General features: G+C 39.2%; 2 protein-coding genes and 64 non-coding genes across 70 annotated transcripts; 2 read left to right on the top strand and 64 right to left on the bottom strand.

Annotated features, from left to right (window-relative positions):
* Positions 1 to 945: 945 nt before the first annotated feature.
* cd2ap (CD2-associated protein) lies at positions 946 to 45,837 on the top strand. 5 transcript variants are annotated; one of them, XM_055044543.1, is made up of 19 exons: positions 946 to 1,385; positions 11,488 to 11,645; positions 15,579 to 15,747; positions 18,225 to 18,325; positions 18,574 to 18,700; positions 20,431 to 20,639; positions 22,805 to 22,892; positions 24,073 to 24,176; positions 24,685 to 24,783; positions 26,017 to 26,070; positions 27,898 to 27,925; positions 29,785 to 29,847; positions 33,084 to 33,204; positions 35,934 to 36,076; positions 38,163 to 38,281; positions 39,292 to 39,375; positions 40,329 to 40,522; positions 40,666 to 40,729; positions 43,273 to 45,837. In XM_055044543.1, exons 1-19 carry the CDS (start codon positions 1,382 to 1,384, stop codon positions 43,312 to 43,314), a joined length of 1,971 nt encoding a protein of 656 aa, XP_054900518.1. In that variant the 5' UTR covers positions 946 to 1,381; the 3' UTR covers positions 43,315 to 45,837. The 5 variants fall into 5 exon arrangements, with proteins under 5 accessions (XP_054900518.1, XP_054900520.1, XP_054900519.1 ...); XM_055044545.1 differs by having other exon boundaries at positions 40,347 to 40,522; XM_055044544.1 differs by having other exon boundaries at positions 38,166 to 38,281.
* A 706-nt stretch (positions 45,838 to 46,543) lies between these two features.
* trnak-cuu (transfer RNA lysine (anticodon CUU)) lies at positions 46,544 to 46,616 on the bottom strand. Its single transcript has one exon. It is a non-coding gene; the product is annotated as a tRNA-Lys (tRNA).
* A 272-nt stretch (positions 46,617 to 46,888) lies between these two features.
* Positions 46,889 to 46,961, bottom strand: trnak-uuu (transfer RNA lysine (anticodon UUU)). Its single transcript has one exon. It is a non-coding gene; the product is annotated as a tRNA-Lys (tRNA).
* Positions 46,962 to 47,213: 252 nt separating this feature from the next.
* trnal-caa (transfer RNA leucine (anticodon CAA)) lies at positions 47,214 to 47,323 on the bottom strand. The gene is made up of 2 exons: positions 47,286 to 47,323; positions 47,214 to 47,258 (listed from the first exon to the last, which is right to left on the bottom strand). It is a non-coding gene; the product is annotated as a tRNA-Leu (tRNA).
* Positions 47,324 to 47,576: 253 nt separating this feature from the next.
* On the bottom strand, positions 47,577 to 47,649 carry trnak-cuu (transfer RNA lysine (anticodon CUU)). Its single transcript has one exon. It is a non-coding gene; the product is annotated as a tRNA-Lys (tRNA).
* Positions 47,650 to 47,916: 267 nt separating this feature from the next.
* On the bottom strand, positions 47,917 to 47,986 carry trnak-uuu (transfer RNA lysine (anticodon UUU)). The gene has a single exon. It is a non-coding gene; the product is annotated as a tRNA-Lys (tRNA).
* Positions 47,987 to 48,238: 252 nt separating this feature from the next.
* trnal-caa (transfer RNA leucine (anticodon CAA)) lies at positions 48,239 to 48,348 on the bottom strand. Its single transcript has 2 exons — positions 48,311 to 48,348; positions 48,239 to 48,283 (listed from the first exon to the last, which is right to left on the bottom strand). It is a non-coding gene; the product is annotated as a tRNA-Leu (tRNA).
* A 253-nt stretch (positions 48,349 to 48,601) lies between these two features.
* Positions 48,602 to 48,674, bottom strand: trnak-cuu (transfer RNA lysine (anticodon CUU)). Its single transcript has one exon. It is a non-coding gene; the product is annotated as a tRNA-Lys (tRNA).
* Positions 48,675 to 48,941: 267 nt separating this feature from the next.
* Positions 48,942 to 49,014, bottom strand: trnak-uuu (transfer RNA lysine (anticodon UUU)). The gene has a single exon. It is a non-coding gene; the product is annotated as a tRNA-Lys (tRNA).
* Positions 49,015 to 49,266: 252 nt separating this feature from the next.
* On the bottom strand, positions 49,267 to 49,376 carry trnal-caa (transfer RNA leucine (anticodon CAA)). Its single transcript has 2 exons — positions 49,339 to 49,376; positions 49,267 to 49,311 (listed from the first exon to the last, which is right to left on the bottom strand). It is a non-coding gene; the product is annotated as a tRNA-Leu (tRNA).
* A 253-nt stretch (positions 49,377 to 49,629) lies between these two features.
* trnak-cuu (transfer RNA lysine (anticodon CUU)) lies at positions 49,630 to 49,702 on the bottom strand. The gene has a single exon. It is a non-coding gene; the product is annotated as a tRNA-Lys (tRNA).
* A 268-nt stretch (positions 49,703 to 49,970) lies between these two features.
* On the bottom strand, positions 49,971 to 50,043 carry trnak-uuu (transfer RNA lysine (anticodon UUU)). Its single transcript has one exon. It is a non-coding gene; the product is annotated as a tRNA-Lys (tRNA).
* Positions 50,044 to 50,295: 252 nt separating this feature from the next.
* trnal-caa (transfer RNA leucine (anticodon CAA)) lies at positions 50,296 to 50,405 on the bottom strand. Its single transcript has 2 exons — positions 50,368 to 50,405; positions 50,296 to 50,340 (listed from the first exon to the last, which is right to left on the bottom strand). It is a non-coding gene; the product is annotated as a tRNA-Leu (tRNA).
* A 253-nt stretch (positions 50,406 to 50,658) lies between these two features.
* On the bottom strand, positions 50,659 to 50,731 carry trnak-cuu (transfer RNA lysine (anticodon CUU)). The gene has a single exon. It is a non-coding gene; the product is annotated as a tRNA-Lys (tRNA).
* Positions 50,732 to 51,000: 269 nt separating this feature from the next.
* Positions 51,001 to 51,073, bottom strand: trnak-uuu (transfer RNA lysine (anticodon UUU)). The gene has a single exon. It is a non-coding gene; the product is annotated as a tRNA-Lys (tRNA).
* A 252-nt stretch (positions 51,074 to 51,325) lies between these two features.
* trnal-caa (transfer RNA leucine (anticodon CAA)) lies at positions 51,326 to 51,436 on the bottom strand. Its single transcript has 2 exons — positions 51,399 to 51,436; positions 51,326 to 51,371 (listed from the first exon to the last, which is right to left on the bottom strand). It is a non-coding gene; the product is annotated as a tRNA-Leu (tRNA).
* Positions 51,437 to 51,689: 253 nt separating this feature from the next.
* On the bottom strand, positions 51,690 to 51,762 carry trnak-cuu (transfer RNA lysine (anticodon CUU)). Its single transcript has one exon. It is a non-coding gene; the product is annotated as a tRNA-Lys (tRNA).
* A 267-nt stretch (positions 51,763 to 52,029) lies between these two features.
* On the bottom strand, positions 52,030 to 52,102 carry trnak-uuu (transfer RNA lysine (anticodon UUU)). Its single transcript has one exon. It is a non-coding gene; the product is annotated as a tRNA-Lys (tRNA).
* A 252-nt stretch (positions 52,103 to 52,354) lies between these two features.
* Positions 52,355 to 52,464, bottom strand: trnal-caa (transfer RNA leucine (anticodon CAA)). Its single transcript has 2 exons — positions 52,427 to 52,464; positions 52,355 to 52,399 (listed from the first exon to the last, which is right to left on the bottom strand). It is a non-coding gene; the product is annotated as a tRNA-Leu (tRNA).
* Positions 52,465 to 52,716: 252 nt separating this feature from the next.
* On the bottom strand, positions 52,717 to 52,789 carry trnak-cuu (transfer RNA lysine (anticodon CUU)). Its single transcript has one exon. It is a non-coding gene; the product is annotated as a tRNA-Lys (tRNA).
* Positions 52,790 to 53,056: 267 nt separating this feature from the next.
* trnak-uuu (transfer RNA lysine (anticodon UUU)) lies at positions 53,057 to 53,129 on the bottom strand. Its single transcript has one exon. It is a non-coding gene; the product is annotated as a tRNA-Lys (tRNA).
* Positions 53,130 to 53,381: 252 nt separating this feature from the next.
* trnal-caa (transfer RNA leucine (anticodon CAA)) lies at positions 53,382 to 53,492 on the bottom strand. The gene is made up of 2 exons: positions 53,455 to 53,492; positions 53,382 to 53,427 (listed from the first exon to the last, which is right to left on the bottom strand). It is a non-coding gene; the product is annotated as a tRNA-Leu (tRNA).
* A 249-nt stretch (positions 53,493 to 53,741) lies between these two features.
* Positions 53,742 to 53,814, bottom strand: trnak-cuu (transfer RNA lysine (anticodon CUU)). The gene has a single exon. It is a non-coding gene; the product is annotated as a tRNA-Lys (tRNA).
* A 267-nt stretch (positions 53,815 to 54,081) lies between these two features.
* Positions 54,082 to 54,151, bottom strand: trnak-uuu (transfer RNA lysine (anticodon UUU)). Its single transcript has one exon. It is a non-coding gene; the product is annotated as a tRNA-Lys (tRNA).
* A 252-nt stretch (positions 54,152 to 54,403) lies between these two features.
* Positions 54,404 to 54,513, bottom strand: trnal-caa (transfer RNA leucine (anticodon CAA)). The gene is made up of 2 exons: positions 54,476 to 54,513; positions 54,404 to 54,448 (listed from the first exon to the last, which is right to left on the bottom strand). It is a non-coding gene; the product is annotated as a tRNA-Leu (tRNA).
* Positions 54,514 to 54,766: 253 nt separating this feature from the next.
* trnak-cuu (transfer RNA lysine (anticodon CUU)) lies at positions 54,767 to 54,839 on the bottom strand. The gene has a single exon. It is a non-coding gene; the product is annotated as a tRNA-Lys (tRNA).
* A 263-nt stretch (positions 54,840 to 55,102) lies between these two features.
* On the bottom strand, positions 55,103 to 55,175 carry trnak-uuu (transfer RNA lysine (anticodon UUU)). Its single transcript has one exon. It is a non-coding gene; the product is annotated as a tRNA-Lys (tRNA).
* Positions 55,176 to 55,780: 605 nt separating this feature from the next.
* Positions 55,781 to 55,853, bottom strand: trnak-cuu (transfer RNA lysine (anticodon CUU)). Its single transcript has one exon. It is a non-coding gene; the product is annotated as a tRNA-Lys (tRNA).
* A 918-nt stretch (positions 55,854 to 56,771) lies between these two features.
* Positions 56,772 to 56,881, bottom strand: trnal-caa (transfer RNA leucine (anticodon CAA)). The gene is made up of 2 exons: positions 56,844 to 56,881; positions 56,772 to 56,816 (listed from the first exon to the last, which is right to left on the bottom strand). It is a non-coding gene; the product is annotated as a tRNA-Leu (tRNA).
* A 252-nt stretch (positions 56,882 to 57,133) lies between these two features.
* On the bottom strand, positions 57,134 to 57,206 carry trnar-ccu (transfer RNA arginine (anticodon CCU)). The gene has a single exon. It is a non-coding gene; the product is annotated as a tRNA-Arg (tRNA).
* Positions 57,207 to 57,475: 269 nt separating this feature from the next.
* trnak-uuu (transfer RNA lysine (anticodon UUU)) lies at positions 57,476 to 57,547 on the bottom strand. The gene has a single exon. It is a non-coding gene; the product is annotated as a tRNA-Lys (tRNA).
* A 267-nt stretch (positions 57,548 to 57,814) lies between these two features.
* trnak-uuu (transfer RNA lysine (anticodon UUU)) lies at positions 57,815 to 57,887 on the bottom strand. The gene has a single exon. It is a non-coding gene; the product is annotated as a tRNA-Lys (tRNA).
* A 251-nt stretch (positions 57,888 to 58,138) lies between these two features.
* trnal-caa (transfer RNA leucine (anticodon CAA)) lies at positions 58,139 to 58,248 on the bottom strand. The gene is made up of 2 exons: positions 58,211 to 58,248; positions 58,139 to 58,183 (listed from the first exon to the last, which is right to left on the bottom strand). It is a non-coding gene; the product is annotated as a tRNA-Leu (tRNA).
* A 250-nt stretch (positions 58,249 to 58,498) lies between these two features.
* On the bottom strand, positions 58,499 to 58,571 carry trnak-cuu (transfer RNA lysine (anticodon CUU)). The gene has a single exon. It is a non-coding gene; the product is annotated as a tRNA-Lys (tRNA).
* Positions 58,572 to 58,832: 261 nt separating this feature from the next.
* On the bottom strand, positions 58,833 to 58,905 carry trnak-uuu (transfer RNA lysine (anticodon UUU)). Its single transcript has one exon. It is a non-coding gene; the product is annotated as a tRNA-Lys (tRNA).
* Positions 58,906 to 59,016: 111 nt separating this feature from the next.
* On the bottom strand, positions 59,017 to 59,089 carry trnak-cuu (transfer RNA lysine (anticodon CUU)). Its single transcript has one exon. It is a non-coding gene; the product is annotated as a tRNA-Lys (tRNA).
* A 264-nt stretch (positions 59,090 to 59,353) lies between these two features.
* trnak-uuu (transfer RNA lysine (anticodon UUU)) lies at positions 59,354 to 59,425 on the bottom strand. Its single transcript has one exon. It is a non-coding gene; the product is annotated as a tRNA-Lys (tRNA).
* Positions 59,426 to 59,871: 446 nt separating this feature from the next.
* trnak-uuu (transfer RNA lysine (anticodon UUU)) lies at positions 59,872 to 59,944 on the bottom strand. The gene has a single exon. It is a non-coding gene; the product is annotated as a tRNA-Lys (tRNA).
* Positions 59,945 to 60,196: 252 nt separating this feature from the next.
* trnal-caa (transfer RNA leucine (anticodon CAA)) lies at positions 60,197 to 60,306 on the bottom strand. The gene is made up of 2 exons: positions 60,269 to 60,306; positions 60,197 to 60,241 (listed from the first exon to the last, which is right to left on the bottom strand). It is a non-coding gene; the product is annotated as a tRNA-Leu (tRNA).
* Positions 60,307 to 60,559: 253 nt separating this feature from the next.
* Positions 60,560 to 60,632, bottom strand: trnak-cuu (transfer RNA lysine (anticodon CUU)). The gene has a single exon. It is a non-coding gene; the product is annotated as a tRNA-Lys (tRNA).
* A 267-nt stretch (positions 60,633 to 60,899) lies between these two features.
* trnak-uuu (transfer RNA lysine (anticodon UUU)) lies at positions 60,900 to 60,973 on the bottom strand. Its single transcript has one exon. It is a non-coding gene; the product is annotated as a tRNA-Lys (tRNA).
* A 251-nt stretch (positions 60,974 to 61,224) lies between these two features.
* trnal-caa (transfer RNA leucine (anticodon CAA)) lies at positions 61,225 to 61,334 on the bottom strand. The gene is made up of 2 exons: positions 61,297 to 61,334; positions 61,225 to 61,269 (listed from the first exon to the last, which is right to left on the bottom strand). It is a non-coding gene; the product is annotated as a tRNA-Leu (tRNA).
* A 251-nt stretch (positions 61,335 to 61,585) lies between these two features.
* trnar-ccu (transfer RNA arginine (anticodon CCU)) lies at positions 61,586 to 61,658 on the bottom strand. The gene has a single exon. It is a non-coding gene; the product is annotated as a tRNA-Arg (tRNA).
* A 268-nt stretch (positions 61,659 to 61,926) lies between these two features.
* Positions 61,927 to 61,999, bottom strand: trnak-uuu (transfer RNA lysine (anticodon UUU)). The gene has a single exon. It is a non-coding gene; the product is annotated as a tRNA-Lys (tRNA).
* Positions 62,000 to 62,266: 267 nt separating this feature from the next.
* trnak-uuu (transfer RNA lysine (anticodon UUU)) lies at positions 62,267 to 62,339 on the bottom strand. Its single transcript has one exon. It is a non-coding gene; the product is annotated as a tRNA-Lys (tRNA).
* Positions 62,340 to 62,591: 252 nt separating this feature from the next.
* Positions 62,592 to 62,701, bottom strand: trnal-caa (transfer RNA leucine (anticodon CAA)). Its single transcript has 2 exons — positions 62,664 to 62,701; positions 62,592 to 62,636 (listed from the first exon to the last, which is right to left on the bottom strand). It is a non-coding gene; the product is annotated as a tRNA-Leu (tRNA).
* Positions 62,702 to 62,954: 253 nt separating this feature from the next.
* Positions 62,955 to 63,027, bottom strand: trnak-cuu (transfer RNA lysine (anticodon CUU)). Its single transcript has one exon. It is a non-coding gene; the product is annotated as a tRNA-Lys (tRNA).
* A 265-nt stretch (positions 63,028 to 63,292) lies between these two features.
* trnak-uuu (transfer RNA lysine (anticodon UUU)) lies at positions 63,293 to 63,364 on the bottom strand. The gene has a single exon. It is a non-coding gene; the product is annotated as a tRNA-Lys (tRNA).
* Positions 63,365 to 63,473: 109 nt separating this feature from the next.
* Positions 63,474 to 63,543, bottom strand: trnak-cuu (transfer RNA lysine (anticodon CUU)). The gene has a single exon. It is a non-coding gene; the product is annotated as a tRNA-Lys (tRNA).
* A 267-nt stretch (positions 63,544 to 63,810) lies between these two features.
* trnak-uuu (transfer RNA lysine (anticodon UUU)) lies at positions 63,811 to 63,883 on the bottom strand. Its single transcript has one exon. It is a non-coding gene; the product is annotated as a tRNA-Lys (tRNA).
* Positions 63,884 to 64,135: 252 nt separating this feature from the next.
* Positions 64,136 to 64,246, bottom strand: trnal-caa (transfer RNA leucine (anticodon CAA)). The gene is made up of 2 exons: positions 64,209 to 64,246; positions 64,136 to 64,181 (listed from the first exon to the last, which is right to left on the bottom strand). It is a non-coding gene; the product is annotated as a tRNA-Leu (tRNA).
* Positions 64,247 to 64,499: 253 nt separating this feature from the next.
* On the bottom strand, positions 64,500 to 64,572 carry trnak-cuu (transfer RNA lysine (anticodon CUU)). Its single transcript has one exon. It is a non-coding gene; the product is annotated as a tRNA-Lys (tRNA).
* Positions 64,573 to 64,838: 266 nt separating this feature from the next.
* trnak-uuu (transfer RNA lysine (anticodon UUU)) lies at positions 64,839 to 64,911 on the bottom strand. Its single transcript has one exon. It is a non-coding gene; the product is annotated as a tRNA-Lys (tRNA).
* A 250-nt stretch (positions 64,912 to 65,161) lies between these two features.
* On the bottom strand, positions 65,162 to 65,272 carry trnal-caa (transfer RNA leucine (anticodon CAA)). Its single transcript has 2 exons — positions 65,235 to 65,272; positions 65,162 to 65,206 (listed from the first exon to the last, which is right to left on the bottom strand). It is a non-coding gene; the product is annotated as a tRNA-Leu (tRNA).
* A 253-nt stretch (positions 65,273 to 65,525) lies between these two features.
* Positions 65,526 to 65,598, bottom strand: trnak-cuu (transfer RNA lysine (anticodon CUU)). Its single transcript has one exon. It is a non-coding gene; the product is annotated as a tRNA-Lys (tRNA).
* Positions 65,599 to 65,866: 268 nt separating this feature from the next.
* On the bottom strand, positions 65,867 to 65,939 carry trnak-uuu (transfer RNA lysine (anticodon UUU)). Its single transcript has one exon. It is a non-coding gene; the product is annotated as a tRNA-Lys (tRNA).
* Positions 65,940 to 66,191: 252 nt separating this feature from the next.
* trnal-caa (transfer RNA leucine (anticodon CAA)) lies at positions 66,192 to 66,301 on the bottom strand. Its single transcript has 2 exons — positions 66,264 to 66,301; positions 66,192 to 66,236 (listed from the first exon to the last, which is right to left on the bottom strand). It is a non-coding gene; the product is annotated as a tRNA-Leu (tRNA).
* A 253-nt stretch (positions 66,302 to 66,554) lies between these two features.
* On the bottom strand, positions 66,555 to 66,626 carry trnak-cuu (transfer RNA lysine (anticodon CUU)). The gene has a single exon. It is a non-coding gene; the product is annotated as a tRNA-Lys (tRNA).
* A 265-nt stretch (positions 66,627 to 66,891) lies between these two features.
* trnak-uuu (transfer RNA lysine (anticodon UUU)) lies at positions 66,892 to 66,965 on the bottom strand. Its single transcript has one exon. It is a non-coding gene; the product is annotated as a tRNA-Lys (tRNA).
* A 249-nt stretch (positions 66,966 to 67,214) lies between these two features.
* Positions 67,215 to 67,325, bottom strand: trnal-caa (transfer RNA leucine (anticodon CAA)). Its single transcript has 2 exons — positions 67,288 to 67,325; positions 67,215 to 67,260 (listed from the first exon to the last, which is right to left on the bottom strand). It is a non-coding gene; the product is annotated as a tRNA-Leu (tRNA).
* Positions 67,326 to 67,575: 250 nt separating this feature from the next.
* On the bottom strand, positions 67,576 to 67,648 carry trnak-cuu (transfer RNA lysine (anticodon CUU)). Its single transcript has one exon. It is a non-coding gene; the product is annotated as a tRNA-Lys (tRNA).
* A 269-nt stretch (positions 67,649 to 67,917) lies between these two features.
* On the bottom strand, positions 67,918 to 67,990 carry trnak-uuu (transfer RNA lysine (anticodon UUU)). Its single transcript has one exon. It is a non-coding gene; the product is annotated as a tRNA-Lys (tRNA).
* Positions 67,991 to 68,242: 252 nt separating this feature from the next.
* Positions 68,243 to 68,353, bottom strand: trnal-caa (transfer RNA leucine (anticodon CAA)). Its single transcript has 2 exons — positions 68,316 to 68,353; positions 68,243 to 68,288 (listed from the first exon to the last, which is right to left on the bottom strand). It is a non-coding gene; the product is annotated as a tRNA-Leu (tRNA).
* Positions 68,354 to 68,606: 253 nt separating this feature from the next.
* trnak-cuu (transfer RNA lysine (anticodon CUU)) lies at positions 68,607 to 68,679 on the bottom strand. The gene has a single exon. It is a non-coding gene; the product is annotated as a tRNA-Lys (tRNA).
* A 269-nt stretch (positions 68,680 to 68,948) lies between these two features.
* Positions 68,949 to 69,021, bottom strand: trnak-uuu (transfer RNA lysine (anticodon UUU)). Its single transcript has one exon. It is a non-coding gene; the product is annotated as a tRNA-Lys (tRNA).
* A 7,007-nt stretch (positions 69,022 to 76,028) lies between these two features.
* On the top strand, positions 76,029 to 108,486 carry opn5 (opsin 5). The gene is made up of 7 exons (XM_055044579.1): positions 76,029 to 76,147; positions 85,770 to 85,916; positions 93,817 to 93,936; positions 102,885 to 103,055; positions 104,499 to 104,833; positions 105,693 to 105,934; positions 107,383 to 108,486. Exons 2-7 carry the CDS (start codon positions 85,784 to 85,786, stop codon positions 107,447 to 107,449), a joined length of 1,068 nt encoding a protein of 355 aa, XP_054900554.1. The 5' UTR covers positions 76,029 to 76,147; positions 85,770 to 85,783; the 3' UTR covers positions 107,450 to 108,486.
* Positions 108,487 to 130,173: the final 21,687 nt, after the last annotated feature.

Consider the following 130,173-nt stretch of genomic DNA (forward strand, 5'->3'; position numbering starts at 1 on the left):
AAGTTATCCAGGTGATCCTGTTGGCTGTCTGGAAGACATGAAAGTCCCACTGGAGATGTTTTCTGCATAACACAGAAAACATCTCCGGGATCTGTGAGGTTTTTCCTTCAATAGAACGATGTAGCAGTGAGTGGATGCATCAAAAAAGTTTCTTCAAAAGGAATATCAACATTGTTCGGGATTGTCCTCTGAGATCTTAATCCCAATTAAATCTTAAGAAGACGGACGGCCAAGGAGGTCAGACAAAACAAGGGACATTGAATTTGTTTATATGCTGAATTTAAAAAGGAAACACATCATCATATTAAAAAGGTTTGCTGTACTAAATGCTGATTGAATAAACCAAAAATGTTTTTTCTCACATTATTAAACTTATATGTTGCAGTGATGAGAATATTTAATTTCAGAATTGAAAAAATACAGGTTTTAATATTTATAAATCAGTAGCTGTAAAAAAAACAAAAAAAAAACAATAAATATTAAACACTTTCTTCAGCATTGTCTAAGAGATTAAAAGTAGACAATATGGGAAGAAAAAAATCCTAAATGTTCCATGCACGATGGGATAAAATAAAAATAGCCCATTTATAACAAAATTCAATCGTGGCTGTTTTTGAGTACATTTGGAAAAAATACACCTAGAAACAATTTTGTTTTGTTGCAAAACAACAAAAACAGCTAAAGTTTTTTTTAATCATAATTTAATACTTATGAGATGCGCTCACCTTAAAAGGGACGTTTTAATTATATTATTGTATTTTGGGGGATTTCCATTTCAGTAATTTCCAAGTTGATCCCCCTTGTTTTCTCCCCGTCCACCTCTCCCTCCCCCAAATCATCAAAATCTCACCCACGGCCCCCCGGGGGATTTTGGACCGGCCCTGGTAACTAAAGCAGCGTCTAACACACGCGCACGAGCCCAGGCACGTACAGTAGGCACTACTGTACACGCCGAGCTGGATGGAGAGTTGACTATTCCTCTCGCTGATCTATCCCGCCTGAAACCTCGCGAAGTTTCCGACTGCGCTGGATTTTGGTGGGCAGGCAAGCAGGCAGGCAGGCTGGCAGGAAAGCAGGCACTGAGCGGAGGGAGCAGGCAGAGAGAGCCGTGTAGAGGCGAGTCCAAGAAAGGTGGAGACTCCGACTCCTGGCGAACTTCCTGCACTGTAATCTTCAAGAGAGAGTACTCAGGAGAACTGGACCGCTTGCTGGGACCGGGACGGATGGATCTAAGTCTCGTTTAGCTTGTTTTTCGGCGGTAATTCGACGCACCTCCTCTCCTCTGTGGCCGCCGCTCGCTCTTACCCACCTGGACAGTAGCGCGTGAGCTGTGAGGAAGATTCCCAACGTTTGGTTCTGCGGGGCGTTCCGAGAAACAGGAATGGGTGAGTTCACCAGTGATGTGGCGCTTGTGTTTTGACGCTGTCTGTTTTTATTTTTTATTTTATTACTATTATTATTTTCCCTTATCAGTTTCTAAAAGGCTAGTCGAGCCTGCAGACACACCGGTAAAGCGAGTGTCCGCGTCTTGTAATATATATATTTTTTATCCGCTTGGAAGCCGAGAGTTACAGTTAGCAAAGCCCGAAGCTAGCTGGTTAGCCTAGCCAGCTAGTTGTGTGGTTCACAGGATAACACCAGCTTCATCCCTGGATGTCGTGGTGCTTTTAGCGTTTTTTGTTTGTTTTTTTTTTCAAAGCAAACTTTCTTTAAACTACTGTCGTTTTGTTTTACTGTATCCGCAAGTGAAACCTTTAAGCTACAGAAAAAAGCTCAGAAAAAAGAACCCTGTTTTATTCCCCACCTGACTTTTCTTAGGCAAGTCCGAAGTTTTGTGGATAACTTGGGCACGGAGGGGCAACTTATATGGACTACAAATGTCAACTTCCTCTTTTTGCGTTCGCCTCAAGGCTGTCGGCATGAATAGTTAAATCCACAGACTCGACATTTGGATTCACGAGACAGAAACGTATCTGTGATCACGTCTGGAAGTGGGGATCAAGAGTTGAATGTGAGAAGGACAAACTCATGTTTTTAAACGCATGAATGCTGTTTATGGTGGATGTTGGTGTTTTGCAATGCCAAACCGCAGTATAATCCAGAGGAAATATTTTGATTTGTCTCCCAATTTTGCATCATGACCCTTCCACCCCCACCTGTTGTGTACACCTGGGTGTGCAGGCTGCGGTTACTGTGGCAGGGCTCTCGGAGGCTTGCCTAAGGTGTCTGCTATGTGGTGGAACAGGTTCCTGGTTTGACTGGAACCTGTTCCACCACAGCTGCTGGTATGTTCTGAGTCAAAGTAAGACTTAAGGATAAACTTAAAAGAAATATTCGGGCAGCTTCCTTCCATAAGTGCTGGTTTCTAGTGATTCTGAGAATGTGCTGGTTTTTGTTTTGGTCTCAGATAAGCTTGTTGGGTTCGACCATGTTGGAGCTGTCAGTGTGTTTCTCCCTCTCTCTCCTCAAGCACGGCCTGCCTGGCTGCATCTCACGGAGTCTTTTCTTCCTCCTACGAAAGTTTGCATTTGATCTTCAAGCTATGGTTCTTTTTACATTTTTGGACACGTTTCCACACTCACTTAACCTAAAGATAAATATTCGGTTATTATTCCCCAGGCTGGGATTAGTGATGCATGATAGAAGAAAATCTTGTGATGTCAGTATTTCCACTCCTTATAATTTGGGCTGAAATGATTAATCAGATGAATCGATTACTGAATAATCATTTACAAATTTTCTAGTTCTTTCCTTCCGAATACAGACTCAAAAACACGTTGTTTGTTCAAAGAACACCCTCAGAACAGTAATTAAACCAAAACTCTACAAAAATATATACATTTTGCATATAAGATAGAAAAAAATCCCATGTTTTTCTGTTAATCTATCCAGAACTCAAGTGGCATAGTTTAGCTTTACCTGGTCCAAATTATGTAAAAAATTAAGCACATTGATTTTTAATTATTAATCTGGTAAAACAATAAATAATCAACGGTTCACCTCTATATTGTATCAATGTGGAGCAGAAATTGTTGAGATTTTCACACGTCGATGATAGATTTATTATTTGTGGCATTCTTTGCTGCAAATGGTCAAGCGTCACCAAAGGAATGCTTTTGTTACATTTTCAGGCAATTCTAATTTAAAAAAAAAAAAAGGAATTGGATTATTTGTTCATTTGCGTCTTTTAATAAATTTCTAATATTGTATAAAAAAGGCTTAAGTGGTTAAGTGGAACATTTGTCAATGTGCCAATTGTCATAATAATCTATTACTAAAATAATAGTTGCTGACTCAACTTGACTCGGTCCAGTTTCCTTGTTGCTGTGGCTCTTGTAAGTTGCATCATCTTTAACTGCCAAGTCCAAACTTTGACATTTGAAACTTTAAGTTGCAATTTTATTAAACTAAACATTTATAGTGAATAGAAATTTAATTGATTTCATTATGTTTTTACGTTAATGAAATCATTAATAATGAAATTGGTTCTGTACTTCAGAATCAAACAATAGCACAGTAGCTGCATACTTTCAAAGGGATACAAGGTGTATTTTTTTTACTTTCAGGCACAAATTACTGTTGGTAGTACTTTTCATTTTGTTCCGCATTAATTTCCTTTTTGCCAGTGACATGAGTGTTGCTTTTCCGACTTTTGAGGTGTTTTCTGGAGCGTTCCCTTTGTTTTGGGTGTTTTTTAGCAGACCTCTGAGTCTCGACCAGGCAGAAACATGCCAGCTGCTGCTCACAGGAGAGCCACTGATAAAGTGCCTTTATCGATTTATCTGCCAATATTTACTCACTACTGCTCTACAGATGCTGCAGTACATGATGGCCCATTTGCTCACCACAGACTAGGTTGATGTAGAGTTTATTTATAGCATGTGTTTTACAACTTGCAGGATCCTTGGAAGAAATGCTCCATCAAATCATTCTCAACATGATTTAATAATGAAGATTCGGATAAAGAGTGATGGGTAATAAGGAGGTAGCTTTGCCTCTAAAACAACAGAAGTGCAGAATCTTTTTTCTCTACTTCTTACTTTCCTTTGTTGTTTTCTTTCTTCCTTTCTTTCTTTCTTTAAAACCACAATTGTTTATTTTTTTCGTACAAAAATTTATCCTCATTTCCTTGTGAAACTATTTCTATATGCACATTTTTAAAAATTTTATGCTGGCATGTTGAGGATGTCTAAAAATCTTGAACTCATGATAAAATACATTCCCTCAAACTTGCATTACAAAGTGTGTGTGTATAGAGAAATTGGTCTGTTATTTTCTCTCTCTTTTTTTTTTTTGCAGTTTCATTTTCATGCCTGAGCTCCACTGTATAAAGCAGCAGTTTCACACCCTCCCAGTGTAAATGACACTGTTTAAATACACTGGAACTCCTCAGAAACTCAACAGGAAATGTGGTGTTAATGGGGCCAAAGAATCTGCTTGATTAAAGGGCCTAGATGTGTGAAAAGGAGGAGTTTTGAGTGTAGAGTGTTACCAATCTAGTAGTTAGATTTTTCTTTGACCTACTATGTTTTTTTTCCTCTTTCTTGGAGTGTGGGAAAAGTCTGTCGTAGAATAGATCCACTGTCTCATTGTAACAAGGAACCACGTTAATCAGTCGTCATAACTGAGACGATACAAAATATTTAGAGTAACAGGAATAAAACTACTCTGTTTCCAGTGAGAAAAGAAATAGGAAGTGAATTCTTCTTATTAAACTCAAGTCTATGAATATAGCCTTGCAATACAGTGTACACCACCTACAACAGTCAGATTACTTTCCAGCTTCGACGCAACCAGTTAAGCAAGTCAGAGTTGAGCGGATACTACGTGCCATCTACACTAACTGTGAAAATGTGTAAGATTACATATTACAACTGAAGCCTTTTCCAAATCTTCCTCATTTGAGATTTTTGTCTTATTCTGAATGTGACGAGATTAGAATGCATTTCCTGTTATGGTTATTCATTTAGTTAATCATGAAACCTGGAACCTGTTCCTAACTGCACTCTATATACTGCTGCTCAATGCTATTGTAACAAATGTGTCAAATAGTAATTGAATTGCCCTCTTGAAAAAAGCTTTCTGGATCTGAACCTCTTTAATATTCAATTAGACATTCTCTCTATAAAACTCATAATTCATTTCTCTGTATTTCAGCCTCGTAAGTCTATTTTTCTGCTCATTTCTGTAGGCATCTGTTGTCACTGCATGTTGTTGAGCAACTAACATGAAGGGAGTTAGTTTTTGTTTGTAGACGGCTTGTCAAATTTAAATTGATATGATATGATATTTAAAGCAGTTTGTTGGGAAACGTTCCCAGCTTGCAGTAAAGGAAAACATTTACTGGACTGTCTTCTAACTTTAATCTCTAGATATTAAATACTTAATTATCTTTTCTAGAGCTGCAGAATATTTTTAATCGGTTTTATACAAAATCACAAATACAAAGCACTGCTTTGACTATATTTTGGTAGGTTGATACTTGTAGTGACATGCGTTATACGCACATTTAATTTCTCTTTGAGCTCGTCAAAGTATGTTTGAATGTTCGCTATATTTCGCTATATTATCCAGTTGGACACAGAGTGCAATTGTCCCTGGAGGATGTAAATATTAGTGATTGAGATGTATAAGATCAGCTGAGTTGAAGTGTACTGATTGAGCTTTTATCGGTCCGATAATGATCTCAGGTATTCTTGAAGTCTGACCCACCAAATTTAGATTTTGACTGATTGTAGTTCATTTTTATAAAGGTTGTAACACAAAAGAATGTGGTACAGACTTTATGATAACACAATATCTGTTTCTGAAGCAGTGTTGGAGACAGAAATGCTGTCGATTTATTTCATGAGGCCAAAACATTAAAGAAGTGTTAGTACAATAAGGACCCTAATTTTCACCTGTGTGCATCTTAACATGGAGAACTTGTGTAGGAAATAAACATAGAGAACTGGAGCGTTCCTCTCTCCCTATCGACTACCTCATAGATCAGTAGAAAGGAATGCAGAGTTTCCTCTTTACTGACTGATCCCAGTGTTTCAGACTGGCTGCCAGGCAGGCTGCTCGCCTGCATAGCCTTGTGTAAACCCCTCTCTCTTATCCTTCTTCCTGACTCTGTACCCTGCAACTTCCTCCTTTCTGTCATCCACTTACATAAGATTCTTGCTGTACTCCAGGGTGACCTGGAAGCAGAAGGCTGGGGACAGGAAATGCATCATCATCCCAAGCAGTATTTGTCCAACAAAAGGACAAGAAGCTGTTTTCTGCTCTTTGGACAGACAACTACTATGTTCATACACCACAAACCTGGCCTTTATTGAAGAGAAGAAGAAATATGTAGTTTGTTTGCTGTCTAGACAAATAACTACCTTTTGTTACATACATTCAAAACCTTGTTTATGTAAGACAGACCAGGACAACTTTATTTATAATGTGTGTTTTGTCATAATATGACAGAACCTGAGCTGAGTTCAATGCCAACTACAAACTCAACTTAACCTGTCTTTGCCATCATTGTTTCTAGTGTATAAAAAAAACCCTTTAAACTTGAAAATAAAGAATGCTTAACCTGGTAAGAAGTTATGTAATGCCTGCTAACCTGCCAGGCTTATAATACACTGGGCAAGGTTTCCCCCAGAAAACCTGCTGAGCCTGGTGTTAAACGCACCAGGGGTAGGGCAGGGTTAGGGTTATTACATTTCATTTTATTTTTTAGTTTGTGTGTAACATTTCTCTTGGTTACAAACTCAAACACTTGGCAGGTCAGGTTTTTTTTAAAGATCAGTGATTAGCCAGAACACTGCAATCGGTTGAACATGTCTACATATTTGACATAACATTCCTAGGAAGAAAAACTTAAATAATCTTCATTGATCTTGTATGTTCTGTGTTTATATATATATATAGTTATATAAATCCTTTTTTATCTGTCTCTCCCCATCCTTCAATCTTTATCTATTGTGTCATTCTCTCGTTCTAACTATACTGCTTAGCCTGGTGAAAACCTCATATTCAGTGACTGAAAAAGCAGTCACAAGCTGTTTTTCCTGTTCGCACCACATTAACCAGTGCTGCTCATGTGTTTTTTTGAGACGGTACATTCAGTGACAGGCTGATCTCGGGTCACCGTTTCCACAGTGGAGCGACTCCTTGACCTTGAGCCGCCTCCATTATGCTCTCAGGACTCAGCTGTTGCAGATATGTCAGGAATCCTCACAAGGCCACTCCTAAAGCTGAGGTGTGAAGCCACTGCTGTCGGCTTCAAAAATTCCAGACTGGACAGGAAGCAGCTCTGCATCTTGATTTAATGTGGAGATTCCTCACTGACAGAGCGAAATCAGACGCACATGGCTCCCTGTGTGTCGTTCATCCCTCAGCCATTTCCTTTCTCTTCCCAGCTAGATGGGTTCACAAGAAGACACTTCGTGACAGTTTTCATAAGACATGCGTGAGCGTTGCTGGACTGAAGACATTTTTCAGAGACATCATAAAAGGAATCAATATATTTAGAAATGTGTGATGAATGACAGTTTTGTCTCAGGTTACAGCAAGCTAAATATTTCTCTGCTAGCCCTCATTCATCTGATTCCCGACCATACGACCAGAGTAAGCGGCCCTCATAGTCTTTTGTGTTCAGGATAAATGTCCCATTGGAGCCTGTAAGGCTGTTCCTCGGACAGCGGCCAACCCTGGATGAATGAAGTCATTCTCCAGCATGTGTGGAGCGAAACACAGCTTGAAGGCCCCGCCATGATCTGAGGCTGGAAAACCTTTGGTCCAGGTTACGGAGCTCCCTCAAACTCTGTTTGAACTACAGATGCACCGGTCCGTATCTGTCCCGAAATCGAGAAAGATTCTCTGGATCAGTGACACAATGCTCCAGATCCATAAAAGATCTGTTCAGTCTAATTCTGTACTCTGAAACGTCATGCTTCAGTATTTACATTATATTTAGAGTTCCTAACAGCACTCTCTGAACCATTTGAAAGAAGGTTAACTGCAGTTTAGTTTTAGATGTTTGATCACAATAGACGACCTGCTGTTTTTGTCAGTTTCTCTTTTTTATTTTAAATTTGCTGTTACAGTCTTAATTACACTGTTTTTTGAGCTACTGGTACATTTAAATGTCTGTACTGGTGCAAAGTTCTCAAATAAAATTGTAATTCAGAACAATTATGTCTGTTTGAAAAAAAAAGTCAAAGTAAAACAAGCTGGATTTGGACAAAATATGCAAAGAATCAGGGGGCATTAAAACACCAGCAACTAATCTGAAACAATCATTTCTAATTCTGATCAGAACTGCAAGGATAACTGTGTCACATCCGTCTTTCTCCGCCTCTTCCCAAGTTATTCTGAAAATTGGTGTTTCTTAAAGAGTTCTTCTGTCAGCAAACCGATGGTGTGTGACTAGAGTGTGTTCTACAGTTAATACACTTGAGACCTGCAGGATGCTCCTTGCGCTTCCAAAGCTCAGTTTCAAGCTCGTTTGGATCTGTTTTGTCTCCCTGTACTGACATTAACAGATCCTGTCAAATTATAGCTCACAGTAGTGGCTAAGCAGTTTATTTATATAAAGCCCGGGTGGAGCCACTTCATGTGTTTAGACTGTCTCACGGGGCGTGAAGCGTGTGTATCTCCAGATGTTTACCTGAGTGTTTGGAGGTTGCAGTGAGAGACTCGATTTAAATCTCACCTCTGGAAGAAAAGAATCGTTTCCAAGTCACAACGTCATTCTTCATTGTCTGTGACTATCTTCTAACACTTAGTCCAATTTGGTTTCCATCAGTCCACACAATGTTTTCCAAAAGTCTTAGATATTATCAAGATGATTCTGCCAAATGCCAATGCCAATTTGTTTTTTAAAGTGAGTAGATGTTTTCAATTTGGTGAAATTACTTTTTCACTCGGATCAGGTTGGTGTAGGCCTTCTTTTGTCCTGTAATGTATGCGGATGAGTTCTCAAAAGATGCATGCAGCAGGAAAGAGAAATGAGACAAGTTCATCTTTATTACTTAAAATCTTCTGCAAAGACATTTTATTGAGACAGGAACTTATGTCTGTGGGTGAGAACTAATTTAAATAAATGTTACTGCAAAACTTTTGTTAGTTTCTCGTGTCTGTCTTGGTAACTCCGATGTTTGTCGGTTCTACCTGTGACCTGCTCTTATACAGTTGCATTTCTATAAATTAAAGGTGATAATAAAATATTCTCCGGTTAAAATGTCATATAAATATAGAGATTAATGTCAACTATTTATTTTTCCTTTGATTATGGCTTATGGGTAGCAATGAAATATTTTTTCCCCAAATGGGAATATTAAAATTAATTTTTAATACATAAATACTCTTCGGATCTTGATATGGCCTACACACGCAGAATGTCAGATGTTTTGCTGACATTCACTGACATCTGCCACAATGAGAGTTGCTCACAAACGTTCATTGCTATGAAGTAGAACTGAGTATATTTTTTAAGAGCAGTGTTTGTGGTGCTGTGCCTGCTTTGTCATGCAGTCACAGCCATATAGTTGCCTAAAAACAAACAAAAAAAAAAGAGTAATGAAATTGCACCAAGTCTCCTGGGCCATTCAGTAGCAACATTCACACCAAAGAGTGTTACCAGTGCCACCTTGTGGTTCTTGGTTGTGATGTGTTGACTTAACAAGAAAAAATGTTTCATGATTTAGCTTCTGAATATCAGCCAGTTCCAGTCATCAGCCACATTTTGTAAAGTGTTTCTTCAGAAAAACAACAACTGTCCAAGTTGTCCAGTCTGGTGTGACTGGTTGCTCCTGGTCGGCTGTAACGGAGCAGAGATCTGCTGCCTGCAGCCACCACTGAAAGCTGCTCTGAGTTCAGCGCTTAGGGGCCAGTTTCTCCTTGGACTTAGGCCCAGGCTGCCGTGGTGTCGGTGCCAGGGTTAGTGATGTCAGAGGGAGGCCCCACACACACACACACACACACACACACACACACCACACACACACAACACACACACACACACACACACACACACACACACACACACACACACACACACACACACACACACACACACACACACACTCTACTGAAGCTGAGCCAAGTTTAACAGCAGGTAATGTTGTGTTAGTGAATGACTATTCCAGATGAGTGTGTGTGCGCGCCTTGCAGGGCTAATGGGAGTGTGTTACCTTTATCTGTGTTTGGTGTGAGGCCAGCAGCCAGCTCTCTGCAGGGTGCTCGGTAAACAACCAATCAGACTGGCTGCTGTAGGAACTTCATCAAGGCTGTGCAGTGTGTCATGCTATGTTATGCTGTTAATGGTGCATGGAGATAGTTGTCATGTGGAAGGTGGTCAGAGAGGGACTGTAAAGGAATAATCCAGCATTTTTCTTCTCAGCTTCATTCCACTGCAGATGAGAGGATTGATCAAGCAGGGGTTTTGTGTTGCATAGCGATGCACCGATTAAACCCACAACAACAATAAGCAATAAATCAGATAATCACGTGGTAAATTAAAATGAGCTCTGTCATTTTCATCGTCTAATCTTTTTTTTTTTTTCTCCTTTTCCCTCCTGGGGGCTTTTTGCGGGCTCTAGTGTCCCTTACATGACAATAGACTGACAAGAAAGGGGTAAAGAGAGGGGGGAAGACATGCAGCAAATATTGTCTTGTCCGGGAGTCGAACCCACGACGGCTGCGTCGAGGACTCAAGGCCTCCAAATGTGGGTCGCGCTATTCCCTACGCCACCACACCATGCTGTGTATCAGCTAGTCTTGAAAGAGAATCTCAAAAAGCTGTAATTTTGAAAAACTTGGTGCCTGTGTTCTTTCTCTGAGCCCAGTGATTGATAGGTTTTAAAGGCCAAATTTGTTTTGTTGAGACGTTATACTCCATTTTATCTATTGATTTTGTCTTCTTCTAGTCCCAGCGCTAAATGAAATTAAATTGTACTTGTGTTATTCTGCCTTCAATCCTCTTGTGTACTCAAACACTGTTTCTGGTATTTTCACGATTAAAAACAATGAGGGTTGACCCTAACCCTCTTATCTATTTCCTAAATTATTGCACACTTATATTTTAAAACATGGAATTCAGCAACTTAGTTTTGAGAAAATATTTTAAAGAACATCAATCAGCCGGCTTTCTACTTTCTTCCCTAGGAACAATAAAGCTTTGACGCTCAGATATTAAATAAATTCAACTTCAGTAACTAAAATATTGAAAATCACTATTGGTATTTTGTCCCAAATCAAGACAACATACTTTAAAGGTATACAGACTGGAAGTGGATTCTTGCTAGTGGCGTCCTACAATAAGCACACATTACAATTTAGTAATGTGTCAGAAGAATGCAATTGATGTTTTTTTTTTTTTGCTAATCAGTTCTTCAGTACAGGAACTAACTGCGATATTTTTCCAACCACATTGAAGAAGTTTTTTTGTGTTCTAGGGGTCTTGATTAAAATTTCTTGTTGTTCTCTCCCCGTCTCCGTCTGGATCAGAGGTCTTAGTGGAGTTCGAATACGACGCACTCCACGATGATGAGCTGACACTGCGGCCGGGTGACATCATCAAGAATGTGCGCTACATCGAGGAGGAGGGCTGGATGGAGGGGGAGCTCAACGGGAGGAGAGGGGTCTTCCCAGACAACTTTGTTAAGGTTAGTTGAACATCGATGTATTGATTTCCCCTGTGCTGCTGACAGGCCAGCTCCTGGGAGGTTGAATTTCATCAGAGTACCTCCAAGTAATGGCAAAAAATATTGCAATGTTTGTTTGTAAATATCTCTAATAATATGACAGACAATATTCCACATTTTCTGCTTTTTAAAACAAATATGTAACTACTAAGTTTTTTTCCCCCCCTACTTTTCTTATTTTCACCAAAATGAAAATATCTATTTCTTTATACAAAATACAAAATCACAGAATACTTTTAGTGCACTGAAGGAAGAAATGAATTATCAAGGGTAAATAAAATACTTCGATACAAATGAAGCAGGTTTAGTTTGACAAGATGTTGTTTTTTATGAATTCAAACTTAATCATGTTTTTAAGAAAAAATAAAATTGTTCTCTTAAAAAATGCTCAACACCAAAATATGTCGCATAAAGTGAAAGCTTGTGCTCACTTCTTAATGATCAGTAACTATGTTCATTTTAATTTCCTCCATCTGTCACAGATAATGATGATAATAACGATTTTATTTTTTAGCTTTGATTTTCCTCCAGACCCTGCCCCAAAGGCAGGAATTTCCACTCTGCACATCCGTGTCTCACACGAAATATAATAAACTCTGACATAATTAACTAACCTTTAATTATTTTACATTGAAAACAAGCTGCAGGAAATCAGCTCTAGTTCTTCAGCTGCTTTGTTCCTTCCAGCCAATTGGTATCATTAACAGTTTATGTTGTGAGTCAGCATTTCGCCGTGGGCCGCTCCGCTCATCTTTCCTCGTGTCTCCTCCCTGCTCCTTCGATCCTTTAATCCTCACGGCGAGATAGGTAATCCGCTAAGCGACCTGCCGCAGCCGGCGGGCCTAGATGCGTAATCCTGTAAGGAGCAAGCAGTTGAACTTTGCCCCCAACAACATGACAGCAGGTTCGCATGCCGTGTTGTCACAGTGAGCGATAAGAGGCAGGAAACATGTGGGAATGTGCCACGGTAAGGCTGCCGGCCGACAGCTAAATGCTAATATCAGGATTGGAAGGATGGAAATGTGGAATCTGTAATCTGTGAGGCCACAGAGAGCTGGGAGGCTTGAGATTTTATTTACTTGCTCACGTCGCTGTCTGGTGTGTCTGGATTTACGGCCATCCGCTTTCCTGTCAGAGTTTAGTTTATCTCTTAGCTTCAAGGCATCGTCGTTGAGTAAATCTGATGGTTTCTGTCCACTTTGTGTTTTTGCATCTTCATAGTGAGGCTGATGTATATTTAGTAGGTATAATTTGACTGAAATCTTTTTGGCTGTTCACACCAGATGTTTCTACTTGATATAAACTCAGTAAATATATAAATGACTTTGAGAACCTGCGATGTGTAAACAAAGTTACAGTAGTGACTTTTGAGTGTCTTTAGGATAGCTAGCTCTTAATATTTCACTTTATTACCCGTCAGCTGACACATACACACCCATGGAGACAAATACCCAGAGCTGTGTTGTGTGCCTGCTCACTCCTCAGCCCCTCTAAGGCATGGTGAAATGACTATTTAAACATTTACAAGCGCCTTAATGAAGTTTTTCTTCACTGTTTGCTGTTTAGGTTTTAGTGAGACCAGCACAAAGTAGTTCATGATGGAAAATTAGAATGAGACAAAATAATGCCAACACACTTCGTTTGCCATTCCCGTTCTCATTTTGAGGCTTTTAGGCTTAATTTTCCCAACTACATAGGAATTTGTTGGGAAAATTCCAACTTTCTTCAGATTCTGGGATGGATGGATGTAACAGAATTGCCTATACAAAGCCTAGACAGCTTTTTTGAGAATGTCACTTTTTCCACAGCTCAACTTTTCATAGAAAGGAAAGAAATTCTTGTCTGTCTTAATGGAATGAAATCATCTTCTTTAAATAATTAACACCCTGCGTGCGTTTAGGGTGTGGTGCCACCACGAGCTTGTTCTTGTGAGCAGACTGTTGCTCTGCTTTCCCAGCTCAAAGTGCAGAGCTGGCGGTTTGTAGCTTTGTCACTGGAGCTCAGAGCCTCCCGGAGCGACAGGCCTGCAACCCGCTCAGGTCCTCCGCTCTGTCTGGAGAGAAACCTGCTAATGCTGGACTCATCTTAATGTTTCCTGTGGTTTCACACTCAGCTGGATTTCCTCTCCACTGGAACTTCCATGTCAGCATTTGTAAACCAGGAAGTAGGCCATGAATGGGATCACCATGCGCACACACCTATACATACACATTTACAGAGAACACAACCTTTATGGATCAGCGCATTTCTTTTCTTTCTTTTATTTTTTTCGGTTGTGAATAAATAAAGAAAAGATGCGGTAAACCTAATATGTTGTATTTTATAGCTCAGGTTTTGGAGTTTGCTCAACAATCTTAAAAGTTTAGAATGAGATTCATTGGTTGATGTAGCTTCCTGTCTATGAATTGTTGTACTGAGCAAAACATTTATCTATTTATTAACTTTTTGGGTGAACGTAAGAAATGCGCACTTTAGTCCTGTGACTGATTTTTGATCTCTGATATCTGTAAAACTTTTACCTGCTGTTTGAGATTTTATTAGCTTCAGGTGCTACATAGCTACTGTAATCTCCAGACTTTAAGCCATTACTTTATTCACCCACTTTGAGCTTTGTGAGTTGGCTACTGAATGGCTTTTCACCAATGTGATTCCAAAGGCAGCGTGATGATGAAGGATATTATTGGATGCCACAAAGAAAGACCAACAAATTTTACTTACTTTATCAAAAGTTTTGATGAGTTTTTACAGTGTGTGTAAAATAAATTTTCTTTTCAAAGTTAATGATTGTATCTCAGGACTTGTAATAGAAATTACAGTAGTTGCTGCTTGTTTTCGCATATTAATAAGATGCACAGCAGAACTGCATTTAACACTAGATGGTGTCTGATGTTCACTATATCCGAGCTGCTAATTTTTTATTTTAAATCGTGAGGTAACTGAAAATGGCTTTATTGGTACTTTTATTTTCAGACTGTTAGACTAAGCCTGATAAAACATGACAACTGGAATGCTGTTCATTGTAGCGGTCGCCATTTCTTCCTTCCTAAGTTAATATGTGAAGCTGCAGGAAATGGAGGGAAGCTAAAGTGAAGCGTCTGAGCTGGAGTATAAATCTGATAAATCTGCAATTCAAAGATTGTTCCACACAGATTCCACATTGGCAACATAGTAGCTTGTCAGCAGCGTCAAATAATTTCCAATCTTGCTGCTTACTCAGATCTCCTCCGCTGTATCGCTCCACCCAAACGTTAGTCTGACTTCAGGCTGAATAATGTAACATCTGACTTTGTTGCTCCTGCAACCGCAAAGTTTTCTATCGGGTGGAGATTTAAGTTTATTTACTGACTTTCGGTAATTAATACAGAAATGTGATGGCGGCACCTGTTTCCCTGGTTTGACCACATGTATCTGAACTCGGTGGGGAAACCCTGATTCCATTCCTGATGCTCTGTGCGATTTGGACGTTTTGTTCGGGAGTTTCCCAGGATCAGCCTCTTTGGCAGCTACTTTACAGCCGGACTCTCTGACTTGACTGGAATCAGCAGCAGGCCAGGCGCTCCATTTAGACACGAGCGTCTTGAAAGTTTTACGACGTTGTGCCTGCGGAGCGCCTGCAGCAGATGCCACAGGTCGCATTTCGCTTCTCCTCACCAGGCCTGGTTTACACGTCCTCTTTCTATGGAAGCCAGTCGATGTGTCTGTGCACAGTTCCTGTTTGGAATGTTCCCCCTGACCACATTCAGCAGTGCTCTGGATGACCACAGCCTGTTTTTGATGCATTAATTTGCATTGTAGAGAAAACTGCGGATGCCCCCCACCCCAGCCCCAATATATGGGAAATGTTACTTAATATTAAAGTGTTTGACACTTATTTTTCATGTTCTTTTTCCTTAGGAGCTAAAAAAGGATCCCAAAGAGGTCAAGGAAACCAGAAATGAGCCAAAGGAGGAGCCCAGCCAACCTCAGGGCAGAGAGAGCAGCGTGGCCAACCTGGTCAAGAGGATAAGCGTCATCGGCATCCCGACCGGGGGATTCCAGCCCATGCCCCCCGCGGCATCAAAGAGTAAGAGACGGGATTTCTCCTTCCACCACATTCCTATTCCATTCTGGTCAAACTAACTTTAACAGCGGCAGTTATGTAATATTAAAGTAATATTAAAGTATAAAATAGCAAATTGCTTAGTTCTCTCACGTGTCTTAACAGAAACTAAGCTGTTCATAGATTTATATATTCAGTTCAGAGTGAATACATGTTTTACATTTCAAAACATGTAATTTTCTCAGCTTGAAATTAAGCCATATTTATAGAAATCGGGTAAGAAATAAGGGCGCTACCAACATTTTTGTGACGGATTCTTGTGACTGTTCCAATGCTCATCCCGCATTGGAGACGGATCCTGGTCATGTTGTTCCTTTTGTTTCAGTTGGACCCAACAAACCCTGTGCTCTCATTTTTTTGTTCTCATCAATGCGCATTTGTTCTGCTTTTAAATATTAATCCTCATGATTACTACTAATATAATAAACTTCTCCTTGGTATTGTCATTGTAGGATATTACCGGCCAGCTCACGTAACTGCTGAGTCTTTTTGTGCTTCCAAACTGTGAAAAATGTTGCTTTTGCTAGTTAGTTCTGTTAAGGAAGCTACTGTGATGTGATATTGGAGCTACGTTTACATGTCAAATATGTGCAAAACCTTTTCAGTAAACTGCTAAAATGCAAAAAAACAAAACAAAACATCCCACAATTTCAAATTTGCTGCGTCACCTCGGCGTCTGATTAAGGCTTCAGAGCGACAAACCCCTCCTACGTGGGAGAGGCTGCAGATGCTGCAGTAAATGAGGTTTATCCAAACCAGTCACATGAAAAATGAACAGCGATTTCTTTTTTCTTTCTTCTTTTTAGTTTTTTTTAAAGGGGATTCAAAATATAGCCTGTCTAAGTTGATTAATTCCAGTCGAATTATGTAAGTTTGAATTTGAGAACATCTCTTGTTTTTATCTCATTAATTAAATTTGACCTCATGATGTACTGATAGTGTGCCTGAGCTTGCGTGTTCAGTCATGCTCACAGCTGTGTGTGTGAGCTGCATACCTCCCATGTGTTCAGTCTTGCTTAGTAAGACCATAACTGATACAGTTTGTGTCTGGTGCTCTTACTGCTGTCTAACAGTTTCTGTTCTCAGAGAGCGCCCCGCTTATCAAAGCTGAAAACATGAAGTGAAACCTGAACTTCTCAAGCTAAATGTTAAATCTGTTATTTACTGTCACAAAGTGATGAGTGTCTTAAAGCAAGCGCTGTACCTCAAAGAGCAGAATGTTCCTGTTGTTAGAAGTGTGAAAGGAAGAAAGATCTGATCTGTCTCCTGCTTGGACTGACAGGGATTTCAGCTGGATTCTCTGTTTATTATGTGCCTAAAATGACAATTATGTTGTTTTTCCTATAAGATGAGAGTTTTAACACAGGCAAATATCTGATCTGCCTGAAACCCTTTGCTGTTAAGAGACACATTGGTCATAATTTAGTGACCAGGTTTTGATCTGTGGGTTTTGTAAAGTTATGTTGCAGTTGCAGACTGCATAATAAAAAGCATTGCTATGATGATGAGCTGAAAGCGGAATGTCTAAGAGAACAAGAGCTTCTTAAAGAGACAGAAGGCCATTTTCAAGGTGTCAAATTGCAAAGTAGAATTTTTTTACGTTATGTATGTTATATGCAGCATATTTTCAACAATTGAAGGTTACATTGTCACTTGACTGTGTTACAAAATGGTACTGTGTGTGTCTAAAATACATATCACATCTTTAAAACAAGGATATGTTCTAACATCTAAAATATATATTGCTCAGCCTGACTAACATGACTGTACCAGGAGTGAGTTTGTGGATGTTCCTAGAGAATATCGATCCTTATCTCAACTCTGAGACAGCTAACAGTTACAGTCATCATTATCGTCGCTCTTAGAGGTACAACAAACAGTCCTCGAATAGGCAACTTTTCTCTGAACAATTTGAATCTAGAAGTATTTTCCAATAGATATTGGTTTTATAAAAACATTTTGTTGAATTCAGAGTCCAAATTAGCTTCAATGCTAATGCATGGATGGCTAATGTTACCTTAAATGCTTTCATGTCAAATTCAAATTCAAAAATACTTCATTAATCCCAAAGGGAAGTTAAATGTGATATCATATTGGCTAAAATAATGAGTCACAATAACTTAATTCGTTTAGTAAGTCAACTTGAGTTTTTAAGTCCAAATTAGCCAAAAAGTTAATGTTAGCTTATATGCTATAATCATGCTTCATACAGCCAGATTGAGCTCTGGTCGGTTACATCTGTTTCTTAAACACCTGTCCTTCAGGCTGGGTGTGTCTCCCATAGCACAATCCAGCAGGTTTTGCACCTTTCTTTGCTTACACCTGTCAGTTGCTGACATTTGAAAGTGAACACAGATTCACAGACATTCATGGACGTATTTTGATATAAATATAGACTTATTTTTGTTTTGCCTTTTCTTTTTCTTCCTTGTCCCCAACAGAGCCGAAGAGAAGGCAGTGCAAGGTACAGTTTGATTATCAGCCGGTAAACGAAGATGAACTGGAGCTGAAAGTTGGAGACATCGTCGACATCTTAGAAGAGGTAACTTAAATGTTTCAGTCATGTACTCTGCTCATGGTTGGAATCTTACCAGCTCCTTTTAAATGTGGGTCTGCTGAAGCAAGAATGCCATATTGTTGGCTTGTTTTTAAAGCGCTGAGCATCTCCTGACTGGTTTTGTTCTCTGCAAGTCCGAGCACGCAGACAGACCGAGCAAACATTTGTTTCTTCATCCAACCGACCTGAAAGTCAGAACATTAGAGGATCGATTTATTTTTTTCCGGTGGCAGGTTGAAGAGGGTTGGTGGAGCGGCAGTCTCAACGGCAAATCCGGACTGTTTCCGTCCAACTTCGTCAAGGAGCTGGAGGCTGCAGGAGAGGAGGCAGAGGCCAACGACACGGCAGCTGACAAACCTGGTAAAGTTGACGGGCTCAGCAGCATTTCTAGATACACTGCAGCAAAAGGAAAACTAAATCATCGTAGGGGAACTAGAGCGTTACTCTGGGTTTGACATTTGGACGAAATGTTAACAAAACAAAACAAAACAATGGGTCTTTGCAGCTTAAGAACAAATGTCAAGTGTGTGCTGCCTACAGCAGAAAAACGCTGGATGGAAACTCCAGTGGAAGTTGGTGGAAATTTACAAGTTGTAGTTCATTCAAACGAGTAAATATCAAAGAGATTAAAAGGTAATTACTTTGTCTAACATCCCAATGATTTGCTGCCAGCAAGATTTTTGTCACCAAGGGCGTCAAACATGGAGCCAAAGATTTTCCGATTTGATTTCAATCATGAGGGGGAGAAACAATTGTACGCAATTCTCCACTGTGACGTATGGTGGTGGAAGCATCATGCTGCAGAGATGCTTTTGTTTATTAAAAAAAACATAAAATAGATTTGAACCAAAACAGAGAAATTGTGTAATTATGTTAGAAGTGGACAGGTTGAAACTCGATCATTTGGTTTATTTCACTGTTTGAGTTTCACTTTTTTTTTTCTGTGTATTAAAACAAAAAAAAGTTAATCCCATACCAGTAATTCAGAACCCAGTTTTTACAATACATATTTTAATACCTCACCATTACGTAAAGTCAGAAAGAATGAAGCCGTCTGGCAGCACAGTTCCGTGCTGCCAGACGGCCATGGGGCTGAGCAAAATGTGCCTGGCTGCATGCAGCGTCCCAATTAGAACGTTGTCACCTTGGTCTCAGCACAACGGGGAGAAGAAGTCATGCATACAAATTCACTGATTGCTGTAAGCTGACCATGCTGAGACCTGGAGTTGGGCTGCTTCACTCGCTGAGCAGCTTGCTTTCTCTCTGTACACAACTGAACAGAGACGGAAGTAAAAGTGGCAGAAGGGTTGGTACACTCAGTTTGCTGAATGAGCTTAAAGTATCGAGTCAGAACCTGGAGTAAAGAAAACCCAAGTCGCATCCAGAGGGGGGAAAAAAAAAGGTGATTTAAAGTTGTTCAAGACCTGAGTGCATATTTGAATGTCTAGTGACCAATGCTTAAGTGATTTATCATTTCTTAGTTCTAACTGCAGAGTAGTTAGAACAAGGATAAAACTGACTGAAAGAATTTTCCCTCAATAGTATTTTACAGTCTTCCCTCCTAACTGCTCTTGTAGTTATGTTTGACTATAAGTGTAATTGGACAAGGTCTTTTATTAGCGCAGAGGAAGCCTAACCTTGAATTAGTTTATATACAAGTATGACATCTGAATAAATTATCATGTTTTCCCAACTCAAAAAGTCATATTCATGTAACATTGTACATTTATTTTTGATATGTTTTTTATCCAAAGTCTGCTTGCAGAGTCGACTTATTGGTTGTAGTGTGGTCCGACGCTCATGGAACCAACTCATGATTCAGTATTTTTTATTGGAAATACAGCAATTAAATCTAATTTTGAAGCTTCCAATGTCAAGTTATTCCTAATTTAGAACTTAACATGTGCAATAAATGACAAGTTCTTTGTAACTTGCAGGATTAATCCAAAGTAAAACACCAAAGGATTTGAACTTCCCCAAGAAGTACAGTGTGCTCCGTTCTTTCTTGTAGACGGTGTCAGTGTTGGACGATACAGGCCTGGTGGAGATTGCAGCAATGTTTTATCTGACTTTGTTGGGTCTCCTTGCAGATGGAAGTGGAATAGAACCACCTGCCACTCCCACATCTCCTCAGCCAGACTCGGGAAACGGAGCCACTCATCAGCCCAGACGGATCATAGGCGTCGGCTTCGGAGACATTTTCAAAGGAGGTCCGGTGAAACTAAGAACACAGCCCAGCCCCATCACAGAGGACAGGAAAGTCAAAGACCAAGAGAAAGACAAAGCTGGTCCGGCTCAGGTACGTCTGATCACATGTACATCACATGTAGGAACACTGGATAGTAGTGGCCAGAACCAGAACCGTTTCTGGTTTTCACTAATCTGAGCACAAAGGTTACGAAAACCCCCTCAGAGCTGAACACTCCTGATGCCTCCATTAAAATTCATGTCCGGTCTGTGTTTGTTGTGAACACACTTATTTCTGCTCTCATCAGCACAAGTGGAGATTATCTTCTGTTTCTTCCTGTGGATTTGCAGGCTGGTATTGCATTGCTTCCATCTCATCTCCCGTTCTGTAGTGCTCTGGACAAAAGCTCTGCTGCACCAGGTTCTTATGCTGTCTGGTGCTCTAGCAGAAGTTTGTGATCATATGTATGAGTTGCAGAAACTAGAAGGGGGCGAACTTTAACCCTCACGAATTCCCATCCAGCAGTTATCCATTTCTTTTAGAAGAGAGCATGTTCACCTGCCCATGATGGTTGTGTCATCTGCAGAGGTAATGATGTCAAACTCATTTGGCCCTGCAACTCTTTGGGAAACGTGTGTTTGACAGATTTCCCTGCGAAATCTTGACTTTTAGGCATTCCTGCTCTACCCCACCTGTGGTCTGACCATCAAGTGATTGAAGTTCTAGTATAACAGAGAAGCAATGGCTCTAGAGCTTCATGAAGAATCTGGATAGAGTTTTGCTACAATATAAAGGACTTAAGATAAAACTGTTCTTGTCCACAAGCAAAGTATATCTGGTCAGATAAAGCAGAAAGAGAGGGTGTTACACTTGATTAACCAGATATTGTCTTGTCCAACATGTTTCTGCCTTCTCACTTTGCTGAAGTGTCAACTTGTGTCGAAGTCATGTGAAGGGGAAGTATTTGTCTTCTTCTCAGAAACTGTAGCCTGATCTGATTCTCAAGACAAGCAGAAAGTATAGCTCAGTCACTCTGCTAGAAAAGCATTGACCTCCTGCAGGTTTTAGCCAGTTTCCTAGTTATTGTAAATGGACCTTTTACAGTGTTTTGACTGTATAGTCCAGTAGATGGACCATCAAGAGATCATTGTTTGGGGACCAAAGTTTACAACCTTTTTTAGATTTTCAGCTGTTGCGGCTCGCTTTCTGACTGCACTGAACAATACCTCTGAACATGACACTGAGCGCAACTTCCTTCTTCACAAAATTAGAAACAAAAATGGAGTGACGTCAGATTCATCGGTTGTTATTGTTGACATGGAAGACACCGGATAAAGTTTTTAAGACTGTGTGTCATTAGAAACGTTTAATCTTTCTAATCATTCTGGAAACTGTCTGAAGAGAAGGTGAGCAGCAAAGGTCCCAGGGTTGAGACCATGCCCATTTAGGATGACTTCCATGAGGTCTAATGGTCTGTATTTGGTCGACTAGCTACACCACAAGCAATCCTAAATGCTAATACAGCTGCTGTCCTCTGAAAATGTCCCATTAGTACCGTGTTGTCAGTCTTTCTGCTGATTCAGCACATTTATGGCAATACTGGAAACAGTTTCCTATCAGTTTGTAGAAAATATGTTCAGATCCTTAGTTCTCTAGGTTTACCTAAAACGTCTAACAAAGACCCACTATCAGCATAAACTATATTATGTTTATGCTGACTCAAAAGACTATTTTTATGTATTAACAGAAACCAAGGTTTATTTTATCCTTTTCTGCTTTTAGTCTTGAGCTTGATGTATCAAATAAAAACTGATAGTGTTTCTGCTGTCTGACACTATTAACACTCCTCCTTAAATAGCGTAGAGTTTTAACTTTGTGTTGAAACTCTTCCCTCCTCTCTGTCTCTTTCTCCTCACATCAGCCGTCACACTGTTTCACCACTAACGCTCTTCACTTTTCTCTGCTCCTCACCACATGTGGCATGCACTCTTCTCTTTTGAGCATCAGACTTTCTCATACAACATCGATCCACCCGTCTCCTGCCTGTGTGCTGAACCAGTGGCAGGTTTAAGCTAGCACCGCAGTTGTGGCTGAGATTTTTCCCCACCACTTCCATTAGTTCTAATCTTTAGTCGCCATACATTCAGCTTCTACAAGCAGAAGACATTCGTATTCCATATATCTATTGTCTTCCAGATAAGGCTCCTCCGCGCAAAGCCACATTGTCACTCATGACCGATAAATCACTCCCATCTGTATGGTTTGCTTCATTTTAGCCAGTCCCATCATTACCATCAGCCGCAAAGCCTGCCCATCCCAACATGACTGACTCCCAGAGGGTGGAAGTAGACGGCAAGCACAAAGGTAAAACTCTTCTACAGCCTGAAGCTGTAACATGAATGATAGACTAGCAAACATGCCTTGTTAATGCATTGAAAACCGTCAATACATTGTTCCGCTCGAGGCGGGAGCAGCTCTTAAGTTTGCTCCGATTTGTTCTCTAGTTTGCTCCGATTTGTTCTCTAGTTCATAGTCTTTTTATGATGTCCTCACATCAAAATTACTTTTATTTTGATTGAAATAATTCAAAAAAGAGGCTTTAATGTTTTAATTGCACTTTAAACATTTAAGTTGACCTTAAATACGCTAATCAAAGGTTTTAAATTTGGGCTATTCATCTCTGTATGTAGTTTGTTTTTTTTTTCTGGTCGGGGAAGATGTGAGTCACGTGCTGACATCTTCATTGCTTTCTGTGACTCGAGGTGGTTGGAAATAACCTTCCTGTATGCTGCATGATTCTATACTACTTCAAATACCAAATTTAAATATATTTTAAAATAACATATGGATGCTCACGGCATGAGAATGGTTGTAGACTTTTATTTTTTTAGTGATCACTAACATGGAGTCTTTGATCTCAGCTTAAATTGTGCAACTGTGTCACCTAGTGGTGTAAATTTGTTACTGCATTATATCATTTCTATATAGTGAAACACAATACTTTGAAAAATGTTTTCATCAGTGAAATTTGGGGAATTTGTGTGTCAAACACACAACAAAAGTGTACAGGAATTATTCTTACATTCCATCAATTTGGGCCGTCTTTGAGAAGCTCAAGTAGAAAAGCATTAGAAATGCAGCAGACCATGTAAATGACACAGGAAACATGTAGAAGATGATTTTCTGGACATTTTAGACTAAAATTAAACTTTTTTCCTCATGCCAATGACTTTCAAATATGGCAGTGTCAGTATTCTGAGCGGATGCTCGTCAGAGACCAGGTGCAAAGGTTCACCTGCCAGCAGTAAAATCAATCCAAAGCAAACAGTAAAGGCCAAACTCTAATCTACTTGAGAGTCTGTGGCGAGGCTTAAACTGTGATGCACATCCGTTTGTCTTCTCTGAAAGTGTTTTGCCAAGAATGTGCAGAAATTTCCACTGAGAGATCAGAACTTTAAAGCCTCATATGGTGAACTTGTGCGTATTTTCGGCTGCGTGTTGTCGAGTTTGTGTTAGTTACTGTACATCGTCTGGTTATGTGCAGCTCCCACGGCGAAGGAGTTCTGTAAGGTCAAGTATGCTTACGAGGGCAAGAACGAGGACGAGCTGAGCCTCAAGGAAGGAGAGCTGGTCCACATCCTGAGCAAGGTGAGCATCCAGGCTCACTGTCTTCTTTTCCAAATATTTGCCTTGGTGTGTGGTTTGATTTATTTTTATGGAAATATTCCTAGGATTATTCCTGCCAACTTGTCATTTATAAAGACAGGAGAGCTGTCATCACCTTGGACAATATAACAATGAGTGATGGAACATTTACTTAGAAAAGTATTGACTTTTCTAAGTAAACTTTTTTTGTATACTTTTTTTTTTCCAATATTGCATAAAATAAAAGTGGTTAAGTAATAAATCCCCAGTTATTTGTTTAGATAATTTATTAGTAGAATAGTGATGAGCTGCAGCCCTAGTGTCATGTTTCTCTACTACCACTGTGCTGACTGATGGAAACAACCTGAAAGCACAGTGTGCGGATGGTGACCTGCTGCCATTTAGTGAATCCCAGGAGAAATTGGCAATCACTTTGACTTTTTATTTTTTTTGTAGGAAATAAAAAGCGCAGCTTTGTAAAAACTGACTCCAGTGATGCCTTCTCTGACAGGACACGGGTGAACCTGGGTGGTGGAGGGGGGAGGTCGGAGGCAGAGACGGGGTCTTCCCTAACAACTTTGTTACAATTGTTCCCGAAACAGAGAAGGAGGTGAGACGTTTGATCCCATCAGCGCCTTCCATTCTTCTGCCTTCACATGGAGTTTCAACAAACTCATGAGATGAAGATGAAGATTAGCAAGTTCATGTTTAGAATCTGCTGCTTTGATTATGAATAACTTTTCCCTGTCAGTCACTAGGCTCACATTTAGATCTGTCACATGCTGTGGTTTACATCTGGAAATTTTGCACATGCGCACATCACTGGAGGGCAGCAAGACTATTCTTTTTCATGCCGTCAATAGCTGCTCTGTCACGGTAGAACAATCCTATTTACTCAATGAAACCTGCAGATGTTAGTATTAATTTGGTGCTCTTTACCACAGCAAATGGAAAATGAATGCAGAAAAAAACATTAAATTACAACTCAAAACCACTTCTATTTTGTTTTTTCCATCACCCTTTGTGTTGGCTATGCTACTCACAGACTTATTGCCATAGCAACTGACAACAACACCACTGTATGTATTAGGATTCAACACAAAAAAAACCCACAAATATTTCCCACACAAAGAACAGAACATTCAGTTTGTTACAGTTTTATGATTTTAGGCCAGACGTTTATTTTGCAATTATTATTAAGTGATCACTGTGGCAGATTAGTTAGCACTGCTATTGGCTAATATAATGTTAGCTCATTTAAACATCTGATGTATTGATGATTTGTCAGAGGTGGTGTGTGTGTCGCATTTTTTTATTTGGTAACTAAACCAAAAACCTTTTCCTGACCTTGTTATCTTGTAGTCTTAGTGTTGACAATTGGTACCAAAACACTGCATCCCTTTTTGTTTTTATAAATCACATTTAAGATTTTGCGCACTGTATTGACAATCTGAGAGCTAAAACTAATGGCAGTCATCGTCAGTCAGCCAGCAGGGAGCTGGGTCAGGGCCCATCACTCATGCCTTGCTGCAACATGTCCATAGCTAGAATGTTCCTCAACACAGACATTAATTATCACAGAGAAATTGCACAAATATAGACGTTCCTATTTGGTATCCTTAACAGCATTTTTGTTTAATAAGAATAGGAAGTTGATCAGGAGGCAGATTGGCATGAAGCACTGATTGGATGGGAGAAAAATCAATGGAAGTGCTAATGTTAGAGTCCAGTGCAAGACTAAGTGCTCTTCACTGTTTCTTTGTGTTCCTGTGAAATGTCTGACACCCTCCTGCTGGTTTCCATGTCACAGGAACTTTATTCAATGTTCTTGTTTCTGTTCCAGGCAGCACCACCAAGGGGATCTATGAAATCGCTGGCTAAGCCAGAGGTAGAGGAGGTGAGAGAAAAATGCTGAGCACACAGTTTCTTTCTGACAGACTCTGGCTGATTTCAGAAAAATCCCAATTCAGATGTTTTAGTCAGTAACACCAGTCATTTCTGATGCTTTTCTTTTTCTTTTTTTTTATGCTGGAGTTTTATAATGTTGTAAAATTTAAAACGTTTAAAATTTGAGCAGTTACGCTTTGTCATTGTCTTCACAAAAGAGATTCACAGTAAAATCATTATTTCTTGGAGCTACAATTACTCGCTTTTGCCAAAGTATTCGGCCCAGACTATTTTTTCCTTCGCATTTTTATATGAGAATGAAGTTGCAAATTTATGACGACTCAACACCAAAGTGCTTTGAAATGAGCAACACCGAGCGTCGTGTCAATTTACTGTTGGTATCGGTTTTTCAGATGAGAAAATAATTAATCTTTTAACACATCAGCATCATATTATGAGCTGCAAAGGACTCTATTGAAGCATTTTTTTCCCATTAAAACAACTTTTCCTCATATTATGACTTTCTTCCAGGAACTTCCAGCACTAGAACTGTCCTCGTAACATGACCCTTGCAATATTACAACTTTATTTTTGTATTTAAATAAAATACTCCTAGTCTCACCTTAAAACTTTGTTATACTTGCTTTACTAAGCCGCCATTTTTCGATTACAAACTTCTCCACGTCTCCTCTGTAAACCAAGAAATCTCCTTGAAATTAAGATATTTGACTTTTTGTTGCTATATGTTACATCATATTCATTTGATCTCCAGTAGAAATTCAAATCATTATCCTTAAAATATAAATGAAACACCTATTTGAAAACACCCTACATAATCCTCCAGAAGGAAGATGTTTGAAAATATGATTTTTTTTTTCTCTGTGTTTTCACTCAATGCAATCAAAACCCAAATGACAGGAAGTTAGTTATACACTGATCCTTTCTGACATGAGTCTCTTACCTCTGGCAGATTCCTCTGCCTCAGATATCTTCTCTTCTGTCCCAGAGATGATCTGTCTAGATATGAAGATATTTATATCTAAACTTTATATACATTCTCCAGAGCAGCGTTACTTTTTCATTGTGACAAAACCGATGTTTGTGAATATGAGGCCATGCCTCCTGGGTCATACATTTGATTCCAAATGACTCTTAACTGAGAAGTTTCGTGAGTAAATGTCCTGGAGGAACTGTTATTTCTCACAATTAAAAAAAACAACTCAACATCACATTTAATAGGAAGCTCCCAATGGCTGTTTCTGACCAAGAGGAGGAAGAGGAACATATTTGTTTTATGTTATGCTGTCACAATATAGTTAGAATTTTAATAAGTATGTTATTTATTTATTTATGTTGTGATGACTTCCTGAAGTTGAAGTTTTAGAAAGAGCAGGAGTTTCTTAAAGAGACAGAGACCCAGTTTCCAGGTGTTCTGTAACAAAGTCAAATTTTCTTTGTCATGTTTCATATTTATAGTGCATTTATAACAATTGAAAGTAACTTAATTACTTAATTGTGTTATAAAATGGCACTATTGTGGCTGGAAAATACATAATGCTGCCCCTTCTTGAGTAAAAATAAATTAGAGTTAAACAGGAAAGTTGATTTTAAATTACTGGTGAGGAAAAACAAGCTATCATAAAAGCAGATGTGATGTTCAGGGTAGTTTTAATGAGTAAGTAATACAATAAACGACTTAATAGTTTTTGTCAAGAAAAGTTTCAAAACTGCATAATTTTGTCTTAAGTTGAGCAATTTGTCTTCAGTTGCTTTTACCTTTAAGTCAGTTTTTGGTTTGTTATGCTGACACATTTTCTGCCTTTTTTTCTTTTGTCAGAAACTGCCGAGGAAACCGCCTCCACTAGGTAAAGAACATTTTAAACTCTATTTTATTAAAAGTTCTTCCTTGTATGTCTGATTGGGAAGGCTAACTGTCGTTTCTCACAAGTCAAAGTCAGGTCAAAAAGCTAAGAACATTTACGCAGGGTGCTTCAGGCTTCTCGTTCAATCTGAGGATTCTTTTGATGTACTTGGTTTTGACATCTGTAATTCCACCGGGGTATCTTGGCCGTTCTCTTGACAACTTCCAAAAACCATTTCTGGGAGGCATCAGAAAACAGTTTGTCAAAGAGCTCTAACCGTCTTGTTTTAGCATGGATAAGCAGATGCTGCACTACTGGCTTTCCCTCCAGGGCCGGAGGTTTTAACCAGGTCTGTAAGCCTGCTGTCGCATCGAGTTAGGACCATCCTCCAGGACCTCCACTTAAATGCCATGGGATTGTTAGTATGAATGTGAAACCTCGCTTCCATCATCAAGACAGCTGTGACAGCTCTGTGCTCCCGGTACTAACCAGATAGTTATTTTTCCAGAGATGGTCTCATAACTTTACTGTCAGAGGCATCGCATCCTCACTATAATGTAATGTCACAATACATGAAGGTTTCTCAAACTTTTCCGTACCGTTTTTTCTATTTTAAACTGATCCGAAACACACTGCACATCTACAAGTTAATGTTGTCAAAGTCAAACTAGCATATCTGAACTACTTCTCTGTTCCTCGCTATCTATTTTTAATCAAAATGTTTTCCTGACCTTATTTAGTAGTCTTAGTGTTGACACTTAGTAGCAAAGCACTGTGTCCCTTTTTCTTTTGTAAATTAAGATTTAGCACATTATGCTGATAATAGATAAAACCACTGGTAGTCATTGTTGGCAAGCTTCCTTTTTGTCCTCCTGCAGGCACATGGGTGATGTCATGCAGTAAAGGGTCTATAGTTTTTGTTTTACTATATTTCTTATTTTTAGGAAATTGTATAAATGTATATAGTGAATGTTGTGTAAAACACAGCCACAAGCCTCTTACCAATCACAGAACACATCACACAGAGCGCTGCCAAAATAATTAGACTCAAGCCCTGAGTCAAAAAGACAATTTTTGTTAAAATGTTTACGCTTTTTTCAAGATTAAAAAAAAAAAAAAAAGGAGGCTGGTAAATATGTATGATTTTAGGATTTTGTTGGACAATATCACTTTATGGTAATGTCTGACATGTTTTCTCAAACTGGGGAGGAGAACAAAATTATACGATTTTCATCACCTGTTGACGTCTACAATGAAAGCCGATTAACTCTTTGGATGAGTCATGTGGGAACCGTTAGTGTGATGCGAAGGAGGCCTGATGCGGATTCACCTTTCGGAAAATACATATAATAAACCTTTAAAAAGTTTTATTTCAAAACTAAAAACTTAACCTATAACATTTCGACATCACTATTGAACAAGATCTAAGCTTCCAGAGTGGGAATTTGACTCAAAAGTGCAACCTATAATAGTTTTGTATGCCAAGGTTCTAATTTTAGATGGTTGTCCTTTACTGTAAAACAGACTTACCACCTCCTGCACTTAGCAGCATTCTTGCATGCATTGAGGTTTTCCTGTTTGGCTCGTCAGTGTCGCATCATTTCATTCACAGCCTAGCTGCACATGCACTGTGTTCCAGTTGCTGTGGGGAACAGAGAAAACAATTTCTGCGCACAAACTTCCTGTGTATTCAATGTCTTTCTGACAAAACAGCTGAGCAGATTCAAATGAACACCGGTCTCATTGGGTGGTTTCTAATGCGAATCGCCTGCGGTTGTGTGTGTGCCCCCCTCACTGTCTGTCAAGCGTTTGAGTTTCATCGTACGCCCAGGTTACTCTCTGGATCATGTTTCGTTTTTCAGCCTCCAAGCCGGAGCCCCCCGCCGTGGAGAGGAAGTCCATCAACTTCAGACCAGATGAGCGAGGTACAGCTGGGCTCCCGGTTCCCCCTGTCTTCTCTCATCCTTCTATCTCTTTACAGCAGCTGACATTTCTGTCTGCATTCAGCTCTGCGGGCTGTAAACAAACTTCACTTTCATGTGCTTTCACTTGAAACTGGTGCTTTAGTGATGAGTCTATATTTTTCCGAACTTTAACAATCTTATTGAAAAACATGGAGGCGATTTTTCTCTTTGCTGCTAACTGCAAACCGAACCTGTTTGCTAACATTAATTTTAAAATAAGGTTTTCAGTTGATTCAATCGATAATATTATAAGTGAAATGTAGAGTTAGGTTTATCTTTTCTGTTTCCTTTGTCAGTTTGTTCATCTTGCATATTTAAAATTGTCTAATTTAGAAAGGTTTTAAAATTTCTTAAATTTACTAAAGTCAAAATACTATGGTTCTATGATAGTTATACACAAAGTTGAGACAAGAGTGTATCTTGATCTAATTCTTTAAAAAGAAACAGAAAACCAATACCTGTCACAGTTGTAATGACACACAAAAAAAAATCACAATATTATAAAATAGAACTATATTTGTCAAACTATAATGCTACCTGGTACCTCTAGGTGAGATATGACAATTTCAAAAGGTTATTTTTGATTTAATAAAAAAAACAAAAACATTTTTATATGCTAAACATGTCATCAAACATCAGCTGCTTTGGATAATATCTTCAAATGTTACAGGGGAACGAAATGGAACATTCGTTTGCGGATATCACATGGAATAGACATTCAAATGTAAATTCTCAAAATCTCTCCTTTTGTATCATGTATTTTAAATATTGCTCTTTTAGAATAAGCAATAAAAAATCATTTAAAGAATAAAGACAATTGTTCATATCCTCAGTTCAAAACAGAGGAGTTTTCAAGAATAATCTAGATTATTTGCTGTGTGTGCTACTTTGTTTTGTTTGTCTGACTTTAATTGGCAAAAAGACATCTGTCATTTGCTGTATATTCCATCTTTTCTTCCTTTGGGTCACTCATTGTTTGCCCTCTTTTTTTCCCTTTCATGTCTTATTTGTTTCCTGAAGAAAGAAGCTACAACTGCACAAACATTAGCCATTAGCATGTCCACCTGCTACTGTACTATCTGAGTCAACTTAACTATGCATGACTACATTCCAGCCTCATGATTGGTCCAGGGCAACTTTAGGTGCGCTATCATAAAGACAGATTTGTCTTTTATCGTAGGGTAGGAAAAATTCTTGTAGCCGTTCTCAGCTGCCCTGTTACATCCAGAAAACGATGGTCAACCCCAGCACTTTCACTGCCAGTTCAACTAAAAGAATAAAAAAAAAAACAACCTTTGCACTGGTAGAACGATTCCTCCATCCTGACAGAGTCAGCATTTTTACTCCTCAGCTTTTAAAAACTTGGAAAACAGAATTGATGATTCTGTATGCCTTAAAGGACATTTTAAATTAGGTCATATTTCTCTTTTGCTACAGTTTCACTTTTCTATTTATAAGTCAAGCATCACTTTTTATCTGCTAGACATGTCTCACACTTTTGGTGCAGTGTTGAGGACCGAGTATCTCTGACGGAAGACGAGAAATGCGTCTTCTGACAGAGAAGACGAGAGATCAATATTAACAACAATTCAAAATAATCTTGGTTTTTGTCCAATCATTTCATTAATATATCTGAAATTATAAAAATTTCTTTCCCCATTTTTTGAACTTCATCTACCAAGATGAATCAAAAATACGTTTATTAATCATCTCTAGTGATCAGACTTTGGGTTTCTATTATCACATTTCGTTCAGCGTTCACTTTTAGCTTGTTCATTTAAGTCCTCTGGCTACATTTATTGTACTTCTCTTTCCTTAACTGCAGTGTTGGGGTGGTGAAGCACTACATCTAAAACAGGTTAGATTTTAGTTCAAATACAGGAAATATGCTGTCAAACTCAGTTAGTTTTTATGACAATCAGCCCTCATCACATGCAGAGTCCCCCATGGACACATTATTGGCTCTCTACAGTTTTTTTTTACTGTTTACTCATGTTAGATTCAGTTCTTTAAAAATAACACAAACGCAGTTTATCAATGTGGTTGTCAGTGGGTGTAATAGTACACATAAGTCACAGCTCAGCATATACAAAGCCATAAAAAGTAACACCCCCACCCCCTCATCTTAATGCATTTTTCTGTTCCTGCATCTTTCTCACACTTAGATGTTCCACATCAACAAACAAATGTAAAGCTACCTCTACTTTGGGCCAAGATTAGTTTTGGTTTGGTACAACAGCAAATGTAAAATAGCTTTTGAATTTTCCAGAATAAGAAAGGTGTTAGTGAAGACACTACAGTAGCAGATGGAGATTTTTTTTTCTTTTTTTACTTGTAAAGTCACTTGGAAGTTTGAAAAGCATTTCCATCCAGTTTGAGCTGAACAGTGCACTATAGGCCATTTGTCTGGAAAAAAAAAAATCTAAATCTTCGTCATCATAACACGTCAAAATACCAAATTTAAAAAAGATGTCTCTATTTCTATGTCTCTATTTCTTTCTCTCTTTATCTTTCTCAGTCTCTGTACCTCTATTTGTCTCTATTTCTCTCTCACCATCTCTTTCTTTTTTTCTATCTCTATTGTTCTATTGCTTTCTTTTTATCTCTGTCAATTTATTTCTGTCTCTATTTCTATTTTGTTGTCTTTTTTGTATATCTCATCTTTTTCTGTCTTACTCTCATCTCTGAACGTTCAGTCCTTCCAGGAGTCTGCGTCGCACTTCTCTGAGCTCATCTTGAATAATCCCACAAGGCTTGTTTAAAATGGGAGAGCAGCAGATTAGCAGCTGTGTCATTGGAAAAAAGCAATGATGGCTCCTCCTCTCGGTTCACCTGAACGTCACCGGTGGTCCCTGACTTTCTGCTTATATTGGAATTGGTCCCCAGAGTTGCTGAGTTAAGCTTCTGCAGGTTTTCTTTTACTGCTTTTGCACAGAGTAGTTTATAAACAACAGTCTGAAAATAGAAAAAACAATTCAAGCAAAGGATTCAGTTCTTTTTTTATATAAAAGGTTCACTGAAAGTTGAGCGTCTGATAAACATCTGCAGATTCCCTTGTTATCCATCCATTTAGCTCTTCATACATAAGGCTGTGTCATATGGTTTTTCATGCTTCTCTTAAATTGCTGTAAAATTAGAGACAGAAAGGTGAAACACAGTTCAGATTTTTTTTCCCTTCCACTGTGTCTGTGTTTCAGGTGACAAGCACACTCCAGAGCCGAAACTCTATAAACCTCCTGCACCAAACCCACCCAAGAAGCCGGTCCCCATTCCACCCAAGAAGCCAGAAAAGCCCATCGGTCCCTCATTAAGTATGAAGTAAGTACAGTTTTTGTGTTCCCTTGTTTATATATTTGATCTGAAAATCTCCCACTGACCTCTGTGAGGTTGAGCTGCAATATGACAACAGGTTCCTGTGTTATAATCTCCCTAAAGCCACTCTTGGAAATGAAAGGTAAAGCTTTGACTAATCTAACCTCTTCAGGTTTTTTACGAGAGCCACTAACGGCGGAATTTTATGGTTGCTGGTTCTCCATTTGCGTCATCTTATTGGGCAAAGGGAAGAATGTTTTAGGAATATTAAAGATGGGAATATACAAATACATTGACAGTAGTTATGTTTCCATTATTCTTGGAAACATAACTAGCCATATAATTGTGCAATTTGACATTTCGAAACTACATTTGCTTAGTGGAAACATGGCAATTTAGAAAAGAAGAAATTCTAGTTAACTCTTCTGTGGGCTGAAGCCCACAGAAGAGCCTATGCTGTTGTCCACTTCCTGCTTTTGGAGCCGTCTCTGGTCCTCTTGATGTTCACGTATGCATTTGACCTGAGCGAAGGTCTTCTTCAACCAAGGAAAAGTGGGAATTAAAGAAACTGAGACAGTTAGAAAATACATCAGTGTTTGATATATTTTTCATTGGATTTCCAGCGAAATTAAGTTGCTTTCCATATTACTTTACAGACTCTCCTCTCAAAAGCAGTTGTTGATTTATAACCTTGAGATCAAAAGGGCCTTTTTGTCTGTGCAAACACGCAGCCCAGTCACTGTAGCCCTGAACCCCACAGAGATGAGCCTCATAACAAGTCAGCTCATGTCAAACATCGTGCTTCTGGATCTGCCTCAAGGCTTTGCTTTATTTTCATTTTCCTTCTTCTAATTCCAGACAAGCCGTCACATCAGTGCAACGTCCATTCAAAGCTCTGCTAGGATTACTTCAATCAAAGTTTATTTTCGCTGCTTCAGTGGCATTGAAAGTAGATTGATGTAAAAAAAGACAACAAAATCAAACGAAACATGTCAAGTTCTTCTCTGAAACCCAGCCTGGACACACAGTAGTGATACGCCAGGGACCTTCTAGGCCTCCTGCAAGAACCGTACATGCTAACTGCAACATAAACACTTTTTCTTTCCCATGGTGCAGCACCAAAAACACAAGGGAGATAAAGTAACCTACAGGTCCATTAATAATCATACTAAGCAGCGATGTGCAGTAGGTGCTTGTTTTTGAAGAAGTAACTTTTGTGAAGAAATCCTGGGTGAGTTTTGACAACAAGCCAAAAAAGTGTGTCCTTTTGTGAAGAAGTAATCATATTATCACCAATTAGATTTAGGATTTAAACTAATTTCAAGATTGTGTATGGTTGTCCTCAAAGATAAAGGTCTAAGCACAAGGCCTGGATGACATGGCTGAAACATTTATCACGATACAAGTCTTTTTTATCAGTCAATATCAATAATTATTGATTAGTTTTTAGTTTAAATATCTGAAATAGTTTTCACTCTATGGTGTTTTTGTTTTAAGCTGTCATGAGGCATATACTCAACATGTTGTTGCTAAGCTACCAAAGAGTGAGTGAGTTGATGCCACCAACCTTACTTGGCTAGCAATGACAGGTTGAACAGCTAAAGTCTCCCAGAATGCTATGTGGTTCTGGATCAAACTTCAGTGAATATTCTATGTTTTATTAAATGTATTTTCTATTGAAATTGAACACATATCTATCGCAACACATTATTGATTCATAGTCCAGCCCTACTAAACACAATGTATATTAAACAAAAATAAAAATGAGAAGTAAATTATTTAATCACTAATCATATTTGATCAACAATGTACAGTCCAGTGGAAAATCACTTGTTGAAAGAGGTATAGATTCTTCTTCAGATCTGCACAAAGTGAACATTATTATTTTTCTTCCAGCCACAGGAGAATCTGAGGAGTAAAATATTTTCACTCGCTTTGATCCTGTGATCAAAGCGATCAGTGGATCAAACCGATTCCAAATTTGTTTGGACATTTATTTATATAGTAATCTTGGACATCTAAATTCCTTGGTATTTTAAGCTTAGCGGCCCAAAAAGCTATCACAAAGTAATGGCTAAAGCATAAATTCTGGATCCCTGAAATCAGATCATAATGTTGTCTACTTAGGATGGAAAAAATAACATTTTCATCAAGATTGCACCTCACAAAATTTGAAAAAGTTAAATTGGAAAAATATATATATTTAAAATGTCCAGCATTTGTGTACTAGTTATGTTGTAATTTGAGTTAGTTATTTACATGGAAAGTGTGTCCACCACTCTTCAGTTTTTGCCTGTCATTTTATGTTGATTTATGTTCAGGTAAGATAAAGAAATACCATCTAAAAGATCTGCATATTTTTCCCTGTGGGAATGTAGTGAAAATTGTTCCATCTGACTGTAAGATAAACATGGACTTGACATATAATCAGATTTTAATAAGTTTTCCTGAGTTTTGACATTTTGCCTTCTATCAATGTGCTTATCTGTTTTTGGTATCTGCTTGCTTCTAGTTTTTGTGGTTGTCTGGAAAGAACTGTAGAACCTTGTTTATATTTTATGCATGAACCGTGTGTTATTGTAGTGTAATACCTTTACAAGTGACAACACACAGTACCAAGACTGAAAATGTCTGTTATAAAAAATACCAGTATTTTTGACACTTCAGCGGAATTACATTTTCGTGTATTTTCATTTAACTTACTTTGACCTCCGGTTGTTTCTTTTTGCCTGCAGGCACAACGGAGAGGTGCCTTCTATGCGACCAAAGTTGGATCTAGAGCCACCTTCTATACGACCAAAGTTGGATTTAGAACCAGTATTGCCAACTAAACCCAAAACGCAGCCTGGAGAAAAGGGGGACAAGCCTGCTGATGCAGGTATGTACGCAACCCATCACCCCAACAATCCAAATCCTCAGGGATTTATTGTTCTGAAGCACACGGTAAGCTGCGTGCTTTCTAGTAAACCTTTAGATTAAAAAAAAATCCTTGTTGTTGCTGTTTCTTCTACACAGTTTAACTGTCAAGAGTTTAAGAATAAGTAACAACAGTTTATCAGCGGGAAACAGGTGAACACTGTGGATGTAGGTAAATGTACCATTATTACTGTTTAGCTGAAAAGATGGTGGCATAAACAGTCTGGTCAAAATTAAACTGACATCACACGATGTTGCTGCTCTCATGATTAAGGTATGATAATTGTGGTAGAAAAAAAACGAAAAATGTAGAAAAATTGGCCTATAAAAGAATTTAATCAAAATAATATAGTTTGCAGTGAAACCATTGTGGAGGCCTATTGTAATCATAATGTTTCTTATTATTCTTCCAGTAAATAATTGGCTTTTTGTAGGCCTACAAAAACTCACAGAACTTGTGGATGCATCAGACTTGGGTGAAGATTACATATTTTAAGAGAGTTAGAAAAAATTCAACAAACATCTCAACAGAACCCCCAGGCAACTTATCCTTCCACATTGCCCAAGGCCTACAGAAAACCCTCTGATACTCATGATATGCACTAAAATGGAATTCAGCCATCTTGAATTGAAGTTCTAATTTTGACCCCGTTTTGCCCATTGATGGCCGGCGCATTTGATCAAACTCCTGAGTTTTAAAGTGTGACTAGACGTCAGAATTTGACATCTTTTCTTGAAACACAAAAATCTAATATCTCGTACACAAAAACTCAAATATCACTAAAGTTAAAGTGCAGACCCCGAGGAGCAATAAAATTAAAGGAATTAAAGTTGTTTAACGACAAAAGATCCCAAGAAAAGAACGAGTAAGTAACACAGACAGCAGCTGTGGGAATGGGAGCAGACTGCACTGAAGAATAAATAGATTTGAGAGCGATGTTTTAGAAGCAGGAACGTGTAGTGACAAACAGGGACCTGTGGGAACAGAACGTAAGACTGAAAGGTCGCAGCTGGAAAACATCACAGATGACTGAATAAAACTGACCTGAAGGCCTGTCGGTCCTCAGAGATCTCCTGACCAGCCGTCTGTGAAGGTGCTAAAAGTCGCCGCAGCTCCGAACAAACCAGTCACACTGTGACACTAAACATGAAAACTCCATCATTCCTGCAATTACAGCCAGAGCTCTCCATCTGCAGCCGATTACTGCAGAGTAGGTGCAAAGTGCTGCTACAGAGCAAAATGCTTTTCATTGTTTTATTGGATGAACTTAAACAGAGTTCTTGTCCTGCTGATGAACATGTGAAGAAAAGAGTATTAAATGTCTTATTTAAATGGATTTTCTATCCATTTATTGCACAAGAAAATAAAACATTTCTGTTATTAACGGTCTCTGATAGCTTTCCAAACACATTCAAATGCTCTGTCTGAAGGCTATTCATTTTTAATTTGCAGTAAGACTTTTTAATACGAAAGATTTGCATCGAGCGTTGAAGGTTTGTTGACTTTTACTTTGTAGTAATGAAAAAAATGCTGGTGGAAACAAATTAATCAGTGATGGATGAAAGCAATTCTGAGGTGCTTCAAAAGGAAAATTAAAGCTCCGTAATAATTTCACACTGTGAACCACTCCAGTCCAAATACATCCTGATGGTTTATACGTACATAATTCAAACACAGGCCTCTTATTATCCTTTTATTCTAGTATTTTTTGAGGGCTTGTACTTTTGCAGCATTAAATATTTCATCCGAATCATACATTTTCAATGGAACGAGCAGTAGCATGTTGAAGTTGCGGCCTCTACCTTTGAGGGAAAGATTTTCATTATCCAGGAAAGTAGAGAAAATGCATGTCTAAATAAATACCTGTGCAGGTGTTGTTAGGTATGAAGAGTGTGTGCATGGTATTCATTCATGTTGTTAGAAATCGTGGTTCTCTGTTCAAAGTAAGAAGCAGTAAACGTGACTTGACCACATAAAACTGATCCCCTCTGATATGTTGTTCTTTTCATTTCCTCTGCTACATCTTTTTTTCAATTATTTTTTTCAGAAGATCTGATCAGTTTTGATGACTTGTCGTCTGCGTCGGAGAAGCTCTCCCACCTGACCACTTCCAGACCAAAGGTCACTGGCAGGAGGCTCCCTGGACAGTTTGCCGGAGGACAGTCGGTGAGAAACTCCGACGTAACCATTCAGACACTTTGATCAAACAGCTCAAATGGAAAATGAAGTAGTGACTTTTTACACACAAGTTGAAAATCACTTTGAAAGAAAGTGATTTTGTAACATTTGAACAAGAACACAGAAACTGTAATGCTTGTAAAAATGCTTTATATCATCAGCACCAATTTTAATGTCTTTATGTTGGAATTTTGTTTGACGGATAAACCTGAAAGTTTAAAACTAAATCCAATTGAGAATGTGTGATCAAACTTTGATGCTTTACATTTAGCCTAATGTCATACAAACATTGCAAACATTTTACTTTCTAGGTGTGTAAACTTCGCCAAGTCAGTTTTACTTTCCATATTTTCCTTTCTAAATGATAAACACTATTTTGTCATCCTTCCACTTCACCATTCTGCCCAATTTGTGTTGATCTATCATAATTTGTCATTTCTCATCATTATCTCCCCCTGAAATCAACTTCAAACACAGGTCAAATCCCCCTTTGCAATCGATCTGTGTCATAATTGGCTCAATATTTTAGTGGAATGGACAGAGAGTGAAGCCCAGAAATAATAAAGTAGAAACATCCTTAATAATGGATGATCTGACAGTAAGTTTCTGGCTCACCCCGGTGACCCGAAATCAACAGTAAGCAGTGTTTTGAAGAAGCCGACAAGTTATAGATGAGACTTATTAACATTTGAGTCTGATCTGGGCTCAAAGAACACAGAGATTACTGTTTATTTCTATCTTTACATTAATCTCACATGAATACTAATGTAGCCTCAAAGAGGATCTCTGTATTTCTTCTTTTTTTATGCAGCAAGGTAAGAAATATAGTCAGTAGTTGGAGCCGATTATCAGCCTTTTAAAAGTGACCCGAATTCAGTCTTGGTTGGCTTTAGGAAATCTCCCTGCTAAAATGTAGTTTATTTCAGTTTCACTTTTCAAGAAAGAAAAAAAAAAACACATTAGTATCATTTGATATTTGAATAAATGTCTACTTGCAGCCTACAAAGGAAGTGAGTGCTGAGAAAGTCTTCAAGGTCGATGAGGAGGAAAGTGCCAAACCCAAGCCAACAGAACACAAAAAGGTAACTTGTTACGTTTAATCAATCATGATAAGTCGATAATTGGAATAATCATTAACTATCAATTAATCCCTAACTGGAGTGTACAGGCTCAAAAAAGGACCATTTGATGACAGAACAAACATATGTACATTTTGAATTCATAAGGAAAAACTCTTCTATCGAACACATCACCATCAGATATGGGGATGCAGATAAGTAATCAGCAGAATAACCAATTAATAGAATAATTATTAGTTGCAGCCCCTCTGTGAAAATAACCTTTTATGTCCTGAATAATAAAATTGGCTCCTTGTGCATTAATTTTGCTCATAAAAAGCATTTTAATGGATGCAGTTCAACACATTTTCATAAATTATTCTAAGATGAATTACCATTATTGTACAAAACAATAATGGCATAAAATGCTCATTTTGTCATATTGTTGCATCTTTACTATCCATATAGATTTATATAGCCTACTCCACTAAACAATTAATCAATCAAGATTTTTACAACTAATTGCACTGACTGAACAAATGAAAGTTGTGTTGTTGTTACTTGTTTGACTAAGCTAGTGAAGATACTGGTTTATTTTAATTTGGTGTACTGGTGTAGAGTTATCAAATAAATGTGTAATTCAGCACATTTATGTTTGTTTGTTTTTTTTTAAATAAATGCTTTAAGTCAATTCAGTGACGTTTTGAATCGGTACAGTCTGATACTACACCTCAGATATCTGTATCTGCGTCGGAAGTGGAAAAAATAGACCCTAATTGTGACAGGCCTAGAAGCACCTAAGTGTTTTTGGTGGAAAAAAAATTAAGGCGACCAGCCGTGCTAGAAATATATTTTACACAAGTGAAACCAGAAATTCCTCTCCATGCAGCACAAACCTGACATTGTGAGCTTAATACAAGTGTCTACAGTAAAGTATTTTGCTCCTGATGTTTTTCCATCCACGGCCTTCTAACCAGTCTTCACCACTCCACCAGCTCGGTTTCGCTGAACCCAAGCCGGGCCCTGCTGCCATTGCAACCTTGGACACCAGCATCTCCCAGAACAGCAGAGCCCATCCGGAGCTGGCGGAGCAGAGCGCCCAGCAGGATGAGCTGAAAAGCCAAATAAAAGACCTGCTGCTGTCTGTGGAGCTCCTCAAAGCCCAGCAAATGTAAGACAGCAAGTGTCAATAAGAACGTGAAGCAGGTTTCAGTCATTCTATTGATATTCTTCATCCTCAGCAGTCTGAGCTGTTTGAAACGCCGTCAGCAGCAGAAAGTTTGCTGACCCGTGGCGGTGTGCGTCTCTTTCCAGGAAAGAGATCACGGAGCTGCGGCGAGACCTGGATGAGGAGCGAGTGAAACGCGTGGCCCTGCAGGTAGCACCGCCCAGACACACGCTGAGCTGTCTGTGTTCATTAGGTCGCCACTTTCAACAAATATTGATGCTTTGAAAATCCCAATACAACACATCAAAGTTTGAATTACTATTGAGGCAAAGTTCAAGAGGTAAGAATGTGTTGCTGGGCTCTAAGGAGCAACCTTTTTGAGTTTTCCCTCACCATAAGACATACCTGGAGTGTTGCCTTGATTTTATTGTTTTTCATGCTTGTTTGAGAAGTCCCTTAATCTCCGTGGCAACCATTCAACAAAATTTGGTCTTAATTTATAAACATAGCTTCCAAAACACACATTTCTATAGTTTGCATAACTTTATGAATCTGAACTCAGTTAAATAATTCAGTCTCCACTTTAGCAATCATCTCTAGTAGATTTGTTTAAAGGCCTAGGGCTGGACACAATGTATCACGATAGACAAGTGATCATTATCAATAAATAGTATAACTGATAGAATATTCAGCATTCATGATATAAAATATTCATTGAACTCTGAGCTGGAACCCATTGCATTCTGGGGGAAGAAGAAAGGCTTTGCATTTTTTTGTGATTTTTGGGCATGGAAAAAACAGGAAGAAAAACAAATAACTAAATAAACCAAGCCAAAGTAAAACAACAATCAACAAAGAGAGCAATGTCAACATAACATGTCCAAAAGGGAGTAAGAAGAAATAAAGGCTTATTTAATCCCCCACTGTGCCTCATCAATGCTTTAAAATAAAACAATGGCTTTGAATAAAAACTGTGGATAAAAGAGGAAAGATTACACCACCAGTTTGGCAGTATTTCAAATATGTAAAACAAAAAAACTAATCCATAATTATCTATCGAATGATAAATCATGTTTATATCAGGATTTTATATAATAGTTTGCTATGTATTGAAGGACTTTGAAGTGAAATTTCTGATCGAAATTTCAGTTTCTCCTCATTTCCTCCAAAAACCCTACTAGAACATATATTGAGAAAACAATTCTTGAGTTCCTCTAAGCAATAGTCTGTGGATCACAGGCACAGCACACTGCACCATGTCAGAGATGTTCGGCTTCTTCTCACCGCAAATAGAGGCTTCTGCAACAAAAAAAAAAAAAGAGGTTTTCTCGCAGCTTGCCAAAAGTTTAGATCGTTTGAAGGAAACAGCGGTTGCTGAATGTTTGTCACAGCAGCTAATTTTAACAGGGATTTTGGACGTTATTATCTGTGGGAAATCCGAAACCAAAAACGTTCACCAATTTGTCGACACGTTACATGGAGTCTGTCAAATTCTTCCTTTCTACTTGTGGATGTTAAGTGGTGTGGACCTGATTGGCCTACAACACAGAAAAAAAGTCGAACTAATAAGAAAGTAGAAATCCATTTTTTTTATTTTGATAACTAAATAAAATATCCATGAATGTTCTCTTCTTGCTGCTGTATGTTAATTTTTTTAAACCTGATAAAGTGTGGGAAAGAAACCAAGCTCTTCCTAATACACTGCACCTGGTCAAAACAACCAATCAGAGTCAGGGGGAGGGTCTTCATGTCATCAGTCACACCCTCTCCCTTTTCAAACACATCATACAACCTTCACATCAGTAGCTACCTGATGGCGAAGCACCGGAATTGAACCTACGTCCTACTGCTTGTAAGACAGCTGCTCTACCCAATGAGCCACAGTCGCCTGGTTGATGTATCACTCACTGGACTTTCAATGCTGTCCTAATGTTATTATGTGGATGTGGTTTCTAGTATCACAAATACCAGGGTCTATTAAGTTTGTTCCCCAAAGAAGCAGAGAAGTACCTTAATTCAAAGATACATGAACAGCTGCAGACAGTTCAAAGTTCACAGTGTTTCACAGCAGAGATGCTGAAAGCAGAAAAGGACGAGAAATCATTTCTACTCTGAAAAGTCTTAAACCCCTGAATTAAGCAGACATGTTCTAGCTATGTTACAGAAATTAGTCTCCTTTTCAACACCTTCCTTTGACTTCATTTTAAACATCTAAAATGAAAAATAGCTCATTTTTAGTCTTGTTCTCTCAGGAACGACGTCCACTCAGAACAGTGCAACTTCTAATTGAAAAGACTTTAAGGCAGGGAAGCTGTGATTCTTTACTTTCTTTTAATTGGATCCCTATTAGCTGCAGTTCCCTGCATCTTCTCTTCTTGGGGGCCACACATTCAACATAACTAAAAACACAAACCACAAAAAAAAAGACTGCAAACATAAAAGTAACTCCAAAAATAGATGAATCCTAAATAGCAGTTATAGATCAAAACAAACGAGTTACACTGTAATGTAAAACATTATAGAACACGACCTTCGCTTCAACATGCCAAGCAATTCAGTAGAACACAATACATTAAGAAGAATCATTCAGAATCAAACCTGACACTGGTAATTCTGCACATTTAGAGCAACTGTTGAGTTCTTTCAGCAGGGTTTATTCTACAGGCGGAGTCTGTGTGGGCTTCAACAGCCGTACCATTCCCAAAGAGAGAGTCAGAATCCTGAGTTTGATTGTTTTCTTGTCTTCCTGTCAGATCGAGGTAGAGAACCTAAAGAAGACCATCCAGTCAACGTGAAGCGTTGTGTCCCATCAACAGCCAGCCTCAAGCTCAGCTGCCAGTCCGCCGAGGAGGAAGAGGAAGAGGAGGCGGCGATGGACTGGCGGCTGGACGGAAGAAGAGAAGGACAACACCACAAACCACCTTCCTCAGCAATCTTCTAAAACAAACTCTTCCTATATTTGTACAACTTTTTGCACATATCTTTTTTTTTTTTTTTTTTTTCAAGCTAGGTGTAATTAAATGACAGTTGTATGTTTTTTCTCTCTTTTGGATTTTTGTTCATTTGCCAACACAAAAATAGAAAAAAACAAACAAACAAAAAAACGAGGCCTTACTTCAAACTACTGTGCTGGACGGTTCCGCCTCTCCTGCTCTCCGCTCGTCTCGCGGCGACGAGGTTCGCTCTCAGTACTACTGACTGTACAAAGCAGGGGCTGCCTCTCCTCATCTAACCTCCTTTCTCTCATTGTTTTATGCTGCACACATAATTCCATTGTTCTTAAGCAAGATTGCATGAGATGTTTGATTTGAGTTAACATCTTGGGATTCGAATGATTTCTTCCTTCCAACGGCAGCTGCCTCTTTGTGGCTGTGGAGCTTTATGATTTTTTTTTTTTTCTTACGTCTTTTATATGTCTTCTAATATTTCTATCCAGGGTAACACTACTGTGCCTGTTTAAACAACAAAAAAGTATATTAAATGTTTAAAATGGGATCTGGAAGATTTGCAGCATGATTATTGTATATGTATATTTTTAAATCGACAGACTTGTCAAATTCTATATATTGGGCCTTTTCTGTGCTGGTCTCTTCTATTTTTGTCACTCTTTCACTGGGATTGTTCTAATAGCTATAATATATATATAAATATATATGACACAGACATGCAAAAAAAATTTCATGCAAAGCTGGAAAGAATAAAGAAGGTGTGAGAATGTCTTTTCAACATGGCCGCTGCACCGCTCATTTCTTTGATTTTAAGGGAATCATTTGATGTGAATGGATGCTTGTATTCCTGTGGGTGATTTCAGCTGCTGGTGGCTCCTCCCACATTCTACTTTGGTGTGTGGACACTCACCTCTGAAGATGAATCGATTCTAGGAATGACTCTCCCACTTTGTTTCTCTTCCTTTTTAGAAATCAGGAGGCGTGATCAACCTTTTTTTTTTTTTTTAAGTTTTCCTGGAAAACAAACTGTAAAATTAGCAAATTAGGCTTTTTTTCCCCCCACAGCTGATGCAGATTTCTAGGTTTTCTTATTGGTCTCACTTCACACATTTTTCTTTTACCCACAAAAGTTCTAAGACTGTTGGCTATCTAGTGGGATGCTAGTTTCGAATCCAACAAGATTATCTACAGTTGTGTGTCAAAGCAAATATCTAGAAAATCTTAGATCCAGGGGAAAATCTCAGTTTTGGAGCATTTTTGAAAAACAGAGAAACAAAATTAAATTTTTTATGTTTGTTTTGGACCCACTAATTTGAGCTGCCGTTGCCAAATTCTGATGATTTCTGTCAAAAATACAATTTAAGTATTTCTATTGTTTTCATTGTGGTACTGGTGAATAGGAATCATTTTACAAAATAAACCTAACATAAAAATTGAAATCATTGCCTGATTCCCTGGATAAGAGTCTGACAAGTGACTGAAAATATACCAAAATATCCCCACACACAAATCAAGAAAAATATCTTGTGGCTTTCAGTTCAAGGAGAAGATTACCCACAACCTCTACATTAATGCAGCCTGTCAATACAGTCATAATGTAACCCATAGAATATTTTTGTGGCAGAAATGTTTCCAGAGACAGGGACCTTTTTTCAGCTAGCTGGCCAGCAGTGGTGAAAAGTTTACTGTCTTGAGTCAACTCAAGACAGTAAACCTCTTCATAAGGCATGTCCCTGTCTTCAAGACGCAAACAAAATTCCAGTTGCCTATGAATTACTTCATAATCCTCCACTGCTGTTCAGACTAACATGATGGCAAACACTTGGAAAAACTTTTTCTTTTAGTAAAATTTGCGAGTCCAAATCCAGGAATAGAAAATCCAGAACCACATACTGCGATTTTGAGTTATTTTGCACCAAATACTTATGATGTGATTTTTAATCATTATCATTTTCAAGTAAAATGTTTCTTCTTGTGAAATTTCACAGCCGTCTTAAAGTGTTACTCAGTCTTGAATTCAAAATTCTGGTCTCCAGAGTGAAATCTGACCCCACATAGTTCAGCCATGCAATGAAAAAATCCCTGCCAGTAAACATTTTTTTGTGTGTGCAACGCAACTGGAAAAAGAATAACAGTACGACTTGGAAACGACAAGCTGTGATTTTTGGGGTGAATTATTCTGCAGCTCGAATTTATTGCTGGAACAGAAAACTGACTTCCACTTGTTATACATTCCACTGATTGACACAAGGAAAATAAGCAATCTGCACCTTCTATTGTCATGACCCAGCAAACTCTGTTTACAGAAGTTGTATCTTTGCATGAGCTCAGATTCTTTGCAGAAATGAATAAATATTATCTCTATTTCCCGTCCGGACTCCTCTTGATTTTGTTAGGTTGCATGTCACGATTTCACAGACTTTCGTCCTCCAGGTATTTTCATGCACAACATTTCATTTGAAATAATTGAGTGAAAAGTATGGACATTAAACACTGGGAGGAAGTTTCTGAGAAAATGCATTAAACTATGTGTTTCAGCATTTATTGCATTTCACCTGCTGCCTGGGATGGAGGTTATTTTAACCGTCTTGAAACCGTTGCAATTTCCAGGAAGTGTTTTCATCTTGAATGCATCAATATGATACGTAAAAGTAAATCTGGACGTGGGTCTGATTTTCAAAGGAAAAATTTTTATGAAGATGGACTGATAACCTAATGCACCATAGAACACTGTCAAAACCATTTTAAAACAATTGGTCTTACGTGAAATATAAATTCTTGTCAGGCCAGAAAAGAATCTTGTAAACAGTCTGTCGAGGGCAGGGCAGAATGAAATTTGCCAGGCAAGGTTAAAGAAGGACTATTCACAACACGGAACTTGCTCTAAGGTCAAGTGGAGTGCTTGAATGACAACCACCAATGGCAGAAGACACATTTCAAGAACTAGTGAGTCAAAACAACCCATTAAGAAGACTTGTAAGTCACATTAAAAACAAGTTGATGGATTTGTAGCTACGTTTCATCGAGCACTGCTAAACAGTCACCATCAAGGAAACAAAGTAAATGAACTGTGAAACGCCCAACGTGGGGCTCGAACCCACGACCCTGAGATTAAGAGTCTCATGCTCTACCAACTGAGCTCGCCGGGCTTCACAAAGGCATGTTTTTTTGCACCTGACAATGCAAGCAAAGTTGATTTCCAAGATCGTAATATAGTAGTACGACAAAATAGTACTAATTTTTTTTTTTTTGCTTTAATGGTTGTCAGCATATTGAGAACTCTTAACAATTGAATTTAAACATAACAACAAGTGTTTACACAAGACTGCTTGAGTGACAAACACCTTTGGCAGAGGAGACAATTCAAGAAGTAGCAGTTCCCAACAACCCATTAAGAAGACTTAGAAAGTCACATTGAAAACGCCCAACGTGGGACTTGAAACCACAACCCTGAGATTAAAAGTCTCATGCTCTACCAACTGAGCTAGCCGGGCTTCAGTGGAGCATAATTCATGTACCTTGGCCAATGCATAAAAAGTTGATTCCGTAGTCACATCAGAATTGGCGGTGTAAATCAGCAGTCTGCGCTATTTTACATACAATTGGTCTTGAGTGAAATGTTAAATATTGTCAGACCAGAAAATATCTCGTGCACAGTCCGTCTTGAAGGCTGAATCAAATTTGCCAGGCATGTTCAAAGAAGGACTATTCACATCGCTTGCTCTCGAGGTCAAGTGGTTAAAGACTGTCAGGAGTGGGATTCGAACCCACGCCTCCATCAGAGACCAGATACCTCTCCAGGAAGCAAGGCGTTACGCCTTGAGTCTGGCGCCTTTGACCGCTCGGCCATCCTGACCTGAGCTAATCTACCACCAGAAGGTATAAAGGCACTGAGCCTAATCTTCCTGGCTCTTTCAATATACTTCAAGTACTACAACAACTCAATGAAGTACATTTGGCCAAAGTGCTATGAGTACATGTCAGCATCTATCAATAACATTCAAACATATCATTAAGTGTTTCAGCAAAGTTGATGGATTTGTAGCTACGTTTCATCGAGCACTGCTAAAAAGTCACCATCAAGGAAACAAAGTAAATAAACTGTGAAACGCCCAACGTGGGGCTCGAACCCACGACCCTGAGATTAAGAGTCTCATGCTCTACCAACTGAGCTCGCCGGGCTTCACAAAGGCATGTTTTTTTGCACCTGACAATGCAAGCAAAGTTGATTTCCAAGAACGTGATATGGTAGTATGACAAAATAGTACTAATTTTTTTTGCTTTAATGTTTGTCAGCATATTAAGAACTCTTATCAATTGAATTTAAACATAACAACAAGTGCTTAAACAAGACTGCTTGAGTGACAAAATCCTTTGGCAGAGGAGACAATTCAAGAATTAGCAGTACCCAACAACCCATTAAGAAGACTTAGTAAGTCACATTGAAAACGCCCAACGTGGGACTTGAACCCACGACCCTGAGATTAAAAGTCTCATGCTCCCAACTAGCTAGCCGGGCTTCAGTGGAACATAATTTATGTACCTCGGCCAATGCATAAAAAGTTGATTCCGTAGTCACATCAGAATTGGCGGTGTAAATCAGCAGTCTGCGCTAGTTTACATACAATTGGTCTTGAGTGAAATGTTAAATATTGTCAGACCAGAAAATATCTCGTGCACAGTCCGTCTTGAAGGCAGAATCAAATTTGCCAGGCATGTTCAAAGAAGGACTATTCACATCACTTGCTCTCGAGGTCAAGTGGTTAAAGACTGTCAGGAGTGGGATTCGAACCCACGCCTCCATCAGAGACCAGATACCTCTCCAGGAAGTAAGGCCTTACGCCTTGAGTCTGGCGCCTTTGACCGCTCGGCCATCCTGACCTGAGCTAATCTACCACCAGAAGGTATAAAGGCACTGAGTCTAATCTTCCTGGCTCTTTCAAAATACTTCAAGTACTACAACAACTCAATGAAGTACATTTGGCCAAAGGGCTATGAGTACATGTCAGCCTCTATCAATAACATTCAAACATATCATTAAGTGTTTCAGCAAAGTTGATGGATTTGTAGCTACGTTTCATCGAGCACTGCTAAACAGTCACCATCAAGGAAACAAAGTAAAAGAACTGTGAAACGCCCAACGTGGGGCTCGAACCCACGACCCTGAGATTAAGAGTCTCATGCTCTACCAACTGAGCTCGCCGGGCTTCACAAAGGGATGTTTTTTTGCACCTGACAATGCAAGCAAAGTTGATTTCCAAGAACGTGATATGGTAGTATGACAAAATAGTACTAATTTTTTTTGCTTTAATGGTTGTCAGCATATTGAGAACTCTTATCAATTGAATTTAAACATAACAACAAGTGCTTAAACAAGACTGCTTGAGTGACAAAATCCTTTGGCAGAGGAGACAATTCAAGAAGTAGCAGTACCCAACAACCCATTAAGAAGACTTAGTAAGTCACATTGAAAACGCCCAACGTGGGACTTGAACCCACGACCCTGAGATTAAAAGTCTCATGCTCTACCAACTGAGCTAGCCGGGCTTCAGTGGAACGTAATTCATGTACCTTGGCCAATGCATAAAAAGTTGATTCCGTAGTCACATCAGAATTGGCGGTGTAAATCAGCAGTCTGCGCTAGTTTACATACAATTGGTATTGAGTGAAATGTTAAATATTGTCAGACCAGAAAATATCTCGTGCACAGTCCGTCTTGAAGGCAGAATGAAATTTGCCAGGCATGTTCAAAGAAGGACTATTCACATCACTTGCTCTCGAGGTCAAGTGGTTAAAGACTGTCAGGAGTGGGATTCGAACCCACGACTCCTTCAGAGACCAGATACCTCTCCAGGAAGTAAGGCCTTACGCCTTGAGTCTGGCGCCTTTGACTGCTCGGCCATCCTGACCTGAGCTAATCTACCACCAGAAGGTATAAAGGCACTGAGCCTAATCGTCCTGGCTCTTTCAATATACTTCAAGTACTACAACAACTCAATGAAGTACATTTGGCCAAAGGGCTATGAGTACATGTCAGCCTCTATCAATAACATTCAAACATATCATTAAGTGTTTCAGCAAAGTTGATGGATTTGTAGCTACGTTTCATCGAGCACTGCTAAACAGTCACCATCAAGGAAACAAAGTAAAAGAACTGTGAAACGCCCAACGTGGGGCTCGAACCCACGACCCTGAGATTAAGAGTCTCATGCTCTACCAACTGAGCTCGCCGGGCTTCACAAAGGGATGTTTTTTTGCACCTGACAATGCAAGCAAAGTTGATTTCCAAGATCGTAATATAGTAGTATGACAAAATAGTACTAATTTTTTTTTGCTTTAATGGTTGTCAGCATATTGAGAACTCTTATCAATTGAATTTAAACATAACAACAAGTTCTTAAACAAGACTGCTTGAGTGACAAAATCCTTTGGCAGAGGAGACAATTCAAGAATTAGCAGTACCCAACAACCCATTAAGAAGACTTAGTAAGTCACATTGAAAACGCCCAACGTGGGACTTGAACCCACGACCCTGAGATTAAAAGTCTCATGCTCTACCAACTGAGCTAGCCGGGCTTCAGTGGAACATAATTCATGTACCTTGGCCAATGCATAAAAAGTTGATTCCGTAGTCACATCAGAATTGGTGGTGTAAATCAGCAGTCTGCGCTATTTTACATACAATTGGTCTTGAGTGAAATGTTAAATATTGTCAGACCAGAAAATATCTCGTGCACAGTCCGTCTTGAAGGCAGAATCAAATTTGCCAGGCATGTTCAAAGAAGGACTATTCACATCACTTGCTCTCGAGGTCAAGTGGTTAAAGACTGTCAGGAGTGGGATTCGAACCCACGCCTCCATCAGAGACCAGATACCTCTCCAGGAAGTAAGGCCTTACGCCTTGAGTCTGGCGCCTTTGACCGCTCGGCCATCCTGACCTGAGCTAATCTACCACCAGAAGGTATAAAGGCACTGAGTCTAATCTTCCTGGCTCTTTCAATATACTTCAAGTACTACAACAACTCAATGAAGTACGTTTGGCCAAAGGGCTATGAGTACATGTCAGCCTCTATCAATAACATTCAAACATATCATTAAGTGTTTCAGCAAAGTTGATGGATTTGTAGCTACGTTTCATCGAGCACTGCTAAACAGTCACCATCAAGGAAACAAAGTAAATGAACTGTGAAACGCCCAACGTGGGGCTCGAACCCACGACCCTGAGATTAAGAGTCTCATGCTCTACCAACTGAGCTCGCCGGGCTTCACAAAGGGATGTTTTTTTGCACCTGACAATGCAAGCAAAGTTGATTTCCAAGATCGTAATACAGTAGTACAAAAAAATAGTACTAATTTTTTTTTTGCTTTAATGGTTGACAGCATATAGAGAACTCTTAACAATTGAATTTAAACATAACAACAAGTGTTTACACAAGACTGCTTGAGTGACAAACACCTTTGGCAAAGGAGACAATTCAAGAAGTATCAGTTCCCAACAACCCATTAAGAAGACTTAGTAAGTCACATTGAAAACGCCCAACGTGGGACTTGAACCCACGACCCTGAGATTAAAAGTCTCATGCTCTACCAACTGAGCTAGCCGGGCTTCAGTGGAACGTAATTCATGTACCTCGGCCAATGCATAAAAAGTTGATTCGGTAGTCACATCAGAATTGGCGCTGTAAATCAGCAGTCTGCGCTAGTTTACATACAATTGGTCTTGAGTGAAATGTTAAATATTGTCAGACCAGAAAATATCTCGTGCACAGTCCGTCTTGAAGGCAGAATCAAATTTGCCAGGCATGTTCAAAGAAGGACTATTCACATCACTTGCTCTCGAGGTCAAGTGGTTAAAGACTGTCAGGGTTGGGATTCGAACCCACGCCTCCATGAGGAGACCAGATACCTCTCCAGGAAGTAAGGCCTTATGCCTTGAGTCTGGCGCCTTTGACCGCTCGGCCATCCTGACCTGAGCTAATCTACCACCAGAAGGTATAAAGGCACTGAGCCTAATCTTCCTGGCTCTTTCAATATACTTCAAGTACTACAACAACTCAATGAAGTACATTTGGCCAAAGTGCTATGAGTACATGTCAGCCTCTATCAATAACATTCAAACATATCATTAAGTGTTTCAGCAAAGTTGATGGATTTGTAGCTACGTTTCATCGAGCACTGCTAAACAGTCACCATCAAGGAAACAAAGTAAATGAACTGTGAAACGCCCAACGTGGGGCTCGAACCCACGACCCTGAGATTAAGAGTCTCATGCTCTACCAACTGAGCTCGCCGGGCTTCACAAAGGGATGTTTTTTTGCACCTGACAATGCAAGCAAAGTTGATTTCCAAGAACGTGATATGGTAGTATGACAAAATAGTACTAATTTTTTTTGCTTTAATGTTTGTCAGCATATTAAGAACTCTTATCAATTGAATTTAAACATAACAACAAGTTCTTAAACAAGACTGCTTGAGTGACAAAATCCTTTGGCAGAGGAGACAATTCAAGAATTAGCAGTACCCAACAACCCATTAAGAAGACTTAGTAAGTCACATTGAAAACGCCCAACGTGGGACTTGAACCCACGACCCTGAGATTAAAAGTCTCATGCTCTACCAACTGAGCTAGCCGGGCTTCAGTGGAACATAATTTATGTACCTCGGCCAATGCATAAAAAGTTGATTCCGTAGTCACATCAGAATTGGCGGTGTAAATCACCAGTCTGCGCTAGTTTACATACAATTGGTCTTGAGTGAAATGTTAAATATTGTCAGACCAGAAAATATCTCGTGCACAGTCCGTCTTGAAGGCAGAATCAAATTTGCCAGGCATGTTCAAAGAAGGACTATTCACATCACTTGCTCTCGAGGTCAAGTGGTTAAAGACTGTCAGGAGTGGGATTCGAACGCACGCCTCCATCAGAGACCAGATACCTCTCCAGGAAGTAAGGCCTTATGCCTTGAGTCTGGCGCCTTTGACCGCTCGGCCATCCTGACCTGAGCTAATCTACCACCAGAAGGTATAAAGGCACTGAGCCTAATCTTCCTGGCTCTTTCAAATACTTCAAGTACTACAACAACTCAATGAAGTACATTTGGCCAAAGGGCTATGAGTACATGTCAGCCTCTATCAATAACATTCAAACATATCATTAAGTGTTTCAGCAAAGTTGATGGATTTGTAGCTACGTTTCATCGAGCACTGCTAAACAGTCACCATCAAGGAAACAAAGTAAATGAACTGTGAAACGCCCAACGTGGGGCTCGAACCCACGACCCTGAGATTAAGAGTCTCATGCTCTACCAACTGAGCTCGCCGGGCTTCACAAAGGGATGTTTTTTTGCACCTGACAATGCAAGCAAAGTTGATTTCCAAGAACGTGATATGGTAGTATGACAAAATAGTACTAATTTTTTTTGCTTTAATGTTTGTCAGCATATTAAGAACTCTTATCAATTGAATTTAAACATAACAACAAGTGCTTAAACAAGACTTATTGAGTGACAAAATCCTTTGGCAGAGGAGACAATTCAAGAATTAGCAGTACCCAACAACCCATTAAGAAGACTTAGTAAGTCACATTGAAAACGCCCAACGTGGGACTTGAACCCACGACCCTGAGATTAAAAGTCTCATGCTCTACCAACTGAGCTAGCCGGGCTTCAGTGGAACGTAATTCATGTACCTTGGCCAATGCATAAAAAGTTGATTCCGTAGTCACATCAGAATTGGCGGTGTAAATCACCAGTCTGCGCTAGTTTACATACAATTGGTCTTGAGTGAAATGTTAAATATTGTCAGACCAGAAAATATCTCATGCACAGTCCGTCTTGAAGGCAGAATCAAATTTGCCAGGCATGTTCAAAGAAGGACTATTCACATCACTTGCTCTCGAGGTCAAGTGGTTAAAGACTGTCAGGGTTGGGATTCGAACCCACGCCTCCATGAGGAGACCAGATACCTCTCCAGGAAGTAAGGCCTAACGCCTTGAGTCTGGCGCCTTTGACCGCTCGGCCATCCTGACCTGAGCTAATCTACCACCAGAAGGTATAACGGCACTGAGCTAATCTTCCTGGCTCTTTCAATATACTTCAAGTACTACAACAACTCAATGAAGTACATTTGGCCAAAGGGCTATGAGTACATGTCAGCCTCTATCAATAACATTCAAACATATTAAGTGTTTCAGCAAAGTTGATGGATTTGTAGCTACGTTTCATCGAGCACTGCTAAACAGTCACCATCAAGGAAACAAAGTAAATGAACTGTGAAACGCCCAACGTGGGGCTCGAACCCACGACCCTGAGATTAAGAGTCTCATGCTCTACCAACTGAGCTCGCCGGGCTTCACAAAGGCATGTTTTTTTGCACCTGACAATGCAAGCAAAGTTGATTTCCAAGATCGTGATATAGTAGTACGACAAAATAGTACTAATTTTTTGTGCTTTAATGGTTGTCAGCATATTGAGAACTCTTATCAATTGAATTTAAACATAACAACAAGTGTTTACACAAGACTGCTTGAGTGACAAACACCTTTGGCAGAGGAGACAATTCAAGAAGTAGCAGTTCCCAACAACCCATTAAGAAGACTTAGTAAGTCACATTGAAAACGCCCAACGTGGGACTTGAACCCACGACCCTGAGATTAAAAGTCTCATGCTCTACCAATTAGAGCCGGGCTTCAGTGGAACGTAATTCATGTACCTTGGCCAATGCATAAAAAGTTGATTCCGTAGTCACATCAGAATTGGCGGTGTAAATCACCAGTCTGCGCTAGTTTACATACAATTGGTCTTGAGTGAAATGTTAAATATTGTCAGACCAGAAAATATCTCGTGCACAGTCCGTCTTGAAGGCTGAATCAAATTTGCCAGGCATGTTCAAAGAAGGACTATTCACATCGCTTGCTCTCGAGGTCAAGTGGTTAAAGACTGTCAGGAGTGGGATTCGAACCCACGCCTCCATCAGAGACCAGATACCTCTCCAGGAAGCAAGGCGTTACGCCTTGAGTCTGGCGCCTTTGACCGCTCGGCCATCCTGACCTGAGCTAATCTACCACCAGAAGGTATAAAGGCACTGAGCCTAATCTTCCTGGCTCTTTCAATATACTTCAAGTACTACAACAACTCAATGAAGTACGTTTGGCCAAAGGGCTATGAGTACATGTCAGCCTCTATCAATAACATTCAAACATATCATTAAGTGTTTCAGCAAAGTTGATGGATTTGTAGCTACGTTTCATCGAGCACTGCTAAACAGTCACCATCAAGGAAACAAAGTAAATGAACTGTGAAACGCCCAACGTGGGGCTCGAACCCACGACCCTGAGATTAAGAGTCTCATGCTCTACCAACTGAGCTCGCCGGGCTTCACAAAGGGATGTTTTTTTGCACCTGACAATGCAAGCAAAGTTGATTTACAAGATGGTAATATAGTAGTATGACAAAATAGTACTAATTTTTTTTGCTTTAATGGTTGTCAGCATACTGACAACTCTTATCAATTGAATTTAAACATAAAGTTTCTTAAACAAGACTGCTTGAGTGACAAAAACCTTTAGCAGAGGAGACAATTCAAGAATTAGCAGTACCCAACAACCCATTAAGAAGACTTAGTAAGTCACATTGAAAACGCCCAACGTGGGACTTGAACCCACGACCCTGAGATTAAAAGTCTCATGCTCTACCAACTGAGCTAGCCGGGCTTCAGTGGAACATAATTTATGTACCTCGGCCAATGCATAAAAAGTTGATTCCGTAGTCACATCAGAATTGGCGGTGTAAATCAGCAGTCTGCGCTAGTTTACATACAATTGGTCTTGAGTGAAATGTTAAATATTGTCAGACCAGAAAATATCTCGTGCACAGTCCGTCTTGAAGGCAGAATCAAATTTGCCAGGCATGTTCAAAGAAGGACTATTCACATCACTTGCTCTCGAGGTCAAGCGGTTAAAGACTGTCAGGAGTGGGATTCGAACCCACGCCTCCATCAGAGACCAGATACCTCTCCAGGAAGTAAGGCCTTACGTCTTGAGTCTGGCCTTTGACCGCTCGGACATCCTGACCTGAGCTAATCTACCACCAGAAGGTATAAAGGCACTGAGTCTAATCTTCCTGGCTCTTTCAATATACTTCAAGTACTACAACAACTCAATGAAGTACGTTTGGCCAAAGGGCTATGAGTACATGTCAGCCTATCAATATTCAACATATCATTAAGTGTTTCAGCAAAGTTGATGGATTTGTAGCTACGTTTCATCGAGCACTGCTAAACAGTCACCATCAAGGAAAAAGTAAATGAACTGTGAAACGCCCAACGTGGGGCTCGAACCCACGACCCTGAGATTAAGAGTCTCATGCTCTACCAACTGAGCTCGCCGGGCTTCACAAAGGCATGTTTTTTTGCACCTGACAATGCAAACAAAGTTGATTTCCAAGATTGTAATACAGTAGTACAAAAAAATAGTACTAATTTTTTTTGCTTTAATGTTGTCAGTATATTGAGAACTCTTAACAATTGAATTTAAACATAACAACAAGTGTTTATACAAGACTGCTTGAGTGACAAACACCTTTGGCAAAGGAGACAATTCAAGAAGTAGCAGTTCCCAACAACCCATTAAGACTTAGTAAGTCACATTGAAAACGCCCAACGTGGGACTTGAACCACGACCCTGAGATTAAGAGTCTCATGCTCTACACTGAGCTCGCCGGGCTTCACAAAGGGATGTTTTTTTGCACCTGACAATGCAAGCAAAGTTGATTTCCAAGAACGTGATATGGTAGTATGACAAAATAGTACTAATTTTTTTGCTTTAATGTTTGTCAGCATATTAAGAACTCTTATCAATTGAATTTAAACATAACAACAAGTTCTTAAACAAGACTGCTTGAGTGACAAAATCCTTTGGCAGAGGAGACAATTCAAGAATTAGCAGTCCCAACAACCCATTAAGAAGACTTAGTAAGTCACATTGAAAACGCCCAACGTGGGACTTGAACCCACGACCCTGAGATTAAAAGTCATGCTCTACTAACTGAGCTAGCCGGCTTCAGTGGAAAGTAATTCATGTACCTTGGCCAATGCATAAAAAGTTGATTCCGTAGTCATCAGAATTGGCGGTGTAAATCAGCAGTCTGCGCTAGTTTACATACAATTGGTCTTGAGTGAAATGTTAAATATTGTCAGACCAGAAAATATCTCGTGCACAGTCCGTCTTGAAGGCAGAATCAAATTTGCCAGGCATGTTCAAAGAAGGACTATTCACATCACTTGCTCTCGAGGTCAAGTGGTTAAAGACTGTCAGGAGTGGGATTCGAACCCACGCCTCCATCAGAGACCAGATACCTCTCCAGGAAGTAAGGCCTTACGCCTTGAGTCTGGCGCCTTTGACCGCTCGGCCATCCTGACCTGAGCTAATCTACCACCAGAAGGTATAAAGGCACTGAGTCTAATCTTCCTGGCTCTTTCAATATACTTCAAGTACTACAACAACTCAATGAAGTACGTTGGCCAAAGGGCTATGAGTACATGTCAGTCTCTATCAATAACATTCAAACATATCATTAAGTGTTTCAGCAAAGTTGATGGATTTGTAGCTACGTTTCATCGAGCACTGCTAAACAGTCACCATCAAGGAAACAAAGTAAATGAACTGTGAAACGCCCAACGTGGGGCTCGAACCCACGACCCTGATATTAGGAGTCTCATGCTCTACCAACTGAGCTCGCCGGGCTTCACAAAGGGATGTTTTTTTGCACCTGACAATGCAAGCAAAGTTGATTTCCAAGATCGTAATATAGTAGTACGACAAAACAGTACTAATTTTTTTTGTGCTTTAATGGTTGTCAGCATATTGAGAACTCTTAACAATTGAATTTAAACATTACAACAAGTGTTTACACAAGACTGCTTGAGTGACAAACACCTTTGGCAGAGGAGACAATTCAAGAAGTAGCAGTTCCCAACAACCCATTAAGAGGACTTAGTAAGTCACATTGAAAACGCCCAACGTGGACTTGAACCCATGACCCTGAGATTAAAAGTCTCATGCTCTACCAACTGAGCTTGCCAGGCTTCACAAAGGGATGTTTTTTTGCACCTGACAATGCAAGCAAAGTTGATTTCCAAGAACGTGATATGGTAGTATGACAAAATAGTACTAATTTTTTTTGCTTTAATGTTTGTCAGCATATTAAGAACTCTTATCAATTGAATTTAAACATAACAACAAGTGCTTAAACAAGACTGCTTGAGTGACAAAATCCTTTGGCAGAGGAGACAATTCAAGAATTAGCAGTACCCAACAACCCATTAAGAAGACTTAGTAAGTCACATTGAAAACGCCCAACGTGGGACTTGAACCCACGACCCTGAGATTAAAAGTCTCATGCTCTACCAACTGAGCTAGCCGGGCTTCAGTGGAAAGTAATTCATGTACCTTGGCCATGCATAAAAAGTTGATTCCGTAGTCACATCAGAATTGGCGGTGTAAATCAGCAGTCTGCGCTATTTTACATACAATTGGTCTTGAGTGAAATGTTAAATATTGTCAGACCAGAAAATATCTCGTGCACAGTCCGTCTTGAAGGCAGAATCAAATTTGCCAGGCATGTTCAAAGAAGGACTATTCACATCACTTGCTCTCGAGGTCAAGTGGTTAAAGACTGTCAGGAGTGGGATTCGAACCCACGACTCCTTCAGAGACCAGATACCTCTCCAGGAAGTAAGGCCTTACGCCTTGAGTCTGGCGCCTTTGACTGCTCGGCCATCCTGACCTGAGCTATCTACACCAGAAGGTATAAAGGCACTGAGCCTAATCTTCCCGGCTCTTTCAATATACTTCAAGTACTACAACAACTCAATGAAGTACGTTTGGCCAAAGGGCTATGAGTACATGTCAGCCTCTATCATAACATTCAAACATATCATTAAGTGTTTCAGCAAAGTTGATGGATTTGTAGCTACGTTTCATCGAGCACTGCTAAACAGTCACCATCAAGGAAACAAAGTAAAAGAACTGTGAAACGCCCAACATGGGGCTCGAACCCATGACCCTGAGATCAAGAGTCTCATGCTCTACCAACTGAGCTCGCCGGGCTCACAAGGATGTTTTTTTGCACCTGACAATGCAAGCAAGTTGATTTCTAAGATCGTAATATAGTAGTATGACAAATAGTACTAATTTTTTTGCTTTAATGGTTGTCAGCATACTGACAACTCTTATCAATTGAATTTAAACATAACAACAAGTTCTTAAACAAGACTGCTTGAGTGACAAAATCCTTTAGCAGCGGAGACAATTCAAGAATTAGCAGTACCCAACAACCCATTAAGAAGACTTAGTAAGTCACATTGAAAACGCCCAACGTGGGACTTGAACCCACGACCCTGAGATTAAAAGTCTCATGCTCTACCAACTGAGCTAGCCGGGCTTCAGTGGAGCATAATTCATGTACCTTGGCCAATGCATAAAAGTTGATTCCGTAGTCACATCAGAATTGGTGGTGTAAATCAGAGTAAATCAAAGTAAATGAACTGTGAAACGCCCAACGTGGGGCTCGAACCCACGACCCTGAGATTAAGAGTCTCATGCTCTACCAACTGAGCTCGCCGGGCTTCACAAAGGCATGTTTTTTTGCACCTGACAATGCAAACAAAGTTGATTTCCAAGATTGTTACAGTAGTACAAAAAAATAGTACTAATTTTTTTTTGCTTTAATGGTTGTCAGTATATTGAGAACTCTTAACAATTGAATTTAACATAACAACAAGTGTTTACACAAGACTGCTTGAGTGACAAACACCTTTGGCAAAGGAGACAATTCAAGAAGTAGCAGTTCCCAACAACCATTAAGAAGACTTAGTAAGTCACATTGAAAACGCCCAACGTGGGACTTGAACCACGACCCTGAGATTAAAAGTCTCATGCTCTACCAACTGAGCTAGCCGGCTTCAGTGGAACATAATTCATGTACCTCGGCCAATGCATAAAAAGTTGATTCCGTAGTCACATCAGAATTGGTGGTAAATCAGAGTAAATCAAAGTAAATGAACTGTGAAACGCCCAACGTGGGCTCGAACCCATGACCCTGAGATTAAAGTCTCATGCTCTACCAACTGAGCTCGCCGGGCTTCACAAAGGGATGTTTTTTTGCACCTGACAATGCAAGCAAAGTTGATTTACAAGATGGTAATATAGTAGTATGACAAAATAGTACTAATTTTTTTTGCTTTAATGGTTGTCAGCATATTGAGAACTCTTATCAATTGAATTTAAACATAACAACAAGTTCTTAAACAAGACTGCTTGAGTGACAAAATCCTTTGGCAGAGGAGACAATTCAAGAATTAGCAGTACCCAACAACCCATTAAGAAGACTTGTAAGTCACATTAAAAACACCCAACGTGGGACTTGAACCCACGACCCTGATATTAAAAGTCTCATGCTCTACCAACTGAGCTAGCCAGGCTTCAGTGGAACATAATACATGTACCTTGGCCAATGCATAAAAAGTTGATTCCGTAGTAACATCAGAATTGGCGGTGTAAATCAGCAGTCTGCGCTAGTTTACATACAATTGGTCTTGAGTGAAATGTTAAATATTGTCAGACCAGAAAATATCTCGTGCACAGTCCGTCTTGAAGGCAGAATCAAATTTGCCAGGCATGTTCAAAGAAGGACTATTCACATCACTTGCTCTCGAGGTCAAGTGGTTAAAGACTGTCAGGAGTGGGATTCGAACCCACGCCTCCATCAGAGACCAGATACCTCTCCAGGAAGTAAGGCCTTACGCCTTGAGTCTGGCGCCTTTGACCGCTCGGCCATCCTGACCTGAGCTAATCTACCACCAGAAGGTATAAAGGCACTGAGTCTAATCTTCCTGGCTCTTTCAATATACTTCAAGTACTACAACAACTCAATGAAGTACGTTTGGCCAAAGGGCTATGAGTACATGTCAGCCTCTATCAATAACATTCAAACATATCATTAAGTGTTTCAGCAAAGTTGATGGATTTGTAGCTACGTTTCATCGAGCACTGCTAAACAGTCACCATCAAGGAAACAAAGTAAATGAACTGTGAAACGCCCAACATGGGGCTCGAACCCACGACCCTGAGATCAAGAGTCTCATGCTCTACCAACTGAGCTCGCCGGGCTTCACAAAGGGATGTTTTTTTGCACCTGACAATGCAAGCAAAGTTGATTTCTAAGATCGTAATATAGTAGTATGACAAAATAGTACTAATTTTTTTTGCTTTAATGGTTGTCAGCATACTGACAACTCTTATCAATTGAATTTAAACATAACAACAAGTTCTTAAACAAGACTGCTTGAGTGACAAAATCCTTTAGCAGCGGAGACAATTCAAGAATTAGCAGTACCCAACAACCCATTAAGAAGACTTAGTAAGTCACATTGAAAACGCCCAACGTGGGACTTTGAACCCACGACCCTGAGATTAAAAGTCTCATGCTCTACCAACTGAGCTAGCCGGGCTTCAGTGGAACATAATTCATGTACCTTGGCCAATGCATAAAAAGTTGATTCCGTAGTCACATCAGAATTGGCGGTGTAAATCAGCAGTCTGCGCTATTTTACATACAATTGGTCTTGAGTGAAATGTTAAATATTGTCAGACCAGAAAATATCTCGTGCACAGTCCGTCTTGAAGGCAGAATCAATTTGCCAGGCATGTTCAAAGAAGGACTATTCACATCACTTGCTCTCGAGGTCAAGTGGTTAAAGACTGTCAGGAGTGGGATTCGAACCCACGCCTCCATCAGAGACCAGATACCTCTCCAGGAAGTAAGGCCTTACGCCTTGAGTCTGGCGCCTTTGACCGCTCGGCCATCCTGACCTGAGCTAATCTACCACCAGAAGGTATAAAGGCACTGAGTCTAATCTTCCTGGCTCTTTCAATATACTTCAAGTACTACAAACTCAATGAAGTACGTTTGGCCAAAGGGCTATGAGTACATGTCAGTCTCTATCAATAACATTCAAACATATCATTAAGTGTTTCAGCAAAGTTGATGGATTTGTAGCTACGTTTCATCGAGCACTGCTAAACAGTCACCATCAAGGAAACAAAGTAAATGAACTGTGAAACGCCCACCGTGGGGCTCGAACCCACGACCCTGATATTAGGAGTCTCATGCTCTACCAACTGAGCTCGCCGGGCTTCACAAAGGCATGTTTTTTTGCACCTGACAATGCAAGCAAAGTTGATTTCCAAGATCGTAATATAGTAGTATGACAAAATAGTACAAATTTTTTTTTGCTTTAATGGTTGTCAGCATATTGAGAACTCTTATCAATTGAATTTAAACCTAACAACAAGTGTTTACACAAGACTGCTTGAGTGACAAACACCTTTGGCAGAGGAGACAATTCAAGAAGTAGCAGTACCCAACAACCCATTAAGAAGACTTAGTAAGTCACATTGAAAACGCCCAACGTGGGACTTGAACCCACGACCCTGAGATTAAAAGTCTCATGCTCTACCAACTGAGCTCGCCGGGCTTCACAAAGGCATGTTTTTTTGCACCTGACAATGCAAGCAAAGTTGATTTCCAAGAACGTGATATGGTAGTATGACAAAATAGTACTAATTTTTTTTGCTTTAATGTTTGTCAGCATATTAAGAACTCTTATCAATTGAATTTAAACATAACAACAAGTGCTTAAACAAGACTGCTTGAGTGACAAAATACTTTGGCAGTGGAGACAATTCAAGAATGAGTAGTACCCAACAACCCATTAAGAAGACTTAGTAAGTCACATTGAAAACGCCCAACGTGGGACTTGAACCCACGACCCTGAGATTAAAAGTCTCATGCTCTACCAACTGAGCTAGCCGGGCTTCAGTGGAACGTAATTCATGTACCTTGGCCAATGCATAAAAAGTTGATTCCGTAGTAACATCAGAATTGGCGGTGTAAATCAGCAGTCTGCGCTAGTTTACATACAATTGGTCTTGAGTGAAATGTTAAATATTGTCAGACCAGAAAATATCTCGTGCACAGTCCGTCTTGAAGGCAGAATCAAATTTGCCAGGCATGTTCAAAGAAGGACTATTCACATCACTTGCTCTCGAGGTCAAGTGGTTAAAGACTGTCAGGAGTGGGATTCGAACCCACGCCTCCATCAGAGACCAGATACCTCTCCAGGAAGTAAGGCCTTACGCCTTGAGTCTGGCGCCTTTGACCGCTCGGCCATCCTGACCTGAGCTAATCTACCACCAGAAGGTATAAAGGCACTGAGTCTAATCTTCCTGGCTCTTTCAATATACTTCAAGTACTACAACAACTCAATGAAGTACGTTTGGCCAAAGGGCTATGAGTACATGTCAGCCTCTATCAATAACATTCAAACATATCATTAAGTGTTTCAGCAAAGTTGATGGATTTGTAGCTACGTTTCATCGAGCACTGCTAAACAGTCACCATCAAGGAAACAAAGTAAATGAACTGTGAAACGCCCAACATGGGGCTCGAACCCACGACCCTGAGATCAAGAGTCTCATGCTCTACCAACTGAGCTCGCCGGGCTTCACAAAGGGATGTTTTTTTGCACTGACAATGCAAGCAAAGTTGATTTCTAAGATCGTAATATAGTAGTATGACAAAATAGTACTAATTTTTTTTGCTTAATGGTTGTCAGCATACTGACAACTCTTATCAATTGAATTTAAACATAACAACAAGTTCTTAAACAAGACTGCTTGAGTGACAAAATCCTTTAGCAGCGGAGACAATTCAAGAATTAGCAGTACCCAACAACCCATTAAGAAGACTTAGTAAGTCACATTGAAAACGCCCAACGTGGACTTGAACCCACGACCCTGAGATTAAAAGTCTCATGCTCTACCAACTGAGCTAGCCGGGCAGTGGAACATAATTCATGTACCTCGGCCAATGCATAAAAAGTTGATTCCGTAGTCACATCAGAATTGGTGGTGTAAATCAGAGTAAATCAAAGTAAATGAACTGTGAAACGCCCAACGTGGGGCTCGAACCCACCCTGAGATTAAGAGTCTCATGCTCTACCAACTGAGCTCGCCGGGCTTCACAAAGGCATGTTTTTTGCACCTGACAATGCAAACAAAGTTGATTTCCAAGATTGTAATACAGTAGTACAAAAAAATAGTACTAATTTTTTTTTGCTTTAATGGTTGTCAGTATATTGAGAACTCTTAACAATTGAATTTAAACATAACAACAAGTGTTTACACAAGACTGCTTGAGTGACAAACACCTTTGGCAGAGGAGACAATTCAAGAAGTAGCAGTTCCCAACAACCCATTAAGAAGACTTAGTAAGTCACATTGAAAACGCCCAACGTGGGACTTGAACCCACGACCCTGAGATTAAAAGTCTCATGCTCTACCAACTGAGCTAGCCGGGCTTCAGTGGAACGTAATTCATGTACCTTGGCCAATGCATAAAAGTTGATTCGGTAGTCACATCAGAATTGGCGGTGTAAATCAGCAGTCTGCGCTAGTTTTACATACAATTGGTCTTGAGTGAAATGTTAAATATTGTCAGACCAGAAAATATCTCGTGCACAGTCCGTCTTGAAGGCAGAATGAAATTTGCCAGGCATGTTCAAAGAAGGACTATTCACATCACTTGCTCTCGAGGTCAAGTGGTTAAAGACTGTCAGGGTTGGGATTCGAACCCACGCCTCCATGAGGAGACCAGATACCTCTCCAGGAAGTAAGGCTTCACGCCTTGAGTCTGGCGCCTTTGACCGCTCGGCCATCCTGACCTGAGCTACTCTACCACCAGAAGGTATAAAGGCACTGAGCCTAATCTTCCTGGCTCTTTCAATATACTTCAAGTACTACAACAACTCAATGAAGTACATTTGGCCAAAGTGCTATGAGTACATGTCAGCCTCTATCAATAACATTCAAACATATCATTAAGTGTTTCAGCAAAGTTGATGGATTTGTAGCTACGTTTCATCGAGCACTGCTAAACAGTCACCATCAAGGAAACAAAGTAAATGAACTGTGAAACGCCCAACTTGGGGCTCGAACCCACGACCCTGAGATTAAGAGTCTCATGCTCTACCAACTGAGCTCGCCAGGCTTCACAAAGACATGTTTTTTTGCAACTGACAATGCAAGCAAAAGTTGATTTCTAAGAACGTGACATAGTAGTAGACAAAATAGTACTAATTTTTTTTGCTTTAATGGTTGTCAGCATATTGAGAACTCTTATCAATTGAATTTAAACATAACAACAAGTGTTTACACAAGACTGCTTGAGTGACAAACACCTTTGGCAGAGGAGACAATTCAAGAAGTAGCAGTTCCCAACAACCATTAAGAAGACTTAGTAAGTCACATTGCAAACGCCCAACGTGGGACTTGAACCCACGACCCTGAGATTAAAAGTCTCATGCTCTACCAATTGAGCTAGCCGGGCTTCAGTGGAACGTAATTCATGTACCTTGGCCAATGCATAAAAAGTTGATTCCGTAGTCACATCAGAATTGGCGGTGTAAATCACCAGTCTGCGCTAGTTTACATACAATTGGTCTTGAGTGAAATGTTAAATATTGTCAGACCAGAATATCTCGTGCACAGTCCGTCTTGAAGGCTGAATCAAATTTGCCAGGCATGTTCAAAGAAGGACTATTCACATCACTTGCTCTCGAGGTCAAGTGGTTAAAGACTGTCAGGAGTGGGATTCGAACCCACGCCTCCATCAGAGACCAGATACCTCTCCAGGAAGCAAGGCGTTTACGCCTTGAGTCTGGCGCCTTTGACCGCTCGGCCATCCTGACCTGAGCTAATCTACCACCAGAAGGTATAAAGGCACTGAGCCTAATCTTCCTGGCTCTTTCAATATACTTCAAGTACTACAACAACTCAATGAAGTACATTTGGCCAAAGTGCTATGAGTACATGTCAGCCTCTATCAATAACATTCAAACATATCATTAAGTGTTTCAGCAAAGTTGATGGATTTGTAGCTACGTTTCATCGAGCACTGCTAAACAGTCACCATCAAGGAAACAAAGTAAATGAACTGTGAAACGCCCAACGTGGGGCTCGAACCCACGACCCTGAGATTAAGAGTCTCATGCTCTACCAACTGAGCTCGCCGGGCTTCACAAAGGCATGTTTTTTTGCACCTGACAATGCAAGCAAAGTTGATTTCCAAGATGGTAATATAGTAGTACGACAAAATAGTACTAATTTTTTTTTTGCTTTAATGGTTGTCAGCATATTGAGACTTCTTAAAAATTGAATTTAACATAACAACAAGTGCTTAAACAAGACTGCTTGAGTGACAAAATACTTTGGCAGAGGAGACAATTCAAGAATTAGCAGTACCCAACAACCCATTAAGAAGACTTAGTAAGTCACATTGAAAACGCCCAACGTGGGACTTGAACCCACGACCCTGAGATTAAAAGTCTCATGCTCTACCAACTGAGCTAGCCGGGCTTCAGTGGAACGTAATTCATGTACCTTGGCCAATGCATAAAAAGTTGATTCCGTAGTCACATCAGAATTGGCGGTGTAAATCAGCAGTCTGCGCTATTTTACATACAATTGGTCTTGAGTGAAATGTTAAATATTGTCAGACCAGAAAATATCTCGTGCACAGTCCGTCTTGAAGGCAGAATCAAATTTGCCAGGCATGTTCAAAGAAGGACTATTCACATCACTTGCTCTCGAGGTCAAGTGGTTAAAGACTGTCAGGAGTGGGATTTGAACCCACGCCTCCTTCAGAGACCAGATACCTCTACAGGAAGTAAGGCCTTACGCCTTGAGTCTGGCGCCTTTGACCGCTCGGCCATCCTGACCTGAGCTAATCTACCACCAGAAGGTATAAAGGCACTGAGCCTAATCTTCCTGGCTCTTTCAATATACTTCAAGTACTACAACAACTCAATGAAGTACATTTGGCCAAAGGGCTATGAGTACATGTCAGCCTCTATCAATAACATTCAAACATATCATTAAGTGTTTCAGCAAAGTTGATGGATTTGTAGCTACGTTTCATCGAGCACTGCTAAACAGTCACCATCAAGGAAACAAAGTAAAAGAACTGTGAAACGCCCAACGTGGGGCTCGAACCCACGACCTGAGATTAAGAGTCTCATGCTCTACCAACTGAGCTCGCCGGCTTCACAAAGGGATGTTTTTTTGCACCTGACAATGCAAGCAAGTTGATTTCCAAGATCGTAATACAGTAGTATGACAAAATAGTACTAATTTTTTTTGCTTTAATGGTTGTCAGCATATTGACAACTCTTATCAATTGAATTTAAACATAACAACAAGTTCTTAAACAAGACTGCTTGAGTGACAAAATCCTTTAGCAGAGGAGACAATTCAAGAACTAGCAGTACCCAACAACCCATTAAGAAGACTTAGTAAGTCACATTGAAAACGCCCAACGTGGGACTTGAACCCACGACCCTGAGATTAAAAGTCTCATGCTCTACCAACTGAGCTAGCCGGGGCTTCAGTGGAACATAATTTATGTACCTCGGCCAATGCATAAAAAGTTGATTCCGTAGTCACATCAGAATTGGCGTAAATCAGCAGTCTGCGCTAGTTTACATACAATTGGTCTTGAGTGAAATGTTAAATATTGTCAGACCAGAAAATATCTCGTGCACAGTCCGTCTTGAAGGCAGAATCAAATTTGCCAGGCATGTTCAAAGAAGGACTATTCACATCACTTGCTCTCGAGGTCAAGTGGTTAAAGACTGTCAGGAGTGGGATTCGAACCCACGCCTCCATGAGGAGACCAGATACCTCTCCAGGAAGTAAGGCTTCACGCCTTGAGTCTGGCGCCTTTGACCGCTCGGCCATCCTGACCTGAGCTACTCTACCACCAGAAGGTATAAAGGCACTGAGCCTAATCTTCCTGGCTCTTTCAATATACTTCAAGTACTACAACAACTCAATGAAGTACATTTGGCCAAAGTGCTATGAGTACATGTCAGCCTCTATCAATAACATTCAAACATATCATTAAGTGTTTCAGCAAAGTTGATGGATTTGCTACGTTTCATCGAGCACTGCTAAACAGTCACCATCAAGGAAACAAAGTAAATGAACTGTGAAACGCCCAACTTGGGGCTCGAACCCACGACCCTGAGATTAAGAGTCTCATGCTCTACCAACTGAGCTCGCCAGGTTTCACAAAGACATGTTTTTTTTGCAACTGGCAATGCAAGCAAAAGTTGATTTCTAAGAACGTGACATAGTAGTACGACAAAATAGTACTAATTTTTTTTGATTTAATGGTTGTCAGCATATTGAGAACTCTTATCAATTGAATTTAAACATAACAACAAGTGTTTACACAAGACTGCTTGAGTGACAAACACCTTTGGCAGAGGAGACAATTCAAGAAGTAGCAGTTCCCAACAACCCATTAAGAAGACTTAGTAAGTCACATTGAAAACGCCCAACGTGGGACTTGAACCCACGACCCTGAGATTAAAAGTCTCATGCTCTACCAACTGAGCTAGCCGGGCTTCAGTGGAACGTAATTCATGTACCTTGGCCAATGCATAAAAAGTTGATTCCGTAGTCACATCAGAATTGGCGGTGTAAATCAGCAGTCTGCGCTATTTTACATACAATTGGTCTTGAGTGAAATGTTAAATATTGTCAGACCAGAAAATATCTCGTGCACAGTCCGTCTTGAAGGCAGAATCAAATTTGCCAGGCATGTTCAAAGAAGGACTATTCACATCACTTGCTCTCGAGGTCAAGTGGTTAAAGACTGTCAGGAGTGGGATTCGAACCCACGCCTCCATGAGGAGACCAGATACCTCTCCAGGAAGTAAGGCCTAACACCTTGAGTCTGGCGCCTTTGACCGCTCGGCCATCCTGACCTGAGCTACTCTACCACCAGAAGGTATAAAGGCACTGAGCCTAATCTTCCTGGCTCTTTCAATATACTTCAAGTACTACAACAACTCAATGAAGTACATTTGGCCAAAGGGCTATGAGTATATGTCAGCCTCTATCAATAACATTCAAACATATCATTAAGTGTTTCAGCAAAGTTGATGGATTTGTAGCTACGTTTCATCGAGCACTGCTAAACAGTCACCATCAAGGAAACAAAGTAAATGAACTGTGAAACGCCCAACATGGGGATCGAACCCACGACCCTGAGATTAAGAGTCTCATGCTCTACCAACTGAGCTCGCCGGGCTTCACAAAGGGATGTTTTTTTGCACCTGACAATGCAAGCAAAGTTGATTTCCAAGAACGTGATATGGTAGTATGACAAAATAGTACTAATTTTTTTTTTTGCTTTAATGGTTGTCAGCATATTGAGAACTCTTATCAATTGAATTTAAACCTAACAACAAGTGCTTAAACAAGACTGCTTGAGTGACAAACACTTATGGCAGAGGAGACAATTCAAGAAGTAGCAGTTCCCTAAAACCCATTAAGAAGACTTAGTTAATCACATTGAAACGCCCAACGTGGGACTTGAACCCACGACCCTGAGATTAAAAGTCTCATGCTCTACCAACTGAGCTAGCCAGGCTTCGGTGGTTGTCAGCATATGGAGACCTTTATAATTTGAACTTAAACCTCACAGCAAGTGTTTAAACAAGATTGCTTGAATGACAACCAGATAAAAAGTTGATTCTGTAGTCACATCAGGATTGGCGTAAATCAGCAGTCTGCGGCTATTTTACATACAACTGGTCTTTCGTGAAATTTAAGTATAACAGCAAGTGTTTAAACAAGACTGCTTGAATTACAACCAGTGATGAATCATTAAGAATCATTAAGCCACCTCAAACCAATAAGAACATAAAGTAAGTCAAATCAGAAACGCTCAATATTTGGTTCTTAATCGTCACCCTTAGCTTTTGGTCCTCATTCTCTTCCTTCTGAGTTTGCCATTTGCAATGTTTCTTTTGTATGGTAAAGCACACATTTTAAGTAATTCTGATGAAGCTATATTTAGTTTTCATTATTTTGTGAGAATCACTATTGGCTTTGACATAAAATGCTTATTGTGAAACATGTCAGAATTTTGTTTGTCATGTTTATTCGTAACCAAAACACAAATGATCTAACATCCAAAGGGTGAATACTTTCTATAGATGATCTTGTTCACCAAATGTTTCCTTCTGCAGTTTTTATTCAATTCAGCAACTGCAAAATAGGAAGTACATCTTTGCTTTTGAGTAGAATTTTTTTTTTTTATTATTATTCATCATTGATTCTCAGTTTTGTTCAATAAATGTATCATGTGAATCATTTGCTGATGACGAGTCGTGTTTTTTTTTTCTCTCTCCCCTCATTTTAGAAAAACACAAGAGGAGAAAAGGTTCATTCAGATTTCTAGCTGGGAACTAACAAGTTGTAAATACTCCAAGATCCCATTCTGGGAATTTTTTGATACCAACATTCTGAGAAAAATCTTTGACCCCGATTACACTGGATGTCTAAACAAGATACATTTCTGTTTGGTTAAGAGACCATGACCCAAGCTGAGATCACAGGATACAAGTCCTCTGTGCTTGGCTTGATGGAGCAGTTGATTTTAGAACAACGGACAATGTCCTCCTTGTTTGTGAGTTTGTGGTAATAAATAAGACAATGACTTCAGGCAGCCCTACCTTGACAAACATCCTCTTCGCTTACAGACTGTTTTTAGTTCCTGGTCTGGGTTACAGAGGGAGTGAATTCAATATGCTGACTCTCTGAATTTAGGGGTACTCCAAACCTCTCCTACACGTATTTCTGCATGGCTAAGTACCGAAAGCAGTGAAATGCTGTTGTGGGAAAAAAAACAAACACCCAAACTATTTTACCAAGCACTGTTAGGTGAAATCCTCAATCAGGTTTATTCATCTATTGTGCACAATACAGAGAGCTTGTAGGACAATCAATAATGAAGCAGGTCTGGGTGAAAAGCTCTGTCAGGCAGAGACAACACTTGAGTCATATACCAAGGATAAGGAATTAAAAACAAAGGACAAGAGAGTCAGGCTTTGATGGAGCTGTAGAAAACAACATCCAACCTTGTACATGTAACCCAAATAGTTCTTTTGGTGAGAGTTCACAAACATTTAATATAACATATGTATTAAATTTTTTTATACCATGTTGGGACAGCATAGTCTTAGACTGATGATCTCTGAATCATCACTATTCTCACAGTAGTGCTGCTATTGTAGTGTGCAAAAATGCAGCGCTCCAGGTCTAAAGCAACCAATCAGAGCCGGGAGGAAGGTCTTAGCCCTGTCAATCAACCTCCTGTACGCTGCTCAAGGTGCTTATGGTAAAACATTAACTACATCTTACAGGAAAACCACTTCTCCCCCATCATTGGCGGCTGTGCTAACTAGCATTAGCATTTGTGGCAGGCTATACTGTTGTAGTTGAGCAGAGAGCACCGGGGGAGTGATTGACAGCGCTAAAACCCTCCTGATGGTATTTTTCTGATTCAGTGGCGTATTTCTGCAGTTACCACTGAGAGAACTGGGAACACTTGGAAAAGGCAGATTTCTGTCTTATACTGCCATGACATTATGACAATTTGTGAATTGTGGAGTGAAATGTTACAGCTTGCTGTGAATGCTCTTAGCTGAACTCTTACACTCTGTGCACAATTATTATGCAAATCTTATTTTGGAGGATTTTTTAAAATCTCCTTTCTCCAGTGCTCCTGGGTAATCCAAAATATTAATAAGTCTCAAACATGAAGGTTTAAGAAAATGAGATTTCTTTAGGCTTTACTGGGGGATATTAATTGTATTGTGCAGAATTATTACGCAACTAAATGAAACCCACATTTTCCCATCTTCACTTTTTAATTTTCCTCTGGTTGAGTGAGAACGATAAACGACTGAAAACTTTCCAATAGTTATGTCGTGCAACACTGAACCAGCTCTCTGTAAAGCTGTTGCACTTTGCACATTTTGAAACAGCTTTAAAGCACATTTTAAAGCATTTTAAGTTGATGTAAGAAAAATGGAGAAGCAATTCTAAACCCGAACTAGACAAATGACTTTTGTTTTATTGTGACTGACTTGTTATCCCACTTGAATTGATGCATAAAGTAACAATGGCCATAAATAAGATGTAAAAAGATTTGATTAATTAGTTACTCAAAGGATTTCTGATGTTATTCAATGTTTTACAGTTACGATGTAACTGTTTCTACCCCTTATTTCAATAAAGCACCATACTTCAGATTTCTTATTGTGAAATAAGAAATCTGTATCTAATCTCATTGTCTTGGAACAACTAAGTAGGTTTTTTCATAAACTGATGCAATTATGGTGTTATGCCAAGATAGCAAAGCATGTCCTGTTCATTGTACAAATTTCTGTGTCTGGTTTTGGTTACTAGACGTCATTACAAAACTACTTCCTGTTGTCTTCTTCTTCATGGTTTATGCCAGTAGCAACATCCGGCTTTTGATCATGTGACTTGTGTGATGTGAAAAATGTATTTCCGTTGCAGTTTTGCAAAAGAAAACAATTTTGATATGACCAAGAAAAAAAGAAGAAGAAAGAAACACCACATTCTTACACCTGAACTCTTCATCAAAAAATGTGTTTTTTCCAAATTTGCAAATTCATTCTCAAAATATCAAGTTGGGCAATTATATAAGCAATAGAAACACAGCTACTGAGACAGAGACCAGATCTAGCAGCATTCGGTGGCAAGACTTTAATTTGATATTCAAAGACGATTTTCACATAATTCCACTATGTTTAAAGTGGAGTACAGAGAAGAAATTCACTCTGGGTTTATAAAGTCAGTGGAGATGTTGAGCAATCAGCAGCTCAAAATGCAGAAATAGATTTATTGATTTAGGAGAGCAGATAACAAAGGCACTCCTCACTTTTCTGATTTGTAAGAAATGTTTGATAATTTTCCTTCCACTTCGCATTTATGTCTCAACCTGTGTCTGTGCACCCTACATGATCCAACTAAATTACGTTTTTTGTTGGAACAAGGAAAACCATGCTGAAAAGGTCAAGAGCTATGAATATGTAGCCACATTGGCCCACAATAGCTTGTTTTCCAGAAGGTGTTTTCAGATTCAGATGAATATAAAAAGTTACTGGCAGCTGATTTGAGTCAGAAAATGTCAAACTGATTAACTTTCTAAAATGATCAACATACTAATAATGTTGATTCCTCTATCATAACAGAATAAAGGCCCACTTTATTCTGGTGTGTAATAAAATAAAGGTTTTCTGGAGGTAACGATTTTAATCCAGCAGGATTTTCAACTTTTAGTCTGGACTGGTTTTCATTTTCCTTCAGCGTACTTATTCACAAATGTACATCAACTTGTTGTCTGCAAACATAACTCAGTAATCTTAAATTAGATGGCAACTGGTTTGTTGGGAAAACTACTTTACAATTAAATTCAATGACATGTTTTCTATGTAGTTTCTACAGATAAGCACAAAACCAGCCTGAAAAATAGGAAAAGTGAGGCAGTGTATTAATCTTGTTGCCTTCAGGACTGTAGGGAATTTCCTTCCTGATGTTTGACTGGCTCAGTGTTTTTGTTTTCATTCAGCCACCCAGCGTTCAGCACCGGTCATGCTGCTCCAACTTCAGCAAATACACACACACACACACACACACCCACACACACACACACACACACACACACACACACACACACACACACACACACACACACACACACACACACACCCACACACCCTCCATCGCCCCCCCCTTCACACACGCACGCATTCTGCCTGCTGGTGAAGTGAGACTGAACCAGACAGGAAACAGTACAGCTTCATTTCAAAGTTGGTCACTTTCATCTTTAAAGATTAATATCGCACCTCTTCAGTTAGCATGCATGCACAAATCTTTTCCATATTAAAGACAGCATCTGTTTGTTTTTTATTCTAATAATTTGTCATGTTTTCAAAGCTTTCTCTATGTATTGTATCTGAAGTGAAAGCAGTAAGTGAACCCATCCAACGTCAGAGGCGCTGCAGTTTAACTTCTTACAGTTCGAGATTGGATCAGAAAACAGACCAGTGTTTAAACCGGGAACATTTCCAAATAGGGAAGGGACAAATTTTATAATGCCTATAAACAATTGGAGGAAAGACTGGAAAATGTTTGCTTGTACGAGGAGTTCCCTGCTCCCTTGGCCTTTGGTCCATCAAACATCAGGCAGCACTGGATCATGCAGATTAGGGAGAAGAAGAGGGACTGAATTCTCTACGCACCTAAAAATCTGGAAATCCGTTAGGACTGTTTTAACTTTGCAGAAGTCAGCTGTGATTTCTCCCGTGGTCAGGAGATCCAGCATCACTTGACAACTTGTGAGGCTCATCTGCCCACATTCTTCTGTCTTTTCCCAAACAGCAATCTGAATGAATCCAGTATCTGAATCCAGTTTCTGAAACGCTCCATATTTAACCTTTGTCCGTGAATTCGGACAAAGGTGACATGTCATGAGGCGTTCCGTAAATTCGGACAAAGGTTAAAAACTTATTTGGCGGCCATGAGAACATCATGCTGCCTTGCCCCAGACGTAGCTCTCCAATGCATTGGGTGTATTTGGAAGACCGCCATACTCCACATGATTTGATCATCGTCATGAACTGAGTTTGAGGAGCACATGACCATTGGAAAGAAGGAATGTATGAATAATGGATTGATGGTCGTTGGTGTGTTTGAGTGTGACAGGACTGAATTAAGACGTGTGGAATGACTTGGACTGAAATAATATTTTTTTGTTCACTTGATTGCTACGGATTAGATTCTCTTCTGCCTTTAAATCTGATTCAGTTCTGTGGCTCTGCTGGACTAGCAGCTGCATTTTCCATGAAACATAAAATGACAATAAATGAAGTTGTCCAATAGTTTTGATGTTTTGTTTTTGTTGTTTTCAGACATTGTGCAGCTGGCTCCATAAGAGCTCTCATCACATCACACAGTTCATCAAAAAGTTTGTGTAATTATACATGTTTAATTCATAACTCTTCTGTGAAAATGCTGACTACAATTTTCCCAAAAGAAGGCACACGTCGCCGCTCCCAAATGGGGGCTTGTCACTCCAACCCCTCTTTAAGACGCTGACGTCTCCTCTGATTGGCTGAATTATGAACGTACCTCATGTAACTGTTTACGTCTGTCGCTTCTGTGATTTTTAAGGACTTAACCCATGAACAAACTTATTCACATGTGATCTTAACAAAATTTCTTACTTAATGGAAACGCCGCAATTACAAAATTAGTTTTTTCAACAGATATTTCTGCACATTTGCAATGGAAACAGTTGCTGATGGAAACATTTCTGGCACTGATGACAAGAATGTTCCTTTCTGGCGCATCCCTGAAGTGTTGCGCTGGACTGAGATCTGGTGACTATGGAAGGTCCCTGGAGTACAGTGAACACATTGTAATGCTCAGTAAACTACTTTGATATTATTGGACCTGCGTTGCATGGTGCCTTTTTTTCTGCTGGTTTTCATCTTGAGAAATTGTTCCACTGCGGTCATAAGGCGATGGATATGGTCAGCATCAATACTCATGATGACTGCAGGACATAATGGGTTCTCAGGAGGTAATGAGAGGAATAAAGTGTTTCAATAATCAAACTGAGCTGTTGATCCCAGGCAGGCATCAGTCTGGGGTTTTGTTTTCTTTGGATGCTGTTGGAGTTGAGGCTTCATCGTCCTGTTGGTATTCTAATACTTTGGTCCTAATGAATACCGGCCGACTTCACTACATGTAGATCCCTTAATTCATTTTGTTGATCAATTATCATCGGTGGCAAGTTATGGTGGTTTGAATTGTATGTTAGCAAACAGATGAGAAGGCGTTCTTGATAAAGGAACATCAACAGATATACTCACATTTGTACGGTATTTCATACATTTCATACATATTTCAGATGAATGTGTATTTATCACAAAACGTGTCCCCACGTTTTGCGATAACAGCATGCAGGACAAGTAGATTTAATTCCACAAATCGCTCCATCGTTTCACACCACATACACCAACTTCTGTGTGTGGATCTGACTTTACTCGTTTTGAATTTGCATATGCCTCAATCCGTTTAAAAGGGAAAATGTTAATTTTGGGCTTTCCGCACAATTTATAAATTAACCAAGTCAACAAGTTGTAATAACTTAAAATGTATAATCAATTGATTTGTATGATCTTTTTGATCCTTTTATTGCTCTGCCTCCCCACCCCCCCACCTATAGTGTTTTCCTTTGGGAAACACTATAGGTGATATCCAATTTGTCTGTAATTATAAAAAAAATTATTTGATATGCACAACGTTAAGGGATGAAAACAAAATTCAACGGGCTCTAGCGCATGGAGTAAGAGTAGGTTGTGCATCAGCAAGTGAATGGTGAAGGACAATAAATGAATGAATGAATAAATAAATAATTAAATAAAAGGCTTTTACTTTGAAAGGCGTGACCGGAAGCCAGAGCGGCTCTGACTCTTAAAAAGCGTAGAGTGACGGTCTCGCGACAGCTTCTCTGACTGATGCAGTGAGCGGGTCAGAGTCGGAGCGGCTCCGCGGCTCAGAGACCTTATCGCGTCATCCGCGCAGTTTCCAACTCAGCGGAGCAGGGACGACCGGCAGCCCACGGGTGGACACTAAACTTTGAAGCGGGATGACGTCCGAGCGATGAACACAAGGTGAGTTACAGGGGCAAAACATTCTCTGTACTTTTCCTTTGAATTATTCCAACTGTAGATGAAAGACACGAAGAAGACTGAAGTGTGTTTGTTTGGCTGAGTGATGTGTTATTGTGGCTATGAAGAGTTTTCCTTCTGTAATTCAGACAGAAAGGATGACATTTTTTTTCTCTATATATTAATACCATAATACTTTTTTGATAACGAAAAAGTTTGGATATTTTTGTTGGGGCTTTTTATTTTTATTGTCATTTTTTATTTTTATTTTTTAAAGATGACCTATAAAAGCTCCATTGTGATTTAAACCCTATGGGAACTGGAACCGTGTTGAAGTGGAAAACCTTCATGCGTGATGAGCCACAGTGTGATGACAGGTGTCATCTTCATCCTGAGACTTCAGGTCTCTGTGTTTGTTTCCTCTCCTGCTGGGCTCTGCAGCTGACCATCAAGGCAATAAAAAATATTAAATAATGTACGAATGCGTGTATTAAAATCCCAACACTATTTGACTTTAAAGTGCAAAAGTCTCATGAAAAAAGTGGAATTTTGCACAGAAAACCAAGAGAATGAAAGAACTATGTATTGCGCACTGCTGGTCAGCTGACTGAAAGATGGTCTCTGCATGTTTCTGTTGCTTCCAGGAGGAAAGATTTAGTTTCTCATGATGAAACAACCACATGAACTCGTTTTAGATTGTTTTCAAAATTCTCCTCAAGCTATTTCAAGCTTTGATTGATCATTTCCACACATGCAAGTGATCAAATTTGAAGCGCATCTAATGGTGACAGTTGTTGCCTGATTTGGCCCATTTGGATAATAAATCCTCATTTGTATGTTGTTGTGTTACTGATCTCTACTTAATTTTTAATCGAGTCAACTGAGTCGCCCTACCCAGCTGTAGGTTCTGCAATTAATGGATCAAAAATGAATCAAATTTGAATTAAAAACCACACATGGACAATAAAATGTTTTTAATTCAAAAAGTCCCATCTATTGAGAAAATAAAAATGCATAATTTTTATGCAAAAGAACCTTTTTACTGCTACATTACTGAACAGTCAGCTTGGCTGTTGAATTTTTGTCAAAAATATATCGATGAACCTTTTTCACTGGTAATTATTAAATAAATATGAGTTGAACATGCTTTTATATTCATTCAGTTTTGAAGTGTTTCAGAAAGCCTGGATTGTTCATGAAACTTATTTCGAAATGTGGACTGTAGATGGCGTCTGCGCTGGTGACAAATTAAGATTCTACAATCAGAACAAAGGCAGGACATGATCAGAAACAATGAAATTGTTTAACATATATATGTTAGCATATATATATATATAATATATATGTCTTTAATATTGTTAGTTATTTTTGATTTGCATTATTATTTTCATATTCTCTAATATTCCTTGATTAATCAAAGATATTAGATCAGAATTGAAAAAGACCAAGAGAGAAAGAGAATGAATACACAGACAAGTAAATAAATAAAAATAAACACCAGAACATGGAGTAAGTAACGCATTTACTGACGTACCAAAAAAGCGACTAATTTCACAAAAAAAATAAATAAATTATCGTGACGCATTCAAATTTATGTAATTAATTAAACTATAGCCAAGAGCATGCAGTGAGAGGTTAAACTTTAACACTAAAACAAGCTACAAGTGGCTTGTCTGTAAAGGCTACCTGAGCAGAAAGACGAATTACTAGTAAATCAAACAATGCCAGTTTGTTCGGAGCAGTAAGTTCTAATAGGTGAAAATATGTGCTGAGGGTCTTACAATGTTGTACTTGTCGTGCTCCTCAACTCCACAAAGGTTACGGTTGGAAACATGGAAGAGACGGCGTCTGGTCCTCGCGGAGCAGAAAATGTATTACCTGCCCCGTAAATGCAACCTCTCCTATAGCAGACAGAGACGTTTTTCAAAAAGCAACTTTTGGAAGAACAGAGTCTGCCGCCTGAACCTTTCACACGAGATGAAATAACCCTTTAAGACTGTTAGATTGTGGCGATCACGTTGACACAGAACTGATGGACGGCAGACGGCTGTGGGGATGGGACGGTATGCGATTCTTCCAGGGTGATTTAAAACAGCATGTTCTCAAGGTATTAACACACAAATTTCAAGTCCAGGTCCTTCATCCAGAGGTCTGCTGATAGCAGTGAACCTTCTAAGATGAAGTGATTCAATCTGTCAGAGCTCTGAGTTTGATTAGTCTGTTCTTAGAGGTGTCTGCAAGATTAAGACGTAGCTGGATAAGAAAACGGTTTTCTCTAATCTGAATTCTTCTGTTGGAATCAAAAGTAATGACGCTTTCAAAGATACATGAAGCAAAGGATTTTGTTGATACTGAACACTCCTTCTGATTTTATACCTTAAATATTCTAACTGATCACTAAGCAATGCGTGTAACTGGATGATTCACAGAGTAAATATTTTGTTTGTCAGGAAAACACAACCACGTTTGTGCTTTAAAATAAATAAATAAATTAAATAAAATAACTGCCCAGCCAAAATAATCATCAAACTGATTTCATCAAATTCAACTATCAGCAATGTGTTATAGCCCAATGCATGAGCAGCCTTTGCAATCCTTCTACCTCAGCACTACCTCATACATGGGGAACAATGCAAGGATTAATTGAATACATTTTAAATGATGCCCAAGACCTCACGGATTATTTTGAGATGTGCTTAGAGCTTGGATTAGTTGGCATTCCTAAACAAATCTTCATTCGTTGGGACTATAGAGATCCGGAACCGAAATGAAATCTGAGGTTTATCACCTACCAGCTACAGAAGAACAGTGCTGACGTTTGTTTTTGTGTGTGTGTTTTTTTTAAACACAGACATAAACTCAGTGAATCTGAAGCTCTGCACCAGCACAGCTCGCTTAAATCCAACAACGGCTTCACCGGTTTGGTCCAACATGTAAAAACAACTTTCAGTCATTCTGTCAGGGCAAGAGGGAGAATAACAGCCGATGGAAAATAAATAATAAAGAAACAGAAACTGACAGAAACAACAGGTTGACTACCTTTGGTCAAACATGTAAAAAATAACCTGCAATAACCTTCTTTCAGATGGTTTAGAAAGTGCCTTTAGGAACTCTAAATATAATGTAAAAAATAAGAAGACATCACGTCACTCAGAGCACAAAGCGTAGAATTAGACTTAATAGATCTGCCCTTCTGGACAGCTCTGTGTGTGGGGTAAGGAAAGCTAAGGTTGACCCTATTTTTTCTTTTTCTGAGGTGGTTTGTTGTGCATTGACAACACAAGCCACAAAGGTTTCCCTCCTGGGTAAATGCTGCTGCCACCTGCTGTGTGAACCAGATGTGAGTCTGACCCAATCCGGTCTCTTCCCCGCTGAGAACGATTTCCTGTCTGTATCATAGGCTTTGAAAGACCAAGACCTTGTTACAGTTTGCATTGAACGACCTTCAGAGAGGCTGAAGGTCGTTCAAGAGCCCCTATGTGAATTCCATAGGGGCTCTTTTGCAGAACACAAGTTGTGTGAAGTAACAGCTGAATAGAAACAGTGTGTGATGCAACATACTTGTTTTTGTAGAAAACAGTAATTGTCAGCTGCTAAAATAATAAAACACCTTAATAGTTTGCCATAAAGTCGGCACAATCCTGGAGTGTTTGGGTTTTTCTTGTTTTTTTCAGTCTTTGTCTCCATATTTAGTTCAGTCTTGTGTTGTTATTGTTCAAAAGGTCTCGCCGTTCTGGTTGTGATACAGGCATTTCGTTTGATTCATCGTGGTCTTAAAACGTCTTTAATTTGAGCTGGTGAGACCTGCAGAAACCCTGGATGAATAACTTGGCAGTTTATGAGCTCAAAAACACTTTAATAACAATCCAATTAATTATTGGAGAACAGAGCAGGCTGTTCATTTATCGCTCGGCAAATAATCTTATATATACAAACCAAGTCTTATGTTAAACTTTGCAGTACTTATGCACATTTAAGCTATCAAACATTGTCATTGCTTCAAATGTAAATATTTCATTTTATAAATTAAACAAGAAATACATTTATGAATATAGTGGATTTATTAGCAGGATCAGTTACTTATTGGTTTATAGGAGTCCAACGTTGGAAAACATAACAACGTCCCCCAAAAACACTTTCACCTTGACTTAAGATTTATTAAGGCTGTTAGATAAGGCAAAAATAGAGAAAGATAGATGATATTATCCTGCCAATAAAAAAGATTGATCAGATAAATTAGACTGGTTATCTCAGCTCCTTGACTTGCGTAAAGACTTCCAGCCGCTGCGTTTTCACTCTCCTCTCTTTGCGTCTTGAACTCAGCCATCACACCGGCAAAACCTGAATCCAGAATCACCACTTTGCTTTTTCATTCCCTCTCCTCTGCCTTCAGTGACATTGAAATATTTGTTTCTATTTGTCACCAGCAACAGTAGCTGTTACCGCATCGTCCTTATAGGTGTTTGATAAGCTGCATTTCTGCACCAAGCTGTTAGGCAACCCCGCTTGTCCAGCTGATTCCCTCGTTTAAAGCCCACGTGTGTGGCCAGGCATTAACTCATTCTGACACAGACTAATTGATTCCACTGAGGGAAGGCTCTCTGTGTCCACAACTGTTGTCAACTTTGCATGGGTTTAAAATTGATATCTCTACTGTTGCATGACCTTTAAAACTTAAGAGACAATAATTAGGAAGGCAGAGATTAGTTATTAAGGTTGGCCGTTGTTTACGATTATGCAGGTAATTACTCCTGGGACTAATGCTTTTTTAATCAATGGCGTAACTGCAAAAACGGTTCATGTTTTTCTGTTGCAAATGTGACTGCCAAATCCAGATAATTTGGAAAGTTAATTGTGTAAACAAAGACATGCACTGGGTTGCACAAACAAAGAGCAAGAACAGATGATGTTAGAAATAAGTTAGTCTGAAAAATACAGGGCATCCGTAAGTCTTAAATTAATCAATGTAAAATTAACACCATAACATATCACGATAAAATTCGAAGTCCTTGTACTTGGATCTCTTGATTGGCATCCAGTCTGTTCACACTTACTGTCTGTCAAACCGATTCAGGAGTGTAAATATGATGAACCTAATTAACACTGCGGTGACCTTTTAGCCTTTTGTCTTTGGCTAAAGCCTTAAAATACACCTCACCCATTTCAGAGGTGTCTGTGTTTTAGTTTTTAATCACCCTGAACTTTAACTGCCCTTTCCCAGAGTTGCACAAGAGTTATGTGACTCTGCTCACTTTCATACGTATGATTAAAAAAAACAAGAAAAAAACAAGCTGTTGTCCCAGTGTAAACTTTTCTTCTGCCATTTTAAAAAGTGAGAAATTGCACGCCGTTTTCTCCTGGTGTCACTTTGACACTTCAGACTAAACTGTGTGAGTCATTCACCCTGAGGGTTTGGGCTTTAATCGTCATGATGAAATTGACGAGCTGGCATATAAACTTTTCTGACACATGGAGAATTTATCTCTGCATCTGTTAGTGCCTGTCTATGGAGGACAGACACTGACAGAAATATTTAAACGGCCCAATAAATAAATCAAAATGTTTAAAATGCAACAATTCATTTTGAAAACTGTGAATCTTACCTGACCTTAAAATTTTGTTGACATTCATATTTAATTGTGTTCCAACAAATTATATATTTAAGCATGTAAAATAAATGTTGCTGTTTTAAATGTATTGCTTTATGTTTTCCCATTTACTTATTGATGCATTTTGTCTCCTAAATTTTGTTTTTCCTCACAATTCTTATTATGTGTTCTTTTTACATTTTCCTGTCTCCTATTTTTACTGTACCTGTAATGATTTTTGCTTCATTTTGTAAATAAAGAGGATTTATTTACAAAATGACAGGGCATCCGTAAGTCTTAAATTTAAGACATCAGCTTAAGACATCAGCTTAAAATGATGGTTGCTTAGAATTACGTTACAGAGCGGAAAGCATCCTGGTTAATCCAACCAAAACAAGGGCTAGCGGGAGAAATGGCTTGTGTCTTCAAGCCTCCAAAATCTGGCTTATCCTGAATGCTTAAGACTGTAACTCGAAGGTTTTTCAAATATCCAAAATAACGAATTAATAAAACTGAACTGAAACCACTTGCAGGCAAAACACAATTTTTTTTTTTATATATAAAATCATCAGCTCATTTGAATCCATCGTGCGATTCATTGATTTATTGATTATTGTGACAGACTGAGGAAAACTGTAAATAGAATTTCCATTCACCAACACTTTGATATAAGTAAGAAACTCTAAACCTATTGGCAAACATCAGCTGTGTGGGAATGTTCACAGCATTGATGGTCCGATGTTGAGATGTGAGGAGGAATTTGGCCGAAGCGCTTACGATGAGCAGTACTTCACTGCACTGCGATCACATTGGATACGTGGCAATAAATGAACTGAAAGAAGAATGTTTGATTCATCTTGTGATCTCTCGGTTTAATCTTGGATACACACAGTTTAATAGAGCAGATTCTAATCCTGCCCTGGGGTCTGATCAGTACTTTACCTCTCCATAGATGCTTAGTGTTTCCCTTGCAAGTAAACAAACTGCATGTCTACAAATTGGTTAAAAATGGACTAATTTCAATTTCTTCCTTTATGCATTTGTGGTGATTAAAGTGCTGTTGGCTTCTGGTTGGGCATGGACGAGTCTTTATTTGTTTGCAGCTCTGTTGTATTGCAGCAACAAGGTTGGAATCCAGGAGTCAACAGTAGCTGCATATCTGTTGACAATATAATTGCACAAACTGTAATTACAAAGATACATTTGCTTTATGGAAACACAGCAATTAAAAAAATAAATAAATAAAACAGTGACAGGATGAGGTGTTTTTTTTTTGGCCGTATCAAAATGAGTGTATGAGGCAAAACTGCTACTACTGGCGGAAAAGACGAAGACGACCACAGGATGTTGTAGAAAGAACTACGTTTAAAAAAAAAAAAGATTTATTATGTGAAAAGTTCCCAGAAAATGTTCAACTTTTCACACTCATTATTTTCCAAGTTTTGTCTAAAAAAAATGTCTGAGATTAATCTAAACCTTCCAGAGTTCTTTCTAGCAAATCTTCAGCTTTTGGAGCACAAAAATGTCTTTGCTTTTTCTAGAAAATTTCTCAGATTGATCTAAAAGTTTCTATGTTTTTTGCAGTTATTTACTCCTCCCTTTTCTTTTATCTACGCTGTTATAGTTTTGGCCTATTTTGGAATTCAGTCTATGTTTTTTAATTATTCTAGTTTATTTTTATGAATTGGTCATACTTTATTGTTTTTCACTGTTATAGTGTGTAGATGTTTATGATTGTGTTACTGTTAGTGTTTTTTAAAAATGTTTTCATTAATTTGTTGCCTTTAATTGTGGTATCTTTAAACTTTTAAACCTTGGGGTTCAGCACATCTCCAGTGTTTCTTCATTACAGACAGTAGGGACAGTGTCTCCATGTGTTGCCGCAACTGTTTGCAGGTCCACAGACAATCAAGTTAATTCAGCTCTAAAATGCTTTATTAATCCCAAAGGGAAATTAAATAGTCATGCGAGGTCCTTCTGTTTCAAGGGGTACGGGTGCATAAGCATGATTGACAGGAATAAGACCCTCCTCCTTGAAGCAGTGTTTGTCTGCTGATGGAAGGAGAACCACAGGGAAGAGGCAGAGAAGCTGGATTTTTTCGCAGATTATCTGTCTTATATACTGTCAGGACATTTGTCAGAGTTTTAACAAATGTATAAAAATCATATTGTTATCAAAGTTACAAACTGCAGTGTCCAAATACTTGGAAAGTTTTTTTTTTGCAACATAACAAAGAAAAAGATGCAAGGTATTCCCTCCAATTCCTGGAGAGCCATGACTAGTACTATTTTTTTGTTTTGTTTTGTTAGGCCCAGTAAACAAATGAAAATTGGACTTTATTTACCCTGATTTCCTGTCTAACGCTCAGACAAACCTTATTTATGCCATCCTCGGTGAACCATGTGATCCACCCCAACCTCCTTTTCAATCAAGTTTTTATGTTTTTCAGACAGAAGTCAATGACGTTAAGACACAGCCGAATGAAGCCAGACTGTTGCAGCATTTCTTTACTCCCAAGTCAGCCGTTTTTCCTGTCTGCGTCGTAAATTCAAAATGTCTAAAAGCGGTGTTTGTCCTAAGCTGCTGCAACAGTTGTCTTAGACTGGTGAAGTCCGATTTAGCGAATGATGCAATCTTCTTCACAGCGACCTCCTCTGACCCCCGTGTTTTCACCAGGAAGGAAGCGCTCATTCCACCTGCATCCTCTGATTTCACGTCCCCTATGTTCGGAACATCAAACTCGTTTGGAGCCGACGGCTCCCATTTTACACACCTATGTGGCTAAATGGAAAAGTTTCAGCGTTTCAGGTCAACGCTGGTCTCAGCAAGACATTGGTCCAGTACAACACGCTATGATAAGTTTTCAGGCTTACAATAGATGAACCTTTCTATATGACAGAATAATGAGATGTGAAAGTCTGGAGAGTTTGGGAGAATTTTTGAGCAGCTCTTTTTAATGGCTTTTTGAGCAGCTGTTATCGAGGTACTTTAGCTCAGATTTGATCATTTAACAATGGATATAAGATCCTCCTGATACAAGATCACTTCCACCAGATGCCAATGAAGAGCAGCTGCTCACTGGCTTTACTCATCTTTACCTTGTTGCTTTTCAACTTAAAAGTGCAACCATGACACATACACCATATGGAAACACATACAAAACATATTGCACTGACTTAGACAGTAAAAACTAATTTTACTTTGTTTAAATGTGTATCTTTTTCTTTTGTGGAAGAAAATGTGAAAGCACCCGTCTTGCAGTCACATCTATACAATCCAGTGTGTGCATAGAAGTAGAGCAACACCGATCTGATATTAATATCTGCATTGGCACCGATACTGAATGTACCCAATCCATAAGAGCGGATATATTTTGTTTAATTTTATATTTATATTATACTGCATTATATTTTAAATTTCAAATTACACTGCATGAATCACTTGGAAGAAGGTTTGTTACCCTATATTTGTACATGTTTGTTTCTTTCATTTTTCTTTTACATTGGCTGTTCTGCGAATCACACTAACTGAACAAATTCAAGTTGTGTTGTTTTTACATGTTGAACAAGTTTGTGAAGCCTTTGGTGCATTAGAGTGTGCTGTACTCTCCAGGGTTATTAAAGAAATTTATAATTCAGTACGTTTATGCCTGTGATTTAAAAAAAAAGCATTTTAAGTCAATTCTGTTATTTTTCTGCAGCGGATCGGAATTATACGATACTAAACTTCAGATATTGGTATCGGCATCAGAAGTGAAAAAAGTGAATCGGTGCAGAACACCAGTTTAGCAGTCATTTTCTGTTTCGCTGCAAATTGTCCACTATTTATTGGTACTTGTGGCATCAGATTGTTTTTGCGCCGGTTGTTTTTTATTCAGATAAGGAAAGACAGACTCATGCACCGAACTATGAAGCAGAGCCAGAACAGGAAGTGTTGCTTTTCTGCAATGCTTACCTGAAACCTCGTGTCTTTGTGAGCCGTTTTCTATTTAAGGAAGCTCTTCTATTGTTTCAACCTTCTTCCTTTCACTTCACAGGACATTCCCCACTGATGGCAGTGATGGAGAACACAACATGGCCATACCCTGCATACGTCCCCCATTATCTCCTGCGTGGTGACCCCTTTGCTTCGAGGCTTTCCAGAGAGGCGGACATTATTGCGGCTTTTTACATCTGCATCATAGGTGAGTTTCCGTATCAGCCAACATCCACCTCAGCACTGCTTTCACATTTCTTGTCATTCCACACATTGTACACCTCTCAGCAAAACTCTTTAATGTTTGGGGTTTATTTTGGTGAATGTGAGTCTTTCAGTTCCTGGAAAATTCCACCCAAACAAAGCAGTGAGGGTGTGTAAAATATGTCACACCCTCACTGCAAGATCGAATATTACAGTTAAAGTATTAAAACTAGATAAATTAGTACATAATGTCATATAATTAACAGCTGTAGTTAAACTCCGGTTGGATTAGTTTGTTGTTTAGTAAAACTTAAGGAAATAAGTGCACGCACACATGCATATAAAAAATGTGAATATTGCCTAAAATGCAGTATTTCTTGCCAGTCATTTCAGAAAGTGAATATTATAGAGATTCATGACGCAGAGTAAAATATTCCAAGTTTTTATTTTTTGAAATTTTAATGACTCTGGCATACAAGTAAAGATGGCTGTCTTGAGCACTATGACCTGTTGTTTGACTTATTGCATCAATGTGCTGTGGCATGGAGCCCAGGCTGCTTTGATAGCTGCCTGGCTCATCTTCATTTTTGGGTCCACTGTCGCTCATTTTCCTCTTGACAAAAGCCTAAAGATTTCCTATAGGTTAAAGGTCAGCAGAGTCCCCAGGACTATAAAGAACAGGAACATCCTGGTCATTGAATCAGGTTGTCTATCTGAACTCTGTTTTTTTTTTTTTTTTTTGTTTTTTGCCCTCCATACAAGGCCTCCTTCACATTATTTTTTTGTTTTCCTTCTGGCCCTCCTTTTGAGGCCCCTGTGCCCACCTGGTTTGGGTTTTGTTTTGTTCCCCCTACCTAGACTCTTTGGGGAATGGGTGGATGTGGGGGACTTCCATGATCTGTAGATGGTTGAACTTTAGTTTCTTCTGTATTCTTGTAAATTGGTCTTCGGTAGATTAGTGTTCCTTTCTATCTAGCGTTTATGTTCACTTCAGTTTTTTTTTTTTTTTTTACCTTTCATTTAAGGTTTTCTTACGTCTCGGCGTTGTTTATCTTCCTCTCCTCCAGAAACCACAAGTTTCTGTTTTTAAGCGTATTTGGTACTTTACTATATCAAGTATAACAGCAGTGTCTCACGGAGTAATGTTCTGAGAGTATGCTGACTTCTATTAGCAGTCAGCAAGAAAAATATACAATGTGCTGTCTATTAGTCTGATCCAACAAAGAGAGCATTAGGCAGCTTCACCCAAAAGTTCTGCAATAGTGTTTTGAAAAAACTCTACAGGTGAAGATTATTATTTTTTTTAGGTCTAATCTAACCTGTGCTTTGGCTTTATGACCGGGGAAAAAGGTCCAAAAAGTAAAAAATAAAAAAAAACGTAAAAAGTCCAAATGGATCATTTTCTGTTGGCAGAGCGGTGAGTCTCAGTTTTTGATCGCAAAAACAAAAGAATATCGGACGCTCAAACATCGACTCTAAAAGCTTCTCTTCATCTTCAAAGGTTCCAAGTCTTCATCGTGAACAGTGAGTTGAAAGAATGTTCATGCATGGATTGGTTCTTCATAACCGGTTCAACTCCAGCTGATTAGACAGCAAACTGGAACAAATTGTTATTTTTTTTTAAAGTACTTTTTGGCTCTAGTATCCTTTAAAAGTGCTTACACAAAACGTAGGTAATGAGAGAGAGGAAAGACATGCAGCAAAGGTCACCAGGGATTCAAAAGGCTTCCTCATGTGGGTTGTGCTTGATTCCTGTGCCACCACAGGACCATGTGTATTTGTATTTCAGCCTTAATAAATAACAAACTACCCCCATAAATACTAATTAATGCAAAGAATCTACATGTGACTAATTTATTCTCAGTTTAAACAATACTTAGAGTATTGACTGAAGAAGGGTGTTAAAGCTTTTGTCTTAAGGGTATTTCATAAAAGCAAGGTTTTTCACACAGGGGGTAAAACACACATCAAGGTGTTCTATCTAATGTCTGAATCAATGACAGAACAAGAATAACTGAGCTGCTGCACACGCTGAAGTCTTTTAGCTAATGGACTGAAAGACAGTCTGCTGATTTGTCTTCATCTCCCCTGGAATGTGAGTGCGCTGGCTTTGATTTATCAGGTGTGTTTTAATGTCCATCAGTTTAATCAGCCATCTTAGTTAACCTTTTAGACATTAACATTCCTCAGATCAGCGTAAAAACAACAGCAAAAAAGAATATCCTTCATAGAAGCAGACGACCTTGATGCACTTCTTGCAACTTTATGGACGCATGTGAAGCGCTAACAACTGACTGAAACTGACACATTCTTTTGAAACAAATGCGTAATAAATAAGCAGTGTAGGGCATCGTGACAACTCTGGAGGAGCTGCAGGGATCAACAGCTCATGTGGAAAAAAAAAATTTTTTTTTGAGATCACAATAGAGTTGAGCTTGAGGGTACTAATGCATTTAGGATGACTGACTTCACAATCAAACAGAGATTTTATACAATACCTAAAGTTGGTGTTTGGGATAGTCTCCAAATTAAAAATACAAAAACATCAATATGTACTTCCTGTTTGCAGATCTGAAGGTTTGAGGATTTGGAAGTTCCTCTCTCTCTCCTCATATCCTGTCCGCATTCCATTAGTTATTATCTCAATATAGCAGTGAGGTCTGCAGGGTGGCTGATAGAGAGGAGATTCAGCTTGGTGCTGCTCTGTTGTGTAACCACAAAAAGCACATTATTAAATCTCAATTAGCGAGTTGTGGAAGGGAACGGCTTTTGAAGAAGATAGCTTTGTTTCAGTGGGATGAAGACGTCAGCCGTACAAATAACTACACTACGAAACCACCAACAGGCTCCACTGGCCAATGTTTGTGGAGGAGGAAAACTGGGACAAATGGAATATGTTCTGATAACATCTGCTAGACGTCTCACAGGGCCCAGAGGGCATTAACAGTATCGCAGCACGTGTTTAAGATAGAGAAAACCCTGATATTAATACACTGTTCAGTCCAACAGACACATTAAATCTTAAACACTGGAAGAGGTTAAAGCTGACACCAGGTGAGCAAGTTCACCAAAAAACATCCATCCTTTGGACATCTTGTGGGTTTTGCACAGTTTGGTTGAGGTGGACGATACAAGAAAACAAAATTAAGTTATTTTTCTGTATTAAAGCTGCCACATGTAAATTTAATTTAAAAAAATATATGTTCTTTACATATTTGTTAAAATTATCATTACGTCTTGACAATTTAAGACAGACAATTTGTGACAAAGTCTAACTTTACTGTCTTCTCCCATTGCTCCCAGTACTGACTGCAGAAATACACCACTCAGAAACAACCAATCAGAGCCAAATATTTGTGTTGCTTTGGTGGAAAAAAAAAAAACTAATCAAAGTTGTATTTCATAGGATTCAAAATTTTATATCTCAAAAACAAAATGACCCAAAGAGCTTTGTGAAGTTATTTTTTTAAAAGTCTATTAAAAATATTTTTATGACAGACTCTAACATTTTATGTTTCCGTGGCCACAAGAGAACCACTAAATAAGGTTACCCAACAGGGTTAGTGCTGTAGCAATAATAGTTTGCTCACCAGTTGCTGATAACAAAATAAGCTTTTGTATCTATTACTGGTTAGACCGTCTCCAAATTAACAGAGTGTAACGTAGTGTCTCACTTTTGCTTGAAGGCCATCAGGAAGATCACATGATGAGCAGTGAGAGCCAGCCGCAGGTCGAAAACCTCCAATATTAAAAAATACTGAGAGATGACCAAGGTCTTAATGTTGTATCGCACTTCTTTATATTTAATGTAACTATTAGTGAATGTTTATGAGTCTGATAATCTCAACGCACTTCTGAAATAAATTTGTTCGCAAATATTGTGGGTGGAATATTTTTATTCACATTAGTTTTAATTTCTTGTTTTCACAGCAGTTAAGATGACTCTGGAACCCAAATAATTTATTATGTAATCATGTTTTTTTTGTAGAAAAATGAAGATTTAGTCTTTTTTATTACAATTTTTTAATGATGGAAAACACAGAAACACATGAAAAAAACACCCCAAGAAGTAACATTTTAGGTCATATTGGTATTGAATAATAACTAACATAAATTCACACAGGTGAAAATACCTTGTTAACTATCAGATTATTATCAAAATAAAATTATGATAAAATGCAATTTTTGTTGACATGTGCTTATGATTAAAACACTATTACGCAGCATTTTGAATGAAATGTAAACATCAGACGTTCTGCTCTGTGTGCTGCTGACTGACAAAATGCAAAGTTCACTCACTAACCTGTTAAAGTTGGCCCCAAAAACACATGCAAGTTTCTGAAAAAAGTCTCCAAAAACATTAGAATATCACTTTTGGAACAACATCACACTTTTCTTACTGCTGATGTCAAAACAACTGTATATTATCTTCGATGGAGCGTGAATTATAGCTAAGAAAAACACAAATATATTGAAGTTTACCAGAAATGAGGCAGACAAAGTCCAGGTCCTCTGGAATAATGTTCTTATAACTCCAGAGGACTAATAAGAACACTATTATTTGTGAAAATCTGAATTATTTAAACTGCAGAACAGAAATCGTGTTTGGATCTAGCAACCTGCTTAAATAAGGGATTTTCCACATCTGATAGTGTTGTTGGCTCTCTTTGATTGGGGGTCGAAATTGCAACATTTTGTTACATTTTCAGCTGTTGTAGTTCCCTTTGCGCTCCACTGTGTCAAACTGTCCAAATCTTTTGAAAAACCCGTTCCCTACCGTCACACATGGTGGCGCTGCACCAGGAACCTCTGAGAGAAAATTACACAAAAAGCTCTGAGGACGACACTGAGGGAAATTTCCTTCTTCATGAAATGACTGGTGTCAGATTTTAGCAGTTGCAGGTTTTGACTTTTGTCTTTGGCAGAAGGCCACCAGTCATTGCTTGCTTAGGTTACATTTAGCCAGAATGTTATATTCTCCTGTCTGCTTGGTGGTCACATATGCATTCAAACAGAAGAAGTGTTCACTTCAACCAAACCGAGGTCAAGGTTTTTAGGTGGGACAGAGTTCGCTATTTAGTTATTTGTTCATCAGAGTTATTTGTACCAAATGAACCAGACTTTCTAGCCGAAGGAGTGAGAGTTTGACTGAAGCGGACCAAACAGGGCTGATGTGGAGGCGCCCAAATGAAGCAGGTTCAGCTGGTGTACATCCAACGAAAGCAGTCAAACAAAAGGCAAAACTGATTTCACAGTCAGTTCAGTTACTGTCAGAACCATTAGACAATTTGCTTGTCACTGTGAGGAGTTGACGTTCTAAAGGTCTACAGTTATCCTGCCTCACAAAAATCTTTTGTACTTGTACTTCCCAAGACACTTCTGAATCATGAGTCAAGCTCTAAAGCAAAATAAGTCTCACAGCAAGAGTTCAAATGACATCTGCTTCGTTGTGTCAGATGTGAACATCAGAAAAGTTTTCAGATTTCTTGTGCAATTTCTGTCCTCCGAGGTGCTGACACACTTAAAAAACCAAAGGTTCATGAGTCAGAGCAGAGATAAACTGAAGCAACCTTATGCAGCGTTATGACAGACCTATTTTGTAGAGAAAAGATTTACTGTTTCTGGTTTTTCTTATTGCTGCTAATTCGTCTTTGTAATATAACTCAACATCCGACAGATTGGGCAGAGAGCATCTGTGAATATCAGTTTTCAGTTCTTGGCAAAGACTTATTAGAACTTATTTTAGGATTTTGACTAGGCCATGCTGACACTTGAATAGACTTTTTTTTTCCTAAACACAGTCATAGTTATCTTTCTAGCTCTCCTCTTCTCTTTGTCCTGACCAGCTTTCTTTGGCCCCACTGCATGACACTTCCACCACCGTGTTTCATCATTGGAGTGGCATGCTCAGGGCTGCGTTGAGACTTGAATTTTGAAAAGTTACATTTACATAATTGCAAGGTTTAAATATACAGGCCAAAATCATTTTCAGATTTTTGTTTGTGAAAACATTTTAAAAACTCATTTATGCGTCATTTTGTCCTGGTTTGCCATGTAGCAAACCCAATAAAACCCACTGAAGAACCCATGTTCCAGTAACCATTCTGATGATTATGATTATTCATATTTTTGGAAGCGTTATGACAGACCTTATGAACTAATACAGCAAGACATTGAGCCAGATATGAAATACATTTTGTTTATCCCTATTATTCATCCAAGTAGGAGGACCAGGTTGGCAGAAGCGGAGGGGTTAGACGGTTCATGTCGTCTCAGAGTGTTTGTCTGTTTAACTTTCACATCGACCCACAGCCCAGCTTTGGCAGAGAGCCTCCATTCGCTATTATGTTCCTTCCTGGTGTATCATATGAGTACATGGGAATGGGGAGAGGTGCACAGTTTGCTCATTGTGGCAGTTATTAAATTAATTTCACCGCGTGTGCCCCTATATATGTGGTTTATTCAGTTAAAGGGATGTTTGTGCGGATCAAACTAGCTGAATGGGAAGCATCTGATGGGAAACAGCTTGGAGTTGAAGGCTAACCTGCTCAATCTGTGGGGAAGATGCTACAGGTTCAATTGTTTATTTTTGGACTCCATTAAAGCCACACGTCCACTTAACCTGCATGTGTCTGCTGGTGACGGTTAATGCGTTAAAGTTTTCCGGTGACATACAGGTGACTGAGGCCAGGTTGGCAGAGGAGTCGCCTGGCGGTGTGAAAGTTGTGGGTCGATTGCCACAAGTTTCCAGGTTGAGGTTGTGTTGTACAGCAGTGTTCTTCAAAGTGGGGGCCATAAAAGTTCACAGATAAGGGTAAAATGAGAAGAAAATGCAAAAAAAAAAAAAAAAAATAGAATCCATAAAGTTTTTACATCAAAAATTTAAGTATTTGTTTATTTTTTGTTTTTTATAGAATCTGATCTGTCTTTCCAATTGGCTCTCAGTCAAATTTATCAGGCTGCCTGGAAAACACATAATGCTGCCCCTTTCATAATTTAGAAAACTAAATTATGAAAAATAAAACATTTCTGTCGAAATATACAACCTGTCCAAATGATATTCAAATTGCATTTATACAATTAATTATGAAAAGACAAAATATAAAAAACACAAAATATATCAAGAGCCTTTAGGGATAATTATGTTGTTACTCTCAAGTTTTTAGCTACAAAACACTAAAAGACACAATAAAAACCTCATAATACTAAAGACTACAATCCAGTTCTCAGTTGGTGCTTCATAATATTTTTAGAATATATTCCTTTCATGTAACATAAAATGTCCAGATCAGAGCCATGCTATCCCCCAGACATCGGCTCAGTGAGGCTTTGCAGCTCCTTCGTTTGGTTTGTGGCTCTCTGGTTTGCTGTCAGGTCCCACTGGACTCATTAACATCCTGGTATTTTCAGGCGACAGCAGTGAGTAGGAAGACTTTGATCACCCTTTGTTCATCACCTGCCAACCACCGAAGCACAAATAGCCTCCATAACCAATTAGCATTAGGCTAATTAATGTCTTTGAGATACATACATAAGTATAAAATATTACAAGGCACAAAAAAAAAAAACATTTTACACGTTATGCCTCTCTAATATCACTCAGGTCCTTTGAAAAAAATAACTTACATTTAAAATGAAGCTTTATATATATGACACACTGCAAGAGAAACACAAATGGCATAATTATATTGTGTGTTATCTTTTCTCATCATTTCATGTATTTAATATGTGAAACCTCAGCATGACAATGAACCACCTTCCAGGTGAGGCTTGTACATAGCTGTAGTTCATCTCCTACTTCTTCAAAACTCCACTGTCCATCTAAATTGGTGTAATCTACTTTGCCTGAAGCTGGAAGAAAAAAAGATTGCCTCACAGTAAAGCTTTCTCTCTCTCTTTGACAGGAATCCTGTCTGCGACAGGAAATGGCTACGTCATTTTTATGACCATCAAACGCAAGACCAAGCTGAAGCCTCCTGAACTCATGATCGTCAACCTTGCCATTTTTGATTTTGGCATATCAGGTAACGAGAAACACCTGATACATGTGCCTGGTCCATGCTAACTCTTGGAGTTGATGAATGGAGGGTTTTGAAAGGTTATTGCATGTTTAGACATTCACTAAAACGTACACAGATGATTTGACATGTCTACACAGTTTTTTTAAACTACCTTAACAAAGTCAGGGCTTCTATCCTTTGGTCTGATCTTCAACTGACCTTCAGGCTCTCAAGCCCTGAATTTTTTTTTGAAGGAGAGTGGGCCAAATTTTCCCAGTGACAATGTAAAACTGATGGCAGCCATTGCCTCTCATGGTGGCAGAGCCTGTTATTAACTGTTAACCTGTTATTACCTTTTGAAATGGGCCCAAGTTGGTTTAGCAAAAAAGAAGAAATCTGTAAAGGAGGAAGATGTTTTCACCAATTCCAGAAAGCTTTTCTCGGAGAAAACCATCATGCTTGTGTTTTGCCAAAACATCCGATGACACATATTGCATCTCCCAGCTTCCATACTGTGCAGCTGATGAGCTGAGTGGAGACAGCTATGCACGATCATTTGCTGCACACAGGAAACAGAGTAGAATCATGGGGGCTCTGGAACGATGGACATTTCAGTCACAGGTAGAAAAGCCAAGCTAACGACCTAAACAATTTGCAACAGGCTGTTTGAAACAACAGGCTATTTGAAACAATCGCCTGTTTCAAATGAATTGTAGGAAAACCGAAATCACGTAAAAGATGAACTTACAACAAAAAAGTTTAATATAAAGGATAGATCCAAATTTATACTCTGTTAAATTGATAGATAAGCATGACTAAGATCAAAGATCTTTCTGGAGCCTTCAGAACAAAGATGGGTGCAGATTATGACCCTGCGAGGGGATATAAACAGGGATCAAAATAATTTGACCTGCCTGAATAATCTGGAAGACGCAATAAGGAGAGACGAGGGTTGCTGGAGACAGATTCACCGTGGACTCAAAGCTGACGTCCATTGGACACATTCATGCACATGTAAATGTTTACAAACACTTACACATACTTGTCACTGCCCAGCGATGTTCACATCAAACTGTTTTGGATGCAACACCAAGCTGATAAGATGGAGAGTCGCCAACACACACATCAGCCAGGCTGCCACAGCAGATGTGAGATGGCTGCCAATGTGGAGACGAGACGAGTTCAGATTTTTATCTTTATGAGACACAGTGGGGTGACTTGATCTCTCTCCTAATAATGAATTAACTAGAAGACATCAATTTAGGAACACTTCCTTCGAAAGAGCAGAATGTTTAATGGGCTCTGATCATTTTTCACGACTGTTTTTTACATCTATAATTAAATTCAACCTCTTTGTTGTAGATAAAAGGGATTAAACACTTTGTTACTTTACAAAGTTCTGCTGACTTCATGTGTTTCAAATCCTCCCATGAGCCAGAGAGCCTCTGGAGAGCCCTGACCCGGCCCGGGCTGCTCTGTGAAGTTCACAACATCATCCAGTTCTGGTTCACTTCCTGTCACAAGCCCTGCTGAAAAGTCCTGGATCTAATCCAACTTCCACTGACAGACGTTTAGGGAGCAGAGCGCTGGGTGCACTGGGATATCACAATGCCTGATGATTTCTCCATCAGATGACCAGCTGTCATGTTGTTTGCTTTATTTAAAACTTGCTCAAAGTAAGAGAATACAATGAGTCGTCTCCGTTCGCTCATCAAAAACGGTATCGACTGACTTACAGTCAAGTGTGACTTGCATATACTGTTTTCCTCTTCACAATGCACTTTTTGACTGACACATTAACTTTTAACTCACACCGACGGACATGAGACAAGGAGTAAACGTCACTGTTTGCAGCAGTGAGGAAAGATAAACGCAGAGCGGGAGGAACGAGTCCTCAGCTGGGTGTTTGAAAAATTTCCTCTTCGTGACAAATTTTTTAATCGATGGGACTCAGAGTTAGGAAAACGCAATACTTCTATAGCATTCACGATGTCGTGGTGTGGGAAGCATCCCCGTACGCTGATGTGTCCATGATGCCTCAGCCGCCGTGCTCCTCGGTGTTCTGTGGCTTGTGGTGTTTGGGGTTCGTGTGACAAACCACTTCTGACCTCCAACGGGGAAACATTCAGGATTGCAGATACAGATCGCTCTATTTGAACGACTTACAAAGCCCTGAAGAAAGAAAACGCCATGCACAGCCTGACCAGATTGTGTACATTAAGCCAAAGTGATTCAAAAATAACACACAAAAACACAAAAATGATTTATGTCTCTTTTTCAGTATAACATAACAATGCTGCTTGTGCAAACCTGCTGCATGCATCATCTGTGTCTGTGTCACATCAATGAGAGTTGAGCTCAAATTGAATTGCTTGTTATCAGTCATTTCTTTATGCTCATGAATGAAACATTTTGTCCCCTAAGGCTAAACTTAAACATTTGAGTAATGGTGCAGCAGTGGACTGTGGATGTAGTGAGTGAGAACAACTGGTCTAATCTGCTGCTGTTTAAAGGGAGATGAATGGAGACTGCAGCAGAAAGAAAGTCAAATATAAACAGGATGTTCAAAATGACTTCATCACGGCTGTCGCAGGGAGATAGATTGATGTCATTAGGCAGCTCGGCAACTGACAGCAGCCATCGGCGGCGGAAAGTGTTTCTGTTTGTCTTTTTCATCTCAGTTTTGTAAATCAGTTCAGCTGGAGGGAATTGCTGTCCTTTTTGCCCCAGACTAAAATAAACTGATTACTATCTCTTCAGTGACCACACAAGAGAAGTTTCCACCCACTCGGGAATTCCTTAAGTGATAGAATTACACACAGATGTCAGAAGGGAGAAATAACACGGCAGGACGATATTTTAGGCCACAGAATTGATCGGTAAATCGAAAGCAGTTCTCAGCAGAAAAGGGCAAAGGTCAAATAAGTGTCCACAGGGAGGAGCTTTGTCATTGCAGATTTTTAAAAAGCTGAAGCTACCGCAGTAGTTTAGGGTTTGAAACCGAGACATAGTTTCAGAATATTTACACCCTTATCTGCATGCTACATGTAGAATCTAGAATTGAAGCTCTAGAGCAGAGCATGCTGACCTGTGTGTGCTCTGCTTGATCCAGACACAGTCAGAGTTAAGTCAACAAAGAACGCGTGTGTCCTGGAAGTGAACATCGCTCCATGTGTTTCCCCTGCAGCCCGCTCCGCAGCGGGCTGGGCTCACAATAAAAGTTTTGAGTCCAGCCTGATGTCCTCACATGCCTTGTGACACGAAGGATCACATCTCGGCGTTTGGGACCAGAGTTTTTTTATTCGAAAACTAGTCTTTCCACTGGTTGAACGTTTTGTTCAGCTGGTGACCTTCGTCAGTCAGGACCAACTGGGTCACCCGGCTCCGGCTCTCAGGAGGGGTTGGTCGGAAGACACTCTGATTTTCTATTTTCTACACAGCAGAGGGAGAAAATGTATCCCTCCTGTATTATGGTATCTGTAGTGAAGCTTTCTGGTGCAACAGGGAGATTTCTTAACCCAGACCATGAATAACTGTTGAGTAAATGCTCAAGCAAGAAATAACCAGGTGTGAAATGATGTATGCTCCTGAGAATGTATAATTTTTTTTTCTAATTAACTTTGTGTTTTTACTTCTGAAGCACGACTAATTGTTTTTTATAAGGTTAATACAAAGGTGTAGGCCCTCTGTCCCTCGTAACTATGAGCAACACATTTAGGCAGTGGGAAGAAACTACATCACCAAAAGAAAACACACAAGTGGATGAGAATCACATGAAAAGGCTCCGCATAGACATTTGGCTAAATTAATATTTCTGTCATACACATGAATAAGACTTTTTGTGTGAAAAAACAAGTTTTTTCCATTTCCAGAGCCGTGTTTCCGTTAACTATACAATTGTGCAATTTCACATTTTGGAACTAAATTCACTAAATGGAAACAGGCCAATTTCACTGGCGCAAACCACAAAGAAAAAGACAACAGGAAGTGGTTGAAGGATGATGACGTAGCATATGTCAGAAGTTGCAGGACAGATGTGGTGGACCCAGGTTGTTGAGAAATGATGATTTTAATGGTGCCGCAAATAAAGTCCAGGCAGCACAGGGGAGCAAACAGCCATGGCTCTGACACTGGTAGCACTGAACGGACAACGACGATCGACCCAACAAGACAAGGACCTGACAGAGAACAAGAGACACAGGTGGGCATAAATGCATGTGGTAATCAAGGGCAGATGGGACAACACAGAAACTCAACTGACACAGAATCTCAAATAGACACACAGAAAAACTCAAATCCTTACAGTATGTTTTTCTTATTTTTTTTTATGACGTATTGTGTGACCAAACTTCTTCACGTGCAGTTTGAATTGCGTTTCTAATTTAATGAAAACGCTGCAACTGCAAAATTCAGGTTTTTTAAACATTAGGGAAAGTTTTTTATTTCTGTTTCAAATTTGTAACAGAAGCACAGCCACTTTGTGCCTTTTTGTTTTTTGAGACATCAAGGTAAAAACCGTCACTGTCCTGAAAGTGCAGACTGAAAAACTGCGACAAAAATCAACTTCCTCTGCCTCCTACTGCCACCTGCAGAAAAACACCACTCGATCAAGAAACAGCGATTCCACTTTTGTTTTGATGCTTTTTCCATCGTCACTAAAATGCAAACAGAAAACTGATTAAATAAACTCTTCAGAGAAACATGCTTTTTTTGTAGGAGTATTTTACTTCGGTACTTTGGAGTGGATATTAAAAACTAAAATGTAAATATAGAACACAGCAGGGCTGCCGTGGCTACGATGTCGTTCACCATCAGCAGTTTGCTAATGTGTGTATAAATGATTAAATGCAGTGAGAAGCACTTTGGGCTCCTCTGGACTTGATAAAGTGCTACATAAGTACAGGCTATTAACCATTTTAACATAGAACTAGTAACACATGTAATTATGAAGGAAAATAGGCTGTATTATTATCTCTTGGTTTGTATAATAAGTTTATGAGTCTCAGAATAATGTGCATGGTGGTGAGCATCGTACAGTTAATGGGCCCGGTTTTCAATTCCTTCAGAACCCTTTTAAACATTGGCTGCCAGACATCGTCAGTATCAGTCGGTCAGCTCAAGGTTATGCAAAAAACAAACATTTCATTTAAAAAATAACCCTTGTTGCTTAATCAGAATTATGTAAGCACAATAAATTAAATGAAAAATATGTTAGTTCCTTAGTCATACTCTATATAATCCTCATAAATCCTCTTCAGTTGACTTTGTCTTTAGCAACAGGCCTTTGGATAGGCCACCTGAAGACACTGACCTCTTACTGGTTATCATAAAGATAATGCAGAATGCATAACCTACATTAACATTAAATATTGTTGTTGAATTGCATGTTAACTCAAAATAAAGCAGTGCTTCAAGCAAATATAAGAAAACAATTTACGTAGGCTTATACTGTCTATGAATGTACAGGATTATCCGGATGACATGCAGGCTGGATCACTACCGTTATGAATACACTCCATTATTGGAATTAAGCTTTGCCCTTTGGATATTTGAAGTATTATGCGGAAACGTTAGCAGCAGTGGAAAGAAAAACAAACAAAAGCGGTTCTTACTGAAAATTCTGGTGGCTGTACGCTCACTAGAGCGATACTGATTCTGAAATCTGAAATCTTCTGCCTTAGCTAAATTTTTACCTGCTCATAACCTTTCAGCAGCTTAACATTCAGAAAAATGAGCAATCCCTTTAAGAGCTGTTCAGACAAAGCGGTGACAGCAGGTAAACCAATCCCTGCCTGGCTCGCAGGGCCAGCGGTTTGGCTGTAATCTAGTATTTGTACAGTAAACGCTGTTAAGCCTCTGAGCATGTGAGCGGTCATGTGCATGCGTGTGTCTGAGTGTGTGTTGTTACCAAAAGAGGACCTTTCAAAGCATAATTAATGACCTTGTTTGGACTATTAGCCTTATGGGGGCTGGAGCAACACATCATTTCTAAAGTTCTTGTAAGGGGCAACGTCAACGTCAGGGTAGCGTTAGGGGGCACACAAAGCCTGCAATGTCTTCAGAATATTTTATGGTGCAGTCTTGTATTTGTGTGTCTAAATACCGACCGCCTCGGTTTTCAGTGGTTCCAAGAAAACATTTGGCTCATCATGTCTGCAGTTTTGCCCTGGAGACAATTGGATGTTTTCTTTGCTTTATTTTGCTTGAAGTTCAGCGGACCGCATGGCTGCTGCTCAGTCCCACTCTTCAGGAACTTTTAGGGTGGGGAATCAACTCGGGCTTTGTGCTGATTTTATTAACTCTGGTTCCATGGAGGAAGGCTCCCTCGCTGTAAACGGAGCGAGAAAAAGCACCAGTAATACCAGTAAGCTTCCGAAGTCATTCGTGTCACTTTCCTGAGCTCGCCAAGACTACAGCTTGCCATAGAGCAGATAAAACTGTATGTTTATTTTTTTATTTTACAGTTTTCGATGATTTGCTTGCAGCATGAACGTCTGGTCACGTGCAACTAATCAACCTCACAATGCCACTGTAGATTGCCAAGTCACATTAGTCGTTTGGTTTTCCCATCATCTATTTTTACATCGTTCTTTCTTTGAGCTTGGGGGCAACTCTCTTTTTTTGCATGTACGTGTGTGTGCGTGTGTGTGTGTGTGTGTGTGTGTCTTTCTTTCTTTTTTTATAACATACCTTTTGTGCTGAGCTTCGAGCTGCTTCCTAGAAGAATCCTAGCATTAGTTGCCACAGGAGTTGTCACATGCATTTCCACTTTTCGGTTCTATTAATCGAAGTTCTGGGAAACAAGTAAATGGCTTCCTGTTAGTGTTCTAAAAGGCATGAAGAAGACATTTTGTGCCTGTTCATGTTATGCCTTTGACTTAGTCGTAAGCAACAGTGGTGCTGAAAAACAACAACTGGGCCACAGAGTTTGGCATTTGTTCATTTGTCCTGTTTCACTTACTGTAGGATGCTTTTTGTTTTAAGTTTAAGAGGAATAAACTTCACTGCTTGAGATTATGTTAACGCAACACTGTTCAAGTATTGAACATGTCCATACATTTCTCAGTAAAGGCAGTTCTAATGTCCCAGTGAGAACTTTTGGGCCCAATCGGGAAATCCTCACAAGATATACCACAGAGGAGGTAGAATGGTTCGAAAGTCAAGGACTTATTGTTGAGAGATTCAGTTTTCTCCAGAAGCCACTGAAATACTAGAAGACTAAGACTACACTGACAATTTATGAACTTAATTGTTTTGATTGCGTAGTATGTTTACTCTGCTGGTGTGAATGTCGTTTCAAGAACCTCATGAAAACTTTTCCTCTGTCTAACCTGACGTGCCGGTGCCTGCATTTCTGTTCTGGTCATAATACGATCTGATGCTGGACAAGGAACAAGCTCCGATTTGAATAGGCGGCTCGGCTCTTCATGGCTTCACTGATTCCTTTCCTGATGAAATTCTCTGTGGGATAACGACTCCGAGCCAACAGAACGGGCCATGTGTGCAAATTGGCTGAGAATCTCGGATTTGCAGTGTCACAAAATAACATCATGCAGGCGCATTACATCCAGCGGCTTAGTGTTGTTGTTCTCTATGAAGAGTGGTATATTGTTGTATACAAAACTTACTGAACAAAGAAATGTTTTGAATGTTTATGTAATGCCTACAGAAAATCTTCTATAATTGTTGTTTTCTCCTTTGAGATTCACTTGAACAGACAACATAGAGCTGTTGATGATGAATTGGAGAAACAATTTATCAAATGCCTTGCATGAAAAGAGAAGCCTGACCTGATTCTAACAGTAGCTGATTCACAATGAAATCTGGAAAACATGCAGTTGAAGTACGTACAGTAACACAGGAGAAGCTCAATATGGATTTTTAAGATTCGAACCTCAAATGATTTTCTCCTCTAGAAATGAAAACTCAAAAGCTAAAGGCTTTTTATCGACCCAAGCTTAAAAATCCAGTCCAGGAACTATTAAATCAGAAATATTTCAAGTCCAGTGTGTTGCTTGGAAATACAAAATAGGGTTTTGTCAATCCAGAGTAGATGTATGTAAAATGTTGTTGACCTTTGCCCTCTCTACTCTTTTGTATGTCGTAACATTTCCAGGCTAATATTGTAAAGAGCTCTTAATGTTTTGCCTGGTGAAATAAAGGCTTAACTAACAAATCTATGAATTTTTTAGTTCTGAAGAATGCCTAGAATTAAACTTTAAAGTACACTTTATTCTCCTTTTCCCAACTTGCCTTGGCTGCTAAGTTCTTGACAAGATTGATCAAACAGCACACTAAAGAAAACAACAACTTACAGAGTCAAAGTTGGCAAAGCAAACAAAAATGGTTCAAATTATAAGACAGGTCAACACAAACTCACACCTGTTTTTTTTTTTTTAAAGTGGCCTGTTATTCATGTTTCTGGGCAGCGGATAGAAAGTTAGAATGCCAAAAAAAAAAAAAACACACATGCACACTCATGAGAGTCACATGAAAAGGCTTCAAGTCCTTCATTCCACCAAGAGATTTTGCCAGATAAATCATTTTTTGGCTGTGTTGCACTATTCATCCAAAGGAAGAACATTTTTGGTGTGGAAAACAAAACCGGCTTCCCCCATATTTTCCAGAGATTTCCCTGTGTCTTTGGGATATAATAGTAAAACATCCTGCTTAAAGCAAGTAGGATGCCTGCTATTAGTTTTAGTACGAACATCCTGATATATATACGTGTGTGTGTGTGTTTAATTTATTTGATGCATTGTTAATCCAATGATTGAAAAACACAAATAAAGATCTATAAGACTTTTCGCTGTAATTTTGTGACACCCAGAATGCCCCTTCCTGTTATTACCACTAAATTAAAAGTCTATTTTTTTCATTTACTTTTTGTTCCTGAACCCTCATTGTTCTCTCACTTGTATTTCACTTTTCTCTCCTCTTCTTCTGCTGTTTTTTTTTTACCCCCCACCCAGTGACAGGAAAGCCGTTTTTTGTGGTCTCCAGTTTCTCCCACCGCTGGCTGTTCGGCTGGGAGGGCTGTCAGTTCTACGGCTGGGCAGGCTTCTTCTTTGGCTGTGGGAGCCTCATCACCATGACAGTGGTCAGCCTGGACCGCTACCTGAAGATCTGCCACATCAGATACGGTGCGTCCGCCAACAGTAGCCAACACTTTCTGACAGCGCAGGAAAAGAGCCCTGCAGGGAGGAATTATCCGTTTGGTATTTTGCTTTGCAGCAGGTGACAAAGTCTTCATTTCTAAAACTCAAGTGTCGATGTTCCGCATTTTTGATGTTTTCCTGGTTCAATTCACTGGATCAAACGGATGAATTGCCTCTTCAGTAGGCAGCCGAGTTGTCCAGACTTGCAAGTGAGCTGATAATTTAGCTCAGGTGTGTTGAAGCATCTAAAAGTAGCAGGAAAACAGCCCTTGAGGACTGTTGCGCCCCCAAGTGGTCATTACAGTCAAACTAATCAGGTTATATGGCAGGGGTCTCCAAAAAGTAAATAATAGGAGATGTTGAGTTTATAGCTGAAGCAGCATACATCGTCTGAACATAACTGAAGTTTCACACCATGATCCCAGAACACGTGGTTTTCAGAACCAGAGCATGTTACAGGTGACATTACAGAGCCTTGATCTGCTAAATCCCCTTGAAGTTCTTGCATTTACTCAACGCAACATGTGTTTGTCAATGTGACAGCACACAAAGAAAGACAGGAAATCATGTGAAGTTCATTTACGCTGGGTTAACACTACGCGTGGCTCCGCCGCACTGCAAAGCCTCAACGTTTTCCAAGTGTGTGAAAGGAGAGATCTCACCATCAAGACAGTGACACAAAATAGATGAGCGACGTCTCGGAAAACACTGCAGTTCTCAACTTACAAAATTGATATGTTTCCCTCCAGAGCTCTGCTCACTCCTACAGGATAATTCAACTGAACAGGTTTCAGAATTAAATCCATGTATTTTGTGTCTATGCATAGCATAAGTGATACATGCTGAGTACACCCATATGTTCTTTAATATAGCCAGTACTCCAAAAACAAATGACTCTGTCTTGATGCATTATTTTGGTGTTCGTTCATTTACCTGCCAGAGCGCCAGGATCGTTGAAGATTTCGGCGCCTGGCAAAAATAGGACCGCTTCTAATTTTGGCGGATGTTGATGCAGCGTGAGGAGGTAGTGTGAACACACTCACTGACTGAAATGGGTGTGTGTGTTTACTGTGGAGGCCACAAATGGAGATGCAAACAGTGGGTCAGTCTGGCGTTAATGACAGAAAATGACTTAAGTGTCCAATAAGTGGTTGGTCTTTACAAGCAGATAGGTTTTATCTCTTTGTTTTAAAGTTTCAGAGTTTAAAGTGAATGCAGCTCTAAATATATATTTTGTCAAACTCAATTAAAGTGCAACATGAACTGTGCTGCTCACTGCAACAGTGTCAAAGCTTTTCTCCTTTTCAGAAATAAAAGGAATATTTTTGTCATTTTTATGTCACTTCTAGACTAGTTTGGAGGGAATTGTAGGTTTGTTTGTGTTAAACGTTTTTCTAACGTAGATTATATGTTTCATATTTATTTCAGGCACGTGGTTAAAACGCCACCACACCTTCATATGCTTGGCCTTTGTCTGGGTGTATGCGGCCTTCTGGGCCACCATGCCGCTGGTTGGCTGGGGCCACTACGCCCCGGAGCCGTTTGGGACCTCATGCACCCTGGACTGGTGGCTCGCTCAGGCCTCTGTGTCGGGCCAAAGCTTTGTGTTGGCCATCCTCTTCTTCTGCCTCGTCCTCCCAGCGGGCATCATCGTCTTCTCCTACGTCAGGATCATTTTTAAAGTGAAGTCGTCGTCGAAGGAAATCTCGCACTATGACGCCCGCATACGAAACAACAACAACCTGGAGATGAAGCTCACAAAGGTCAGTTTTGTCCAAGATCGTAACAGTTGACTAAAGAGAGCAAAGTACACACTGAAGTTACAAAAAACAGTTTCATTTACTGAAATAAATAAAAACAATCAATGGGGGAAAAGTATTCCTACGTGGAATTACATTGTTCATTTATAAAACTAACTAAAACACTAACATGATAGATATGATAGCACTCGATTTTTGTGTTTATAGAATAGAATAGAATAGAATAGAATAGACTTTATTGATCCCCAGGGGAAAATTTCTTATTTGTCCATTTTAGGTAATAAATACAAAGTTTATAAAATATATACGTACCTAAGAGTGATAAGTTCAAAATGATTATATTTATAAACATATTATTAACCTTTTGAACTGATGTTAGATAGATGTTTTTCTCCACATACACAGTTTTTTGTCAGCTGTTGGTAAATTATTCCTCTCCATGTCCTTCATGTACGTTAAGCCACAAAATGGTGACAGCAGAAGTTGGGAATCAACAATAATGAAAAAGATTTTTTTGAAAATGGAATCTTTGGCTGATTACTCGCTACACAATCAATGTATCCATCAGCACAATCCTTTGACCTTTTTTGAGTTCTGTACCCGAAGATTTAGCAAAGGTAAACTAATAGAAAGGACCAAAATCATTGTAAAACTAATTCAAGCAAACAAAAAGTTACATCGAAATAAAAGTAAATCATAATGAAAAATCCACAAGTTTTCATAAAATGAGACGTGTGAATATGACCAAGAAAATTGGGATTACAAGAACAAGGCAGGATGAACAAACTTTAAGAAATGCTCTTGCTTAAAAAAAAAGAAAAAAAGCTTAAAACCCCGAGCATCATTTTCTTCTCTCTCCCAGGTAGCGATGCTGATCTGCGCCGGCTTCCTGATCGCCTGGATTCCGTACGCCGTGGTCTCTGTGGTGTCGGCGTTCGGCGAGCCGGACTCCATCCCCATCCCCGTGTCCGTCATCCCCACATTGCTAGCCAAGTCGTCTGCGATGTACAATCCAATCATCTACCAGCTGGTGGATCTGAAAAACTCCTGCTCCAACTGCTGCATCAAGGTCATGAAGAAACGGAACCATTTTAGGAAGTCGAGGTAAAACAAGTTCATTACTGTGTGGCGCTAATCTGGATCTGTTGGTTTTCACTTCCTTAATACTGTAGAGGCTTTTAAAAATCACTTTGAAGGGTTGTATTATTTTTACTTTCACACTTTGAAGCAGTTTTTTTTAATTTTTATATAAGATGGGTTTTATTCCCATTATCATAATAGTCAGCTCTGCTCTCTGCACTGATTTTTCTTCTAGGAGAACGATTTTCAAATTCTATCTCTCAGTGTTCCTTTCACAATTTCAAAGATTGCAAGTCGTTCCTGAAACTTCCACGAATTCCTTCACTAAGAAAACCTTAACAATTTTTGTCAGCTTAAAAAGAAATAACCGAGATGATGCTGAAAGTCTTGATAAAGCAGAAGGAAACAGGAATCGCACGTCTTCACGTCTGTCTGCAGGCTGTTGCCAGAATGTCCAGCGGAAACTGGCGACCTTGACCTCACGCTGGACGCCTTCCCTTTCTATTGCACAACAGCGTCAGCTCTCAGCATTTTCACACGACTAAAATTAGAGCTGATTGGATTTCAACGTGATTTTCAGTGTTTACCTGGTTGTATTTAATTGTATTACGTCAATAATGCTTCTAAAAACATTATTGACTCTCACATAATTTTAAAAATCACGTCAAAGTAAAACTACCAGAACGTATGATTGTGTTCATTTGGTAGAAATGAATACAATCCCCACATGTATTTGACAGGAAGGTCTTCATGCAGCCACTGTCCTGCAACATCAGGCAGATCCAGCAGCTTTAATTGCCTGTTTACATTGATTTAATTTCCAAACTGAATATTAGTGTAAGCTGGTTGTTAGTTTTGCCCTGAATACACATTGCAAAGTTCACATGGAATCCCCATAAAATGTTTTTTTTTATATATTCAGCTCTGGAAAAATTGAAGAAAACCTGCTGGTTCTTCCACCAAATACTGATTTCTGAACTCTTTCTGAGCTCAAACATTATTTCAGTTGTTAACATAAATATCAACTTGTTTATCGACAATCTGAGGCCTGAAAGCATTGCAGCTTCACTAAATACCACATTTTTGTTTGGGATTTCAGATATATGTGGTCATAGAATAAAAGCAGAATGTTCATTTAAATATAAAATATAGATCAAACAAATATCTAGAAAAAGTCAAATCAGCAAAACCGGTCATGTTAAGTGGTCTCTTCATTTTTTTCCAGAGCCGTAAATATAAACTTTATTTGAAACGGTTTTGAGTTTATTTCAAATGTAACTGATGGAGAGATGAGGAAGGAGGATAGGAATAGAGGAAGGTGGGAAAAGACAGAAGAAAGAGAAAGAGAAACCATAGCAACAAACATATGCATGTATAATAATAACAAATAAAACATCAATAGAAAATAGACTGTACAAGGTTACACAAGATGTATTTAGTGGCAACCACAGTTTTTCTCTACGTTCCTTCAGGTTCTACACGATCTCCGGCTCAATAAAGGACAGCAGACCAGCCAAAGACGCTCACATCGAGATGTGAAGCAAACTGTTGAGACTGCTGACCTTTCGTCTCTTCTACCGTGGACATTCTGCCTCCAGCCGTGCCGTCTCTCTGCCCAGCAGCTAACTAATCACACGCTGCCCGCCTGCCAGCCTGCCAGCCTGCCAGTCTGCCATGAGGTCATCACCTGCTCACCTGCGTTGCTGGTTCCTCCGTACTGCAGCTCCTCACCTCCACTGGATCTCCACCTCTCTGGTCGCTTCCCATCTGCACATGATTCTATCTCTGTTGTGAACACTGGTCTCTAAGTACAGATAAAATGTTGTGTGGACTTGTTGATTTTTCCATCTCCATTATTCAAGAGTTCTCAAAAAAAAAAAAAAGAAAACAATTTAATTGAAAACTAATTGACTCAGGTTTCCAAGTCAAGATGGAGCTTAAGCTATAAATGTTTTTGTTTAAAATATGGTGACAATTCTCTAAATTTGGTTTGTTAAACATTTTTATCTGAACTCGAAATTACAACTTCAAAAAAAAACAGATTCATGTTGATGTTCTCTGCTGTTTGTACAGGTTGTTGGTGTTTGTACTTTTACACTCGTGTTGTATATGAAAAACAATTTGTAAGTATCTGGATAAAGCACTGGATCAGATTATCTCACCCGGTTAACGGCAGAAACACAGAGATAGAGAGAAAAAGAGAGAGAGAGAGAGAGAGAGACGAAAGTCAAACCAGGAAAAGTTGAGCAATTGTTTCCATCGAAAGTCAGTACTGTGAGGTAAATGAAAACACACACACACACACACACACACACACACACACACACACACACACCCCCACACACACACACACACACAGGATGAGTGCACTTTACTTTCCAAGCCATTCAGAACGCACTGACGCCAGATGTTGCAATAGTTTTACGTCTGATTGATTGTTGCAAAATTGGGTTGAATTAATTTAAAGAAAAATACGTTCATTTCAACAAGTACCTGCATTTCTAGAAATAGAGTTATAGTGAATTCAGGGATGACTAAATTATATTTATTTTTGCTATATATTCTCTTTTTTTTTGGTTGCCACTGAAAATAAAAGTTGTTCCTTTCCTTTCTCTAGCAATGTGTTCATTTCTGTGTTCTGCGTTCACGTTGCTCTTTGTTGTAACTTTGCCTTTTTGGGAATGAATCTTAAACCGTTAGAAAGCCGACTTTCCTCTGAAATCGTTCCACCTTTGCAATGTAAGAACATTTGTGCGTTGAGCAGCAATGTTGGTCATGTTTGGATTTCGTCATTAGACTGGATGGTGAATCATGTACTTCCTGAAAGTCTTTTCTGGTCACTGGTTTAATCGCACATTGCTGTGGGACGGCGTCCTTTCCTCATTTAGCATTTATTGGTTCAACTTGTATAAAATGTAGTAATAAAAGCCACTCTGTGAGGACAGTGGCTGCCATTCGTTTCTGATGATGTCAAACATCTGCTGGTGGAGGAAACGCGATGCAGAGTGACCAACATTGTCAGTTTTGTTGCTAAACCCACAGATGGTTTTTACCAACAAATGTGTCATCATTTCAAGAGAAAGAAACAACCAGTCCTGCTAAACGCTTCTTAACACTTAACACAGAAAAAAAAAAAAACGCAAACAGCAAATGCAACTGCACCCTAATTCCCGTTAAATATTTAATTTATTCCATGTTAAATCTACTCTAAAAAAAGTTTAGAAATTCCTAAAAAAAACAACAAAAAAAAAACCAAGGTGTTTTTATGAGAATCCATTTCTCCTCTTTCAATTATTTGGACGTCAAAAGAAAACCCATAAAAGGATCAGCTGCTCTATTCACTGCACTAGGATTTGGAGGTGAGTTATTATGTTTTTTCATAATTAACATTTTTAACTGAATAAGCATAACTACATATAATAAACATATATAATAATGACTTTTACATATAGTAATAAACATTTCCACATATCACCTCCAAAGTCCGGACTCTCATTTGCTTACATGACTGCGCTGTGATTGGCTGCCTGTCACATTCAACAGGTTGCGTTCAGTCACCACTTCCTGTTAGCCACTGTACTATCCTAGCATGATACTGCCACTTCCTGTGCATAAAATTATCACTTTTTAACAAGATACGTATCACATCTAAGATAAATATCACGTGATAGCGCTCCAAATATTTTTTTCCTACCATGAAATCTCCAGAGTAGAAAATGAAACGTCTCCTTTCCTTGGAAACCAAATGTCCAGTTTTATTTATTATTTTTTTCACAGGAGCAAAGAAAGGTTACAACTGACTTGCACTTTTCAGAGAATACTAGCGTATACAGAGAAATAATGATGAAATGATTGCATGGCTGGATAAATGAATGTCTAAATGAGAAACGGCCACAGTTTAACCTGAGTTCATCAAACACTTTTCCTCATCAAAAACGTCTTTTGATTGTGTTTTGCATAATCTATCAATTACAGCCACATTGGCTGAAGCTAGTTTAAATGTTGGAAAAAGTTACATTTGTCTCAATATGAATGAATTTATTTAGAAATGTTTCGATGGTTTGAAACATCTCCTTTACTAGAAAGTGTGAAGCACTTCTGAGCTTTTCCTGGTTACCATAGCAACAGCAACTACTGTCACATTGATGATGTCACAAGAATCCTATCCTTTGTGTCATAGGTTCTATGACATCATCTCTGAAGCCTCTTAAATATTTTGTTGCTTGTGGTCTAGACTCAGATGTTCGTTCTACTGCCCGTTCTTAACAGACAAAAACGCACAATGAATTCACACATTAGTCAAAGACAACTACCTCGGAGAGTTATCTCATTAATGACAAGTGAGGAAGTGAAGAGAAACGAGGAAACCGTGACTCCTATACACGTTAAAAAACGTGATGGATTTTTAGACACTGTCATTTCACCGCTGCCCAGAGACGACAGTAAAGATATTAAGAAGAAAACGGCTACATTTCAAGAGACATGTAAGAAAATAGCTTATGAAAACCTGAAGGAGATAAAGAGAAAGGAAGTTGCCAAAGTCGCTTTAGAGGAGGAAAAGATTTCCAAAGAATTGGCCAGGCAGAAGTTGGCACAAAAGGTTCGAGACGAAAAGAAAGAAAAGAAAGTCAAGTTGAGAAAGTCACTGACTGAGACATTGGACGCTCAAATTCTTTATAAACAAGAAGAAGAAGGAAAGAGCTCACATTGAAAAGCAACAAATGGCTGCCATAATGGAGTCAGACAGACGACAACACATCGAAGAAAATGATAAGAGACAACAGAAGAAAGAGGAAGACCACAAATTCTTTAAATCAGATGACATGGACTCAAAATCAAAGACAAAGAAGGACAATTTAAATGACATATTGAGCAAAGAAGCTGCCTGCGAGTCTGCTGTAAAACAACAACTTTGTGACAATTTGGCCAAAAAGATTGCCAGAATTATTAGCTACGGGCCTCAGCTGGAAAAAAATAGATCTCAAAAGCTTTTGGACGAACAACTGGCTGCACGATATGAAAACAAGTGAAAAAGCAGAGGGAAATGGACAGGACTGAAAGAAAAGGGGTGCTTCCAGGATACCGAGCTGAGGAAATTGGAGCCAGGAGACAGACGAAGGACGAGAGTAAAAAAAGTACGGACAACCGCGACATGATGCATCTCAGTGTTACTGAGCAAGGAGATGTTGATTATGAATGTGGCTTTCAAGATCAAGAGACTGAAGGTAATATTTCAGATGTGGACAGAAATCGGGAAGCACGAAAAAAAATTGTTTTTGACCAAATTTCGGTCCTAAAGACAGAAGAATCCATCAAGAGGAATTTTATGGAGGACAAGATATTAAAAGAAAGGAAACATCGGGAAGCTGCAAAGGAAAAATGTGAGAAACTGGAGAAAGAGAAAAAAGCTGCAGCTGCAAAGTTATTGACAGATTCATGGGATTCCCAAATAAAAGAAAAACAGCAGCAGAAAAGGGAACGTCGTGAGAGTGAAAGGAAAGAGATGCTTTCCTTAATTGAAGAGGACAGAGTGTGTGACGTAACTATTACCAAACTCCATCTTGACAAACACAAACAGCCTGTTGTTCGCAAAGTTCATGAGATTCTGCCAGCAGCAGGACCAGTGAGAAGAACGTCTTCTGTCAAACTTGACACAAAAACTAGCAACGAAAGCAGACCTTTATGTTGTCAGAAACTCAACTATCCCGACCAAATCAAACTTCCCCTGCTGAACTCCAACCCTGTGTACTACCAAAAGAATTGTCAAAGTTTTAAACTCCCATCCATTCCCAAATGAAAATTAGGTCTTACCTTTTTCATTTTTATTTAGTCAACCATCAACAACAGGACATTAAACACAGAGACAAAGCAAACATGAAATTGGTTTTAGGCTATTAGCAACTTTAAGAAATTGTAACTATAGGTTTTCTCTGGGTACTCCAGTTTTCCTACAAAAACGGTAGACAGACAGACAGATTGATAGATTTTATTAGCAGATTAATCACAGTGCCTGTAATTAATCTGTTAATAAAATCAACTAATGTTTTAAACAAAAGTTTTCGCCGGGTGCTCCGGTTTCTCTACAAAAATGAGAGAGAGATATCTATCAATCGATTGATCAATAGATAGATTTACTAACAAAGCAAATTACAGTGTCTGCAATTTGCCGTTAGTAAAATCAACTAATCTTGTTTTCAATAAAAGTTTTCGCCGGGTGCTCCGGTTTCTCTATAAAAATGATAGAGATATCTATCGATCGGTCGATTGATAGATAGATTTTCCTAACAGAGCAAATCACAGTGTCTGTAATTAATCTGTTAATAAAATCAACTGATCTTGTTTTTGACAAAAGTTTTCTCTGGGTGCTCCGGTTTCTCTAAAAACACAAATGACAGAAAGTCAGACAGATATTGTCTGTAATTTTGTCTATTACTTAAATAATTCTACTTTGAACATAATTTTTCTGCGGTGCCTCTAAAAACAGGATGAATGGATAAATATTGTCCGTCTTCTCTACTGTTAAAATTAAGTAAACCTACGTTTGATAGAAGTTCTCTCTGGGTGCTCGGGTGTCTCTACAAACATGATTCTATGGAGAATCATGGAGGTTAACTAGTTATAAATTGATAGGTCGATCAATAGGTAGGAAGGTCTATAGATAGAGCTATCAGTAACACTTTATTTAAGACTGACATGACGAATCATAAACATGACATAACATCTGTCATGAACATGAAGGAGTCTTTATGAACGTTTACAACTGTTGTCATAAAGTATCATTTCGTAAATTAAAAGAGTCGCATAATTTTGAAAATAATGTCACTTTAACACAAGGCTAGCACTTTTAATGGACTTTCACTGCAACTTTTAGAGCAACTTTGCATTAAAAGTCTCACTATTATGGGGGCATTGAGAGTGAAGGCCTCCATATGTGGGTTGTGCCACCACAACTGATTTATCTTTGGCTAAAGTTATGTGAAAACCCTCAATTATGTGCTCATCTTAAGCAGTGTTATCCTAACGCCCTATAGGGTGAAGGGAATCTGTGATTTAAAACAAATCTATAATTTAATTATAGATTTGCTTGATATCATTCATCCTGTAAAGAAAGAAAAAAAAATGTTTCCATTATTTTAGCAGACCAACCCAAAAAGAAAAGTTTTCATTCACTGAAAGAACACAAACTCTTTCTGGTCATCATGAATTGAACGGGAAAAGCCAAGACAACATTTGATCCCAGCTGATCCCGTCAGTATGAGCGGCTGATTAACCTGAAATGTTTCCTGACTCGTGGAAAAAACTTTTCAGTCTTATAGAAACCCAAATGACCGGCAGCAGAAATCCCACCACAGTCTGATCCTCCAGAGTTTTCACAACCATATGAGCCTGAGACATAAGATATAATCAAAGCTCAAACTTTATGGTTTTTATCATTTCATAGAATCTAACAATTGTGGTGGGCAGTCGTTTTATAATGTAACTAGTTACATGATGTGTTGCTGCTCCATCTTGTTTTCCATCTATGCGACATAAAACTTTGGGTCAAGCTGTTTGCATAGACAGTAATTGATTCACCATATGTCTTGTGTACGTCAATTTGTGCAGTGACTGAACAAATTGAAGTTTTCACCAGTGGAAAACTTCCTGTTTTCATGTCATAAAAATCATCCTTTCCATGAAAACAGAAAAACAAAGTACAGTTTGAACCGGAAAATACTTTTCATGCCGTAAGATTTGTTCAGATGATTCAAATAACATCCAATAACCTCGGAGCCTTTGGCTTAATAAGCCCTTGCTGCAATGATGAGTAACTTTACCTTGGAGGAGTCTGTCTGTCTTGTGATGACCTGTGCAAGGTGTTCTCATCACCAGCTAATCAAAAACTAAATTAAACATAACACGCTCCGGCTTCACTGTCTGTGAAAACGTCTCTTTGGAACAGAGGAGCTGTGATCCGTCATCCAGGGACATTGACTTTAAGATTATTTAAAGACCTGGTTCAATGCAGAATCATCATAGCTCTTGATTGTTTTCTAAAATAGTTTCTTTCTACTTGTCCTATTTTATCATAGGAAGTAGCACATCCACCTCATTCCTGGCCCCCTGGAGGCTTTGCGTGATTTATCGGCGTGTCTTGTGCCGCTAACCGGAACCGCCGTTTGTTTACATGTTAGCAAGTCATAAACTATGTAGGAACTCCAGCTTTCACAGCTGATATGTGGTTTTACCGCTACCTACAGCTAATGCAGGGAGGGATGGCGATTCGGAAAAATGGCCGCAAATAACCTGCAGTAGCATAGTTAGTTACTTCACTGACTCAGTTGCTTCAGATGCAGATGCGGCTTTACTTCCGTTGGCTTTCTGTTCACACAATGAAATGAGCACATAAAGCATTTTGGGTTCTCTGTTCTCCTTTCTGTTTCCTTATTTGTCGATAGCGATGAAAACTACCGCCTTTGTTTTGGGAGCGTGTTCAAGACACACCTGTTGCTGCCACAAATTAAATTTGGTCTGATTATTAAAGTACAGCCACGAACTGCACAACAGTTACAATTCTGGTTGTGATGGACCGAGTGAACCCAGATATTTTATTTTGTCTTATGAAAAATTTTCCTGGCACAAACATAATGATAGACTCAGGAAGCTTCCAACCAGGAAGATTCCAAGAAATTCCTGGGGATTAAGCTTTTTATATGATCAAAATCATCTCATACCAACTTTTATGGCTTGTTGAGCATTTAAAATATCTTGGTATACAAAGGAAGTCACAGTCAACTCAACAACTCCAAAGTGCCAAAGTGTTAGAGTATTAGAGTCATTATTGGGGTTAGGGTGGGTTAGGGGGTTTCTCGATCCATCATCAGTGAATGGAAACAGAAGTTTAAGCATCTCTAAGTTTATTTATCCATCCATTTTCTGTACACCCTTGTCCCGAGTGGGGTCCAGAGGGGTGCTGGTTCCTATCTCCAGCGTAACATTTTGGGGTACACCCTGGTCAGGTCGCCAGTCTGACACAGGGTAACACACAGATAGACACACACCCATGCACATTGTTGTGTGAAATTAACATGACAGTAATGTTTTTGGACTGTGGGAGGATGCTGGAGTACCCAGAGAGAACCCACCATGCACAAGGAGAACATGCAAACATTCAGAAAAACTCCGGGCTGGGAATTGAACCCAGGACCTTCTTGCTGTAAGGCAACAGCGATACTGTGCAGCCCACAGCAAGTTTATATTAATGGAAAATGTAGAATTAGTTGTTTACTGAGGCTGCAGCAGTAATAAGCTGTCAGCCTCGGGGTTGAAGCTGTGAGGGGCGAAGGCAGATTTATCATTTCGGGGAAACAGAAAGCCTGTTGATGCGTGTCCTCAGGCTGCTCTCAGAGAGGATGCTGTGTAACCCTGCTGGTTCTTTTATCAATGTCTTCACTTTTAAAAGTTTCCTCCTCTCTCAGCGTTTGTGTTCTTAATCATGAACAATCTCTCCTGCTAAGTGCATCTTTTCTTTTTGATTAATCTTCATTCCTCACTTGTTTATCTGACATGCTGTCTTGATTTATGTCTAATGAAGCAGAAATTCTCCTCATTGGGAACACCGTTTAACTAAACTTAGACGTTTGGTCCATTTCTAAAAATGGCCTCAAGAATTCATTTCTCTTGCACTTTTCAAACTTATTATTGCAGCAAGAACTTTTGGGACTTGAATGACGTAAGGAGTCTACTCTCGTTTATTCAGATACACTCTAGTCTCAGTCTAGCATCAGTTCCTGCTTCAAGCAGCTCACATTCCAGTAACTCAGAGCATCGTTGATGTTCTGTCACTTTCTTAAAAAATCCAGACTCTTCGCTACAGATTCAGAAGTGCATCCAACTCCAGCTCTACTGTCTTCTTCAATAATCCAACCTTCTCCCCTGTTGTTCTGTCTCCTCAAGTACAATGCTTCAATCCTTTATGCTTTCAGATATCATCATTCACAGTCATAATCGTTGACTTTTTCTTCAGACAAGTCAACTGTTCAGATTCCCATCTCTCATCCATTTCATCTCTTCCATCCTAACTCCATCCTCAACCCATACGAGCCCGTCTTTATTTTCAGACCAGAATTTCAGCAAGAGTTTCATCTGAAGGTCTAAACTGCATCTCAGAATCTTGAAATCCAGCCGCTTGAGTCTGGATCTCCAGCCATCTCAGTCCATTAAGATCAGGCATCTCTCTCAAACTTTATTCCACCCATTCTCTTTCACATAGTTGCCACCTCTTCAGCATCCGGTAAGTTCATCCCTTCATCCCTCATCTCTTAAAACCTTTATCATTTTTATTTTTAGGACGGTGACAATATTAAAGATTAAACCAACCTTATATCACACAGTGATGCTCTTTGGCAGACATGGGTAACAAGGTATGTACTGCCATCTAGTGGCCATTCTTAAGTTAGTCATTGTTGGGTTTCATAATAATTCTATCTTATCTGATCAGGGGGCAGCAACCAGCAACTTAATTCTGTAATGTACATTTAATACTGTACATTTGAAAATGATAAGGAGCATAAGCATCGTATTAAATTTTTTTTTTTTTTCAATCCAGGTTTCATCATTTTTTCTGTTTTCATGGATTAGCTGCATTTAATTCTACAACCTGAGTGGCTCTAGTTATTTCTTTTAGATATTTTAAAAAAAAAAGATTTATATCTATATATAGATATATAAATATAGATATGATGATGCGAATCTCCTGATTGATTCGCATCTCAAAGGAAATTCTTGGAAAACATGGAACCCTCAAAGTTTACAACCTTTAAAAACGTACAAAATGTCTCCAACTTTTCAAACTCAGTAACATCAATGTTTTTTTTCTAGAAAATGTCAAAAACCTCATTTAAAACTGGCAGAAATTGCAGTTTTTTTTAATTCAAAGAACAAACATACAGAAAACAAAACAGACTAGAATAAAACAAACATTGTCTCTCAAACAATGCCAGAAAAAAATATATATCAATTTTTTTTGTTTTTTCTGCTATTGTTGAAGTTTGTAACAAAGACCTGAGTCTCAAGAGAAAAAAAAAGATGAATAATAATAACCATAATAATAATAAACTGACATTATCTGCCCCACGCTAGATTTCATTATTATTATTTTAAGTGTTGCACAACTCCATCAGACTGTTGTACAGAGGAGCTCCACTAGGTGGCGCGACTGCACTTCCTCTGCAGTTCAGAAGCAATTCGGGGGGCCTTAGCCCCAACTTCCTGAGCAGCAATGACAGCAAAAAAAATATTGATAAAATTCGCCCTGAAAATGGAGGTTGATGAACATTTCTCCAGGTTCCGTCAGTGTGAAGAGAGAGAGAGAGAGAGAAAAAAAACGACACGAGGAGTTGTGCTGTTAGGATTCACCCGCTCTTCATCTGCTCCTCATCTCCGTCCCGGTAATCTGTGCAACATCTGCAGGGAGGAGAGACTCCTGAAAACACCTGAGACTGTTCTTGTTGCACAGACTCGCCCTTCCCTTCCCTTCCCTCTCGTCTCCTGACAGGCGCAGAAGCAGAAGGGTGACTGCAGATTGCCCCGAAATACACACACCACAGCTCTTTAAATAAACAGTGTGATCCTGCAGGTCGGGCTGGATGCAGGCTTGTCTCTTCGGCTGCTGTCATAGCGACAGCAGCAGCAGAGCAGGAAGCTGGTGAGATGATAAGCAGCAGATACAATCCAGGGCTCCCATGAATATTTCATTTGTGGAGAGATGAAGCCAGAAGAGAGGGTGAGGAAGAAGATAAAAAAAAAACAACAACAAAAAAAACAGTGTCAGCTTGTGTTGTTGTCCTCTCATCCGGTCATGACTGCTTCTTCACCTCCCAAACTGCCAGATGGACTATTTTCATTATCTGACCGGCTTTTGTAATTAGTGGCGATAAGCCGGGAAATTAATGAAATTAGACACAGACATGGGCCGTGTCACACTCTGTTCTTCTACACCCAGGGGTACAACAAGAACAGAGCTAAAGTACTGTCTCAGTAAAGGTCAGAAGACAGTCCGCTGAATGTAGCTATATGACGATGAAGGAGAAACTCCCAGAATATGAAGCTGTGTCACATGGATGATCTTTCGCTCCCTATTCTGTGTTAAACGACATTCCCTCAAAAATACAGTTTCAGTTTGGACACAAACTTTATACTTCAGTCCCCAATAACTAAAAGCATCTCATAGAATCAAATCCAGGCGAGAGCAGATTTGTTTTCTAACTAGGATTTAATGAGAGTCTTCATTATTATTATACTGGACAGTCAACAACACAGTTCAGTCAGGTTAGGAACCACACTACTATGGAGGACCAATCCTGCCCATTTGGTGAAGAAGGAAATTGCCTCAGTGTTTTCCTCAGAGGTTTTCATGTTGTCTTCTTCAGAGATTATCGGTGCAGCGCCACCACAGGTGAGGAGGAGAACAGGTTTTTAAAATGGTTTGGAACCACAAACTAAAAACCTAAAAAGATGTTGTAACTTTACCATGGCATAGTATGGGCTGATGTTACTGTACCTCAAGTACACTGTGAGATGTGAAAACACCCTTACTACAGATTTTACAATATTTTTTAACGTCTGTCCGGCTATCTTAGAAAGAAGAAAGGTCAGAATGTGTCCCTGGACAGATTCTGTTCAGACTGGGAAGCTAATGGAGACTCAACTTTCCTGGACCACCTCTGAGGAGAACCTCAGTCGAGTGCTTTCACATCTTACTGGACACCGTCCAATCCCTCAGGACGTGTGAACAAACCTGACTAACCCAAAACCACAAAATGAAGTTAACTTACCTCTCCAGCACAGAATGAAGCCTGAATCAAGCATTTTCTTCTCTATTAGTTTCTGTTTACGACAATGGTGCCTAAAGTGGGCCCTCGAGGGCCAGCATCCTGCATGTCTTACTTCTCCAACAGTAGCAACCTTTTCAGGAAGTCAGTGTTCTTCTTAGGCCTTCGCATGAAGCATGATTTGATCCATGTGCATTAAACCAAGGAGAGAACTAAAACACGCAGAATGCCGGGGCTCCAGGACCCACTTTGGGCACCACTGGTTTACATGACAATCAAAGCAAATAAATACCCAAAACATATTGGTAATGGAAAGCTCCTTTAGATGTGTACATTGAAAGCTTACATTTTTACAAGTGAGGTCAAGTTATTATCCAGTAACAGCTTCCTTAAATCAAAATAAGCTTCTTCTGGCCACGCCTCCCAGGTCATACATCGTGCAGCTTTGAAAAGCATTAGTAGAGCCTCCTGCACAACCAAAAAGAATGCAGCAAGTACATGGACAGTTTTAGAAACAGTAAGGACTGAAACAGAAGTATAAAAGAAGAGTAAAATGTGAATTTTTCACAATCCATCCCCCTTAAAAATGTTCAATTTCAGATTGGTCTAAAAATGAAAAAAAAAACAAAGCAAACAATGACAAGTTACTCACGGCCTTTTTATAGACAAAAGTTCCTTTATTGAAAATCTTTTTTTCTTCTCTCAAGTATAAAAAGGTTGATCGTACGCATACTATTTACAGCTTCGACATTGCAGGCAGTAGAAAAAAGAAGTGTACAGTCAAAATAATGGTAGCATTCAAAATAATGTATTGTGAAGTGAGGTGGAGACATTCTGGTTGGTCACTGTGTCACCGAGGCTCGACCAGGGAGAGATGAGTTCACTTTGTTACCTAGGAGACACTCTGATGCCGGGTCCAAACGCAAAGTCCCTGTACGCACCGACCCAGAGGCTGACAGCATGTCCAATGAAACGCAGTTGAAACGAAGAGGAACGTTTTCACCCAAACAAAATCCAGTGCAACGTAAAATCTGGTTGTTGTTTTTTTTAATTCTCTTTCAAAAGCTTCTGTTTCCTGACAATGTGTTAGCATTGATGGAAGACTCCGTGTTTGTTTGATGCTGCTTAATGGGTTTGTGACGTCTTAAACTCTTCAGTCGAACACGAGGAAAATCGACTGAAGTTTAAAAGCTCTAAGTATTTTTGTCATTGTTTGTTAGTGATTGTTGCTGGACGTTTGTGTCTGCTATTTGGAGGCTGAAGAGGACAAAGCTGTGATGCTGACGTTGTTGATGGTTGTTTTTAAAAACTAAGTCATTGTCTCTCTCGAGTATTTCAGATGAATGTAAAATTAAAACAATGAGAACATTTCAGTCAGTGACGCAGTTAGATCATTTTCAGGACACCTTTTGCTTCAGTCTCTGTATTTCTTAGTACTTTTATATTTTCTATCTGGATAAAATGTGAAGTTGATTGAAACTTGATCACAACTTTTTAATATTAGGTCGCGGGATTTGCTACTTTTAGCAATATAAGACGATAACGATGGATTTCTCTCAATTGTTTAGTCCAAATATTAAAGGGACATGTTGACAAATACAGGCTGTACAGTTTCACCCAAATGAAATTTCTCTAATTCAGGTCAGATTTAGGTCCAGCATACTTCAGTCAGCTCAGCTATCTTTGTCATAATTATGCAGGCCATGATATGGGAACATTAAATTCAGTATTTGTTATATTTTAAGGAAAACAGGAAGAAAATATCTTCAGTTTCTCTGAAAATGAATCTAGTTTTTAGCTTCATGTATGGAATAATCATCTAAATTAACATAATAAACAAATTAAAAGTATATTCACCTCTGTGTGTATTTAACCTCTATATTACACATCACGAGTTTCCCTGATACGTGTCCCATTAGTTTAATAAGACACTGTCAGCTGTGTTAATAGTGAACTTCTCCATCATTTTATACACATGGCAGCCATGTTGGATGCTGCTCTCCAACTTTCCCAGGTCAGAATTCTAACTTTTGTGTTTCCAGAAAAATTCCCAAGGGATATCAGATACCATCAACCATTTAACTACCAAACACCTGAGCGGTTTGCAAGTGTTTTGAAGCACAAAAACCCTCTGATCCATTTTGAGGAGGAAACCAGAGAACCCAGTGAAAACCCACACACACAGAACACCAAGACTTCAGATTGTAATTGGGATTTGGATTCCCAATTAGTTGTGAAACAATCACTGCTACGTCACTAGCTAAGTTTATTTATATGAAAACGGTTTTTATTTGCAATGTCTTCATCCAGGCTACATTACCAACAGTTTCTGTGTGTGTGTCCTATTTTGGGCCCAGAGCCTAGGTGCTCACATGAATCGTAGCTTCAATTATTATTATTATTTTTTGTCCAAAAACAATTTCGAATAGTTTGTTTTCAAAATCAACTGAAAAAGCCAAGAGATAGACCACTGTTTGTACCATTAAACTAATAATTATTTGAATCAGTTAGTCAATTAGTTGTTTTTATTTCATTTGTACATCTATCCCGAAGTTCTGCTCTGATGTCCCTTATCAGCATTCTTTAGCTAAAGTCATAAATTGGAGAGAGCTTATCAATCTTGTTACCTTATTGAACAAAGGAATCAGTCAAGAAAAGGAGGGGAAAAATCCAATCCCAAACTAAATCCCATGGCACTCCAATGGGGTCAAATATAATAGAAAAAAAATAATGACGAATTAATAAAAAACTTGACAGATGTTCTTTAATTCCAGTAATTTGAGACTAACGTCTAAAAATCTATCTGTTAAATGTGAGGTAATTGTGAGACTTGCTTTGGACTTGTTTACGTTTACAGTGGATCATTGAATATTGGCGGTTCAGAAATCTGAAGGCCGAAAAGCCACAATGCTACTTCACACGCTATTGTTTGGCACTTGTAAAACAGCCAAACAAAGAGGGAGCTTCATTTGATTAAGGCTCTGTTCACACTGGTCCTGTTTAGTCCTCTTTAATCAAACTCGATTTTGTTGCCCAGAAGGTCCAGTTTGTTTGGAGACGTTTGAAGGAACAATAAAATTCTGACCAAAAAACAGAACTCTGCAGAGCAACCAAACAACTATGAACTATAGCGCCTGGCATTCTGGGTAAGTACCACCAAAACAAACACACTAGCCTAGTGCTAGCAAGAGAACTAGCTTGTGTTTTTTTTTTTTTTTTTACCACAACAAAAAATCTTACAAACATTAAAATCTGTGTTTGTTTTTGTTAACATTGTGTAAAGAAGAAAGTTGAGCTCAGTGTCTCCTTCGTAGATTTTCATGTTGTTTCGTTCAGTGGTTGTTGGTACAGCGCCGCCACAGGTGAAGGAGGGAACTGGTTTCTCAAAGGGTTTGGATTGTTTGACAGTGAAGTGTGAGAGAACAGCAGCAGCAGAAAATGGAAGAAACGTTGCCACTTTAATCTCCAAAATGTTTTAGATTTTTGTGCAACATACATTAGAACAAATGCACGTAAACTATTGAATTCAAGTAAAGTTACAAAAAGATGTAACAAAAATCTCTAAAAAAATAGCTTAAAGGCTGGCATTTAAGCTAATGCAAATAATTTTGGTAATTAAACGAGAAAAATGTGGTAAAATTTTACTTCAGACAGTGAGAAAAAAAAATGTACATGTATTTTTATTCTGTGTTTTAGTTCTATATGGTGCATTAATGCAGGAGGTAAACATCGCCAGAACAATCTTCAGTGGGATCAACAGAGAAATAAAATCAAAGTGAAATAACAGGCCCGCACTGTGCACCTATATGTCATACTCTTGGTAGAGTGAAACGGTTGCAGGTGTCTTATATAAGCTAAGCAACAAATAAATTATATAAGTGACTGTTTGGCAGCATCATCTAATGAGGCTACAAATACATGCTCAGGAAGACTTGAGGTGGTGTTAGAGAAAGAGGCTGAGAAAGTGTAAAAAAAATTTTTTAAAATGGAAGAAGGTGAGAAAGACAGGGGGTGAGGTAAGAGGGGAGGAAGAAGGTGTGGAGGAGAGCAGAGGAAGGGGTGGGGGGAGAGGAAGCATGAATAATCCATCAGGGGATTCACGCCACGGATTAAAACAAGGTGGGAGCCAAAAATATCCCGGCTAAGGCAGCTTGGCGCACTGACGCTGCAGCGGAGCGCAGCGTGACAGCGGCGGCTCCCGCTGCCAGTCTTCTACAGCTCAGGAAGTCAGACGTTAAGGGGCCATGAGGAGGAGACGACGCCTGGTGTCACCGAGACGACTAACGAGGTCCCCATGTTCTACCTCAACGCCAAATATAGTCACTTTTAGACAAGCATCTGATTTTAGCTGAATACTTCATATCAATTTAGTATTTTTATGCCATGACATGTTAAAAGCACAGTGTTCCGTGGATTTTATGTACCAACACAGAGTAGTTCCTCATCTTAAAATGTTTCAAAGTGTGTTTAGAAAAAAAAAAACAATCTGAAAGGTGCGGCATGTAACTTTTGAACCTCGAAATTCCAATGCAGTAATTCAGCCTGTTAGCAGGATTAAGTTACGACATTTCTTGTTCAAAACTGGGCATTAATTAACAAGAGGGCATTCATTAAAGAAGCAGCCAAGAACTGTTTCCATTAATATTTCTCTATGTGCATTTTTGAATTGTTGCACTAGAAACGGTTGATGGAAATGGCTAAATTCAATGTAACTTCCTCAATCGCAGAAAAAAACTGTGTAAGCTAGTCTGAGGTTGCTCTTGGCTTTTCTGAACTAGTGAATATGGGGAAGGGAAAATGGAAGCACAATTGCCTAAAAAGTGAACCATCCCCACCACTAGTGGGTCTGTGCCTTACCATAGGCACAAACTAACTTGGAAACATTTCAAAGTCCAAAGTTTTAGCTTGGTTTGGACGACTCTCTCCGTTGCACTGAGATGTGTGACGCATTCTAGATTTCCACCTCCGCATCTTTTATTTAATGTTATGAAACATGGTGAGGGCAGCATCATGCTGCGGGGCTGTCTTTAAAGAAAACCTATTGGATGTTTCTCCAAACTCAGGAGATGATATATTTTAGCTAAAATATGGGAGTAATATCAACAATTCTGTGAAATTGTTCTATTTAACACCAGGCTGCCTCTGAAACGTTTAGCTTAAGTCCTAGACAAACATGAATCTATTAGAAGAAATTTGCAACCTACACTTAGACGATGAAGTAAAGATGTCGAAACCTGAGTCCATGAATAATTGTCACAAATATGTGTACTAACAGATATCTTTGTGCCATTTAGAAACACTAAAAAAAAAAAAAAAAAAGAAGAAGAGAAGCTACTTGTTTATGGAGACTCCCAATTTGATCATACCAAAGTAAATGAGCTCTCCCCAGTCGGGAACCAACTGTAATCAAGTATTTATGAAGATAATTCTTTCTGGATCTAAACTGCAGACATCAGATTGGAAAATGAACAGAACCAGGAGGGATGGCTTGTGTCATACTCTGGTTTTAAAATCTTGATCTCCGTTTTGCAAGATGCAATAAGCTCAAAGCCAGGCATAAATTAGGAAGTGTGACAAATGAGACAGTTGCTGATGGTGAAATGAGATAGTAGGCGATGCTAAACCAACCTGCTACATGTAGCCACACTAATCAGAAATACCATCCAGTCGAGCTCTGCCAGAATCTTCAAAACAAAAAAAGTCTAAATTCAAAGTGTGTCAAAGTATTGCATAACTCATCTCACATAATATGACCACTGACGAACAAAGAAAGAAGTAATGATAATCTCTATCATGGCACCTGAAACTTGGTTCAACACAAAAAGCAGTAGGAACATTTTGTTCTTAAATGTCCAAAACTTCAGCTCTCAGTCATGTCATAGATTGAGCTCATTGATTGTCATGGGATACGAAGGTTGATTGATCAGTGTGGTCTCATCCAACAGACAAGGGATGCTTGTTAAATGGTTTTCTCATATGCATATGTGCGTGTCATAATGCTTCCTCTCAGTCTTCCTACCCTGTCCTGTCTCTTCCTGTCCTACCACCTGGTAGCTCCATACGTCACATTCTTTGTCCAACATGTCTGCTGTCTATGTTCTGCACATGTTCCAGCTACAAACAACCAAAACCTGAGGTATCTGAGATAAACACCTTTCTCCTGTCCATTTTAGTTATTCAAAATAAAAACCTTGACATCTTCAGTCATGCCACTTTTCAGATCTCCTTCTTGATCACAACATGTCTGTTTCATGTTTTACATTAGTACGCTTCATTCCCCTCAGAATCTCCAATTCATCCATCTGGCTAACCTAGCCCTTAAGCTAGGTTACCCTTAAGCGAGGCTAGGCTAGGGGCTAGGCTAGCTTCATTAGACTGATCTCATTTCATCAGCTTAAGTCGACACTTTGAACCGAAGGAGCAGAAACATTCTGAAGTTAGTCAATGCAGCAAAACACAAACTCATCAACAGAAGCATAAATAGGAAGCCAATTATTATTCAATGAGCAGAACTTCCTCAGGACACTGGTCATTACGCTTAAATATGAATGATAATTAATAATAATAATTGAATGATGTAAAAACATCGCTGGCCCAGTTACAGTCGTGTGATGAATCTAGAATATTGTTTAGTAAGAAAAATAATATTTCATTGGGTTGTCAATTTTTTTTCACTGTGAATGGATTGATGGATATCAAATTAAATTTAACATGGTAAACCACCGCACTACAAGCTATGAAATACATTTTTGATGAATGCAGGCAGCAACAGCCTATTTCGTGGCTCCACGGCTTGACGTTCAAGATAGATGAGTTACAATAAAACAGCGATTTGTCCTCTGAGGCTGTAGTAGAAACAGCTTTGCCGCGTAGATCACTCCGGGAGCAAATTGTGATTGCATAATTTTATTGCCCCGCACTGTGGAGATGCTGTCCTGTCCTTCGGCTGCACAAACGGAACGTGTGCCGATAGTAGATGACACCTTAGGAAATAATATTGACGAAACATCCTCTTCGTCAGTGGTCAAATGTATTCTCAAATGAAGTTTGTAATGTAGCACAACAAAACGAAAAGCTCACGCCTTTAGAACAAATTAGCCATCAGCTAACACTAGGCGATGGTAAGGCAACGATGCAGCTCCATTCCCCGCGCCAGATGTTTTAGTGCATGTTTGCACATAAAAATTTATGGAACAGAATAAAGCTTTGGCCTCTAGAGCATCGTTGAGTTGGCATTTTTAATAGAAGACTATTAGCTAACTTTCACTATCAAGAAAGAAGATGAAAAGACTTCGCTGCTACAAAAGAAAGTTTAAGGTACTGTGATCAGTACGAATTCATTGCATCTGCCTTGTCTAACCACAGTAAAGGCTGCATTTTTGAATTCAGATAAGTTTATATTGTTGCTATGATGTTAGAGCCAGATGACTAATCACAGTCATGAAGTACAAATGGCACGGATCTCTCTCCTATTAACTTGGATTCATCTGTTAGGTTTTTTACCAGGCCAATCAGCAAACATCAGGAGAACAATGACTTTGATTTTCTGTGCAGCTAAAGAATGATAGTCTGCCTATAGTTTTAGCAACAGCAACGCCGCTCTGTCCGTGTTGGCCCATCTGTGGGGAAAAACACAACTCATGTTCAGGTGATATTAAGTTGTGACCACAACTTATTATAATGAAGTCGTTCCTAAGAGATATTAAATTATGGCGATTATTTTTTTTTGCATGCCCATCTCACCAGATGTGCTCGTTAGCAAGCCAAATTCTGAAATAACATTGTGCAGCCAATTTCCTGTAAGCTTCGTAGCCAGAATCTCTGTTTCTGAGGTTTTCTTTCCTCCATCATGCCCCAGACAGACAGAACTAACCAGGTAAAATTTCAAACCTGAACAGAGTCCAAACTTCCAAGAAGCAATTGTTTCTCAGTAACTGAAAAACCCAGAACCTCTGTACAAAGCACAGCGTAGAACCAGGCCAATGCTACACCAAAACACAATTTTTAATGGGAACAGAATAACACTTAATTATTTTTATTATTACTTAAACGAGGACCAAACTCATGCCTTGCTACTCAACAATACCTGGAAGGACTGGGACTCTACTTACAGAGGCAACATTTTCCTAATAATTACCCTGATGTTCAAAACTGACAAAAAGTAACAAAATAACAGAGTCAGGATGTTAAACGTTGGATCAGGAAAATAAAACGTTAGCTACACGTGTCCATTGCAGATTCCATTAACTTTGATTTTTAGAAATGATTCTGTAACTTTGCTCTGTTTTGTAACTCTGGCTGCTGCTGCTCCCTCTTGCTTTCTGCACTACAAATACAACAATGACTGTGTTGTTTCCGTGGTTTCCATTCGCCCCTCCATCATATTTCACATGTACGTGATGCCACTGAATCTCTTCCTACTTCTGTGTCATAGCTGTAAGCAAACCATTTCATGGCCTTGTATTTAAACAAATGCCTATATGCACATATTTCTTTATTTGTGCTTTTGAATATGCATCATGGAGATAAATAATCATAAATTTAATATTACACCCTGTTTCCAGACCAGCTGATGCTCTTAAAGTATTAGCTATTATAATCCCTGATTGCACTAAGATAACTGTGTATCAGCAATATTCATCAGTGACATACAGTAAGCATGTTTCCTCACAGAAAACCATAAGAATATAGAAATTTGCTAGAAATCTCTGCTCGTCAAAGCGACTACGGAACGATTCCAAGGCAGATTTAAATGTACTGTTGGTAGGAAATGAGAAGAATCGGGTATAAAATTGGTAAAACTGCTAAATTCTTTCATGGAGCGGCATCCTTTCTGAACGTCTGTCTCACTTCAGTCTGACTTTGAACCAAATGTCACTACTGACAGGAAACAGCGCCAGAGAAAATGCAAGCTACAACATCCTTAGCCTAGCTTAGCATTACGCCAGCCGTGCTCAAAACACCATCTCCTTGACTTTTAAAGCTGTTCACCTGACGGGGCGCAACTGTTTAAACAGTTTTTTCATTACCACAATGTATCTTTTTTCTTCTTTTCTTTTTTTTACAGAGTCAAAAATGACGTTTGAAAACCTGTCTGTGTTTCTGTAGTGTTCAGGTTCAGATTATTAAGGTTTGGCAAACCCTTCATAAATAATGAATCACATTTTATGCTAAAAACAAAGCCTTCCCCTCATTTTATTTTATTTTAACAGCTTATAAGATGATAATGATTTAGCAGTTTTTCTCAATCAATTATAATTACTTTCTATGCAAATAGGCACATTTTGCTGATTTCAGTATAACGTGCAATCACTTGGACAAAAACTATAGTCTACGAGGAAATAAATGTTGACCACAAAGATATTAAAGCCGATAATTTCAGGAATTAAGCTCGAGAAGCATTTAGCGACGAGTTTACACAGCTTTGCTACCAGGTGTTGTCTGCTATAGAGTGAAATACATAAAAGGTTTATATAATTTTGGCTATATTTTACACGTCTAGCCTACCGTTTGTCTGCTGTAACGTAGCACAATTGTTTGGATTTTTTTTAACAAGCCGTGAAGGGATGTTGTGTTGTTAGTTTGTGATGATAAATGCGTCATGAAACATAATACAGACATTCATGGTGGCTTCGAAATCCATTAAAAACAAAACAACAACAAAAAAAATCATTGACATGGCTGTGTAACAAACTGGATGTAGCATACTGGTAACATTCCACTTTTTATTACTGGCCTACTTTGTTCATCTCTTTTTTTTTCCTTTTTTTTTTCTTTTGTTTTGGTTTTCATAACAAAATTCCGTCGTTAAAAATCTTCCTGTGTTATACTTTTTGTAGAAAATATTTTTTTTTTAAAAAAGAGCAATTTACAGATTTCTTACACTTCAAATGTCCTCTGGCTTTTTGTTTTGGAACAGATGTGACTCGTTTTGTTCTTTTGCAGCACAAGGTTGTCACAGAATATGCATCGCAACAACAAACAGAAGTCACCACAGCTCAGGAAAAGAAAAAAAGAAAAAGAAAAAAGAAAGAAAGAAGAAATTTCTCAAAATACGGAGACTTCATACGAGAAAAAGAAGAAAAAAACAAACGAGAAAAAAAAATACATGCATACATACAACACAATGCCATGCGAACACAGTTCATTTTCGGGAAGTAAATTAGTAAAGATTTGCATTTCAGTACCGTTATTCGAACATTTCATGCCATCTCGCTATACATACATGACATGGGTTTTACAGTATGTGACATTCACTGCATCTGCTGTGGCAAATGGCTACAAAAAGGCCTAATTCTTCTGCAGGGTCAATGTCTCGTTGATGAAATTGCAACTTCAGTGAGAAATTCACACAAACACGTTCTAACCCTGCTAACAGTGTTCATTCATAGTAGACTATAAAGAACATTTTTCTCTCGCTCTTTCTTTTTTTATTATTATTTCTGTCCAAAATTTTTAAATCAAGTTAAGGTGCACATAAATGTGGGCTCAGTAACAGTTGGATAGTTAACTAAAATGTTTGCTATCCTTCATGAAACAATGCATTTTACACAATGACATTTGCTTCTGCGTGAGCCACAAGCGTCCCGCCTGCGGCGCGAGTCGAGCTGTTGAGGAAACCTCACGGTGCTGGTGCAAAGAAACAAAACAGGAACTCTTCCCTCTAAACCAGCTTTAGCAGGAAGATATCGACTGGCTAATAATCAGCTATATCTGCACACATATGAGGCCCCTTCCATTTATTACATGCCACCAGGTAAGACTTGCCTGCCACAGGTCATCTGTTGGGGTTTGTTGTGGGGGTACAACAGGGACACTCATCAAACCGTGGTAGAAGAAGATGATGCTGTTTACCCTGTGAGGCGAAGGAACCCATTTTAGTGTGTGTAGAGGACGATGTAATTATTACTTATGCAATTTTATTTGATGTTTTGCAGCAACGAGGATTCAGTTGTTGCTAGGCATGAGCTTTGTTCTATGTCAAACATACCAAAAGGTTAAAAGTCAAAACTGCCAGCCTGGTCATCACTTTCCTACGCAATTCTCATGTCCCTTCAGTGCTTCGTTTGGGATTTCTCCCATTAAGCTGGATTTTTCTGGTAGGAGTTCAACCAATCAGCAAAGACAGGGAGGAGTCTTGACTTCCATTTTCCGCGCTGTTTTAGAATTGTAATCTTCCTGTAGTTTTAGCAACGGCAGCAGAGGAAGTGAACAAAGTCAATCAATTTGTTTTGGCTGTTCTTTCAAATTTTTTAATTAACATTTAGACTCGTGCTGTTTGGCTCAGCACTTCTGTCCTGGCAGTGGTGGATGGATTTTACAGCCCTGGCAATTGAGCCACAGCTTTGAGCCAAGTCACTAAAAACCAAAGTGTTTTTTGTTGTCTTGGCCAAACGTTGGCAATTGGGTAAAATTTAAAACTTGAACAGAGTTAAGTCTACCCAGCAAGAA

Source organism: Poeciliopsis prolifica, unplaced genomic scaffold (assembly GCF_027474105.1).
Source record: "Poeciliopsis prolifica strain line A6 unplaced genomic scaffold, Auburn_PproV2 SCAFFOLD020, whole genome shotgun sequence".
Taxonomy (NCBI): domain Eukaryota; kingdom Metazoa; phylum Chordata; class Actinopteri; order Cyprinodontiformes; family Poeciliidae; genus Poeciliopsis; species Poeciliopsis prolifica.

Bases quoted from the DNA above. Each gene is read 5' to 3' on its own strand.
- cd2ap (XM_055044543.1), top strand. The intron at 11,646-15,578 runs GTTAGTTGAACA...CTTTTTCCTTAG, and splicing joins TCCCAGACAACTTTGTTAAG to GAGCTAAAAAAGGATCCCAA. The intron at 36,077-38,162 runs GTATGTACGCAA...TATTTTTTTCAG, and splicing joins GGACAAGCCTGCTGATGCAG to AAGATCTGATCAGTTTTGAT.
- opn5 (XM_055044579.1), top strand. From the start codon at position 85,784: ATGGCAGTGATGGAGAACACAACATGGCCATACCCTGCATACGTCCCC. The intron at 85,917-93,816 runs GTGAGTTTCCGT...TCTCTTTGACAG, and splicing joins TTTTTACATCTGCATCATAG to GAATCCTGTCTGCGACAGGA. The intron at 104,834-105,692 runs GTCAGTTTTGTC...TCTCTCTCCCAG, and splicing joins TGGAGATGAAGCTCACAAAG to GTAGCGATGCTGATCTGCGC.